The 114,586-nt window shown below is 39.4% G+C and overlaps 2 protein-coding genes across 6 annotated transcripts; one reads left to right on the top strand and one right to left on the bottom strand.

Moving 5' to 3' along the window:
- The first annotated feature begins 4,672 nt into the window (after positions 1 to 4,672).
- LOC109035824 (uncharacterized) lies at positions 4,673 to 90,673 on the top strand. 4 transcript variants are annotated; one of them, XM_019049613.2, is made up of 9 exons: positions 4,673 to 4,826; positions 71,244 to 71,550; positions 74,464 to 74,607; positions 79,031 to 79,236; positions 80,702 to 81,541; positions 82,323 to 82,551; positions 83,006 to 83,181; positions 83,773 to 83,995; positions 85,089 to 90,673. In XM_019049613.2, the coding sequence occupies exons 1-9, from the start codon at positions 4,770 to 4,772 to the stop codon at positions 85,526 to 85,528; spliced, it is 2,622 nt and encodes an 873-aa protein (XP_018905158.2). In that variant the 5' UTR covers positions 4,673 to 4,769; the 3' UTR covers positions 85,529 to 90,673. The 4 variants fall into 4 exon arrangements, with proteins under 4 accessions (XP_018905158.2, XP_018905157.2, XP_018905156.2 ...); XM_019049612.2 differs by lacking the exon at positions 4,673 to 4,826 and adding an exon at positions 9,876 to 10,675; XM_019049611.2 differs by lacking the exon at positions 4,673 to 4,826 and adding an exon at positions 28,459 to 29,264.
- A 469-nt stretch (positions 90,674 to 91,142) lies between these two features.
- Positions 91,143 to 112,793, bottom strand: mbt (serine/threonine-protein kinase PAK mbt). 2 transcript variants are annotated; one of them, XM_019049615.2, is made up of 12 exons: positions 112,602 to 112,774; positions 104,632 to 104,745; positions 102,958 to 103,183; positions 101,983 to 102,228; positions 100,403 to 100,561; positions 99,173 to 99,313; positions 98,438 to 98,572; positions 97,641 to 97,829; positions 96,624 to 96,884; positions 96,101 to 96,245; positions 94,776 to 94,891; positions 91,143 to 94,190 (listed from the first exon to the last, which is right to left on the bottom strand). In XM_019049615.2, the coding sequence occupies exons 3-12, from the start codon at positions 103,174 to 103,176 to the stop codon at positions 94,029 to 94,031; spliced, it is 1,773 nt and encodes a 590-aa protein (XP_018905160.2). In that variant the 5' UTR covers positions 103,177 to 103,183; positions 104,632 to 104,745; positions 112,602 to 112,774; the 3' UTR covers positions 91,143 to 94,028. The 2 variants fall into 2 exon arrangements, with proteins under 2 accessions (XP_018905160.2, XP_018905161.2); XM_019049616.2 differs by lacking the exons at positions 91,143 to 94,190; positions 94,776 to 94,891; positions 96,101 to 96,245; ... (6 more) ...; positions 102,958 to 103,183; positions 104,632 to 104,745 and adding an exon at positions 106,651 to 109,361 and having other exon boundaries at positions 112,602 to 112,793.
- Positions 112,794 to 114,586: the final 1,793 nt, after the last annotated feature.

Below are 114,586 nucleotides of genomic sequence, written 5' to 3'. Positions count from 1 at the left end.
TGAGAATGAGCGTCGCGCGATAAATATATTTTTTTTTCTTCAAGGGAATAGTGCTTGCTTTTGGTAAAGATATTGACAATAAATGTCGACTTCGGGAGGGAGGGACGGGGTTTCGAGGATAGTGTGAAATAAATTTCTAAGGGATAATAAACACAACCCTTTGTGACTTCCCTGGTAAAAATTGGCGATAAGGGCTGCGTTTCAAAATACCATAGGAATTCTTATAGCCGGCTAAAGAAGGCTACAACAAATCATATAGCTGGCTGTAGAATGCGGAGAAAATCATACGGCCGGGCTATACGAAGCGATAAAAAATTATGCAGCCGGGCTATAGTTCCTATAGCCGGGCTTTACATTTTATCGCCTGGCTGTTGCTTTTTCGCCATCGATTATAAAAGGCTATAAAAAATTGTACAGAAATTCGTGTGCTTTGGAAATCATTAAGTTTGATACGGAACCACCTTAATATTTACAAAACACACGTTATATTTTCCTTTAATACATATTTTTTTTCATCAATTAAAACGAGAATAATCCTTACAGGATGTGCAAACATTTCAAAATCATGAGTTGAATAACGCTGACTCCGCCAGATTAAATATTAGAGCCTAACACAAAGCGAAGCGGCGACGCACTGGCGCCTACAAACCTAACAGGGATACTTCACGCATTGCGCAACGCGTGAAGTATCCCTGTTAGGTTTGTAGGCGCCAATGCGCGTTTCGCGCTGGCTGCTCGCCTGCCACACCGCATTGTGCCACGGCGCTTGAAGCAACTATTTCACACCAGAGGTATTGCACAGTATCATACGAAACTGAAGGCGCTCTAATATATTAGGAATGGCAGGCATCCATCAAAAGTATGGAGCTTTCCTCACAAAATAAATCAAGATACTACGGCCCAAAAAGAGAGCAGTGGTCCAAAAACTCACTAAGTCCTAGCATCCGTGATTAGTGACGTTTAGCATACACTTTATCGCCTGGCTGTGAGTTGCTTAATCGCCATTGGCTATAAAAGGCTATAAGAAATTGTGTTGCCGGCTATATAGAAGCTATTGGAAATCTTACAGCCGGCCGTAGGTCTATGGTATTTTGGAACACAGATTCTACTGCCAATTTTTACCAGGGTTTGACTTCTGAAGTACCAGCACAGGTTCCCTGGATCAGTAGCACTTGCCTTTGGAACAGACCTAAGCACTGATGTCAGTACTGCCGGGCGCTGATCTGCTACTCAGTGTTAGGTACTGTTCAAAGGCAAGTGCTCTGATGTAAGTGGCACTGACCTCACAAGTGACTCAGACGTAAGCGGAGTGAAACTCCCAGAAATCCTTACAAGGCAAATTTCGTTAATTACCGATCTGCCAGGTACGTTAAGTCACTATTGAGATCAGGGAGGGCTGCTGAGAGTTTTCAATCCCAAGCAAAGTATCACAATCTTCAGGGGGACATCGCTCGTTCCCATGCGGTCTTCAATCAAGTCTAACTACGCCCGACGTAATTATAACTTCGGTGAAGTCTAGCGATTGAACACTAAGTCCACTACCTGCGGTGTACGGTTAGGGGACGTAAATTTTTACCATTCAGGGCCCCATTGGGGAAATTTTGCCAGCAAATGCTGATTTGTCTTGAATGTGAATCGATACCTTTTTTTTTTTAAAAAAAAAAAATTTTTTTTCTATTATTCTTTTTTAATCAATCAAACATGTAAATGAAGTTTGTAAGTTTAAGTTTCTTGCAAAAAAAAATGGATCGCACTAAATTCAAACTTAAGCTAATGATGCAAAAAAAATAATAACGTTGAAATTATCCAAAAATATAACATTAGCGATAAAAATATGAAGTAAAGGAGTAAAAACGTAAAAAGAATTGAAAATAAGTAGGAAATTTTAAAAAAAAATTGAGACTGAACATGTTAAAAACAGTTAAAATGAAAAAAATAAAACCAAATTTAAAACTATTTTTTTTATAAACAATATAATGCTTAAATAAATATATCTAAAGACATATTATCGCGGTGATAATTATTTTATCGATCTATTTTTGTTGTGTTTTAATTATTTAAGTGCCATCTAAACGAAGAGGGTAAAACAAAAATTATTCAAGAGTGTGGGCACTTAAAACTAGTTTCCTTCCCTCTTAGAAAATCCCACTTCTACAAAATATGCTCTCTGAAAGATTAAAGTTTGTGGTCCCCGTGTCCCGGAGGAAATATTCCCCACGATATGAAATTAGGGTGGGGGAAGGGGTGAGTCTCTCTACTTTGTGGGAGCTGCGGCGGTTCGATTAAGATTGATGTCAGAGACTTACCCTCTGAACCAAGTCCTGACCTCAGTCCGCTTAACTCAGAGACTTCTCAGCACTTCGGTAAGTCTTTCTCCCGACGTCAGAATACTCTTTCCTCAGTGATCGACATTCTTGGGTAAGTGCTTTAACACTTAGTCATAGAAAAAACTGGAAACCGACCTCAGAGCAAATTGCACTGACCTCAGTGGAAAAATTCCCTGGACTAACACTTGCCATTTTTACCAGGGTAGCATTAGATTGCAATTACTCATGTGATAAAATTATTGGTATTGTATCGAAGTGTTGTGTATGTTGTCTCCTGACTAATTGAGGGGGCTCCTCCAATTGAGATTTTGCAATAAAATTGGAATAAGTTCATTGGCGGATCCAGCAAATTGGCAACATCGCCTTTTCTCCATTTAAACCTACGGAGATGTATCGATTGTTGGAGGGGGCAGGTGCCCCGAATAATGCCGAGAATTCGATTATTTAGCATAGGTTCAAATGGAGGAAATCTGGTGTTGCCAAATTTCTGAATCCGCCTCTGAATAAGTTGCCATTGCACTTCCCAAGCAGCATTTTTCAACGGAAAAATCGTGATATAATGCAATTTTATCGGCAAAAAAATCGCTAGGATCATCTACATCTGGGCGATTATCTTCGACCTTACCGGGATAAAATCGCGATTTTATCGTCCGGCAATTAATCGCGATGAAATCTCGATTTTATCGACGAAAATTGATCGCAATTTTATCGAACCAAAAATTGCGATGTGTAGCGATTTAATTGCCATATATAGCAATTTTTAATGCAATAATATCTCAATATATTGCCATCAATATAATCGCGATAACCAACCGATAAAATCTCTATTTATCGCGATCACTGCTACTTGGGTTTAGGTCTAATCACTCTGTCCTGGTTCAAGGCTGTATCAAATTCAAACTCTCTGGGAAGAATTACCTAATCATAAAAAACGGTCCAGTTTTTTACTATATTCTCTGAAAGTTACAGTGACCCTTCTAAACCCACGTGCTTTACTTTAATTAAGAGGCCGGGAGAACGCAAGGCACACAACTGCATTTTTTTAAAAACCTTAGGTATTCATGATTTCAAATAAAAAGAGAATCTTTCAATTTAATCGGTGAAAAATCGACTCCTGAAGTCCAATTTTTAAGCGCGCTCGAACTTTCTTTTCACCGTGAAGCTCCTTTTAATTTCGAAACTTCGAACGCTTATTTCTCGAAATAGCAGAAACTGCACTTCTGCGCCTTGTCCCTCGGGCCCCTCAATTAAGAGTTTTTGGGACCAAGGTCCTTTTTCCCGCGTGGATGGTGCCCATCAGCATAGCGCAACGAAAACATTGAAATAAAATTGCAATTTGATTTTAATATATTTTTAATTTTTTCACCATTAAATTGCAATATTTTTACATAATAAATTATAGTAAATTATGTGTCGATTTTAAACAATTAACAAAATGAGCTCCATGTATCAGAAAGATAACTAGGCAACATGCGATGCAATGAGAAATTGCAACTTATTTCAATAAGTTTTAATGAATTAGGCCCCTTCAAATAGGAGCTAAGCAACACACACAACACTCAGTGGAATTGCAATATTTTCACTGTGTAATTGCTACTTATTGCAATCTGTGCCACTTGGGTGGCAGGGACGTGCCCAAGTAGCACAGTGCAACGAAAATATGGAAATTAAATTGCAATTTGATTTCAATACTATTGTAATTTTTTTTTACCATTAAATTGCAATATTTTCACACCATTTAGTCGATTTATGCCAATTTTAAACAACCAACAAAATGAGCTCCAAAGATAGGCAATATGCAATGCAATGAAAAATCGCAACTTATTTCAATTTTATTGTAATAAGTTTTAATGAATGGAGCCCCTTCAAATGTTGACCAAGCAACACTCAGTGGAATTGCAATATTTTCACCATGTAATTGCTACTTTTAGCATTCTGTTCTACTGAATTATAGAGGGTCGCGCCAGCTTAAAAATTTCGAAACAACGAGGGGAGAAAAATACATTGATTTTCTTCGAATTATCGAGAGACTTTCAAGGGAAACAGTACTTCCTTCGAATTAACGAGGTTTTCGAATTATCGAGGTTCGAATTATCGAGAGTCCACTGTACTTAGGTGGTGCTCGATTCAAAGCATCCGATAAAAATTGCGTGAGTAATTGGCTATCACCGGATCTCGGGCTCTACGCCCCCACAGCATGACGCGGGCGCGCGGGAAGAAGGGGCGAGATCCGCGAGGGCGGCGGATGACGTCACCCAGGTGCAAGGCGGCCGTTGTCTCATCGGCCACGCCACGCTCTCCGAAGGGATGACGGGAATGCTTCAGGGAGCGGGAGCACCGGGACCGGGATGTATCGATCAGCTGTGAGGCAGTGGAACGAAAAGGGACAGTGTTGTTGGCTCGCGCGTCCGGACTCCGGAGCAGGAGCCGGATTCCCCTGCCATGGGGCCGGTGACTAGCCGTCGCGAAACTCCCCCGCAGAACAGGATTTTTCAAATGGTAAGTCCACTCAAATTACGACCCTAAGTTTTCCTCCCAGCTCCCAAAATGCCTAGTTGTCCCCCACAGCATCCGACTGTCCTCCTCGCCCCCTATGACACACTCACAAATTGGCGCGATGGCGTTTTTTGACCGAGAAGTAACGCACGGGCGAAAATTACCCTTTTTCGCCTTCAATTAACGAGGTAGGCCATCTATCCTACGTGCTGCAATAGTTGTCCGTTCGAGCATCGTTCCTCCGCTTTCTTTAAATTTTGATTCGTGGTGAATCATGTCGAACCCTCACCTGAGGTTTTTCTTTTTATTTTTTTGTTCTTAATGTCGTTTTATTGTTGCTAAAGTGTCTATGATTTATCACAGACTAATTCATAAACACTAAGAATTAGTAATTTATCCCTCACAATATCAGACCGTGCTCTTTCCCCCTAAGAGACACGCTTACATTGGCGCGATGGCGTTTTTTGACTGAATATTTACACGACGAAGGCGCCACGAAGATCATCCTATTTCGCCTTCAATGTTCGAGGTAGGCCATACATCCTCCGTGCTGCAATAGTTGTCTACTTGAGCATCTTTGCTCTGAGTTCTTTAAATCTTGACTCGTGATAAATCATGTCCAACTCTAACCTGACATTTTTGCCATTGTTCTTCAAGTATCTGTGATTCTTAGTAGTCTAATTTACTATCGATGATCCCGCAAACACTGAGAATTTGTAGTTTGTCCCCCCTCAACACTCACACGTTCGCGCGATGACGTTTTCTGCCGTAAGTTTACACAAAGACACCACGAGGATATTTCGCCTTCAATTTTCGAGGTAGGCCAGCATACATTCTACGTGCCGTAATATATCCGTCTTATACCATCTATGCGAAATTTTTTGTCTCGCGTCGTCCACAAGTCTTAAATTCTGCCAAATCAAGTGGAGGTTTTAATGGCTCTTTTTGTCTACCTCAGTCTCAACGATTGATGATAAACTAATTTCGCAGCTAATCAATAAAAATGATAATGAAGATTCTTAAATTTTTATTTTCATTCCCCATCGACATCCGGCGAGGCTCCGGCCCCTTAGAATACACTCACCTCATAGCATGATGAAATTTTATGATTTGAAAATTTGGAGAGAGAGCACATAAAAGGGATGCGAAGGTTACGTTATTTTTTCCTCAAAAGGCCAGAAAATGTCGCGCTGCAATAATTATCCATTCACGGGTTTTATGCCCCGCGTCGCTCAACTCAGCGTGTCTCTTGCATAGTAAATCATGCTAAAATCTAACTTATTTGATCATTCGTTTCCCGTGCTCTTTTTATCGAGTGTATATAATGGAAAGTAAACAAATACCTAATATCAGAGCAAAAAATCCACTTTTCTCAGGAAAATCAGCCAGTGCTAGGGTTTCCCTGGGGCGCTTGCACGCCGAAAAAGTAATTGAGTCAACATATATTTCTTAAAGTTTTTATGTTTTTGTCCGTCGTGTGTTATGCGTAGTGGCGGAGCCAGGGAGAGAGCATGGTAGCATGGTCCCTCGGGTCAAAAAAAAGGCATAAGAAGGGGAAAAGGAGGAACTGGGAGGAATAGGGAGAGGGAAAAAAGTGCTCCTAAAAATTTACTGAAATATGGTGTCAAGACAGAACTTCAAAACTATTCAACCAAGTTTACTAAACCTGAAGTTTCTCAATACCGCAGAAATAAATAGGCCATATACCGGAATAGTATTTCTGTAAAAGAGATATTATTCGTCAATTTTCAACTTTCAAATAATGCATAAATTGTATTCTAAAACTGCTTAAAGTTCCATTTGGGAGGGGCTATTTTTTGCAAATTTTCCGGGGGAGACCTCCCAGACCCCCCACTTAACATCATCAAATGCCCCTCCTCCTCCAACTCTCTGGATCCGCCACTGTATGCGTCCGGTGCTTGGAATCCCTTAATTTCCCTAATTCCCTTAATTCCCTTAATTTCTATTAAATTTTGTTAATGTCTGCACAGCTCTGCTCATAAATGAGTGAAAATCGTAGCTTGCAATGAGTTTTATAAAGAAAATACATCCTAGAACTTGTTTACAAGTCGCCCAGCGCAGGAAAATATTATAATGTGTTGAAATGCAATTTTAAAAAATTTAAATTGCAATATTTTTCCCCATGAAATTGCTATATTTTTACATCATTTGATCAGTAAATGCCGAGTTTAAGCAATCAATTAAATGAGTTCCATGTGTTAGAAAGGTAGGTCATTTACCATTTTATTGCAATTAAAGTTCAATTAGAGGAGCCCCTTCAATCAGTGAATAAGCAACATACATAACACTTCGGCCCAACAGCCCACTTGGACGGTATAATTTTTTCCGCTCTGTAACGTTTCTCATTAATTTAATTTGAATACTGCAATTTATTTTAACAATATGTTTATTTCACTTCTTTTATCAATTTTATCGGTCATATTCATCAAGATGTTATGAAACCTTTTTCTTACCGATTTGTCCAAATTTTGATGCCTTTACTTTTCCACAGCAAGTAAACGTAAAAACATCAAAATTTGGACGAATCGGTAAGAAAAAGGTTTCATAACATCTTAAATGTGTTTATTTGTTCTATCGCACGTTTGAGGTTGGAACAAAATTGCTTATTTATGGCAATTTATGGCTGTCAGATCCATCCTTTCACGGCGAAAATTGTCCGTCCCAGTATTGCCACGCTATAAAGCTCACGATTTTTTTTGAGTGAGCCATCTGCCAAACTGCCACTGAAATTTTCAAGCGTGCCATAACGGACTGAAGAAGCACTTCATAGCTACTGTAGCCGCTTCCATCGGCAGCGCTATTTTCCCTGAAGATTTTCGGCCCCCAATCAAAAATGATCACAGCTCTCTCCAATGAGTGCGATTGTTGATGGGAAAATTCTACGGATAGGTACTAAACGCAGGAAAAGACCAAACTAGTGGCGCGAAAACTAGTGGCGCGTATATTTTTCTGCGTACAATGCGGGGAAAAATATGCCCAATATTTTAAATCGAACCGGTTCGCAGTTCGAAGTTTTTGGTCCTAAAAACCTAGTTTCGAGAATAAGCCGGTTAAATACTATTAGCAATGGCCAGAAGGCGGAACAGGGTTCAATGAAACCACCCGAAATTTTCTTTTTAGGAGACTAAAGATAATTTTCGGATCTGATTGCAAATCCGGCCCTGAGTGCTTTACGCTAACTCTGACCAGTTCGCCTTCAAAAATTTGACAGGCAATTTGAGCGTCTTTAGAGCAGTAATAGTTGCCTGCGCCAGTTTGAGCATGTTTATTCGACTCTGGCAGGACACAAGGGGCTCAGGGCCGGATTCACCTATTTGCCGCCCATGGGCTGCCTGTATTTTGCCGCCTCCTTCTCATTCGTTTTGAAACTCAATAAAAACCATCAAGTGAACATGCCAGCGGGAGAGGAGTGCATAAGATTTACTCGGGTTGAACACATTTTTTGGGGAAGCCCTATCAACACTACTAGCAAAAGTTCACGGAACTTTGCGCAAAAGTTAAGTTTCGTAAACCTATCTCTGTGTGGACAAAGCCTTCCATTCATAAGAAATGAACGAAAAAATTATGAAAGAACAAACATAATGTGGTTTAATGATTTTAACTTCCGCCGCCGCGCCGCGCAGACCACACCGTGTTTGGCGCAATGCATGAAGTATTCCGACAGTCTTGTAGGCGCCATGCGTTTCACGCCGACCGCTGCTGAACGCACTGTGTTGGACGCAATGCGTGAAGTATTCACGGAGTCTTGTAGGCGCCAATATGTGTTACATGCCGATCGCCGCGCCGAGGGCTTCTCCTTTTCATATCAAGTCCTCGTCATCATTTCTCTCTAAGTCGCGCCGTTCCAGGCCAAATTGCGTGTTTGGTTTCTCTCTTAACTCAACTAATTAAAGGTGCTGTCTCTTGTATCACTAAGAGACGACAAAATTAGAAATTACTATACTCTCAGGATTTTGTCGCCTTCTCTCGTTTGTAATTTTTTTTTCTAAATCCGATTTTGTTTTATACCTGCACTTAAAAAAATGTCAAATTTTTGCTGCCCCTTAGATTTGCCGCCATGGGCCGCGGCCCAAGTGGCCACCCCCTTAATCCGGCCCTGAAGAGGCTTGGAGGATAAGGCGCATGAGTGCAGTTTTTGCTGTTTCGAGAAATACGTGTTTGAAGTTTCGAAATTACACGGATCCTCATGACGGGGAAAAAAGTTCAACCCGAATTTTTGATGCTTAAGTATACATTCGAATTTGGGAGCGAATTTTTCACTGAAAAGCGTCAAGACTAGTAGTACTTGAAATAATTATTATCTCAATTTTTTTTCAAAAACTGCGCTTATGCGCCTTGCCCTCCAATTGCCCCTTACATGAGATAAATTTCATCAAAATGTTCCTGTACGCTCACTTGGATTAGCTCGCCTTCAAATATTTGACAGGCAATTTGAGCGTCATTGGAGCAGTTTTAGTTGCTTGTATCACTTCGACCCTGCTTTACCCTCCCCCGCCCCCCAGAACATTCCTAAATTCAATCTTTGGAAAACTGATCAACGTAACGTAAAAATTTCCCTTGTAAAAAATAACCTTCGTAAAATGTCCGCAATTTTTACGCGCTGCTTTTCGCGAAAATTTTAATGGACCCATGTTGCCACATTCACTTGGAATGTTAGAAAATATAATAAGAGCAAATATTTTGAAAAACTGCAGTGTTGAGATACGTGGACACCGAGCTAATAGCCTCTGATACGATGTTACCTACACAAACAACATAAAAAGAGCAAAAAATCTCATTCCAGGTAAGCTCTCCCGACACATAAAAAGAAATCGCGGGATCTTTTTTGAACGGTCATTTTCCCTTTTAAAATACGGTCACGCCGATGGATAAATCTTTCGATGTAAAAACCCAACAAGTTAATTTCCTAATGAGCCTTAAGCTCAATAATAATTCTTGTATTATAGAGCTCATTAGATACTTAACATGCTCGTTTCTACCATCGACCGATCCAGATAAAGTGCCGTGCCGTGCAGGGACCGCGACGAGCTGCTCGTATCCCGGTGTGGTGTGATGGTGTAGGCCGTGAAGGAATGGCCGCTGCATTTTCAGCTGTCTCTCACGATCGGTGTTCAGTCCTTTCGCAGTGTTTCTCTCAAGAGTATCCACGGTTCGTGGTCGGAAGTTGATCACGGGGTCTCCAAGATTAACGGAATCCTCATCGGCTGTGCGAAATAATTTTCCTTTACCATTATCGCCGTCTGAAAAATATTATCGGACTGTGTTATCTCGCACGATGATTTGTCCGATTTTACGCTCTCAGTTTTCCTCTCAAATCCCGTTTCAAGCTTTCCGGACTGTGCTCCTGTGTTAACGCCGCGATTTGCGAAGTCCTGATCCCTCGATCTGCAATTTTTTGTGGAGAAATCCGTCTTTTATAATCCCTCCGAATTTCTCAGTGTTTTTGTTTTGGTTTTTTGGCCTTCCGTGTTTGAGGTTATAATTGTGAATTTTCTAGTCCAGTTCCGATCCCTTATGGTGCATATCTTAGAAAATTTGTAATATCTCTTTCTTATGGCAGTTTATTACCTTGCGAAGGAATTCGTATAATCCTTTAAACCTACGACTTAGGTAAAGATGTTTTTTTTGTTCTTCGAGCCACTGTGAGAATAGTTATTGTTCACAACAACTGTAGGAATATTACTGAATGTCGTCCTTTGTTAGCTGACAAAAGGCCTTTTATCCCTTGAAACTCTGGTGTGACTGTTGGAAACCTAAGCCCCATAATGTCTAGAGCAAGCCTCAACAAGAATGTGGTCGCCAGACCCCCAAGGATCAGGAAAGTCAGTCGGGTAAGTTAGTGTTTGGCTTTGCGTAGCATGGAAACTTATTCAGGGATTTTATTTTAATTTCAACTGTACCTGTTGTTTTGCACATGGATCTCTAACAATTTTCCTGCCTGTTGAAAGATGCTAGTTTTAGAATAATTTCTTGTACGCAATTTACGAGTTAGTGACTAAGTGGGATTCGAAGAAACCCGCTCGTTATTTCGAACTCCGCGTTGGTCTGCATACTTACTTGCTTCTAAATAATTCAGAGAGTCTTCGTCAATGAGAATTTCCAGGGAAGGTATCTCAAGCAGTTCCTTACTGATAACCTTAGACTCTTTCTTGTTTAGTCGTTTAAGTAGAAGACTTCCTTGGAAGATTTCTTTGCTAAAATTTATTCTTCTTAATACTTGTCAATGACTTCAAGTAGTTAAGCCTACCACAAAAACCATTGCTCCAAGCATTTAATTTATATTCATATCTGCATTAATGAATCAAATCTTGAAAATATTTCATTTTCATTCATTTTTTGGTGAATATTTCTCTAGGGACCTTGTTGCAACTTATCAAGATTTGTAATCAAACTCCAACTATCCATTTGTGTTCAAAGGGAGGGAGGCTGAATAATACAGGATTTGAGAAGTTCAGATTTTGAATTGTCCTATGCCAACTCGCAATCTACTCAATGCAATTACGTTTCTAAAATAGATTCTCTAACTCACAATCAACTACACATAAAAAACAATATTTTTTCTCCTTTAATTGCAAGAGGCGTTCGTTTCACTTGTTACTTATTTCTTAAATCAATTTTCAAGTGAATATTCAATGTTGAAGGTGAAACCTCTCAAATTTCCAGTCGAAAATCCCTCGGAAATTAGTTGCTGCACCATTCAGTTTAACATATTTAGTTCATGTTTAGTAAAACTCTCAATTTTTTAATAAGTACTGCCAAGAAATTTGTTTCCCCTCTGATGGTTCATTCGCAAGCATTTTTTTCTTTGCTTTCCTCCGTGGAATATTCTGCGCAATTAATTCAAGATCATTGAAGGTTTTAAAGATGATAGTAGGTTGAGTGAAATCCTTAAACATTCATCTTTTATGCCAGGTAGTTTCATTCTGTGCAGAACATAGGTTAGTATGTACTTAACCAATTTAAGGGACGGGCATTTATATCAGTCAAGAATATCCTCTGGGCCCAAGGAAGGTACATAATCTGTAATCTTGCCTCCATAAATCTTGATTAGAAAGCTTACCAGTGTATGAAAACGTCAAGCAACTATGTTTTGTTCCTAGAAAAAAAGGGTTCAAAGTTCGAAGATAGAATAGCAGGACCTTTGAAATTCACATAAGTTTGGACTAGTACGTAGACTAGAAATTGCTTTCTAACATTTTGGGTCTTCCACTATTGAGTTATACTTGGAGATTAGCGGTACATACTTGAAATTATAATTCCCTCGATTAAACCAAAATTGTAACTTAGCGTGTTCATTCAAGGTACTTACCAAAGGACCCTTTGATTTTAATTCATTCATTAAGTACTTTAATTTTATGAATTTGACCAGGAGTCATTTCCAATCAAGTAAGAATGAAACTTGCATCTCAGAGCATATTTTGGGGGAGAAAATGATTCGTGTTGGGTCATAGGTAACTTTTTAATCAGCTCTCCCCCACCCCTAATCGAGGTATGTAGGTGTATTGTTGGTCCAAGCTCAGCCGATGGTAGTCCCCCCCTTCCTAACCATACGGCCCAATCCTTGGTGACCACTAAAAGTCCATAGAGAAGCGCTTGGTTAAAGAGAGAAAAAAAAATTGAGGATCATATTCGGAAACTCTGAACAGTTTCGGAACAAGGGGGCACATTTTCTGACAGGGTAGGTCATAAAAGAATGATATAAATCAACTCGGTTGAACAAATCTTTTAATTTATGTACCTGGGTATGACAAAAACTATAAAACACCAGATTTCTCAGCGAAGTTTTATCGCCATCCTTTCGCTCTCTCTCAGTGAAATATTTAGAGTAGGTAATGGTAATACATACGAATTCACACAGGATATTATTATATGTGACACCTGTGAATCACTATCACAAAAACTTACAAATTAATCAATTTCTTACCGTCGGAAGGGTTCTGGCAAGTTTTTACTCTGTCTCTCTGAAAAATCTGGAACATTTCAAACATAATCATGGAAAGAATCAATAAATCCGTTTGACTGTCTGTGCCTGGATTCATTTCTGACGTGACAGATTTTCCAAAAGATCATGTAAGTCTACCCGGTATATCCCAAGATTCAAATCAGTATTCTAGGGCCGTAAGGCCGTATTAAGGTACCCAATCATATTTTATTCGTATCGAGATATCAGGGGAAAATCGCGCGTCGGCCCCATTGGTTTCAATTTTTTTTTTTGAGCGTCGCACGAGGTGGTTTTAAAATTTCCAACCATTGATTTCAATGTAAATCGTAATTTTGGAAACTGCATATCTCTTAACCGATGTAAGATATGGCTACCAAGTTGTCCACGCACACGGAACCGTTAATAAAGATTTCGAAAATGCCCGTAACTCGAGTTTCCCAAAAATATGAGTTAGGTGCCTTTTGGCTCAGGCATACCAAGCAATATTAAAATGATCTACGTACTGTGGCAGAAATCGAAATTTTGGGAAATCAGAAAGCTTCAATAATGATTGAAAACTCTGTGCTCAGAAAGTTATGCAAAGCAAACTCGTTAGAATGGTTTTATTATTCCAAGCCCTAAATTTTTTCCCCTCCTTTTTTTCCTCTAAACAGTGCTCGGTACTTGATATACATATAATTGCTCACTTTTTTGCCGGCTTTTGACTTCGCGCCGCGTTATCGTCGTTATCATTTGTCTCAATTGAGCGTTGTTAATTTCCTACCGCAACAATAAACATTAGATAAAAATTCCAAAGGTCAGGTCCAGATAAATAATTCGTTCCCCCACTCGCTCCCTTACTCCCCGTGGATCGAGCGAGTTCGCCAAACCCTCGTCCTGCGCCTTGATACGCCAAATGGACTGCATTTTGCAATTTGGACCTATAAATTCTGGCTCATCTGAAAAAACACTTATGTGCATAGGGAAACTAATGGCATATACGTTGTTTTTAAACCGGGCCGGAATTTATAGGTCCAAATTGCAAAATGCAGCCCATTTGAAGCTATGGTAAAGAATCGATTATTAAGGTGTTCGCTGCGAACACCCTGTTTATCGATCATTTTCCATGGGTTTAAATGGCAGATCAATCGATTTATCGCAAAGTACGTCTCGTCACTGATTCCAACCTTAATATCGAAGCTTAACCGCATCGACGATTTTCCAGTGCTCCCATATTATTTTACCGAAGATTTCGGCGTTCTCGGAATTAATTCCGATTTCCAAAAAGTTCCGATAAAAAATTCAATTTTAAAGTTCGAGAGTTCCGGGAAACATTTACGAAGTACGCCCGGGTTTGGTTCCAAAGATCGTCAAATTTGATGAAAAAATCATAATCCAAAATATTTCGCGAAAATGTCTCTTCCAAGTTAAAGCTGCCGCGTTCAGGGTTGAAAAATTTCGGATTGGTGACTGACTAAATTTGAGAATGCGTGCCGCCGCTTACGGTGTTGCACGTTGTGGTTTTTTCTGAAAGAAAACCAACCGACGATTTTCCTTTAACATGTTTGTTTGATGAACTTCCTCCTCTTGTTGAAAAATATCCTCAAAAAAATGTAAGGACATTTTTAGGAAGGGGAACAGAAAGTTCTAAGCCGTTCGATTATTCAAATCAGTCTTCCCATTAAAACTTCTGGAAAACAGGGGTTGGGCTTTACTGCTGCTGATAAGTAGAAGGCAGACTTTTCCATAAGAATCAATGTAATATAGCTCCTCAGCCAACGCATTGTTTGTAAGGATATCTATATGGTTGTTACTGCTGAATTCAAGCCGTAGGAAAATCGTAGTGCTTTCATCTTCTGGAACTAGTGTCAAATTTCGGAACTTTCAACTGTTTTCCAAAACATCCCGGAACTTTCAGCTGTTTTTGAAATTTTCCAGGAATTTCGGGGTTTTTTGTCGGCTTGACCGAAAGCACTGCGAACTAGGTGACACAGAAAACCCCGAAACACGTCGAAACCAAACCGAATCGGATCGTAGTGGTTTGAAGTTTGCCGGCCAAAGAAGTTCTAATCGAGAAAACTTCTTAAAAATTCTATTCTCTCATGCATGTAACCGCACGCTCTCTTTTGACACAGAAATGGACTATTCCACGCTCGACTTCTTACTCTCCAAGACGCCAGAAATGGATCGCATTTAGCAAAAAGGAACCAGCGCGATTACAGTGTTTTCAAAATCGGGCAACTTCTTTTTGTTAAAAAAGTACCTAATATATGTACAGTATTAAAATACACACAATTATTTTCCTTTAAAATTGACAATTTTTTGGTTGGGAGTCAAAACGATTTGCTATTCTTAAGGTTGTTTGGATAGTTATGAAGACAGGGCCGGATTAAGGGGGTGGCCACATGGGCCGTGGCCCATGGCGGCAAATCTATAGGGGGCGGCAAATTTTGCAATTTTTTTAAATGTAGGTATAAAAACAATTCGGATTTAGAAAAAAAAAATGACAAACGAGAAAAGGCGACGAAATCTCTAATTTTCTGAGAGTATAGTAATTTCTACTTTTGTCGTCTTTCAGTGATACAAGAGCCAGCACCATTAATTAGTCGAGTTAAGAGAGAAACCAAACACGCAATCTGGCCTGGAAGACTTACCTAGAGAGAAATGATGACGAGGACTTGAAATGAAAAGGAGAAGCCCTCGGCGCGGCGATCGGCATGTAACACATATTAGCGCCTTCAAGACTGCACGAATACTTCACACATTGCATCAAGCACAGTGCGGTCATTGCAAACAGCATGAAACGGATAGCGCCTACAAGAATGCATGAATACCTCACGCATTGCGGCAAACACAACGCGACCAGCGTGAGACGCATAGCGCCTACAAGACTGCGTGAATACTTCACGCATTGCGTCAAACACAGTGCGGTCTGCGAGGCGCGGCGGCGGAAGTTAAAATCATTAATCCACATCTATGTTTGTTCTTTCATAATTTTTTCGTTCATTTCTTATGAATGGAAGGCCTTGGCCACATAGAGATAGGTTTACGAAACTTAACTTTCGCGCAAAGTTCCGTGAACTTTTGCTAGTAGTGTTGACAGGGCTTTCCCAAAAAATGTGTTCAACGCCAGTAAACGCATCTTATGCACCCCTCCCCCGTTAGCACGTTCATTTGATGGTTTTCATTGATATTTCAAAACGAATGAGAAGGGGGCGACCAAATACTGGCGGCCCATGGGCGGCAAGTAGGTAAATCCGGCCCTGTATGAAGAAGCGACATTTTTACAACACTGTAATCGCGCTGGTTCCTTTTTGCGTAATGCGATTCAAATGGTTTTCCATCGAAATACCAAAATCCGATTTTTCGCCCCAACTATCCGAATCGAAAATCTCCTCTCTGAAAGTTCTCCCTCCGTTGACTGGGGTACCCTTCCCTATGGATGATCACTTAAATTGATTTTTAGCGATTACTGTAGTGCTCTACATGAGTTTCGCGCGGTTTTACCGTCATCAAATTTTCTCAGTTGGCTGTGTCTCCTGCGTACAACAAACCCATCGCGAGGAACACGTGGACGCATTTGAACACGCTGCCGTGAATACCACGACGAGGTTACGTCTCTGGTTACACCGAAACCGCCGAGCATCGATTTATATCGAATGACGAAGCCACTTAATCAGTCTATTTCACGGTACCCGCACGAAATTCGGAGGTATCATCGTTCAGAGTCATTAGGGCTCGTTTCTATCATCCCTTATTTATAACGGGCCGCATGGCGTGGAGAACGATTCTGGCGGTCGGTGAATTCGCGAATTGGCGAAGTGCGTTCGAATCCGTCGCCATGGAAACCGCCCGCGCGAACATGCGCACTGCGCGGTGATGCTACTCGGCGGACAGCAATTCGGTGGTGGTGGTGTCCCCTGAGCAAGGGTGTAGGAAGACAACCTATAGAGCCCCTGCGAAATCAATGGTATGCAACCACCATTACATCGCCGGATGCGTGCTCCTTAAGTTGCGGGAGTCTATCGCTCAAGGAGCAGTCCGCAACACGTACACTGGAAAAAAAAAACACATTGGATCTAGAGTCTAGATTCTTGAAAACATTGACAAGAAAAAGGACTCTTGATTCAATATGATTTAAGCTTAAATCAAAAGGAAATCCGCTCAAATTAAGAGGCTTGGTTCTTGATAAGCTTAAATCTGATTGAATCAAGATTATTTTTTCTTGTCGATGTTTTTAAGAGTCTGGACTCTAGATCCAATGTGTTTTTTCCCCAGTGTATTACGTAATACTTCGGGGGAGGGATGGTGTCTCATTTTTCGTTACGTCGTATCATAGGGATGAGAGTTGTCGGTTGAGTTACGGAAAACATTTTTTTACGCTTCTCACGGAATTTTGGATAGAAATTGTAGGAATTTCAGTTATTTCTAACATTTTTTAGGAGCTGTGCATTGATGGCAGCATGATCCTATGGGAAACGAGAACTAAGCTAAACCTTTAAGCCAGGTTTCCGAAAATACTTAAAGCTGTTCAACCGCATCGGTGGCGAAAATATCATATCATGGACCTCTAATGCGGTGCATTTTTTGGTTTGAAAATTTTCACACGTTTTTCATTTTTTCATGAAGATACCGCTTAACCATTTGCGCACAATTTTAGAAAATATCGGCCAAATTCGAAGAAAACTAAAGATATGAGGGGCTTGGAGGACAAGGCGCACAAGTGCAGTTTTTGAAAAAATTTAGATATTAATGATTTTAAGAAAAATTAGTCTTAATGTACATTCTGTGGAAAATTCGCTCTCAAATTCCAATTTCTCAGCATCAAAAAGTCAGTTTGAACTTTTTCTCCACAATGAGGATACATGTAATCTCGAAATAGCAAAAACTGCACTTATGCGCCTTGTCCTCCAGGCCCCTCATATGCTGTGCAAAAACGATAACTCTGCCTTCTTTGGAGCGTGAAATGTGGCAGTAGAGTTTTAATTTCGCAAATAGTGTTACCTGATTTGGTAATTTCAACCTCACCATCGAATTGTTCTCAGTTTCTCTTAGTTTTACAGCCAATAAATGCGCGATAGGAGGAAAACTCAGCGTCTTGATGCAATTATTCGTGCTTAATGGATCCGCGTGTTGCATGAAAAAAATTGAAGGCGCTCTGGTTTTTCTTGCTTGCAGCGATATGCCCGCAATGCGCATGCCACGCAGCACGTTCTATTAATCGAATCAGTCTTGAATGCTGCAGATGTATACCCCTGTTTTTTCTCAGTATTCTTCATTTCCTTTCAAACTTGGAAACCTGACGTCAGGGGAGAGGTTCCAAGTGTGCCTGGAAAATGTAGGAAAGGGTTATAAAAAGCCGATAAAAGTATCTTACGATAATCATGGACGATCCCGGCCCCCTCGCTTTACCTGTAACATATTTTTTTGGAACTTCACGCCCACCATTTTGGAGGAATAAACTTTTCTAGCTAGGTGGCATCGGCCAAAGAAAACCTGGAAAAATCAAATAATTTTTGTAAAACTTGGAAAATCAGAAGAAAATGTCGTTTGGGGAGAAAAACGCACGAGCGCGACGCTTAAATTTCCATTTGCGGACCCAGCAAATTGGCAACTTTGTTTTTTCTCTATTTAAACCTATGGAAATGTATCGCTCCGGAGGGGCCAGGTGCTCCGTCAAGAATCGATTATTTAACATAGGTTCAAATGGAGAAAATCCGGTGTTGCCAAATCGCTGGATCCGCCTACACAAAATAGTCGCGGGATTAATATTTTTTCAAAGGTCTGGAGATTTTTGCAAAAATTGGGTATGGATTTCCTTTCGTAGAAAAATAACTTGAGGGAATTTTCATGTTCGAGTTCACTGGCCACCCCGTCCGGCCTGAGTAGAGGAGTCGAGTCGACTCTTTCCGTGCTACTCAGCAATGTTCCTTCCGACGAACTCGCGCGAAAGCAACTCAGTTAAACACGTCGAGCGTGTTTCGCGCCCGTTCCGAATCTTCTTCGTGTGCTAACACTCCCCTGCAAAAGGAAAACGCCGTATAAACCTTCGAACGTTGCAAAATTTCCTCCCTATTAAGCATTTATTTTCGGAGATAGATCTGTACTGCCGTGCTAAGGAAAAACGCCGTATGAACTTTTAGGCGTTGCCGAATTTCCTTCGATAAAACACGAATTTGCGAGAAAACTTATGATTATTTTCCTTCCAGTTTTTCAGATGATTTTGTTCGCAATTTCACTTAAAGTTCCTGAAAATTTCAAGGAAGAATATTCATTAATCTCCTTAAATTCAAAATTTTATCGGAGGAAATTCGACAACCCTCGAATGTTCATACGGCATTCTTCCTTAACTTGGCAGTATGTCCCATGAATAGAGCTACACGGAAAAAACAAGTTTAGGGCTAGGATCTACCCGGGTGGCTAAAATTGCTCTATCTTAAAACTATGAGGGCAGGCCAGGCCCGGGGCTGATATTTTCCTGTTTGTAATTGGGTTGGATTTTTGGCGACTTTGAGAGTAATTTTCTCAGCTAAAAAATCCAACGAAAAAATGCCAGTATTCTAATTTTTAATTATGCACTATCGAAAAAAAATGGAACAATAGTCCCATTAAGACTATAACATCAGAAGAAAATAATTGAAAATTATTCATAAGTCTCCTAGAAAATTATTGATTTTTGAAAGAAATTCGGCAACGTCACAAGGCTCATACGATGTTCTCTCTTAGCGCGTTTGTAATGCTGGTCCGACTTATTTCTCGACGGATTCCGAGCCAGCGTAAAAACTACGACTGAATCAGAATATATCCCAATGTTTAGTGTCAAAATAATTCGACAATTTTTAAGTATCGCATGGATGTCCATTTCGTTTCCGTAGGTATTGTAAGCTACGACATGAGATGAATCATTCCAATCTTGGAAGCCGGTTGATTTTTTCTCGAGAAACTTTCCATTTTCATAAGAGCTATATTAGTTCCACTTTCTTTGGAATTTCGTCGAATTTCTTCACTGGAAAAAAACACATTGGATCTGAGTCCAGACTCTTGAAAACATGGACAATAAAAAATACTCTTGATTCAATCAGATTTTTGCTTGGATCAAAAGGAAATCCGCTCAAATTAAGAGGCTTAGTTCTTGGTTTAAGCAAAAATCCGATCGAATCAAGAGTATTTTTTCTTGTCGATGTTTTTAAGAGTCTGGACTAGATCCAATGTGTTTTTTTTTCCAGTGTTGTTGGAAGGAGCGAGATATCTGCTTTTTGAGTTTCTCCAGAATGAATTGGTTCATCCAGCTGGAGACGTACCCAGAGTATGAACTGGACTACATTTTGCAATTCGGAACTATAAATTCTAGCCCGGTTTTAAAACAACGTATGCGCCATTAGTTTCCCCATGCACATAAGTGTTTTTCCAGAAGAGCCAGAATTTACAGTTCCAAATTGCAAAATGCAGTCCTACTGAACACGTAGAGACAAGTCGAGACCCTTCTTTAGTATCTCAGCAATGGAGCAAAAGCTTTTACTCACGGAACTCGAACATTTAACTATGCACCTTACCTCATTGTCGAGTGCTAAGCGACGTGCCAGGCAATTTATCTAGCAAACCCTTCGATGTTTAATAAATTTTTTTGCTAGTTTTATGGCTTATCTTTCGATATCGGGACCCACAGCCGACATTGATGCTTTGCATTGTCCGCAATGTCTACAGACATTATAACATTCCATGCTCTTAGCTGTCCAAATTTTCAGGGATCCAGCCCAAGGCAGGGGAATCTATTTCAGCAGATCTATTTGCCAGTGCCGTGAAAATGTGTTGCCTCTACCGGGATTCGAACCCGGAAAATATGGACCTGAGTCAGATACGTTGTGGTAAAATAGTTTGGGGCATTGTACCATCCGAAGTTCGCCGGCCAAGACTGAGGTAGTCCGCGCAGCCAACCAAAAGGTAGCTGGCAGTTCCTGCTTTATTGTCCGCAAGGCAATGTTAAATCCCCGAACGTAAAAGTTACCACTTGTTGCTAAGGAGTCAGTGGAGGATGTCGCTTTGTCCCTATGGACACTGCAAGATCTATTTCCAATTAGCTTAGCCGTCTTACACTGTATGGATTTGTTTGAAGGCCGAAAATAGCAGTCATTTAAATCAGATATACCTATTTTTAAGGAGTAGGATTAAATTAATTTATGCTTAGTACCTTGATTACTAACATAACTTAGCAGAACTTGTGAATTCAATTCGAAACCAATTTTTAGCGATTCATTCAATACTCCAAGCGTAGAATATTTTAGCGAAAATGTTTCCAACTAGTTCAGCAGCTGAACTGTCAAAAGTTGTCAGCAACTCTTCTCTTATCTTACATTATAATGTATTCCTAAAACATGAAGCATTCTTACTTACATGTGATCAGTTCAGCCGTGTCAAACAATTAGGACATTTTTTCCTTTTTGTCAGGGAAATGCCAAGGAATTATTTTTTCCGTCTGTCAGGGAATTTTACAATTTTCCTCGGTTTTTTGGCTGTTTTAGCCATGGAAACGTCAGGGAATTTTTTTTTGTAAATTGCTAGACCCCCTGAAATTGTGCATAGGTGTTTCAATTGCCTCGGGACCCTATCGAGCGAGAAAAGCGTTGATATTGATAATTTGACTAGCCCCTCGATACCGTTTTCCTGGAACTCGTAGAGGCGAGAAGCAGTGCAAGAATGGAAGTATGGAGAGTGGATACTGTATAATAAGAGCGGACAGAGTAACCAGCCGCGGCTTGGATGAGCTTGGGATGGCAACGGTAGTTTTGAAAAAGGTTCGCGCGCTACGATGGTAACTTTTCGTGAATACTGAACATATTTCCTTGGCAAATAGTCAAAGTTTTCACGTTTCCTAATAACAGCTCTCGAGCACTCCGGGGGTCGGGTCAGGTCGGGGCTGAGAGCTTTGGAACCGAATTATGAGCCAGCGCTGTCTCACTCAAAATTTGCACGATCAGGTCAGTCGGATCCGTTCGACCTCGCTCTTGCCAAATTCACCGAATTAATCAAGTTAAAATTCTGCAAAGTGAGAGACTTAATGGTGTTTTCTCCATTTATTCTGCTGAGGAAAGCACTGCTTGTCCTTTGGGAGCAGTATTACAAGTTCTTGAAAAAGTCGTGGAATTGTAAAATCCAAGAAAAATTGTCGTCTTATGCCTGGAAGCAGAATTGCACAAGTGAATGAAAAAATATAGAATATAGAATTTCCACAAAATATTTCATGAAATTTCATACGAGCTGTGAAAAATATACAAACTATGAAACCTACTTTCAAGAGCTTGATATGCAACACGCCCTACTAAACATCAAAAAGCGATAACCATAATTTTTTGCATTCAATTTTCAAAAGTATTTTTTCAAAATGTTTTATTGATTTCTGAAATTGCAAGAAATAGGTATCTCACGTGAGATTTCAAGATTTTACTCATCATGAAAAACAGCAACTCTAAATGAATAAACCAAAATATTTCTCGTTTCATCGAGCCGTCCCGGATTCTCAATTGATAGTTTAAAAAAAATATATAGTTTTCATTTCTCTCAAGTAGATTGCGTGTTTCTATAGTACATGCTTGTATTAGTTACAAAATATTTACCAGTATGACTTTCGGTTAAAATAACTTTAATTCCAGTTCCGGCCTTGTCCATATGTCATTCGATGAAAAAAAATTTAACATTCGTGTAAATAATTCCACATGTAGTGAATAAGCATCTAACTACATCTAACACAGATTTTTAGAAAGATATCTCCAGTGATTTTCTTGCACTTGTTCAATGACCTTTAGATCAGTGCTATATATCGATTGATTCGTCATTTAAACCTATGAAAAAGTATCGATAAGCAAGGTGTTCGCAGCGAACACCTTAATAATCGATTATTTACCACAGCTTCAAATGGGGAAATATCGATAGATCGCAAAGCACGCCACGCCACTGCTTTAGACCCGCCCAAAAATCAGTGAAAATCATTGATAATAACTGGACTGAATTTTGCAATTTGGACCTACAAATTCTGGCTCATCTGAAAAAACACCTATGTGCGCAGGGAAACTAATGGCTTATACGTTGTTTTAAAACTGGGCCGGAATTTATAGGTCCAAATTGCAAAATGAAGTCCAATTGGCGATCAAGTGGGAACGACGAGGGCATCAACCGAGGAAATAAGTAACGGGACTTATCAAGTTACATTATCTCTGGGCATTAATGATGTCATTTCCAGAAAAATCCAGACTTTTATTAAGATTTATTACCGAACACACCCAATGCTCGGCGTTATCACATGTTTTTTGTTTCCGAAAATTGCTGTCGTTCCGAGAGGGCATTGTATCGTCTCCTTGAGCTTCGCCATGACTACTGTTACGTGCATTCTATTATTATCTAGGTTCTAATAAGACACAGTAAAATCGATATCAACCCTTAATCATGTGCAAAACAATTTTAAATGTATGCACTGGAAGAAAAAACCACATTGGATCTAGAGTCCAGACTCTTAAAAACATCGAAAAGAAAAAGTGCTCATGATTCAATCAGAATCTAGCTTAAATCAAGAACCAAGCCTCTTAATTTAATCGGATTTCCTTTTCATTCAAGCAAAAATCCGATTGAATCGAGAGTATTTTTTCTTGTCAATGTTTTCAAGAGTCTGGACTCTAGATCCAATGTGGTTTTTTTTTCCAGTGTGCGCCAGCGGAAAAAGTGAAGACCTCTGAAATTGGTCGGTTTAACAACAAAATATGATCAGCCATTGAAATTCCGAGAGTGCAAGTAAGTTTTCTATCGGTATTTATAGACTTTTTTGGAGTCTCGGTGGTGAGCTTAGCTCAGTGGCGATTCTCTAAAGTTTGCAACGCTGTTTTTCTCAATTTACATGTTTGTTAAACAATCGATTCTTGGTGAGTCCAATCGCCTCACCTAAAATCGATATTTTTAATGAATATAAATAGAGAAAAAACAGTGTTGCCCAGGGCCGGATTAAAGGGGTGGCCACATGGGCCACCACCCATGGCGGCAAATTTTAGGGGCGGCAAAAATTTGCAATTTTTTTAAGTGTAGGTATAAAAAAAATCGGATTTAGACAAAGAAAAATTACAAACGAGAAAAGGCGACAAAATCTCTCATTTACTGAGAGTATAGTAATTTCTAATTTTGTCGTCTCTTAGTGATATACAAGAGACAGTACCTTCAATGAGTCGAGTTAAGTGAGAAACCAAACAGGCAATTTGGCCTGGACTTAGAGAGAAATGATAACGAGGACTTGAGATGAAAAGGAGAAGCTCTAAGCGCGGCGATCGGCATGTAACACATATTAGCGCCTACAAGACTGCACGAATACTTCTCGCATTGCATCAAACACAGAGCGGTCATTGCGGTCAGCGAGAAACGGATAACGCCTACAAGACTGCGTGAATACCTCACGCATTGCCCCAAACACAGTGCGTTCAGCAGCGGTCGGCGTGAAACGCATAGCGCCCACAAGATTGTCTGAATACTTCACGCTTTGCGCCAAACATGGAAGGTCTTGTCCACACAGAGATAGGTTTACGAAACTTAACTTTCGCGCAAAGTTCCGTGAACTTTTGCTAGTAGTGTTGACAGGGCTTTCCCAAAAAATGTGTTCAACACGAGTCAATGCGTCTTATGCACCCCTCCCCCGCTGGCACGTTCACTTGATGGTTTTTATCGAGTTTCAAAACGAATAAGAAGGGGGCGGCAAAATACAGGCGGCTATGGGCGGCAAGTAGGTGAATCCGGCCCTGGTGTTGCCAACTTACAAGAATCGCCACTGGCTTAGCCTCAATCAAAAAAGTTCTCCGGGAAAAGTAATAGAAATTTTTTTTGAACGACTCGCTGGCTCTCGAACCAAAGCTCAGTCAAAAGTTTGATCTAGCAAACTTTTGAACGATATATTTTTCAAACTTTTTTTTCCATTTTTCTGTACGACAACGCAGAGTGTCCTATACGTATACGTTTTAGGGAAAGAGTATTCTCACGGAAAAAAATAAATTACTGATCTAACAATTTTGTTGTTAAAAAAGAGTGACTGTAACGATTCAGTGTAGATTTTAAAGCAAAAAATGATACTTTAACCACCTCCGTGGTCAAATTAGCTTTCCACCATCGCAAACTGTACACTTGAAAAATTGCAGTCACTTCTTTTAACAATTGAATCGCTAAATCAGTATTTCATTTTTTTCTGTGCATGCAAATAATTTTGGGATCGAACGATTGTTTTTATATTTATTATTCGTTCATCATCAATCATGGGGAGTTAGGTAGGAAAACAAAATCATCAGAACTGTTAGGTTATAGTTAGACATAATTTACTTTGAGAGGAAATCCGCGTAAGACACAAGACACAAATACACAATAGACACCTGACACAAATACACAATAGACAATGACACAAATACACAATAGACAACTGTTCCTGCACGCGGATATTTCCTAGCCTACCTCTTGAATTGATAGCCTTTATACCCCCTTCGTGTTTATTGTGCTCAATCTTTTTCAGTCAGGAAACGTCACTGGTTTTGATAACTTCTGCAAAAAAAAGTACGGAGACTTGCTTTCGAAACTTTTTACATATTTCAAGGGAGGTGAACGTGGTCAAGTCAGGCCACATTAATTTCGTTCCGCCACTAATTTATCTTATTTTTCCTTTGTTTCAGGTGAGTAAATGGCTCAAGTATATCTTAAATGCCGCTACCGTCTCCAAATTATTGTGGAGAGGAGTTCCATAGTTAGCGCTCAGTCGTGTAAGTTGATTGTCACGAATTGCTCTCTTCGTTCAAGTTTTCCCTAATTACTCACGTAGGCATCCGTAGCCGAATGGAAAATTTTTGAAGTTTGAACAGTTCACTATCCTCTGAAAGACCAGCATCACAAGTCAAATGAAAAATTATATCAACAGTGTAACTCCCAAACCATGCACACTGGAAAAAAAGAAAAAAAAAAAAAAAAAAAAAAAACACACATTGGATCTAGAGTCTAGACTCTTAAAAACGTCGACAAGAAAAAATACTCTTGATTCAATCAGATTTAAGCGTAAATCAAGAACCAAGCCTCTTAATTTGAGCGGATTTCCTTTTGATTTAAGCTTAAATCTGATTGAATCAAGAGTCCTTTTTCTTGTCAATGTTTTCAAGAGTCTGGACTCCATATCTTTTTTTTTTTTTTTTTTTTTTTTTTTTTTTTTTTTCCAGTGCACATCTTGTTCGCGGTGTCTAAAAATCTTCGGCCCTATTTTATTTGTTTAAAAGGAAACACATCATCGTCATCCCTCAACGTTTTTTTCAGAATTTGCGCCGCGCCGAGGAGAAAAATCACGAACTTTTTCAGAATTGACGTTGAGAAGTTCCTCGTTTAAAAAATGAAGTATGACCGGAAGTCTGCAACGTCGCAAACTAAGATGCGTGGTTTGGGAGTTTCGCTTTGACATGCAGTGGCGTGGCGTGCTTTGCGACATATCGATCGATCTACTATTTAAACTTATGGAAAAGGATCGATCAGTAAGGTGTTCGCAACGAACACCTTAATGATCGATTCTTCACCGTGGCTTTAAATGGGAGAAATAACGATAATCGATCACTCACGCCTCGTCACTCATTTTTTAATAATTACATTCCGAAAGATTCATGCGCGAAGTATTCGCCCATTTTTCACGAAAATGTTTATTTTGTGTCCGATAAGTTAATCAATTGTTACGGTCGTTAATAAAATCACCCCTAAATGCTCATTCTATATTATAAACATATAAACAAATCTCTCGTGTCCGACAAGCGACTGGTTTAACTAGTCCGCAAATGACCGTTCTCATTCCAGTATCCATATTTTTACAATTAATCGATAAATAATCGTTCGATAATAATTCGTCGGTGTCTGCACGAAGGAACGTAACTCCATTCCAAGGTCGCCAAATTGACTCAAATAATCAATTCATTTACCAAAATGTACCTTTGCGATTTTTATTCAAAATTTTTGTGATTTTTGCTCGAGATCTGAAGAAAAATCGAAGAAATTTTCGTTGGGAATGCCCAAGATTCTCCTAGATAGTATGCAATTTGCAGGAGGAGTGTCGGCAACATTGAAATGCAGTTACGTTCTTTCGTGAGGGGAACGACGAATTTAATATTAATTGGGGACGTACCTTCCGTAGTCGGAGACTCGACCGTCGGAGTTCACTCTAAAGTTTTGCGTGCTTGGGCGAGATGAGAGAGTCGTCTCTTGGTCGACTTGGATTTCTGAGCATGTGCGTTACTCCTGCGTTCAAACGGCTTCGGATTCTGTTCTTTGGACCATCTTACTCTCCTTCCTCACCCCGTCCATCGAGCGTCTTAAAAGTGATTTTTATTAGAATAGAGAGGATTTTTCACCCGATAATCGATCGGGGTTCTTAACATTGGTCCCCAAGAGCCCAACGAAAAGCCTGAAATTGATGAACCAATTGGAGAGCGGCACAAAGACGGCAATACCCTGTCTAACCGGGCAGAATCCCGAGTTTTTTAAACGATTTGCAGGGTTGCCACAGTCAGGGAAAACCGGGAAACGTCAGGGAATTTTAAGAAGTCAGGGGAAACCGCGAAATGTCAGGGAAAATGACGAAAATGTTACTGAAAATTTGTTACATCACCTTCATTTGCTTTCTAGAACGGGTTTGAGGTTTCGGACAACAAATTCCTGAAAACTATTTTCAATTATGTCTTCTTAACCATCCGTCATCCGTCACATCTCCAATTGTCAGGGAATTCCACCAAAATGTGTCAGGGAAATGTCAAGGAATTTCATTTTCTAAATTCTGTGGCAACCCTCACTGGAAAAAAAAAACAGATTGGATCTAGAGTCCGGAATCTCAAAAACATCGACAAGAAAAAATACTCTTGATTCAATCGGAGTTTTAAATCAAGAACCAAGCCTCTTACTTCGAGCGGATTTCCTTTTGATATAAGCAAAAATCGGATTGAATCAAGAGTATTTTTTCTTGTCAATGTTTTTAAGAGTCTGGACTCTAGATCCAATGTGTTTTTTTTTTTTTTTTCCAGCGAACCCTGGATTTGGCGAGAAACTCGGCATCACGGTCTATACTCATCGTTCCCAATGAATCGAAACTTGAATGTCTTACTAAAGGCCTAGATACACACGGCGATTAATCGCCGCGACTGAAAGACGGAAGCCAATGGAGAGCCTTGATTTCGATATATCGACGTCAATGGATCGAAATCAAGGCTCTCCATTGGCTTCCGTCTCTCACTCGCGGCGATTAATCGCCGTGTGTATCTAGGCCTTAAGCGTGCGCAATCAGAGCGTCCCGGAGACGGTCAAAGTAGGGGGCGGGGGATGAGGGATGAAGCGAGCCCTTCGGCAGCGGCTCCGTCGCGCCTTTGGCACGTCGAGGACGGGCGGCAAAGGCCCCACCGGCCGATAACCCGCCGCCGCGGTGGGTCCTGGCGTAAGGTCACTCCTCGACCTTTGCGCGGCTCAGGAAAGCGGGTCCGCGAGCCCGCGGCGTCGTATTTTTAAACCGCGGCGCGTTTCGGCGTCGTCCAAAAATATCCCCGGGGACGCGGCGCGGGTGCGGGGGACGCGGCGCGGGTGCGGGGGACGCGGCGCGGGTGCGGGGGACGCGGCGGCCGCAGTTTGGAGGCTGTCGGGAGTTGGGGCGCCACGCCACTCGGCGACTCCGCAGCGCGTCTCTTCGCCGCTACTTTATCCCCCGCGCGGCCGCCCCTCGAGGCGGCGACTTTATCGATCATTCGCCCCGAGCTTTTTTCACCACTCCGATATCGGCGGCTTATCGGCAGCGCGGGCAGCGAAAAAAAGAGCCTTTCGCCGCGGCATGGAGCTCATGCCTCGAGTCCGGCCTTTTTTCGCGCGTCTCCAGTCCGTGCTCGTCTTTCGCGCGTCGCGGTGATCGCCATGGTGAATCGTGCGGAAGTTCCTTCGACAGATTGGACGTGTCTCTAGTGGGTTCCCGGTTCCCGATCGGACGTGTCTTAAGTGGGTTCCTGATTCCCGGTTCTCGATCAGACGTGTCTTTAGTGGGTTCCCGGTTCCCGAGCGGACGTGTCTTAAGTGGGTTCCTGATTCCCGGTTCTCGATCAGACGTGTCTTTAGTGGGTTCCCGGTTCCCGATCGGACGTGTCTTAAGTGGGTTCCTGATTCCCGGTTCTCGATCAGACGTGTCTTTAGTGGGTTCCTGGTTTCCGGTTCTCGAGCAGACGTGTCTTTAGTGAGTTCCCGGTTCCCGATCGGACGTGTCTCCAGTGAGCTCCCGGTTTCCGATCGGACGTGTCTCTAGTGGGTTCCCGGTTTCCGATCGGACGTGTCTCCAGTGGGTTCCTGGTTCCCGGTTCCCGATCGGACGTGTTTCTAGTGGGTTCCCGATCGGCAATATGGCCCAACACTACTGCAACTGCGCCCATAGATACCAGCCGGAGCTTCTGTACTGCAACCTCAATGTACCCTTCACCGTGTACACCTTAAGCCGGGTAAGGTAAGTTCCTTCGTGACTCTCGAATGAGGAGGGCTCCCAGAGCATGGTGAACCTGAAAAAAGCGGGAAAATATCCGGGAAAGTCAGGGAATTTGTCCGGAATTTGATGAAAAACCAAGAACTTCATCTTTTCCGCTCCGAAATCAACTTGCATTTCAACTTTGTCTGTCACTTTGCTTTCGAAAGGGTGGCAGGCGACTGAGATAACCCAGAAAAGTTAGGGAATGCAACTGGGAAGACAGCAGGGAATGCAACTGGGGAGGCAGCAGGGGATGCAAGAATTAGGAATGAGGAGGGGTCCGAAAGCAGTGTCCAGGACCTGAAAAAAACCAGGAAAATATCCGGGAAGTCAGGGAATTTGATGTTTAAACCAGGAATTTCCTCCTTTCCGTTCCAAGATCAACTCGTATTTAAACTTTCTGGTCTGTGTTGACTTTGCTTTTAACAGGCTGGCTAGTGACCTAGAAACCCGGGAAAGCCTGGAAAAGTCAAGAAATGTAACTCGACCGGGAAAAGTCGGGGAATTTCGTCAACGGTCAGGGGATTTTTTGCGGGGCCAGGCTCATTGTAAAAATCAGGTCCGCGATGGGCCGGCTGATCGCGTTGTTTTGCCAACGTTTTGACCACATCAATTGGACTGCATTTTGCAATTTGGAACTATAAATTTTAGCCCAGTTTAAAAACAACGTATGTGCCATTAGTTTCCCTATGCATATGAGTGTTTTTCCAGAATAGCCAGAATTTATAGTTCCAAATTGCAAAAGGCAGTCCAATTAAGTGCCCTTATGTTACCTTAAAAGAGTTAGGGAATTCCATTGGAAGACGCCAGGGAAAGATCAAATGAAATATTGTTAGCTACCTTGTTTCAAGAATCACACGAAAGTTGAACGAGTTGATTTTTGTCTCAAGTTTCGGGAAGGACTAGTGATTTTCTTCCAAAGAAATCGAGAGAAAAATCGGAAGAAATCCTAGGATTTCATGAGGAAATTTGTCCAAAGAAATCGGGAAACTATAAGAGAATCCAATCCAAGAAATCAAGAATTCTGAGCACTCACAATATGTCTAAGAAATATAGTGCTCTCTAGACTTGGTTTTCTGCGTCCTCTTGGCTCTACATTATTATCTGAGAGATGAAATCGTGAATGCACTTTCATTTCCTAGGGAAAATCTATTTTTTTTTAGGAAGGATAAGAGAAAATGAGAGGAGACCGGTAGGTACCGTGCGGGATTTGTCTCCGAAAATCAATGGAACTACCAGAGTGCCTATAAATACTTCCTCTATCCGCAAGGGGAGCGAGAAAATAAAAATGAGAGAACCCAAGAAGTCAGGATTAATACCGTGCTCTTGAGTAACTCTGTAAAACTCGCGGGACGTAAACTCCGAGCAAATCTCATGGCGTCAGTGTCTCTTCATACTTGAAAACTTGGTATTTAGTTTTCTTTGGAAATCTTAACTACTTCACTGCAAGGCCAGATTTTCAATATCTTAATTAGGAAGAGTGTGATCAGTCATCTTAACGAAATGAATCCTTTTTTAGCCATTTTTAAACTTATGGCGGCAAAAATAGGTATCAATCTCCTATGGTGTACTATGGTTGTAGTGCCGGTTTTATGATTAGAGGGTCCCTGCTTTTATCGGGTGACCTGAGTTCGGTGGTCTCCTATAATAATCGCTTGAGGCAGGGTGGGAAGGAGAGATTTGGGATTCAAATACAGGAATAGAGAAGGAGAGGTAGAATAATATATATATTAATCATTAGCAATAGAGAAGGAGAGGTAGAATAATATATATATTAATCATTAGCAATAGAGAAGGAGAGGTAGAATAATATATATATTAATCATTAGCAATAGAGAAGGAGAGGTAGAATAATATATATATTAATCATTAGCAATAGAGAAGGAGAGGTAGAATAATATATATATTAATCATTATAGCAATAGAGAAGGAGAGGTAGAATAATATATATATTAATCATTAGCAATAGAGAAGGAGAGGTAGAATAATACCTTTGAACTACTTGAAATAAGTTTAGAATAATAACAAATAAAAAACAAACGGCATCGTAACATCCATTTTGCTAGATTCAAAGTTTTAATGAGTTGACCGTCCTTTTGAGATACTGATTTGCCTCGACGACATCTATATCATCGTGCTAAGGAAGAACGCCGTATGAGCCAACGGGCATTGCTAAATGGACGTATTTCTATCAAACAGAACTGTGAGCAGGTGAGAAATATGGGGTGTGCTCTAGAAATCTGCATAAGAAACAATGTAAAAGAGGGCGTGGTTCCTTTTGAAGAACTGGAAAAGCGGGATATTACATTCTATCAAAGAGACCTATGTGCCGACTGAATGCGGGAGTCATGAGCCGCGGGCATGGCAAGAGAGCGTTGTGGACAGGGCTCATGAGTTAGAGCGCCCCGACGACGATCTCGGCCCTCGCGCCCCGGCTTCATCATTCCCGCTGACGCCACTGGCGCTTTATTATTCTCATTCACTCTTACGCAAAGAGAACTAACGAGCACACCCCATATATCTCACCTGCACATAGGTCTGTTTGGTAGAAATACGTCCAAATTGCCTTCCGTAATTCACGAATTCTAGGAAAAAGTTGTAAATATCTTCCCTCCAATTTTTCAGATATTTTTTTTCTCGCAATTTTACCCGAAGCTCATGAAAATTTCGGGGGAAAGTATAAGTAGCTTTCCTCCAAAATGAACATTTTATCGACGGGAATTTGGCAACTCTCGAATGCTCATACGGCGTTTTCCCTTAGCACGGTGCACTGGAAAAAAAAACCACATAGGATCTCGAGTCCAGACTCTTGAAAACATTGACAAGAAAATGGACTCTTGATTCAATCAGATTTAAGCTCAAATCAAAAGGGAATCCGCTCAAACTAAGAGGCTTGGTTCTTGATTTAAACTTAAATCTAATTGAATCAAGAGTCCTTTTTCTTGTCAATGTTTTCAAGAGTCTGGACTTTAGATCCAATGTGTTTTTTTTCTAGTGTATAGTATAGAATCTTATTCGAAGGTTGTCACCACACAACCTGTTGCATTCGGCAGCTCACGGGAGCGCTGAGCTGCGAAGTCCCCAACGGACTGTCACCGTCATCAGCGTGTCGACACTTGCCACTTGGGGTGAAGCCTGAAGCGCCCCACTGTAAAATCGAATGCCTCCCCCTCGCCTCGTAGGCTGAAGTGATTCTTGAAAGCTGTCTGTCGGTGGTATTCTTGGTAGTTGGATTAATTCAGCGCCCTACCTGTTGCCGTCGAGCGAATAGCATTATCTAATTCGGAACGATGCACGGTGGACCAATTCAGTAGGAGAGGTCGGACAAAATGTGTTTACTTTTAAAGCTTATGACTCTGTTTATACAAAATTTTAAGGTTTTAAAAGTGGTACAATTGGTTTTCTCGTACAATTTTCTTCTAAAAGTACCCCTAGAAATTTAAAATGTGCACACGGAGAAAAAAACCTCGTTCGTGGGACCCGAAGTTTAGGTCATATGGATCTCTGAAGTTTTCGGATTGAGCATCTGAACACTTCAGGTGTAGCTGTCGAGGTTCGGATCACACATCTGAAACTTCAGTTGTACTTCTGAAGTATTTCAGTTGTAAGAACCGAAGTTTTTCGGATGTAAGAACCGAAATTTTTCGGATGTAAGAACCGAAATTTTTCGGATGAGAAAACCGAAGTCCTTCAGATGTAAGAACTGAAGTCTCAGATCTGGATCCAAACTTCAGCAGCCGGACCTAAAGTGTTCAGATGCTCAATCCGAAAACTTCAGAGATCCATATTATCTAAACTTCGGGTCCCACGCACGAAGTTTTTTTCTCCGTGCATGACGAAATAAACATCAAAATTTTCAGTTGTAGTCCATTTCATGTCAACTCTCTAATTGACTCGATCCGTTGTGCGACGTTTAAGAGGGGAAGACCTAGACTCCCGTGCTAAGGAAAAACGCCGTATGAGCCTTTAGACGTTGCCAGATTTACTTAAGTAAAAACCGACTTTTTTTGAAACGTTGCGATTATATTTCTTCAAATTTTTCAGATAATTCTATTCGCAATTCGATCTAAAATATCTGAAGCTTTCAAGAAGAAATATGAATAACTATCCTCAAAAATACATGTTTTATCTGGAGAAATTTGGCAACTCTCGAATGTTCATACGGCGTTTTTGCCTAGCACGGCAGCAGAGTAGAGTTCCTGTAACATAGAGGGCTTGATTTTGATCAAAGTTGCGAAGTTTTATTTGACACTTCACTCATTCGCGCTCCAATACGTTCGCGAGTTTTCTTTTAAAACTTGTGAATTTTATTTGAGATATAACGAGATTGGCCCGAAATATTTTGTGCAAGCTTTGTTGGTGAATTAGAAAAAGTTGTTGGTTGAAACTTTTGCACGTTGCCGTGCAATTAAGCATTTTTTTACAACGTTGCAAAGTTTCATTTGACAATTAATCGTCTACTCAAATACGGTCTTACGAAATTGGGATGAATATTTTTCCCAGTGCCAAGTATCGTCCTCATATCCCTAGGACCAACTGAGAGAGGAAGAAGAAGTAAAAGTAAACTCTCCGATATTTTGTTGGTTACTCCATTGTTCGTGCTTGTTTAGTTAAAGTAATGTGTCAAATTGTCAGTCGTCTTGTTCAATTATTATTTTAATCCTGGTTAAATACTTGATTTTAACTAACTTACCTACCTATGCGAACTTGTCGCAGGACATTATATGAGCCCCGTCCCGTGGAGACGGTAACTGGGAAAAATCCCAGAAGTTTCATCCTTGCGATTCGAACTTGGGAAAAATCCCATGAGAACGTCCCGTGGAGACAAGACCTTGCTGGTGCAACTGCTCTTATAAACTGGTGCCAAAATCAGTCAGGAGTATAGTCGAGATTGTGATAATTTTTTTCCGTGAATTAATTGGGGTTCAAATGGAGGCAAGAACACACAAACGACGGGAACTCCCCCCTAAAAACACCCCCGCTACGTACGTTGGTTCCTTAAAAACTTTCTACACGATCGATAAGGGATGACAGCTTCGGGGGTGAAATCATGAGCGTATGATCAGGGTTGTATGCAGGGCGTGACTCAGGTCAAGGTTTACATACACGCGGAAGTGAAATAATAAAGATGGAATCGATGAAGGAAAAACACTTAATTCTTCTGAGCTTGAATGACAGGTTTACGCACCCGACGATGGCATTTCTTTCAGCTGATGATTTGAGTGCGCCGCTACTACAAATTGCGTGGTCGGTTGTTGAAAGAGCCTTCATTCAAAAGCAAAAGCCCACTCGGAGGATGAGAGGGATTTCAAAGAAATTCCGATGGTGAGGATATCCTTGGTCTTCAAGGTACCCCGCCCATTAAGGGAATATTTAAACGGATTCAACCAGAAAGAGCGTAATTGAATCAGTGAGTTCAAAAACACACCAACTCGGGTTTTTTTCGATTTTCACTTTTTTACGGTTTAGTTACACTTATGGATAGAAGCATCTGCACGCAAAAGGAAATTTCGAAATTGCAATCGGAAGTGCTCGAAACAGCGACGGGAAAAGGGAAGAATCGAAGTATTTCATTGGAAATACCAATTATTGGCCATTTCAAGGGAAACGGGTTACGGGTTTGCGGTTTTCTTTTTTCGGTTCAGTATACCTTGTGCCAACAAGTTATATACATATTCAAGCGTTATGCAGGTCGAAAAATATAAATTTTTCAGGGCAGACTATGAAAAATCAGAATCTGAAAGTCGGTGAGAACGAAAACACACCAACTCGGAAATTTTTAAACGCTTAATTCTCTGTCATCAAACATGGTGTATCGATTTCAACTTGGTGCTTTACAAAGTCTCTTAGTACTTTTATTTTGGCACCAAAAAGGTTTTTCTTAAGCTAACTTCTTCGCCCGCCGCGCAGTTTTAGGTGTTTCCTGAACATTTTTTTTTCCCGAGTTAGTGTGTTTTCGAACTCGATACTCGATACTCGAAACTCGAACTGATTCAATTCCAGTAGACGTTGCTTTCGTCGTCACGACAATCGAAGTTCGTTTGCAGCAAGGAGAATTTTCGAGTTGTTCCGTACAGAAATCCAGTGAGGAAAATATTCATCGAATCCTCTGTTGATCCAAAAGAAGATGCGATTCGCTCCTCCGCGGGCCTTTTCTCGTGGCGCCATCCCATGACGTAATAATATATCCATTATTACGTCACCGCTGTGTAAACAAACGACGAATCCCCACCCCTCCCCGCTCTTCTCTACACACTCCATTCCACACCACCCTCCGTCCACCCTTTCGTGGGGTGCCCAGTGGATTGTTCCAGAACGACGTCACGGATGCTTATCGATCCATTCTCATTAGGGAGATTGGGAGAGGTTGTGTTATCATTATTGTTATATGGATCCAATCTAATATAATGGACTTAAGTAGCAGTAAAAACCTCACTGCACAGTTGGTATTGAAAAAATGAGTACATTTACTGATAATGAGTCACTGTCACGGACGACGTGTAACAATTTTATCATCCCGCTTTTGGTATCAGCACTGTAAAATAACTGTTGCGAAATGTGGGCTGGCATTAAAACTGTGTCTCGTTAAAACCAATTCCATCCTCATCATCCTTGAAAAGTCAGGGAAACGCAAAGACTTTTTTGTCTAAGGAAGGAGCTCTTGCATGCGTCAGGGATTTGCGATATTCGTACTTTCTCTCGTGTGAAATTTCACGAAAAATACGATGGTGCCATTGGTTTTCGCTTGCGGTTTTTTGCGCGCATTGGCGGATCCAGTAATTTGGCAACTCCGGATTTCCTCCTTTTAAACTTGATTTAATGTGTCGATTCTTGGAGGGACCAGGTGCTCTGACAAGAATCGATTATTTAGCGTCGGTTTAAATGGAAGGAATCCGGTGTTGCCAAATTGCTGGATCCGCCCCTGTCTGCACTTAATCGAAATGAAATTTAGTAAAAATTTCATAAAGGTTTTCCCAAAAGTTTTCTTGTAAGAATACCAATCACGAGTGGTGAGGAACGTTGACATTGAATCATGCTCTATAGTTTGGGAAACGATGATTTATGGGTACTACGCAAAAATGTTAAAAATCTGCCTCGACTGAAAATAGCTGGACTTGACCCGACTCGAAAGTTCCGAGAACGCGAGCTAGAGAAAATATCGAGAATGGGTTCGTTTTCTTAACAGCGAAGCCATGGTGGCGATGCAATTCAGAGAGGCGAGAGAAAAGAAAACTTTGAAGATTTCTGCGTGGGCGAACCCGAGCGGTCCAAGCGGAAATTGAGCTACGTTTAGATCCGCGTCAATCCATCGCGGCCAGATGACGTAGAAAATCGAGTTTTTCCTTGCACTCGACCCTCGAGGTTGGCACCACTGAGTTTTTCAATTGAAAAAAATCGATATTTATCGAGTTAGACTGGCTAACCTAGAATCGATTATTTATTATATATTTAGATTAAGGAAAAACAGTGTTATCAACTACTGATATGCTACTGTTGTGTCATCAAAATCATTCTCCTATTGTATGTTCGGTTTTGCAACACGTAGTTCGCATCTTCATTTCAACTCTTCGGACTGTCCTCTAGCCGCTCTGTGAGCAGAAGCCATTTCGTTATTTTCGAAACGTTTGAAGTTTCATCATTTCGAATATTAGCTTCATTATTGATTTAAACAGGCGCAGTGTCTAGGGCCTGGAAAATCCGAGCATTATTAGCGTTCATCAGGGAATGAAAAGTATTCAGGAAATACAGGGAATTGGTCGGGGAATCGGTTTCGAAAACCGGGAATATCCTTCCTGGTCGCTGGTCGCTCTGAGACCTTTAGTTTATTCTGATGGTCCGGGTCACGAAAAAAAAGGAAGAAAAAAATCAACCAATAGATTTTCTACACTAAAAAATCTTATTTTTCTTTAGAGAATCTGGGAGAGAGCAAGAGAAAATCCGAGTCTTTTCATGAGATAAATGTTATCTCCGAACTTCAGAGAAATATGAGGGAGTGAGAAAATTTAAGAACTCCCAAATCAATGTTTAAATCGCTCCTATAAGTGTTCTGTAGCTATTATCAATCTCTCGACCCTAATTTTTTTCCTTTTATCTTAAAAACGTCATTCAGATCAAAATATACTAATTTATCAGTGTGTGGACACGTTACGATACAACACTCTCTTTCACACTATGGGCGTCAATTTGAATGTCAGTCTCGGATTTGTGAGATAACTATTCGAACACGACCGTCGTGGGGTTGCATATGCGTATTTTTGAAGGCCCTCTGTACTTACGTATCCAAAAATGAGTCCTACGAAGCGACATTTTGGTTTATACCTTACAATACAATAACCTTGGTTTATTTAAAATATGCCGAAGTTTTTAGTCGTAGAAATCGAACTTCGGGTCAGTTGACCGAAGTCCTCGGGGGGGGGGGGGGGGGGGGTTGTGCACAACCTATTCTCAGCATGGTTTACAAACAATTTTAATCACCTGAACTGGAGATCAGTCCCTAGGACTAAAAACTTAAGGTACCTGGACCAAGAAATTGAGTATTCCATTTCAACCGAAGTTTTTTTTCTTCGCGAATGAAGGTGAAAGGATTCATTAATCAGTTCACCTAGCCGAGAATTAAAGTCGAACGAAATGAAGTGTTAAGCAATACAGTTAAACTATCCGTTTTGAAATAATTTTGGTAACAGGCGTGCGCGAGAGTAAAAAAATCGAAGTGCACTCTGCATATCAATGGTATGGTTAGTGACGGTGAGTAAAGTAATGGAATGTTATGAAAGATTATTTACATACTTGTCTCGTGCCATGGAATCCGAGCTGTCAAATTACACGCAAATTCCTGAATTTTGGGTTAATTTTCCTGGAGGTAGAGGTAACAATTTCTCACGATCGGCCAACATAGCTCGTAAGCGACGTTGTCAAATTAAATAATCAGACAAGCAAGCTTTATGCGGTCTACGATTTACGATCTACCGTTTTCTGTCGCCGGCGGCGGCGGCTGGAGTATTTTAATAGCTTCACAAAAATGCACACACCTTCACGCACGAAATAAACATTATCGTTCATGCTAAAATAGTTTGATGAATTGCGTAACGCAAGCATTCGCACGTTTCCACTATTTTTAGCAAATCGATGGGTTAAGTCTAAAAATGCGTATCTTCACCGAAAAAAAGAGCATGGGGTTGTTGGATGACATAGACATTTCCAATTAATTGTGGTAGTTTCTTAATTAATTTGTGGTAGTACACCTAATACATTGGATTACTTACCCAAATGTTGCGGTACTACCCCAACTTAAACTGCGATACTACTACAATTTATTGGATTTGTCCATATTATCCAAGAAATTGGGATAGTACCACAATTTCAGGGGATAACCCCAGGTAACACTTTTTTTCCATGTCTGATTAGGACGTTGGTAATCTCCGATTTAGTTTCATTTTTCCAAGAGAAATTATCAAAATATCTCTCTGGAAAATTCTGTTGATTTTCTTCGTGCTTTTTAACATATTCACAGCCAATTCCAAGGAAATGTTTCGGTCAGTTCCTCTTCAAAAAAATCCAGAAATTCGATTTTAAAACATTGCAAGTAAATCATTTAATCGGTACCGTTGAATGTTGGAGTGGACAGGGCTGGATTTACCTGCTTGCCGCCCATGGGCCGCCTGTATTTTGCCGCCCCTTCTCATTCGTTTTGAAACATCAATAAAAACCATCAAGTGAACGTGCCGGAGGGGGAGGGGTGCATAAGACACGTTTACCTACTCGTGTTGAATACATTTTTTGCGAAACCCCTGTCAACACTACTAGCAAAATTTCACGGAATTTTGCGCGAAACTTAAGTTCCGTAAACCTATCTCTATGTGGACAAGGTCCTCCATTTATAAGAAATGAACCAAAAAATTATGAAAGAACAAACATAAATGTGGTTTAATCATTTTAACCTCCGCCGCTGCGTCGCGCTGATCGCACTGTGATTGGCGCAATGCGTGAAGTATTCTTGCAGTCTTGTAGGCGCTATACGTTTCCCGCCAACCGCTCCTAACCGCACTGTGTTTGGCGCAATGGGTGAAGTATTCATGCAGTCTTGCAGGCGCTTATATGTGGTACATGCCGATCGCCGCGCCGAGGGCTTGTCCTTTTCATCTCAAGTCCTCGTCATAATTCCTCTCTGCGTTGAGCTCCCGGCCAAATTGCGTGTTTAGTTCCTCTCTTCACTCTGCTAATTAAAGATGCTCTTTCTTGTATCACCGGAAAACGACAAAATTAGAAATATTATAATTACTATACTCTCAGGGAAGAGAGATTTTGTCCCCTTTTCTCATGGATAATTTTTTTTCTGAATCCGATTTTTTTATACCTACATTTAAAAAAATTGCAAAATTTGCCGCCATGGGCGGAGGACCATGTGGCCACCCTTTTAGTCCGGCCCTGGGAGTGGAGGTACACATTTTTCGACTATAGTCATATCGAAATGATACATCGATAATGGAACTGGAAAATCTTATAAACTTAAGGAAGAAAGGGTGAATTACCTAGTTTTCCAGAAATCAATTAATACAAAAAATTCCCAAAATTATAAAGTATTATTTAGTATCTCCTTTGTGCAACAGACTTATTGACTTTCGATGGCTAACGAGCTATATCCGTTAACGGACAATTTTGAAGAACGAAGAGAAAACTTGGCAATTTTCGTAATTATAAGGTTAGATTCGCATTTTTTTCATACATTAAAGCGTCATTAAAGGGCTCCCCTGCAGAATTGGAAAAAACTAAAATCATCAGCTTGAGTATTTCATACTGTAGAATGCGGCAAAGTTATCAACTCATTTTTGCCAAAATCTTCAGTTAGGCGGTATTGTTCTTTAGCCATCGCACTGCTTCCTCATTCTGCCTTGCCAAGGAAGAACGCCGTATGAGCCTTCAGACGTTCCCATATTTTCTTTAATTTTTCCAGACAATTTTGTTCGCAATTTTATCTAAAACGTCTGAAAATTGCAAAGAGCAAATGCATAATTTTCTTCAAAAATAAACGTTTTATCCGGGGCAATTTAGCAACTCTTGAATGTTCATACGGCGTTCTTCCTTAGCACGGAAGTATTGACTCCTTCTTGACGACGGAATCGATAACCGACGCTGAAGTAGTTGGGTGAGTCCGCAAAATTAGCTAGATTCACACATTAGTTTTTCTCATTGACGCTGCTTGCAAAGATGAACAAGCAGTAAGCTCCAACGCATTCGCGTCGGAAAGCGGCTCTGATAGTTGTTAAACGTTTACGGTTTCCTTGGTAACCTTTGTTTGCTATCAGCTGATATCGAGTAATATGCCTAGGAAGCTCCAACCACTGCATTCTTCCAAAAAACCGCGAAAACTTTAAAATTCAAAATTTCAAATTTCGAACGTAAAGTACATTTTTTCCATCACGAGATTAAAGCACAGACAAGTTTTGAATTATTGACTGTATCACCATGATTCCAAAAATACACTACACAACATAGCATTGGCTAACAATAAAACAATATGCAATAAAATAAAGTCATGACAAGGTACATAGTCGAAAATGGCGCCGATTCCCATCAACCAACGCGCGGTCTCTCCAATGTAACATGGTCCATTGATACTCCCCAGCTGGGACCGTCCGGAATAGCAGCTCTAGTGCAAGCACCAGAGCCGCTAACAAGCCCGCCCAAACCCACAGATAATCTGCCGTGAACGGCTCAAATTTGGCGAACTTCGCATTCGGTCAATTCCAGAAAGAAGGAGAAAAAAGAGAGCAAAAAACCCCGCGCAAATCGAGCGAAGATGAGGCGAACGACAGCATCTTTCAGACATGGGCCTTTTAGAGTCGACAGACACATTAAACATCACTTGGGCGCTAATTTATGAAGTCCATTGTGGCTTACTCCGAGGTCCGTAACCGGGAAAAACATTCCGTTGCGCGGACCGCGATTGAATTTGCATACTTTTGCCCGGATGAAACCACACGAGGATCGACGGTTTCTCAAATGGATTCAAATCTTGCGCCTTATTTCAGCCCACGAGAATATCCATCGCGTTAAAAGCTTGTTTATTTTTAAAGCAAGCCTCTGAGAGAAGTTGGTTTTGAAACCCGTAAATTCACACTCTTGTCAGCGTATCAGCTTGACTGAAGACAACAGAATCAGGTCGTTCCAATAGTCGATTTCTCATGGAGATATTCTTTCCTTGCCGAGACCACGTGAGTTATACTGTCGGGCCATGGAAAAACACTGTATGAGCATTAAAATGTCGCCAAATCTCCCTCAATGGAATATGGATTTTTACGAAAATCGAGTTTTCTTCTTTCAAATGCGCAATACCTATATTTTACCGTATCTAAAAACACGAAGGGGCATTATTCATAAATTTCCTTAAAAATCTGGAAGGCTCGGGGGGGGGGGGGGGGACAAAAAAATGGCCAGTGCTCTAACTTTGCCTCAGAACTTTAAAAGCCGTTTAGCCCAGACACCGGCCCAGAGGCCCAGACTTTTGGGTACTACCAACACTTTCTCATAAGTCACGGATGCTTTTTGTTTTGTCAGAAAGCATCCCCCAAACCCAAAAATCGCGAGTGATATGAATAAGGAGCGGAATCTATTCTATTTCCGGAGTGATTTACACCCTTACGGAGCAGAATCTGCTCTTGCTTGTACTTTTTTCTTGTCATGAGCTGTTATGGTGCTACTTTCGCTTCGAATTCATATCACTCGGGGGTTTTGGGCGCTTTATAACACCGAATCTCACTGCTTGATTTTTAACGCGACAGATGACACAGAGTTCGAAACTCACACGCGCCAAATGCGCCTAAAAAGTCGGTCATGGCGCCTAAAAAATGAAGGCTCTGCGCCAGCGTGGCTCCTAAAAATCGCCGCCCCCTTCCCCTAGAAATAAATCCTAATTTTTCTGTTCAGTGATTTTTCGACATTTCTCCCAAGTTACAGCTACTTGTTCTATAACTGCAACATCTTGCGTCTAACTTTTCACTAAATACGCCGTGATATTTAGGCAAAAAGTCAATTTGGCCCCTAAAAAATCTTCCATGGCTCCTATAAATCGAGCTTTACTGGAAAAAAAACACATTGGATCTAGAGTCCAGACTCTTGAAAACATTGACAAGAAAAAACACTCTTGATTCAATCAGATTTTTGCTTAAATCAAAAGGAAATCCGCTCAAATCAAGAGGCTTGGTTCTTGATCTAAGCAAAAATCCGATTGAATCAAGAGTACTTTTTCTTGTCGATGTTTTAAGATTCTGGACTCCAGATCCAATGTGTTTTTTTTCCAGTGTTGATGAGCCACATGGCTCCTGAAACTCAAAGATGAGTTTCGAACACTGGATGACAAGGCAGGGGACATTGTGTCGGCACTGCTTCGGCGCAGCGTTCTTAACGTCTAGGCAACAAATCCTGATTATTTGGCGCATGGCGCCCAGTGAAGTCAGAGCACTGAGTATATATGGTTCAATTTGCTCTTCTTTCGCCTCCTTTTAGCGCGTGTGCATATTTTCAGGGAACATATGGCCCGGCAGAAGGCCGACGTAACTCGACAGCGACTTACGCACCTGAATCTGAAATTATGCTCCATCGTTTACGGCGAAGGCGGTTAGCATTCGCATTTCTTGCGTGCTGTAGGAACACGCGTGTGCGCACTGTGTGCCGCGTGCCATTGAGCCCACAACTTGAATCATGAGTGCCAAGTGCGGAGCCGCCGCGTTTCTACATCGCCACCATAACTGGATTATCTAACCCCAACGGAGAGATGAAAAACACTGGGAAAAAAACATATTGGATCTAGAGTCCTGACTCTTGAAAACATTGACAAGAAAAAATACTCTTGATTCAATCGGATTTTTGCTTGAATCAAAACGAAATCCGCTCAAATTAAAAGGCTGGGTTCTTGATTTAAGCTAGATTTTGATTGAATCAAGAGATACTTTTTCTTGTCGATGTTTTTAAGAGTCTGGACTCTAGATCCAATGTGTTTTTTTTCCAGTGGAGCTCATGAATCATAATGCACTTAGTCACTTTTAGCGGAATATCATAAAATATCGGCCACGAAACCCTAGAAGTCAGTGACGTTTACTTTCGTGCTAAAGAAAAACGCCGTGAGAGCCGTCAGACGCTGCCATATTTCCTTCAATAAAAACCGACTTTATTGTGAAAATGGTGAGTGTTTTTCTTCAAAATTTTCAGACTATTTAATTCCCATTTTAATCTGAAAGATCTGAAAATTTCAAGGAAAGAGATACATGAATTCTTTCAAAAATTCAATACTTATCCGTGGAAACTTGACAGCTCTCGAATGTTCATATGGCGTTTTTCCGTAGCACGGAAGTGTAGTGCTTTGTGATAAATCGATTGATCTACCGTTAAAATCAATGGAAAAGGATCAACGATCAGGATGTGTGTGCTGTAGTTGCAAATGGGGAAAGATCGATAGCGGACGGTTCACGCTTTGCCTTTGCTGGAAATGTGACCGTTAAAGGGAAAAAGGTTCTTAAGAGTCTGCCAAAAATTTGACTTGAGTTATTGATACATCAAACATTTTGAGGCAAAACACGCCCAAAAATTTAAACCATTTTGAAGCCATGTCCAATGCTCAATCCTAAGGACCTGAAGGAGAGTTTTCCCAGTCAAAGGAAGGTTAACCCTAGGAAACATAGTTTTAATATAGCGATGAAGTTCGAAAATCAATTTTGAAATCCTATCTCTGCCTCTAGTTTCAGATCAGATAGTCTTATGAATTACACGTGGGTTTAATTTTGCAGGACGATGGAATGAAACAGAGTAGAAGTACTCACATTATAAGCATTTAATACAAGTGTTTTCTTATCATTATGTGCTTAATGACGGAGGCAACACTTTCATTCCGCAAATATGTCAAGACACTCCTACACGTGATAGATCTGAACGGGGGTCATGTTTCGTGACCCAGAAATCAGCCACCGATTTATCAAAGCGCAGTGTTGCTTCATGAAGTTTATTCGCAATGTTTCAGAGTCATTTTTGCACAAGATCAATTACTTATAATAGAGGCTTTGACCGATACTAAAAAAGAACAGGTTCTTCTAAATGAATCAGTGTGCCCAATCTATTATCGACGCAAGAATGGGAGGGGGCATTACGCACTATCTACGTAAGAAATTGTTTTGGGTTTCTGTAATTTTACACAAATTTGCAACAACAAAAAATGTAAGGTGCAAATTGCTCTCAACCATGCGGTTACGACCAAATTGTGGACATGCACCGAAAATTATGTGGGCTGAAAATTTTTCTAGCCGCACCCATACCATTACGACCATTCGATTTTCGCCTACATCCTTCTCGAATCGCGATTTCATAAGCTATGGTATCTACTTAACCTTTTTATGGAAAGAGTGTGTTAAAGTAATGTAACAAAATTTTAATGAGCGCGTTGTGTTTACTTTTGCGCGAAAAATCGCATTAACATTTCAATGAGCACGTTGTGTTGACTTTTTTGCAGAAACCCAAGGCGCTACACTGCCGTGTTAAGGAAGAACGCCGTATGAGCCTTCAGACGTTGCCAAATTTCTTACGATAAAAACCGAATTTCACTGCGAAAATTGAGAATATTTGTTCCAAAATTTTCAGACAACATTGTACGCAATTTAATCTAAAATATCTGAGAATTCTGAGGAAAAATATGCATAAATTTCGTCAAAAATACATGTTTTATCAAGGGAAATTTGACAACTCTCGAATGTTCATACGGCGTTCTTCCTTAGCGTGGCAGTGCAGTAAATCGCGGTAGCGTTAAACAATTCGCACCCTTGCCAACCGTGGATCACGAACCTCTGACATGACAGTGGCGATTCTCGCTCTGTCTGTTCCCTCCTGGCGTGAATGATCGAATTTCGATATTTACCCGGTTGAAGCTATGGTAAAGAATCGATTATTATAGTGTTCGTTACGAACACCCTGTGCATCGATCCCTTTCCTCAGGTTTAAATGGCAGATCAATCAATAAATCGCAAAGTTTTGTTCGATTTGTATCGATTGTTTTACATGCGGTTAAATGAGCTAGGGCCAGTGTTACCAACTTGGCGAAATTCCGTAACTATGGATGATGGAGAATCACGTCGAATCAGCAAGTTGGCGGCCGCAAAGGTCGAATCATCAAGTTGTTGGAATAGCAGGACAGTCGCAACTCGCAACTTCCATTCGCACAAGAGAAGGAGGTGAGCAGGGTCCGAGGGAGCAGCCAGGAGGGCATTCAGACTAGACGGAGGCATCAATGCACATCTGTTATCAATAGTCGCGCAACGTTACCGCTTTTAATTGCCGAGCCGCTCGCATATTTACAGCAAGCGTTGAATCTGAGTCAAGGCCCCCGTGCCAAGGATATAACGTCTAGTTCTCCATTTTTCAGTTCATTTACTTATTTGCGAATTGTCTGCAGGCTGAGGGGCCTTTGTCCACGAAGATTTAAACGCATGTAAAACAATCAATTGGACCGAGTTTAACAGAAAGGAACCAAGCCACATCAGCTATTGCCAAGTTTAACTGGGCAATTACATTTTTTACGAGAGAACGTTTGTTCGGATTTCTTTGAAAATTTTAAGGAATTTTCCTCGTACCATGGAGAATTTTCACTGAAATTTGCTCGAAAATCTGCACAACCGTTTTCATGTAGAAAATTAAATTGCCCAGTTAAACTTGGCAATAGCTGATGTGGCTTGGTTCCTTTCTGTTATACTCGGTCCAATTGATATCGCGGCAGGCTGCCTGCTGATAGGAATTTTAGATTGCCGTTTCTTAAAACTTCGGTTTTCCGAACTGCCGTTAAACAGCAAACCGCTGTAACCTAAGCTGGTGGTCTATGACACTTTGTATAAACGTCGTGACGCTTTATCACAACTGATCACCAGATCGTAGTGTCAGCAACAGTCTTATAGTAGGGTCCACGAAGGGTGATCAGTGATCCCTGAAAAATCGGACGAATAAACGCATGGACCATGTAAATAACAACGCTGCGAGTTCGAGCACGCACATTGACGAAACCGAGTATGGACCACCAGACAAGGTACGAATTTAAAGCGATCTGATACATGTTTCTTAACCAGAATTTCACGTAGAACACGATTCACACAACGAAATAATTACTGAAACCAATTCCTAACGAAGATATTAACGTTTTTATTTCACATTGGTTACGAGGAATTTGAACTGCCTGCTCAGGGCTCACAAGAAACTCAAAGCTCTACGTGAGGCAAATCGCGAACTACAACGGTTTCAGTAAGCTTCTCAATCGAGCAATGTTCATTTCCCACCATGTGTTGTTCAAACTATCAGCAATTTGCTATAGCTGAGCCAAAGCGTCAAGATTGAGGTTGCCAGATTTTTATATCGCAGAGACTGTCATAATGACGTTTAGCGCACGATGTGAATCACGTAGAGCATTGAGTTTTCATGAGCGGGTGGTTTGAATTCACGCATCAAGAATCATTAAATATCTTCGTAAGGAGTTAATTTCAGTAATTTTCGTTGTGTATATCGTGTTCTACGTGAAATTTTGGTTCGGAGACATGTATCAGAATGCTGAAATTCGTACCTTGTCCAGTGGTCCATTGTGAACGCGAATAGGTATTGCATGCGTTTTTTTTAACCAAACGACGTTAAAATATTAAAATTTTTCGATAGCCTCATTTCTTTTCTCAATTTTTTCAACGGCACTCTGGTAGATCAAGGCGTGGTGGGGGTTTCATGCTAATATCTCAGTCAACATAAGCAACGCATTCGATGATGTTGATAATAACGCCTTAATACAACCATTTGCACTCTATAGACGCACGTGTTGCATTTGAAAGAATCGAAGCCGCCCTGGCCACTCAAGCCCTTAAAGCAATGCACGTAGTATTGTGTACGCCGCGGTACAAATATGTACAAATATGTGACGGTCATCGTCACGTCTATTTATTTCGGTTTTTTAAAGATTTTTTTTTTTAAAGAATTAATGGAAGTATAGGCACTTTCAGTAGTTACGTAGGATGGATATCAATTTATAATCACTTAAACCTTAAAAAGAGGTTGCGTTCGTATTGCGTTCGATGCAATCGGCATTGTTGCGTATCAAATTCGTTTTGAACAAATGCGTAACATGTTTCATGTTTGCAACGAGATTAAATCGATACGTGTCGAATATTTTTACATCCGCTGTGACCCGTGACAAGCGTCTGCATGTGTTATTTTTCAATTCCGATGTAATTATTCACCCACGATGCAATCAAACTGTGTTTGATCTGTGTTTTTTATATTTGTTCATTTCGAAGATCTGAATAGGGGTCGTTCGGAGAAACGAAACCCCACCCTACATTCGAATTGAAACTTTCTTTGATCAGTAAGTCGGAAATATTCATCGAGGACACTTCAGAACTCCCCTTCTTTTTGTAAAATCAAACCACTGACATCCTGACACAAACTTCACAGAATGGTGCTCGTTAAACTCATAAAAATAAATCCTACTCTGAATTAACAAATTGGCGGCAAATAATTTTTTTCTGAAATAATGAGAGGGTGTCCGAAATGATTTTATTTAGCTCATAAAATAATGTGTTCCACACTTTTTTGTAACTGAGTGTCGACGTGGTTTTGTGCTCGGGAAAAACTCTCTAGAATGCATTGATATTTTATTCACGTGGGAGCACATCTACAACATGAACCGTGATTCCTTTCGACACGCATTATCGGTTGCCAACGGTAAAAATCTTATCTAGACGTTTCTCCTTAAATCTAGAATCAGGAGGGACTCTGATCCCTATTCACGCGATGTAGGTAAAGTGAATGCATTTATTTGCAAAGAGGTCAGTTGGGTCATTATCAGCTCATGACTCAGTGCTTTTCTCTGTTAAAAATTCATATAGATACAGAAATATTGCCTTTTTAAGCATTCAGACGTTGCCAAATTTCATTCGGTAAATCAAGGATTTCCGGGAAAACTTGTGAATATTTTTCAGAGAATTTTGCTCGTAATGTGATCTAAAGCGTTGAAATTTTCGAGGAGGAAAGTGTAAACTCTCTCTCAAATGTATATCTTTTATGCGGGAAAATTTGGTAACAATGGCCGTTTTTCCTCAACACGGCATGGCAGTACTGCTGACCTGCAGCGTGGTGTGAATTGCGATTTATCGATTGTTATTCTATTTAAACCTATGGTATAGAATCGATTACTGGGGTGTTCGCTGCGAACACCGTGTTTATCGATAATTTTCCATAGGTTTAAATGGCCGATCAATCGATATATCGCAACGCACGCCACGCCACTGCTGCAGACGCTGAGGTTTAGACAAACGTTATGTATCGATGTATTCTCATTGGTGGCATTGAAATAGGTTATGTAATCGATTATTATTGCGCGGGTCTAATGAAAAATCGCGGAGAATCCCTATGAAAACGTCACCACTGATTGTGTCTATTATTCGTTCAGCATTTTACCGCAGTTTTTTCCGTGATGCCCCGCGCGCACTCTGCCGTGCTAAGGAAAAACGCCGTATGAGCCTTCAGACGTTGCCGAATTTCCTTCGATAAAAACCAAAATTACTGGGAAATTCGTGAATATTTTTCCCCCCTCCTTTTAACGCTCGTAGGATAGGCCCCTGACCTGCAACAAGTAAATAAAAATTGCGTAACGCTTTCCTTGACCCACCGGCCACCCCCTTCTCCCTTAGAGCTTTTCGTAATCTATGAACCGCCCATAAAATGGGTGTGAATTTTGCCCAGATCATGATTTCAGGATAAATCGGATTTGATCGTAAAATCAGGATTTGAGACAAGTCGGCCGTCCGATCGGACTGTTCTCGCATACGCGTATGCAGAAATTTTAATTTTTCTCCGCAAAAAATCAAGATTTGATCAGGATTTGGAAACATTATGAAATAAGAATTTATCGGTCCAAAATCAAGATTTCATCAGGATTTTCCAAAATGAAGAAAAACTAGACACCCTGAATAATAAAATAGTAGACCAATATCTGATGCTCTTCGGTTTATAGGTACTAGTTAAATCTGTCCGTATGATGTTGAGCAGGCGAGATGGGACGGGGAGGGAAGGGTGGCGAACCGGTGGAAGCAGTAGGCCACGGTCAAATCCTGCAGCGATCATCCGTCACTCGTTCTAGCCGGATTTCGCTTGCCAAGTGCTGTTGAAAATCCCTACGGATTTCACTGCGATTAGGCAAGGTTGATGATTTCATTCGACACTTTTAACTTTTGCCTCGGTGCACTCTTGTATACAAAGTATCCGAGGCTTGTTACCCAAGGGCTAGTTCGTCCTCATCGCGGATGCAATATACGATTTTTGTCTCTTCACTACTACCTTCGTTGTTTTCCACGTGTATCTATGTGTATGAACGAAGAAGGAAACAAAGTAAACCGCTTACTTGTCCCAGCCCATGATCGGTACCCATTAAGTGGTCCCTGGCCCATGACCTTAGTAGAGAACGCAATGGTTGGTTTCTATCCAGGTTTCGCACAAAAACAGGAAGGCATCATTGGCTGATCCAGCAAATTGGCTACATTGTTTTCCTCCCTTTACACCTCTGGACATGTATCGATTCTTAGAGGGGTCAGGTGCTCCGGCAAGAATCGATTATTTAACGTAGGTTTAAATGGAGGGAATTCGGTGTTGAATTTCGGGGCCATTTTTATCCTCAAATGACTGGACTATACACGTTTTTGCACACTGGAAAAAAAACACATTGGATCTAGAGTCCAGACTCTTGAAAACATTGGCAAGAAAAAACACTCTCGATTCAATCAGATTTAAGCTTAAATCAAAAGGAAATCCGCTCAAATTAAGAGGCTTGGTTCTTGATTTAAGCTAGATTCTGATTGAATCAAGAGTATTTTTTCTTGTCGATGTTTTCAAGAGTCTGGACTCTAAATTGGACGTATTTCTACGAAACAGACCTATGTGGAGGTGAGAAATATGGGGTGTGCTCGTTAGCTCTCTTTGCGTGGCAAGTGAATGAGAATAATAAAGCGCCAGTGACGTCAGCGGCAACGAAGCCGCTCGCCTCCTCCGCCCTCGTCCGCCCGCCTCGGCATAAACTCATGAGCCTGTCCACAAGGCTCTCTTGCCATGCCCGCGGCTCACGAGTTCCGCATTCAGTTGGCACATAGGTCTCTTTGATAGAATGTAAAATCACGCTTTGCCAATTCTTCAAAAGGAATCACGTCCACTTTTACATTGCTTCTTATGCAGCTTCGACGAGCATACCCCATATTTCTCACCTCCACATAGGTCTGTTTGATAGAAATACGTCCAATTCAATGTGTTTTTTTTTTTTTTCAGTGAGTTTCACTGGAGACCTGATTCGCCGGTTCCTCCCTCGTGACTTGGTCATTGTCGACGAGCGGCGGACTGAACGACTGCATTTAGTCGGCGATCGGTTGCATCATTATCTTCTGATGCAAACATGCAATCTACGTCCGTCCCGTGTCCTTTGTCATCGTCGTCCATCGCTCCATTCATATTGTGCCCATACGCTCCCGTGCCCAGGAAAAACGCCGTATGCGCCTCCAGACATTGCCAAATTTCTTTGGACAAATCACGGATTGTCGGGAGAATCGGCTCACATTTTGGTACCGACTTTTCAGAGAATGGACCACTAGACAAGGTACGAATTTAAGCGATCTGATACATGTTTCTTAACCAGAATTTCACGTAGAAAACGATTCATACAACGAAAATTACTGAAACCAACTCCTAACGAAGATATTAACGTTTTTTTTCACATTGGTTACGAGGAATTTGAACTGCCCGCTCACAAGAAACTCAAAGCTCTACGTGAGTCAAATCGCCCACTACAACGGTTTCAGCTAGCTTCTCAATCGAGCAATGTTCATTTCCCACCATGTGTTGTTCAAACTATTAGCAATTTGCTATAGCTGAGCCAAAGCGTCAAGATTGAGGTTGCCAGATTTTTATATCGCAGAGACTGTCGTGATAACGTTTAGCGTGCGATGTGAATCACGTAGAGCATTGAGTTTTCATGAGCGGGTGGTTTGAGTTCACGCATCAAGAATCATTAAATATCTTTGTAAGGAGTTGATTTCGGTAATTTTCGTTGTGTGCGTCGTGTTTTACGTAAAATTTTAGTGAAGAAACATGTATCAGAATGCTGAAATTCGTACCTTATCTAGTGGTCCATTTTGCTCCAAAATGGATCTGGAGTGTCTGGAAATTTCAAGATCAAATATTCGTGACTTTCTTTACGAATGAATATTTTCAAGAGGAAATTGGCAACATTCAAATGTTCATACGGCGTTTTTCCTCAGCACTGGATTTTGCAACTGGGTGGCAGCACTGCAGCAATGAGAAATCATTGAATCCCATGCATCTGCCTCTCCGTATTTGAATTTAACCCCCCCTCCCCCCCCCCACCCCGGCCGTCGCGCGGCCGAACCAGAGAGGCAAAATTCCATGATATTTCGTGGGATTTTTGAAAACGTCTTCAATTAATTTAGACAATGTTGTTTAGAGAATGTTGCCGAATTTCCTCTCGGAAGATATTTATTTCTGAAGAAAATAATGAAAATTTTCCTTGAAATTTTCAGACTATCCAGATCAAATTACGAACGAAATTCTCTAAAAAAAAAATCGGAAGAAAAATCATCATAAATACTCCCAAAAATTCGTGATTTGTCAAAGGAAATTTGGCAGCATTCGAACGCTTATACGCCGTTTTTCCGTAGTACGGCAATCGCAGTATTAAAGAGTTAGTTCTCAGAATTTTCTCGACCGCACGAAGCAAGTACCTAACAAGGAAGGCCAGCTCTTCAAATATTTCCCACTTCTAAAAAATTATGTCGCCCGCAGAGAAAGAACAAACGGAAGACAGATCGATAGCCTGGAATTAAAAGTCCGACTGATTTATGATAGGGCATCTCGACTCGGAGCTTTGGATACCTCCGACCTCACCTCACGCGAATCTTAAAGTCTGATGAAATTATCAGCGATGAGACTGGAGAAAAGAAAGCTGAAAAATGTAAGCAACATGTTGAGCACTGAGCACGCGGGAAATCACACGCGCGGCGGCGCTGATAAGAATTACCGATACATCTTGGTCGCTTCGTCGAGAACTTATGCGCTCCCTATCATCATCTAATTTTTTTCCGAGGCATCGTGCGGTCATGATCAAGGTCTCATTATACTCAGCAGCGCGGTAATAGATTACGTACTAGTTGCACTGAATAGTAGTTGACAACAAAATGACTTCCCAAGCACAAGCACACAGGCGCAAGGACGCAAAAATGCCACCGCGTAAACTTAAGACGTCACTCTTGAAGAGGAACTCGTGATTAATCGTTGCAGTCGCCCACTCTGCGAATTCAATCGCGCCGTGAACATTATGAACGTACCCGCATGGCCGGAGATAATCGTTCGGGCTCATGAAAATCAGATTTCGCTTATGAACGTGACGCCTTGGAAAGGCCTTGCATGTACTTATGCAGGGTGTCTACTGTGCGGAAAAAGTATGAGTACATCGAAAAAGCACGGATTTCGGAAGGTCGGTTCGGATATTCCGTGGAGAGGTACGGAAATTCGAGCTTTTCGTGATGAACTTTGAAGAACAGGTCTGGGGATATGCAATTATTAACATAATCCATTGATCAAAGTCCCGGTTCGATCCTCGTGTTTTTCGGTTTATTTTTTCTTCGGGCGGGCAGCAATGCGTGAAGTATCCCTGTTAGGTTTGTAGGCGCCAATGCGCGTTTCGCGCTGGCTGCCCGCCTGCCGCGCCGCACTATGGTCCGAATAGCCGGTTTAAGCGGCATTAAATCAGATACGTATGTTTAAACCTCGCAACATGAGTTTTCAGGGGTTTTTAGGGTCGCTGAGTGCAAAAATGCTAATATTCTTCAGGAGAAAATCCATTTTTAACATTTTTATACTTTATATAACTGTGGTAATAATTTGTTCAGAAACCTTAAATTGAGGCAAGTAATTCAAGCTGCAGCGGTGGAGCAGTTGGCATCGCATCTCACTTATCTCCTTGATGTCCCGGGTTCGATTCTCGGTAGAATTTTTTTTTTTTTTTTATAAGTTTAAAAATTAATTTTACATTGGATGGACTATAAGAAGCTAAAAGTAGAGCCTCGTCAAACACTACTATCAAGGGAACTTGAAAAAAAACAGCTCAGGATAATACTTCTACGTTTCATGGCTCCAGAGGCCTACTTTCAAGTCCCACCGATCAGCCGTTTGAACTTGTTTTCGTTCTGCCAAGCGAAACTTAAGCTTAAATATATCCATTTTGATAGATTATTTGTTTGAAACATGGGTAAACGTAAAAAAAAAAACGTTTACGGGACCTCAAAGTGGCTTCCTAAGACAATTTCATTGCTCGGGAGCCTTACTTTCAAGTCCCACCGATCAACCGTTTAGACTTGTTTTCGTCTGCCAAGCTAAACTTATGCTAACATATATCTACACTGATAGATTATATGTTTGAAACACTTAAAACGTCAAAAAAAAAACTTTTACGGGGCCTCAAAGTAGCCTCCCGAGGCGATTCTTTGCTGTTCTTGAGCACAAAGTTTCAATTGGTCCCGATCAACCCCATCAACTCGTATTATTCTGCCTGGGCAGATTTAGGCTCTAATGCATTCGATTTGCTAGAATATGACAATGGAACATGATAAAAGTCATCGTCAATGGCATATGATAGCTAATTGTAGTAAGTGATAAGAAACGCGAAAACGTCATTTTTCATGAGAAATAACTTGAGGCTATGGTGGACTATGGTTCTGCCACTCAGACTAAAAGGTAGTATAGAGTCATGACAATAACTTCCGAGTAAAATTACGAGGTGCTCAGAGGTGCAAAAGATATTTTTTGGGTCCTACTTTTGCGATTTTATTGAAAAAAGTGACTATGTCTAAGGGTTAATCTAGAACATTAGATATGATGAAAAAGAACAGTTTCAGCATGAAACATCTTAAACTTATCTTGTATTTTGTGAATCAAGTGCCCAAACACTTTCAGGTACGGTGAAACGACGAAAACAAGCCCTTAAACACAGCACTGCCGCTCGGTAACTGGAATCGCACTCATAAAGTGCTCCGCGCGCCGCACTTCCCAGGCTTGTCACATCTTTATTAGTGCTTTAATCGAAGTGAAATTTTACAGGAGTCTTCTCTACAGTATGTACTATCGATCTACCTCTTAAAATCTAACTTTTTCCAAACTTCACTTTTTCGATTTATTGCCGCTTAAACCGGCTATTCGGACCATAGTGCGCCGCAGCGTGCCACGGCGCTTGAAGCAACTATTTCACACCAGAGGCTTAGGCTCTAATATTTAATCTCGTGGAGTCAGCGTTTTTCAACTCATGACTTTGAAATGTTTGCATACTCTGTATGAATTATTCTCATTTTAATTGATAAAAAAAAATAATGTGCGTTTTGTAAATATTAAAGTGATTCCGTACAAACTTCAGGATTTACAAAGCACACGAATTTCTACACAATTTCTTATAGCCTTTTATAGCCGATGGTGAAAAAGCAACAGCCAGGCGATAAAGTGTAAAGCCCGACGATAGGAACTATAGCCCGGCTGTATAATTTTTTATCGCTTCGTGTAGCCCGGCCGTATGATTTTTTCCACTTTCTACAGCCAACTATATGATTTTCAATCGCCTTCTTCAGTCGGCTATTAGAACTCCTATGGTACTTTGAAGCGCAGCTCCTATCGCCAATTTTTACCAGGGATGTACCTATTCCTCCAGACCATTTCATTTAGGCATTCGGCTATTCTAGTTGCCTTGATGGTCTGAATTCGCACCTCGGTCCCTAAATCCTTCACACTCGTTATTAAAGCGCCCAAGTACTTAAACTGCATTACTTGTTCAACTGCGGTACCGTCCACTACTATAAACATCGTATTGGATTTTTGCTGATGACTACGGAGTTTATGGCAAGCCTAGATTGTAGTTAGGTTCTTTCATGGGGGGAACTAGAGTACCTTTATAGACAGAGTATGGCCATTTCTGTTCCGGTTTTTCATTGGTCGCGTGAAAATAGGCTGACACGATGTTCTTACGGCCGTAAATAAACAAACACGATGGCTGTTATCAGCAAGCAAGTTTGAGGTTATGCACATTCTCCTATGATAAAGGTGAAAGGCGATTTAACAATGTTCTCGTGCGTTTTTCGTGTGTTATTCGTAGATATGCTAGTTTAAATTGTTACTGCTGTATAATTGAAATTTTTGGTCAAATTTAGATTCTTATCGATGTTACGGTGAGCCGCCATCTTGTTTGTTTATGTACGGCCGTAAGAGCATCATGAAGCCTAAAAACTCGTTGACCAATCAAAAAGCGGAACAGTTTTCCTGTAGTAAAAAGATACGAGTGTCCATACTCTGTCTATAAAGGTACTCTAAGGGGAACGACCAAAGACATAAAGACGGAGTGCTCGTATCTAAAAGCACGGGGAAAAAGTGAAGCATGGTTTGGCGCTGGGTGCTTGTGTGAGTGTGTAAATGAGCGCGGGAATCCATGGCGGCAAACGGAAATTTGATTTGAACTTGTCCTCTTGATTTGTCCACATTTCTTCTTCGAAACGTATTTTAAATGCCTAAAACGAATATATTAAGAAAGTTGGGACTGCGTCAGTGCGTCCTATTATAATACACCTACTTTTGCTCGGTAACAGGCAGTAATATCAGATAAAGTTAGTTTTTCTTCTGCTCATGGTGGTTCTGCCGGTTCAAACAGGCCGTTACAGTCGTAGATGACAGTTACTCCCAAATGAAATTAATCGGTCGACGACGGACCAAAACTAACCTAAATTTATACAAATATGAGTGTGTAAGTGAATTTGGGCGAAAATCAACCTAAAATACTTTGTTTCCGCACTTTTATTTAGTTCCCGCCCTACATTTGAATTTCAAACTTGTCCCGATTTCGCCGCCAATCCTACAGCCAATAGTAGAGGTGATTGAAAAGAAGCTCTAGAAGCTTCATTTTTTGCTTTTAGTGCTCCGTCTTTATGTCATTGGTGTGTAAGTGAATTTGGGCAAAAATCAACCTAAAATACTTTGTTTCCGCACTTTTATTTAGTTCCCGCCCTACATTTGAATTTCAAACTTGTCCCGATTTCGCCGCCAATCCTACAGCCAATAGTAGAGGTGATTGAAAAGAAGCTCTAGAAGCTTCATTTTTTGCTTTTAGTGCTCCGTCTTTATGTCTTTGGTGTGTAAGTGAATTTGGGCAAAAATCAACCTAAAATACTTTGTTTCCGCACTTTTATTTAGTTCCCGCCCTACATTTGAATTTCAAACTTATCCCGATTTCGCCGCCAATCCTACAGCCAATAGTAGAGGTGATTGAAAAGAAGCTCTAGAAGCTTCATTTTTTGCTTTTAGTGCTCCGTCTTTATGTCTTTGGTGTGTAAGTGAATTTGGGCAAAAATCAACCTAAAATACTTTGTTTCCGCACTTTTATTTAGTTCCCGCCCTACATTTGAATTTCAAACTTGTCCCGATTTCGCCGCCAATCCTACAGCCAATAGTAGAGGTGATTGAAAAGAAGCTTCATTTTTTGCTTTTAGCGCTCCGTCCTTATGTCTTTGGGAACGACGATGCTATTCATTCGAAGAGGAGACCGTTTCCCGATTTCCCTTGCGCGAAAAAGGACGGTCCACGTGCCGCGGACGGGCGACGCGATCGAGTCATGCCGCGAGGTGTCCGTCTCCGGCGCCGTAATTAGCGTCGGGCGGGCGTCGCGACGCGACGAGGCGCGAGCTGGGTACTTTCGTTTTGCACGCGTCCAAAGTGCGAGGAGTGATGTAACCGGGCCCGGGCGTGTTTCATTCGCTCAGCGCACGACGCGACGCCACGCCACGCTCGCCTCTCCAAAGTCAGGAGTGCTCAATCGCGATTGTTCTCCCTTTTTTTCGGTCCTTCCTTTATCGCCCCCCACCTCGGGCCCGTGGCGCTTCCACGCGGCTTTTTCGGGTTTCCACGCCGGCCCCGTCGAAGGCCCCGGCGCTAATGGAAAACGACGCAGCGACCTCCAAATGTTGCCCGATCGCTCATGATTTTTCTTCATCTTCCTCTCTAGAAAAGCTGCATGAAACAAAGCTGACACACACTGGAAAAAAAAAAAAAAACACATTGGATCTAGAGTCCAGACTCTCGAAAACATTGACAAGAAAAAGGACTCTCGATTCGATCAGATTTAAGCTTAAATCAAAAGGAAACCCGCTCAAATTAAGAGGCTTGGTTCTTGATTCAAGCTTAAATCTGACTGAATCAAGAGTATTTTTTCTTGTCGATGTTTTTAAGAGTCTGGACTCAAGATCCAATGTTTTTTTTTCCAGTGCAATGAGAAATTTCAACCTAAAAGTTTGGTTAATACGAAAAGGAAAACCCATGAGAACCCTGCCCTTCGGTTGACAATTTCAAGAAAAACTGCCAGCTAGTTTTCTTGAAGAAATTTTATAGAAAAAAAAAAGAAAAAAAACGAGCGGTGAATACCAACGTCACAATCAGCGGTCACCGCATTACAAACCTGTCAGAGAGATGATTGTTGAAATTGATGGAAAAAGCGGTAGACCAAGAAAACACAGGAAGTGTGGAGAGAGCTTATCGGTTGCAATGTGTAGTTCCTATATACAAAGGGAGAAAATTATGAGGTCTCTCGTAATTCAATCTCCAGGTGAGCTCCGTAAAGCATAGGGTTATACGGAGAGAAGGTCTCACGCGGAAATTGAGATACGCCCTTACGTCAGAAAAGCGACGATTTGTCGATAGGAACCATCCGCTTCCACCAATAGGATCCCTCCATACCCCTTTTGTCTTCTTTGTCTGTAGCTTTGTCTACCAATTCCATCAATCAGGCCGTAGGCATACTTTTATCGAAGATCTCACGAATTTTCTAGAAAATCCGTATTAATAGCGGAAATCCGGCAACATCTTAATGTTCTTACGACGTTTTTCCTGAGTACGGTCAGAGCTCTTCATTAACTGGAGGATGACAATGTAGCGTGGAGCGCGGAGCCAGACGCTCGTCGCGTCGTGGCGCTTGGCTGATAAGGACGGAGCTAGGCCCCGGAGGTGACGGGTGGAGGAGCCGTCACGATAAGCGGTTCCCGCTCCTCCCTCTATCTTCCAACGTGCGTTATCTTTGGCCGACTAGCCGAGTTCCTTTTAAATCCTTTATTATTTTTAATCAATTGTCTATTTTATCGGCTCCGCTTCCGCCCATTTTGCCTCTGCCTCTGTTGCCGTGCCACAGGAGACGCCACGCTCGTCGTTTCGAGTCGAGGAGCAAGCGTAACGCTCAGCGGGCTGATTATTTAAATTGATAGACAAAGCGTTCGACAAAGAAGACATTGGGAGTATGGGGCGATCCTATCGGTTGAAATGCGTAGTTCTTATAGACTAACTTCGAGTTGAGGTGCAAGCGTAACGTTCAGCGGGCTGATTATTTAAATCGATAGACAAAGCGTTCGACAAAGAAGACATTCGGACAGGATGTCTACAAGTCCGGAAAGTCCGGAAATAGTACTAATTTTTTAAGGGCGATCCGGAAGTACTGAAAAAGTGCGGAAATTCCGCCAGAAGGTCCGGACTTTTTTTTTAATGTTTTGTCATTTTTGTCGCAATTTCAAATTTTTGAAATTTGTCTAATTTCGTCAAATGGAGATACTGAAAAAGAACTTGAGAACGTACTGAAAAAGTACTGTAAAAGTACTTATTCTTGACCAATCCTATTGGTTTAAATGGGTAGTTCTTATAGACTAAGGGGGTAAATGATGAACCTTCGAAAGTTGCCGAATCTCCTCTCAGAAAAGAGTTATTTTTGAAGAGAGTTATGAATATTTTTTCTTGAAATTTTCAGGAACTTTAGGTGAAATTGCGAACAAAATTTCCTGATAAATTTGAAAAAAAAAACACCTTTAAAATGTTCCCGGTAAATTTGACTTTCATTGAAGGAAATATGGCAACATCTGAACTTCTGAAGGCTCATACGGCGTTTTTCCTTAGCACGGCAGAATTCACCCCTCGCGCCCTCACCACTGTAGAGTAACACCTAGGAACGAGGGGTCCATCACCAGAAGAGACAATACATCAGCCTCCGTCCAGTAATTACGGAAATTCACGATACGCGGCTGAAATGCCGCAATAGATCAGTCTCCCGGGGAAGGAGGGGTGGGGGTTAAAAAGGCGTAAGGGGCTAATTGATGCGTAAACCGAGGCTCTAATTAGCGGTTGACAGGCGCGCGAAGCGATCGAGCGATGTCGTCGAGCGATGTTGCCGCATCGTGCGCGGAAACGCGGACTGCTCCACCGTCCTCGGAAAAACACCGTATAGGCATTTGGACGTTGTCAAATATCACCCGATTAAATTATCTTTTCTGACGGAAGTTGCGGATATTTCTCAATGAAATTTCCAGATACTGTAGAACGAAAAGACGAATAATATTCTCCGAGATATTCGGCACAAAATATTATCAACTTCAGTTGAAAATGTGTATATTTTTTTTTATAGAATATTTGGCAACTCCCGGATGTTGATACGACGTTCTTCGTTAGCACAGCAGTGCTGCCGGGCTAAGAAAGAACGCCGTTTGAGCCTTCAGACGTTGCCAAATTTCCTTCGATGAAAACCGAATTTACCGCGAAAATTGAGAATATTTTTTTCCAACGTTTTCAGACAATATTGTACGCAATTTAATCTTAAATATCTGAGAATTCCGAGGAAAAGTATGCATACATTTTGTCAAAAATACATGTTTTATCAAGGGAAATTTGACAACTCTCGAATGTTCGTACGGCGTTCTTCCTTAGCACTGCAGAGTGCCCGTAGGTGTAGTGACGGTTTAAATCGCTTTTGACTACTGGCAACACTGTTTTGGGGACTTGGACCGTTGCGGTTCCAGCCTCCTCGTCTGAAATGACCGCCGCGCCCGCGGCTCGCGTGTTTTGCGATATATCGATTGATCTGCCATTTAAACCTATGGAGAAGGATCGATAGACAGGGTGTTTGCAAGGAACGCCTTAATAATCGATTCTTTACCGTGGCTTCAAATGGGAAAATATCGATCATTGGTCATTCACGCGCCGCCATCGACCCAACTTGTACCTCGTGGTTTGTGATTACACTGCAAAGTGGCAGAACCACAAACCTAGATCCGACCGTGGAAAACACGTGACAAGAGAGTAGGTGTCTGGCAAAATCAATGTTGTCGGCGGTCCAGGAAACTGAAAAATTCAATGAAAGTCAGGGAATTTCTGACACAGTCAGGGAAGACCGGGAAATGTCAGGGAATTTTAATAAGTCAGACAAAACCTGGAAGTGTCAGGGAAGATGACGAAAATGGCAGGGAAAATCTTAGGTCACTTTTATTTACTCTCTGGAATGGGTTCAACGTTTCGGACGATAAATGTTGCCCAAAAACTCTTTCTAATTATGTCTTTTTTACCATCTGGCATATCTTCAATTGTCAGGGAATTCCACGAAAATTTGTCAGGGTAAACAGGGAAATGTCAGGGAATTTCATTTTCCAGACTCGGTGGCAACCCTGTCACAAGTATGCGTAACATTTGAATCAGTGAGTTCGAAAACGCACCAACTCGGGGAAAAAAAAATTGTTCAGGAAACACCTAAAACTGCGCAGCGGGCGAAGAAGTTAGTTTAAGAAAAACCTTTTTGGTGCCAAAGGACAAGTACTTAGAGACTTCGTAAAGCACCAAGTTGAAATCGATACACCATATTTGACGAAAGAGAATTATTAAGCGTTTAAAAATTTCCGAGTTGGTGTGTTTGCGTTCTCACAGACTTTCAGATATTGATTTTTCATAGTGTGCCCTGAAAAAGTTATATTTTTCGACCTGGATAGCGCTTGAATATATATATAACTTGTTGGTATAAGGTATACTGAACCGAAAAAAGAAAACCGCAAAATCGGATGGTCACCCGTTTCCCTTGAAATGGCCAAAAATTGGTACTTCCAATGAAATACCTCGATTTTTCCCTTTTCCCGTCTCTGTTTCGAGCACTACCGCTTGCAATTTTGAAATTTCCTTTTGCAAGCAGATGCTTCTATCCATAAGTGTTACTAAACCGTAGAAAAGTGAAAATCGAAAAAACCCGTGTTGGTGTGTTTTCGAACTCACTGATTCATTTCTGATATGCGCAACTTCAAACGTAATTTCCTTTCAATCTTTTTCAAATCGGCTGTATCCCTTGTTCGCAAGAGGCCCATTCCGAATAAACCTCGCAACAGCACGCTAGTGTCACTTCTCACTCGAGTCACGGTAATTATTCTTTAAGTACGAATTTCGTGCTTCTCTTCGAAAACACTCAAAGCGTGAGTCAACAAAAAGCTCCATCCAGATAAATGACGACTCCCTCCCCTCTTCCTCGTATGTATATCTTCGCTCTGCGGTCCTCGAGTATACCCGAAAATTTTCGGTCACGAATGTAGTTGAGACATTTTTTTTGTGAGGGAATGACGCAGGTCATGATCGTAGGACCCTGAAAAACAGGAAATACTGGGACTCGCCAGGAAACGGAGGGAAATTTCGTCTCTCTGCTCTCAGAGATTATTTAGTTCATAAATTTGATGGTCCCCCCTGACTCAGCCCTGCGAAGCTTCCCGAAAGATGGGGGGAAAAATACTTTTGAGCTTGGGAGACGAGTCTACTTTTTTCCGAATAGGCAGAATGAATAAAAAGCAAGATCATTCCGAATTTTCAAAGGAGATTTCTTGCTCCCAAAAATCAGATATATATATCAGGGAAGCCTTTTACCAGGGAATTACCTTTGAGCTTGGGAGACGAGTCTACTTTTTTCCGGATAGGTAAAGGAAAAAGCAAGATCATTCCGAGTTTTCATAGGAGATTTTTTGTTCCCAAAAATCAGATATATATATCAGGGAAATTCAAGGTCGACGCCCTGTGAGATCCTTCAAAAGTCTTTTTGGAACTCTCTATCTATACTATAAGCTCCAAGACCTCCTAATTTTGCGAAACTGGTAACGCTTAGTTCCAGCGTTCTACCGGGCCGATTTTCATGATTTTTGCGGCTATCGACGGGCAATTGTCTCTAGATAAGCCAACTCTTTTCAGATTTTCAAAATATGGCCCAGGTTTTTTTATATTACGTGGTAAAGTTCCGAATTCTCCCATTTAAACAATGTAAATTTACACTTTTTGTCATAGTTCGTTTGAGCGTTCTACCGGCCCGATTTCCATGATTTTTGCGTAAATCAACAGGTAATAGGCCCTAGATGAGCCCGCTGTAATCAGATTTTGGAAAAAGGACCCAGGTTTTTTTAAAATCACGTTATAAAAGTGAGTGAGTTTACAGAATGCTCCGGTACTGCTACCGCTATGCGCGGGAGGATACGCAGTGGTCGAGGAGGTTGCGCAGTAGCTGTGTAGCCTGCGCATCAGCTCTACACTTATCTACACAAGATTCGCCCCCTAGGACGCATGTCGAGCGGTGGCCGAGTCGTCTAAGACGTCGAAGGCGTCCTCTTTAAAATCGGTGTGGGTTCCGATCCCCGACTCCTGATATTTTAATTATTACCTGACTATCATTGTTCATTGTTTTACTGCAATATTTCATCAAGCAGTCATTCCAAAATGCGTCCTTTTAATTTTAAAGTAATTTTAAGTAAAGTTTAAAATTAAAGTATACCTCATATCGTAATTTTTCATGGGAAAAATAAAACGAACACTGATAGAAGGGTAAAAATAGGGCCGCGAAGCGGCCCATTGATGGCGCGGAGCGCCTTCGGGGGGTTGGGCCGCGTAGCGGGCAGGGGGCGTAGCCCCCTAGTGTTTTAAATAAGAGGTGATTCTATATGTTCAGTGAATCACACGAGTCTCATAGATAAGGTGACTTATAAATTTTAAAAGAACTGCGCCGTTGTAATTTAACGCTTTAAATTTCTTATGAGCCCAAGGCGATGCCTCGCACGACACTTTAAAATTATTTTTCACGTAATATTGGGCCACAGTAGTTGTGGACAAACTGAAAAACATCCTCAAATAATTCTAAAGATAAAGACTATAGACAGCTCATATCTTTCTGACAGATGAGGGTTTGTCATGGACTCGAATCAACTTTGGACCTGCGGCGTTGGTATTTTCCACCTTCGAATCTGATATTTAATTTTCCTGATGAGAAATAACATCATATCAGGGCACATATTTTTATCAGCATGGAATTCAATAGTCTGTATGAACATAAAAGTTTTAAAAATTTAGTTAAAAATAATACGAGGACTCAAAGATTGATTTTGTTACTAAATGTAAAGTCGCAAGATTTCCAAACTCATTAATGTCTGTATACCTTAAGGTAAAGGAATCGATGAGTTTTAAAAACAGTCTTAATCCGTGAGTAAAATCAAATGTTGAAATAATGGACCACTAGACAAGGTACGAATTTCAGCATTCTGATACAGGTTTCTTAACCAAAATTTCACGTAGAACACGATGCGCACAACAAAAATTACCGAAATCAACTCCTTACGAAGATATTCAATAATTCTTGATGCGTGAATTCAAACCACCCGCTCATGAAAACTCAATGCTCTACGTGATTCACATCGCGCGCTAAACGTTTATCATGACAGTCTCTGCGATATAAAAATCTGGCAACCTCAATCTTGACGCTTTGGCTCAGCTATAGCAAATTGCTTCTAGTTTGAACAACACATGGTGGGAAATGAACATTGCTCGATTGAGAAGATAGCTGAAACCGTTGTAGTGCGCGATTTGAGTCACGTAGAGGTTTGAGTTTCTTGTCAGCGGGCAGTTCAAATTCCTCGTAACCAATGTGAAATAAAAACGTTAATATCTTCGTTAGGAGTTAGTTTCCGTCATTTTCGTTGCGCGAATCGTATTCTGCGTGAAATTTTCGTTGGGAAACATGTATCAGAATCCTTTAATTCGTACCTTGTCTAGTGGCCCATTGTGCCCCAGAAAATAAAATAAAGTCGATTTAAAGTTGTTTTTTGAACCAAACAATGTTAAAATATTATCATTTTTCGATGGGCCCATTTTTCGTTCAATTTTGTCAACGACTTTCGGGTAGAATAAGACGTGACGGGGCTTCTCAAGCTAAAATCTCAAAAGTCAACATAAACAACGCATTCGATGATGTTGATAATAACGCCTTACTTAATATACAACTGTTTGCACTCGATGGACGCGCGTGTTGCGTTTGAAAAAAAATGAAGGCGCTGTTGCCACTCTAACCCTGAAGCAATGCAGGCAATAGTGTGTGTGGCGTGCTGGTACGAATATGTAGCAAGATGAAATGCTCGGATTAGAATTGTTGGGAAAGGACAGGAAAGGATAGTTTTGCACGATTTTCATATATTCTGGTATTACACCTCTCCGGTATGGTATTACATCATTTGAATCGTGTCGTGTGAAAACCACTTCTGTCCATTTTTCCAGCTATCAGTTTTTTAAGTTTATAATACTTTTCAAGAGTTGATACATAAAAGTGGTGCAAAGACTCGTTTTGGGATTAAGATAACACTAAATCGAGTATTAACACCTTTTTTATGGTTGCATCTATCTCTCAAAAGTAATTATCAACCCCAAAAAACTCAAGACTGGAAAAATTGACATTAGAGATTTTCGCACGACTGAATGGGTCAGTTGCGCTGGGCACAGAATTGCGTTTTGATGCTTGATTTTTGTAGATCAGCTAAAAATATTCAGATCCGTCCAAACCGCAACTTTCTACGTTCAACATTAATCGAGATATCGCCCTTTGAAAAGTCGCGTTTTTGACGTCATCCATCGCGGTAGTGACACCCTTGATTTCTTCCATCTTGCTTTTATCCGCGTTTCACGTAGAGTAATCAGTGCTTATGTGTGTCTCCTTGACCGATAAAACCAAGGTGGAAGAAACCAAGGGTGTCACTACCGCGGTGGATGACGTCAAAAACCCGACTTTCAAAGGGCGATATCTCGGTTAATATTGAACGTAGAAAGTTCCGGTTCGGACAGATCTTAATATTTTTAGCTTATCTACTAGAATCAAGCATCAAAACACAATTCTGTGACCAGCGGAACTGACCCATTCAGTCGGTCAACAAATGCCGATTTTGAACGATGAACATGACAAGTTCCATTTGTTAGAAAAGGTAGACGATTTTCAATGCAAAAATGATGCGACCTATTATTTCAATTTTCTTGCAATAAATTTCAACAAAAGGACCCCCTTCAAACAGTGAGTAGACAACATGCACAACACTCCACTACAACAATGAATTGATCGCAACCTATGCTACTTGGGTGAGAGGTTAGTTTTGAATTTTGAATCAATTTTCAATAGACGTCGCACGCCCATCTTGAACAACTCGGGTGGAATCGTACGATAAGAGTCGGGAAAATGCTCTGACGAGCCGCGGCGGGGGCCGCACAGTGGATCAAGTCAATCAGAGTGGTCAGACATGAACTTTTTAACTAAAACTGCAAATTTTGATGTTTATTCCGTCGCATTTTAAACTCCTAGGGGTGTTTTTTGAAGAAAATTTTACGAAGAAATCAATGGAACCACTCTTAGAACCTCACACTGAAAAAAAAATCTCGGTGTATTTACTAAGAAAAGGGTAAAATTACCAAGAATTCAGGGTTCTATTTGATCCCAGTTTTTTCTTGGTAAAATCGCCATTTATGGAATTGGTAATTTTCCCGAGAAATCTCGGTAAAATTATTGACTTTCTCGGTAATTTTACTGGACCGCGGTAAAAACGCCAATATTTTTTATCGATTGTGGTAGAATTACCGAGATAAAATGGCAAAGTTACCGGGAATTGATTACCAATAAAAGTGGTATTCTTACCTGAAAAAAACAGTAAAAATACCGGCTTTAGGTAAGCTTACCAGTCTGTCTTGGTAAAGTTACCAATAATTCGTAAAAAAAGTGAGATGGTAAAGGTACCAACGGACCTTGGTAAAAACGCCGAGAATTTTTTTTCAGTTCATCTCTCCTATTATCTCGATACACTGTGCGCCGGAGCATACTGATTATTAGTGTCGGTCTAATTGGTCGGCTCATTCGGTCGTGCGGCTCCCAGGCGTCCGGACTAATTTGTTGTTTATTAATTCGCTCGTTGCCTCCAATTGAGCGGCCAACACTGCCCAGTCATAACTCCCATAATCGTAATTAACCTTAATTATCCAGCTGAGATATGGATATAGTCCCAGCATCGTCCCCAGTCCGGGCCGGGCCCGCACCGTCGAAAATCTAGGGGTCGCTAAACGCACGCTTCCTACCGTCGCCGTGAAAATGGGTTTTCAATTTCAGGCCGGAAGAGAAAACTGCGTCCGATTTAAACAGAGTACCTTTATAGACAGAGTATGGTCATTTGTATCTTTTTACTACAGGAAAACGGTGCCGCTTTCTGATTGGTCAACGAGTTTTTAGGCTTCATGATGCTTTTACGGCCGTAAGTAAACAAACAAGATGGCGACTCACCGTAACGTTGATAAGAAGCTAAAATTTGAAAAAAAATTTCAATTATACGGCAGTAACAATTTAAACTAGCATACCTACGAATAACACATGAAAAACACATGAAAACACGGTAAAATTGCCTTTCGCCTTTATCACAGGAGGATGTGAGATGTGCATAACCTCAAATTTGCTTGCTGATAGCAGCCATCTTGTTTGTTTATTTACGGCCGTAAGAACATCGTGACAGCCTATTTTCACGCGACCAATGAGAAACCGGCACAGAAATGGCCATATTCTGTCTATAAAGGTAGATTTAACAACCTCCAGCACAAATAAAAGTTCTTCTTCATTTTTTTTTTGGTAAGGGGGGGGGGGGGTGTCAATGTACCGTAATTGGTAGTCGCGGAAAAAGGGAGGCTTTGAAGGCAGGATTTTCTTAGTTGAATAGAAAAATTGCATTTTAAGGAGGTAGGGAAGGCCTTTGCTGGCCTATAGTAATTCAGTCAACTTTGATATCCCTTTTCGCAGGAATTTTGAGTATTTTTTCAAAAACTTTTTTGTGCTAGATTCCATAGGGTCTCTTGATCAAAGTGACTCGTGTTTTTTTCGAATTTTGCAAAAATTGAAAAGTATGTCTTTTTCCAGAAAATTGTAACTTTAAAAACCCATATAAATTTCGGAAAGCTTGTTTTGGAGGTGGACTCTCAGGATATCGTGGGATATCCCCTCCATCACGACCTCAACTTCGAGAGCTTTTCATGAATTTTAGCGTTTGTTCTAGAGAAAATCAATGGCACCATCGTATTTCTCGCGAAATTTTTCAACGGTATCAGCGCTTAAATCGCAAATTCCTAACTCATGCAAGAGCTCCATTTCGATACGCGGGCTTGAAGATTCCAGGAAATTTGACATCCCTGTCGGTTAGTTAGTATCGCTTCCCTCTGGGTAATAAAATCGGTGGGAGCCGGCGGGTTTACGTCGGCGTCGAAGCAGAAAGTTGTCACCTGAAAGTGGGACTGGTCGGAACCCAATTCACCACTAAACTGAATTCGCGGCATGCGACCATGGAGGCGAACGTTTCCTAACTGGCGGCCAAACTTCGCCGTCGGTTAAACGGCACTTGTTGTCCTCCCCAGTGGCGTGGCGTGAATTGCGATATATCGATTGTTCTGCCATTTGAACCTATGGTAAAGAATCGATTATTGAGGTGTTCGCTGCGAACACCCTGTTTATCGATCTTTTTCCATAGGTTTAAATGGCATAACAATCGATATATCGCAATTTACGGCACGCCACTGCACTTGTTGTCCTCCCGAGCATGAACACGAGGTTTCGGCTTGCATATTTATGCCCGAGCATTGTTCCGCCAACTATCCCAGCTGCAAACTGCATTCAACTTCTAGCTCCGCTCGCGCTAACGTGACCCGATGACGTAATATCAACGGATGAAACTCGATTTAATTTCGATTTTCACCGGAAGAGTGAACACATCGCGGAGGAAATGTTTTCATCCGAATGAAAAGAGCTTCCGTTGAATATTTAAAATATCTAGGATCTCTGCAGGAGTGCAGGGCCCTTGTAGGTCTGGAGAACAAGAAAGTCGGGAAATGTAGGGAAGGAAAATAAGGAAAATAGACAGGGAATGTATCCCCCAAAATTTTGAAAATGTTCAAATTATGAACTAAAAATTGAGGCGTTGGGTGCAGAAAGAGCATTTCTTGGTCGCGGTGTTTCGCCCAACGCCCAACCAAACTAGAGTTTTAGCGAATCGCAGTCGGCATCTGTAAAGATGGAGCTGCAAGAAAACTTTTTCTTCGTATTCTACCAAGTATAACATATTCAGGACACGGGATTGCCGGATTATAATGCAACTGTACGCTCTATATTGGCGCGAAAGTGATTTGAACTCGTTTGCAACGTGCAACTTATTCGTATCATTGACGCTCCCTTTTGTGCTCCGCGCTCGATCAGTTCGCCTTCAATGCTGTAAGTAGGCAATGTGAGCGGCTTTGGAGCTGTAATAGTTGTATGCAGCAGTTTGGCCGCTTTCATTCGTTTTTAGCATAGTTTTAGTGGAATACTGTCCAGGGTGACTACGAGTCCAGAATTTCCGGAAAGTCCGGAAATAGTACCGATTTTTTAAGTGGGGTCCGGAAGTACCGAAAAAGTGCGGAAATTCCGCAAAAGGTCCGGGACCTTTTTCATTTTTTGGTCAATTTTGTCTCAATTTGAGCGAGAAATTCCAAATTTTGAAATTTTTCAAATTTTTCAAATTTCATCCAATGGAGGCACTGAATAAGTACTGAATTTTTCTATTTTGGAGGTACTGAATTTTTTAGGAATGTACTGAAAAAGTACTGTAAAAGTACTGATTTTTAGCCCGCCTGTTTTAGTAGACACCCTGCTGTCGCTTCGCGTACTGTGTTTTGTACTCGTTCCAACCAATTCGCCTCAGATATTTTGATTAGGTCGCGTGCGTCACTTGAGAGCGAAATTTCTGCCACCGAATAGTGCAGTTTTTATTTCAATGTTTGCTTTGGCAATTGGAATTTTAAGCACTCCTTCGTGTTTATAAACATGCAAGTCGCGTGACTGCTCTAATCCATATTAATTCCTTTTTTGTTTAATTTTTACGGAACCATGAATTTAATCAGTGTTAATGCTTTTTAAGTACATGTATTTTCGTGGTATTTCATTGATTGGTCATTCCGTTCCGTTAGTATGTCGCTTTTTAGAAAAGCGACGGAAGTCAAAAAAGGAAGACAGTTTACCTCATTGTGAACATGTCGCGGACTTGACGCCATCGGAATATAACATTCATTTTCATAACATTTAATGTAAAAATCGCAACTGGTTGAACCTTGCCCTTATATTTTACCCCAGCAAGTACCGCAAGGTTACTCCACCCCATATTGCTCCACCGTCAATGACGAATTTGTAATATTTAAAATGCAAACGAATTTTTTCATAATGAAAGTTGTTGAATATTTTAAAACTACCAAGTTTCCGTTCGCTCATCTCACTGGTCGTTACTGGCGCACTCGTTTATTATAAAGTTGTGTGCTTTTTCTGGAGCTTTTATCTCGCACTTAGGGCGAAACAGTGATGCCTCTGAATGTGCCCGAAGACAAACCTCATTTTTCTCGAAAAAGTTGTGCGGTACGCCCAAATATTTCTGTTGACTCTGGAAATTTACGCCTCGTCGCCGTAACCCAGTGTGATCACAAATAGATTTCTATTTTTAATCAGTCGATTTCCTTCGAATAACGCACGCCGTGAAGTCTAATCTTTAGGGGTACTAAATATCAGGATCGTGGTAAAATGCTTCGGATTTAGAGAGGTTTGATGAGGAGCATAGACTTTATTCGTTCTCTCTTTTTTTTCATTTATTGACGAAACGCCCTTGAGTAATTTTCAGAGGCATTTAAACAGGTATTTCAAGTTGTCTTTTTTCTTTGGAACTCCATTTAATCTTTCATTTTTTGTATTCGGGTGTTTGCTTCGTATAATTATTCAAAATGTATTTCTTACTGCAAACTATAGTCTGATTGTAAGTTATATTCACAATTGGACTACATCAAGCAATAAGGAACTACACTTTTTGGTGCATCTATAAAAGACTGTTATTTTCTGAGGGAGCCCTGTGGTAACACTTCGAATGAGAAGGGCGCTAGGGGAGTCCGGGGGGGCTTCTCCAAGAATTTTTAAAATTTAAAAGCATCTAAGTACTATGCAGTTCCCTTTCCTCCTTCTTTCTTTCTCTCTTCCCTTTTTACTTCCTCCTCTTTTTCGGGCGAAGGGAGGGTGGCATACGTCCCTTACGCCCCCGTTTCTGAAATGAGCACCCCTGATTGCGTAAAGTAGTCAAATTCTTGTTTTTTCTCATATGTTTCTATTTTTTAGGGTGTCTAGCATCAGGATTTTCCGATTTTCCCGATTCTGGAATTGAGGTCAGTAAGGATTTGAGGAAAAATCGGTCATAAAATCGGGATTTGAGAAAAGTCGGCCGTCCGATCCAATTTTTTTTTTATCGAGCTATTTTTGTGAAGCTACATTCGCCTTGCGTGAAGGAAATGCGCTCCGCAAAAAATCAGGATTTGGAAAAATTATGAAATCAGGATTTAGGAGTCAGAAATCAGGTCAAATCAGGATTTCCCAAAATGTAACAAAACTAGACTCCCTGTTTTTGTTTCATCCGCATGATTTACCTATCCTCACTGGAAAAAAAGTAGCTTGGATCAAGCATGATGATTCTCGAATTTGCCGCCAAGAATTTCTTTTTGTCTTGCTTTAAGCTGACTTTTTCTTGATACAAGAAAAATGATGCTTGGGTTAAGCAAAAAGTAGCTTATATTGACCAGGAAAATTCTTGATTTAAGAAGAAATGCTTCTTGGCGGCAAATTTAAGATCCTTTTTTGTCAGTGCACCTTGTTCGTAGATGCGATTGGCTATTTTGACTGATGATTGAATTTGTTGTGTGGTTGCAGACGGAGAGCGAATGCTCAGAGCGGGGCGAGGAAGCGGCCCGGCTGACGGGGGGCGAGGGGGACGAGTGCAGCCCCTCGGCAGAGGAGGACAACATGTCCTACTGCGAGTACCACGACATCCCGCCACCCCCGGACGGAGGCTACGGCTGGGTCATCGTCTTCGCCTCCTTCCTCAGCAACATGATCGTCGACGGCATCGCCTACACCTTCGGCATCTTCCTCCAGGAGTTCGTCAAGCACTTCGGCGAGAGCCAGGGCAAGACCGCCTGGGTCGGCAGTCTCCTCTCAGGAATGTACCTCAGCGCCGGTAAGTCACCACCCCCACATATGTAGAGTACCTATATTGAGAGAGTATGGCCCAGAGACAAGAGACCCTCCAGTAGTATCTTGGCCATGGTGGAAGCTTTTACTTTCGGAACTTCAGCATTCTACCGTTGACTTACCTAGATGGTTGATGTTCAACAACGTGTTGGCAGTTTCGTTTTGCAAACAAGCCGAAAATGGCCGACGTTTGGGAAAGTTGTTTGGCTCATGACGTCATCCGAAGCTCATCATCGACCATGTAGGTAAGTCAACAGCCGAAACTAGGGTGATGACTGTTGCTCCCTAATAATTGTCCATAAGGAATTGTTGAAACCCCGAAAGTAAAAGCTTCCACCTGTCGCTAGGAGGCCAGTGGAGGGTCTCTTGTCTCTGGTATGGCCACTGGGCCCCATGGAGAGGCTTGGGACCCAAAAATGGCGGTGCTTTGTTTTGGTTTTTGTGGATGGGAGGGGGGTCATTGCCAACTTTTGACGGTTATCACCAACCGCACTTGCTGCCAACCTTACTACATCTAAGATAATTTTTCTCAAAAATTGCAAACGATTAGCCTTAAAAATATGTAAAGATGTCGCAATAGTGCATTTGAGTAAATTTCTCGTCACGATAAGCAAAGAAAACTACATTTTGAGTCATTTGGCATTAGATTAATTTATGGCGTCCGCCATTTTTGGGTCCTAAGGGCTCCATTCAGCCTAAGATGGCTGAGCCAATCAGGGGTGGTAACACCAGTGGCCATACTCTCTCAATATAGGTACTCTACACATATGGAAAGTGATATTTCAAAAGGCTCCAATAGATCTCACAAAATTTGAAATCTATTAATTTTAATAATTCATGGTGTCTAGAACTGCACTCGGAGAAAAAAACTTCGTGCGTGGGACCCGAAGTTTAGGTCATATGGATCTCTGAAGTTTTCGGATCGAGCACCCGAACACTTCAGGTCCAGCTGCTGAGGTTTGGATCACACATCTGAAACTTCAGTTCTTACGTCTGCTTACGTCTGCTCGGCAAGCTTCGTGACGTTGAGAAAAAAAAATCTTGAATACACCTGAATATTTTTTCACATCCTTGAATTGGGGGCTATCCGACATCTCCCAAATACACTTAAAAGCCCTTTAATCCTTTACTAAGTGTCCGCCGTAGGACATGAAATACTTAACTCTAAAGCTCCCCTGGTAAAAATTGGCAGTAGAATCTGTGTTCCAAAATACCATAGACCTACAGCCGGCTGTAAGATTTCCAATAGCTTCTATAGCCGGCTACACAATTACTTAGAGCCTTTTATAGCCGATGGCGATCAAGCAACAGCCAGGCGATAAAGTGTATGCTAAACGTTACTAATTACGGATTCTAGGACCTAGTGAGTTTTTGGACTACTGCTCTCTTTTTGGGCCGTAGTATCTTGATTTATTTTGCGAGGAAAGCTCCGTACTTTTGAAGGATGCCTGCCATTCCTAATATATTAGAGCGCCTTCAGTTTCGTATGATACTGTGCAATACCTCTGGTGTGAAATAGTTGCTTCAAGCGCCGTGGCACGCTGCGGCGCGGCAGGCGGGCAGCTAGCGCTTTGGCGCCTACAAACCTAACAGGGATACTTCACGCGTTGCGCAATGCGTGAAGTATCCCTGTTAGGTTTGTAGGCGCCAGTGCGTCGCCGCTCCGCTTTGTGTCAGGCTCTAATATTTAATCTGGCGGAGTCAGCTTTATTCAACTCATGATTTTGAAATGTTTGCACATCCTGTATGGATTGTTCTCATTTTAATTGATGAAAAAAAATATGTATTGAAGGAAAATATAATGTGTGTTTTGTAAATATTAAGGTGGTTCCGTATCAAACTTAATGATTTCCAAAGCACACGAATTTTACACAATTTCTTATAGCCTATTATAATCGATGGCGAAAAGCAAGCGGCGATAAAGTGTAAAGCCCGGCGATAGGAACTATAACCCGGCTGCATGATTTTTTATCGCTTCGTATAGCCCGGCCGTATGATTTTCTACGCATTCTACAGCCAGCTATATGATTTTCTGTAGCCTTCTTTAGCCGGCTATAAGAATTCCTATGGTATTTTGAAACGCAGCTCTTATTGCCAATTTCTACCAGGGTCGTATTTTTCGACCTCCTCCTCTCCTTCGTCGTAACCCTCTTGTGACGCTTACTGTACCGAAGCAATAGGAGAAGTCGGGACAAAATCTGGAAACTTTGAAAGCTTATATTTTCGGAAGTATGAAACAAAAAAGTTTAAGAGAGGTTCCATTCACGGAGAAAAAATCCTCGTGCGTGGGACCCGAAGTTTAGGTCATATGGATCTCTGAAGTTTTCAGATTGAACATCTGAACACTTAAGGTCTAGCTGTCAAGGTTCGGATCACACGTCTGAAACTTCAGTTCTTACATCTGAAGTACTTCGGTTTTCACATCCGAAAACTTCGGGTCTCACATCTGAAGTACTTCAGATGTAAGAACTGAAGTACTGCAGATGTAAGAACTAAAGTTTCAGATGTCTAACCTGAACTTCGGCAGCTAGACCTTAAGTGTTCAGATGCTCAAACTGAAAACTTCAGAGATCCATATGACCTAAACTTCGGGTCCCACGCATGAAGTTTTTTTCTCCGTGTTGGTTTTCTCGTGAAATTTTCTTTCAGAGACACCCTTTGAAACTGAATTTGTGACAAAATAGACATACAAATTTAAAATTTTAGCCAAAAATTTCATATCCGACCTGTTCAGTTAGTTCGTTCCACTGCGGGTCCCTATCTTTCAACACGTAAAACCGAAGTGCGGAACGCTCTCCTCTACCGCACGTAGGGAAGAATTGACGACGATAGAAGTTTGTTTTTCAGATTGTTGGAGTCATCCACGAGAAAATATTGTAAATGTAATTTTTGATTTCAGGTCCGGTGGTAAGTGCCCTGACCAACAAATTCGGTTGCCGAAAGGTGTGCATCACAGGAAGTATCGTCAGTTGCCTCGCTTTCGTTCTCAGTATCTTCTCGGCTAACGTCAATCAGCTCATGCTCTCCTACGGGGTTCTCGGAGGTAAGATATATATTTTTATCAAGATATTAAGATGAAGGAAGGGCACCAGCGGGCCGATTATTGCAATGGACCACTAGACAAGGGACGAATTCAAGCAATCTGATACAAGTTTCTCAACCAAAATTTTACGTAGAACACGATTTGCACAACGAAAATTACTGAAACCAACTCCTCATGAAGATATTTACGTTTTTATTTCACATTGGTTACGAGGAATTTGAACTGCCCGCTCACAAGAAACTCAAAGCTCTACGTGAGTCAAATCGCCCACTACAACGGCCTCAGCAATCTTCTCAATCGAGCGATGTTCATTTCCCACCATGTGTTGTTCAAACTATAAGCAATTTGCTATAGCTGAGCCAAAGCGTCAAGATTGAGGTTGCCAGACTTTTATATCGCAGAGACTGTCATGATAATTTTTAGCGCACGATGTGAATCACGCAGAGCGTTGAGTTTTAATGAGCGGGTGGTTTGAATTCACGCATCAGGAATCATTAAATATCTTTGTAAGGACTTGATTTCGGTAATTTTTGTTGTGCGCATCGCGTTTTACGTAAAATTATAGATAAGAAACATGTATCAGAATGCTGAAATTCGTACCTTGACTAGTGGTCCATTAATAGACAAAGCGTTGTACAAAGAAAGATAAAAGGGATATGGAGGGATCCTATCGGTGGAAGCGGGTGGTTGCAATGGACTGAAGAAGTAGGTAACAGATTAAACTAACGGCAACCCACGAGAGACCCTATAGTTAGTCCATCATTTACTCCCTTAGTCTATAGGCACCATCCATTTCAACCAATAGGATCGCTCCAAACTCCCCATGTCTTCTTTGTCTATCAGTTTCAATTATCAGCCCGCAGAGAAGGAGAAAACATTGCTAGGATTGGCCACTTAACCATGAACGAATTTTAACTTTCGAGTACATTCTTCTAGGGGTAAATGACGCGTAGAACACGATGCGCACATTAAAAACGCGGAAATATTTCACGAATTTGTATTTCCTGAAATTTTGCCACCCTGGGCGCAGACGATGGAGCAGAGACCCTGAAGCATCGTCAGGTAATTTAATCCGTGACTAGACTAATTGCCGTTATCTAGGTGCTCGAGAATGACAAGTCCAAGACGAAAGCTCCGGAATTTATAGACAGGAGTCTAGAGAGATAATAAAGATAGCGTCGAGAGGGCGGCCCTCCGTAACGTCGCGCCGCCGTTTTATGGAAAAACGCCTTATGAATATCCCAACGTTGTCGAATCTCTCCCGTTTAAATACCAATTATTATAAACTCTTGCGATTTTCTCCTAGTTTTTCAAGAGAATGCTCCTTTTGATCTGGCTAGGATTCATACCACCGTCACGTATTACAGAAGGGGAGAAGTCGATGGATACTCTATAGGGAATAAAAGGTAGCGATAAATATTTAAAAACAAGTTGACAAAACTTGTGAATTTTAAAAAGACAATTTCTTGTTTTTAAAGAAACCGTTGAATTAACCTTTTGTGGGTGTTTTTCTGATTGAAATTTACGACGGATAAAATTTAGGTAAAAAAATAGTTAAACGAATTCCTTTGACACACAGTTTTTACTGCGTAACTTTGATACATTTTTTCACTCAAATTTTGCTGGACCTAAACATAGGAAAAAAGAACGTGTCAAACTCTTTTAATTTCGACAGTTTTTGGAAAGTTCAACTCATGTTCTTTTTATTCTCCTTTCCCTTTCTTCATCTCTCTTTCTTCCCCAAGCAAACTGAATTTGCATTATTTCTGCGTAGATCATTAGGGTGTCTATCAGTCCGGAAATACGATAGCACTGATTATTTAAAGGCGGTCCGGAAGTACCGAAAAAATGCGGAAATTCCGCAAGAAAGTCCGGAATTTTTTTCCTTTTTTGGACATTTTTGTCGCAATTTAAGCCAGAAATTTAAATTTTTGAAATTGTTCGAATTCCGTCAAATGGAGGTACCTACTGGCGAAGTCCTGAATTTCTCCGTTGGAGGAGGTACTAAATCTCTTGGGAATGCACTGAAAAATTACTGTAAAAGTACTTATTTTTGACCAGCCTGTTTAAGTAGACACACTGGAAAAAAACACATTGGATCGAGAGTCCAGACTCTTGAAAACACTGACAAGAAAAAATACTCTTGATTCAATCGGATTTTTGCTTGAATCAAAACGAAATCCGCTTAAATTAAGAGGCTTGGTTCTTGATTTAAGCTAGATTCTGATTGAATTAAGAGTACTTTTTCTTGTCGATGTTTTCAAGAGTCTGGACTCTAGATCCAATGTGTTTTTTTTTCCAGTGCACCCTGATTGAGTACGTTTCACGCAAGTTGCTGAAATTTCATGCGACTTTACACCTCCGCGAAGAATCGGCTGAGCAAATGAGCAATAGGGTTATGCTAATGGCGGGTGAGGGAGTAGTGCAAGCGTCACGCACTCGAGGCTCGTCCCGCCCTTGCCTTGGATGGCTCTCCAGTCCTAACCCGATAAGACTGTTTGCCCGCACTCGAAATTAATTGCACTTTCTTCCACTGTCATAAATTCATTCTTTCCTCCTCGTTTCATTCACCAGAGTGGAGATCTGGATAGGCCACTATGTTGCTCGTTAACTATGTAACCCGTCATTGATGATCTTGGAGTACCCACCCGCCACTCGACACACGAGCGGCTTTTAATCCCTTTTCCCGGGTTTTTTCTCCAACCTCCTCCTCTCCCCCCACCCTCTCCCCTGTGCGTAACCGCCTGTTCACCGCCTCAGCGACTAATTTCCGCAGCGGAAATCCAGGATTCCGTGAAAGGTCTAAGAAATTATATGAGAATTGCGCGACTAAAAACCTTACTCTGGAAAAAAAAACATATTGGATCTAGAGTCCAGACTCTTGAAAACATTGACAAGAAAAAATACTCTTGATTCAATCGGATTTTTGCCTAAATCGAGAACCAAGCCTCTTATTTTGAGCGGATTTCCTTTTGATTTAAGAGTGTTTTTTCTTGTCGATGTTTTTAAGAGTCTGGACTCTAGATCCAATGTGTTTTTTTTTCCAGTGTAACATCTGCTACAAGAATGCGCGAATTCAAAAGGAAGTTTTAAGGTAGAAGTTTGGCAAAACAGGAAACAGTTGGAAAATAAACGCATTTTTATGTTAACGCTAGTTTAGGTTAGTTTGTTGACAAGTCATCGATATCTCACCCTCTGATGAAGTGAAAATATTGAACAAAGCTCGTAGATATAAAGAATTTTCCTAACTTTTCTCGGAAAAAAGATTTCATCGGGAGAAACGAGGCAACGTTGGAATGCTCATACGGCGTCGAAATACAGCAGAGGCCTTTTAAGCTCTATTATTCGATGCCGTGATTATTTTAACCCGAGTCCGAATAATCGCGCCAAACATAGTGTGACCGGCGTTGAACGTATAGTAGCGCTTGCAAGACTTTAGGAATACTTCACGCATCGCGCCAAACAGTGCGATCGGCGCGTCGAGCATATTAGCGCCTACAAGACTGCATGAATACTTCTCGCATTGCACCAATCGCAATGCAGTCGGTCAGTTGGCGTGAAACGTATATTAGCGCCTACAGGACTGTAGGAATGCTGTAGGACTGCGTGTCATAATTTTTGAGTTTCTGCTCCGGTTTTTACCATAATTGAAAGGGAAATATGTATCCTCATTGTAACTATTCAGAAACTCAGATGATATTTTATATTTTGGGTTACATTAAATCTACATAAATCTACATCAAATTCTATTCAATTTTTCAAAGAAATTTTTAGGAAGGGCTTTCCCCCTTCCTAAAAATTTCCCCCTTTGGGGGGGGGGGGGGGCGGCGTAGCACCAACTCAGAGCACTTTTGGAAAAAAGTATGAAGAAGAATTCAGTCTCACCGGGACCGAGTTTATCAGTAAGGAACCAACCTACATTTTCGAAAAAATTAAATTAAGAATCTTTTCGAGTTCTACCAACCGCATAGTTTCTCCTGCCAAAAACTGAAAGTCGAAGAACAGAAATTAGTTCGCGAAAAGAGGTGTCAAAGTTTATTTTCTACATTGAGCCTTATGGAATAAAACCTCAAACCTCTTTTTCTCAGTTTCAACTTGATGCGGGTCGGTTCCTTTCCGATGCACTCGGTCCATTCCGCCCCAGAACAAGCCTCTTTCTACAGACAGAGGCGGATCTAGCAATTTGGCAACACCGCATTTCCTCCCGTTAAACCCATGCTAAATAATCGAATCTTGCTGGAGCACCTGGCCCCTCCGAGAATCGATACATTTCCATAGGTTTAAATGAAGGAAATCCGGTGTTGCCAAATTGCCGGATCCGTCAATGTCTACAGACTGACTGCTTGGCCGCTTACTTTAAAAAATCAATCAACATGTGTCCTGATAATATTTTCACTAACTTAGATGCATGACCTTGTTACAGGTATCGGTTTCGGGTTGATATACCTGCCTGCAGTCGTGTGCGTGGGCTACTACTTCGAAACGAAGCGATCTCTGGCCACGGGGATCGCGGTGTGCGGCTCGGGGGTGGGCACTTTCGCTTTCGCCCCCTTCGCCGCGTTCCTCATAGAACAGTACGGTTGGAAGGGCGCCAACTTGATATTAGCCGGCCTCATCCTCAATTGTGCTGTAAGTTGTGGAATGGACTTATTCCTACCGATACCCTCACTTCTATCTACCCCTTCTTCACTGTGTCACTTCACCAGTGTCCTTTTTTTTCTTTCTTTCTTTCTTTCTTTTTTTTTTTTTTTTTGGGTCACAAGAAGCATTTGAGGCCTTATCTGTAACAATAGCGGATGTAAGAAATTATCTTTTCGAAACATGCTTAAAAAACTGTTTCGGTCACACAAAAATTTAATATGTTTGCCTCTGGCGTAATGTACAAATCTCGAAGATCACATCGCAAGTATTTTCTCGATGCCGAAACAGTTTTTTAAGCCGGTTTCAAAAAGATAATTTTTCACATCCGCCATTATTACATATAAGTCCTCATTTATTAAATATTTACAAATTTGAAGCTAGAGTTGGCAGGCTCTAGCCCAAGGCCTAAATTGTTACATACTAAGTAAATGGAATAAGAAAAATACAACACGAAAGAAAGAACAATGATATTAAGAACATGATTTAAAGTTAATCAGAATATGAATATCCTTATCATCTCTTTTGCAACGCCCCACAGTGGGCCGAGTCAATATGAGAGGTCGCACGAAATTTGGAAACATTATAAGCTTAGCCCCGTTTATACAAAATGTTTAGGTTCAAAAACTGGTTTCATTGGTTTTTTCGTAAAATTTCCCTCTGAAAGCACCCTTTGAAATTTACAATGTGACGGAACAAACATCAAAATTTTCAGTTTTAGTCCAAAAGTTCGTGTCCGACCTCTCTAATTGACTTGACCCACTGTGTTCCCCCCCCCCTCCCCTTGGATATCTGGAACAATGTGATTTCATTCTACATTTATGAAAAGGAAGGAAAGCACTTCCCCTCCCTCCTGTATTTTTAAGGTGACCTACTTTTGGGGCGATTTGGGTCAGTTATATCAAGTTTAAGTTGCTTTGATAATTTTTGCTATCCTTACAAATAAAAAATACTGAAGTAACTCAACATTCAAACCTGATAAAGAAAACTTAAACCTCAAAACTATCAAGTTTGGTCAATTTTTTTAAGTTTGCTTCTCCCCCCCCTCCCTCAACAAATTTTGCCACCGTTAAAGGCTGAGATGACGTTTTTATTTTTATTTAGTTAAAAGTTCATTTTATTTTTTTATTCTGAGATTTCTTGTCACTTTCAACATGAAATTGTACTAAAAGCATCATGTACATCATATCATCGTCGTCAATTAGAATCTGGAAATTTTCAACTTACTGCTTTAAACCAATAAAGATTTTCACTATCACACTGTCTTGATGGGCAGGCTTATCTTTTCTCTATACTTTTTTGATTTAGGGAGTGTTTTTCCTAGAACATTCCTTCGGTTTTAATGTATTATTCATTCAGAGCATCTTTTTGTAGCCCTCATAGCAAATGTTAGGTAGAAAAACTTTTGTTTGTTATCATTCCTATGATGTTCAGAAATCAAGAATTTTTGTTGCAGGTTTTCGGTGCATTAATGAGGCCTCTAGAATATCCGAAAGGTTCAGGAACCAAGCCATTATTACAGAGAATGGCTGATGAGCGACGTTTCCAGATGGAACGAGGTTCAATAGGTGGCTCCTATTTCATAGTCCAACTTCCAGATGGAAGCATGGAAAAGCGTCTTAAGATGCCAATTAACGTTGACCCCGGAGTTCATTCCAGCTTTAATTTGGACCAGTTAGTCGCTGGGTCTCCAATAACTCCAGTTCCTACAATGCCAGTTCTGCCTACCATTTCAGAAGTCAAAGCACCAGAACAAAGTGGCTCAAGTAACAATTCAAGCAGTGGCAGTGCCAACGAATTAAAACTAGATTTAAAAAAATCCGCAAGTACAAAAAAGATCGAAGGAGTTGAAGAGGAAGAGGAAAAACAGGGAGAAAAACAAAATAACATAGATAATAAAGATAGCAAAGAAAGCAAAGATGCCAAATCTAGTAAAGAAAATGTGAAAGTCAAAAGCAATGAGAATGTAAACGAGAAGATAGAATTGAACGAAAGAACTCAAAATGGCACTGAGCCTACTAATAAAGGACTAATGCCCAGGAATGCCTCACAACCCTCATTCACTTCGCATGCTCAAGGTCTTCCTAAAAATGGCTCGGTCCCATTTTTCGACCGAATCCGTAAAACAAGCGCTGGTGACAGATATCGTCCTCCAGTAGCTGCCATGAAAGTACCGCGTCCCAATGTTAGCTCAAATACTGACATGAGAAAATCATTGCACCTTCGTCTTTCCGCTTCGTCCAATCTAGGAGGAAGTAAAAATAACAACTGTGATGAAATGTGGTCAAAAACAGACGTGAGTATCTTAAACTACTAACTGATTTAATTTTGGATTTTCAGCTCAAAGTCAATTCCACCCTCACCACAGTTACATGTCAAGCACCTAATTCAAGACGAGAAAACAAACAAAATTAAAAAAACTAAAAATGTGGCTTGAGAACTGTAAGTAACAGGATGATAAAATAGTTCTGGGTCCACACTATTCTACTATCCAAGCACTTAAAAGAACAGATATTATCAGGATGGACTAGAAAAATTACCTTTAATTTTCTCGCAGTATCTTCATCAATGATTTTCCTTGTTTGGATCATAATAAGCTCATCCTATCGAATGCTCCATCAGCCATAAATTTTATGTTAAAAAAAAGTAATATCTGGAGGATGCATGGTTTCTCAAAGCAAGAAACCAACTGAACCATTGACTGAAGCTCTAAAGCAAAGGTGGTTGACTTTTCAAAGTTAATGAAAGTCACTGAAGTCAGATTTTAAGTTTTTTCATCTGCTTTTTGATCTGTATTGTCAGTTTCTTGAGTGTATTGCATCTGTAGAATTTTTTTACAATTCCCTGAAAATGTCGATTTGACCATACCCAGGTATACAGAATTCAGTACGACTCAACCCTTCCGCAAATTTTTCCGAAATTTTTCCGAACAGATAAATACATGTCTTCCAAAGTAAAATAAACAAAACTCGCCATTTTTTAATGTTAGATTCTGACTTTAGAAACTCATCTTGTTATTACTAATTGTGTAATGTGAACTTTAATTTCTAAATGTAAAGTCTGATTTATAATTGCAGATTGATAGTGAGAGTGTATGTTTTGCTGTATCGAAGCAAAGTCTTCACGCACGTAAAGAGATGGTGAGACCATTATCTCGCAAAGATATTTTCTATTCTGGTAGTGTGATCAATTTACCAGAGTATCAAACGCAGAAATCACTGACAAGTTATCGACAGAGTGTTGTCTCGCTGCCCAGATATGGCACCCAAAGAGCCATGGATGGTGGAGACGTTGAAAAAGGACCTCGTAAGTATTCCTCACAATGCCAGCACCTCTTTCCCTCCAATACTATTAACAGCAAGGAGGCAAAGAATCACAATCAGCGTTTATAAGAGACTTTAATTGTTTGCTTTCATGACTTTTTTAGTAGAAGTTGTGAAGGAAGTCTATATGCGTGAAAAAAATAGCATTGATATCCAACGCCAGGTATAAGATACAAAGCTCCATAAACTTCCTAACAACCCAAGTGTTTACAATTAACATTGGCTCAATTGCAAAAGATAAATTGGTGTATTCGTTCATTTAAGAGTGGCATCAAGGCAGTTAAAGGAAATTGAATGATGTCTGTTTTCAGTGAAACTTTTGTCTCTTAAGTATAATTTTTAATGATCCAGAAGTCAGTGTGGTAAATACTCATCAATTTTCCACTTCAAGTATCCATCAAAATTACTTAATGCAATTATTTTGTTTATTTTTCTAGCGGATCTATGTCCCTGCTTCGCATTGCCTGATTCGTTCAAATCAGTATTGTCTTCTATGCTGGATTTGTCTCTTATTAAAGATCCTGTTTTTATGTTCATCGGATTAAGCAACGTTTTTGGAATGGCCGGACTGTATGTGCCGTTTGTGTACCTAGTTGATGCTGCTAAACAGCAGGTTTGTTCATCTACCTTATTTTTTCATACTTTTTTAACAACTATTCTTGCAAAGTATCAAACACAGCATGCTTAATCTTGGAAGGCAATTGTTTCTCTTGGGTATAGCTGCCTCCAGTATGCACTAAGTTATATGCTCATTTTATTCTGAGGCAGGTGCTGGCTTTTTCCTTTCAAACATTGAACGTGAAACTTAGCGACACTTAAAGCTAGAATGGGCACTTGGCGCTGATTTTTCGAAAATCTCAGATGAAAACTTGACCTTGGGTGGCAATTTCCATCTAGAATATATTGCAAAGCGCTGATTTAAAGAGGAAGGGGAGGTGGTCAGACTAAGCGTCACATGATATTTTTAGAGAGTTGTGGACCTCTGTCACGGGTGTGTTAAAAGGGAAAGTGAAAAAAATCCAATTCTCAATGTTACTTATTTTATGAATAACTCAAAAAACTGTTTTGAAGTTAGGACTGTCCCAAGAAGAAATTGAAAGTCTTTTCTGCCTCATAAAATTGAGGTTTGGTTTTATTGATTAGAATCTTTGCTTTCTGCACTTTCACTTTATTACTCACAATTATTCGCTTATCTTTTTTTCAGGGAATAGAAGATAGCAAAGCCTCGTTTTTGATCTCCATCATCGGAATTATCAACACAGTCGGTCGAGTTGGTTGCGGATTCATTGCTGATTTTCCCTGGGTGGATTCTTTGTTGTTGAATAATATATGTTTAATAATATGCACTCTCTCCGTTGCCGCTGTTCCTATTTGTTCAACTTACGTGCATTACATCATAATGTGTGTGTTCTTTGGATTGGCAGTCTGTAAGTATTTTTTCATTTTTAAATTTTTGAGATTAGTCCTTATCCCTGACAGGTTCAGTTCCAGATTTCTTACTCTGCATTTCTACAAACATAGCTTTCAAAAAGACTAAATTTTAATACAACTTTTCTGATTAGGAAATAAATTTTACTTCGAGAAGATACACATCATCTCAGATGTATAATTACCAAGGCGAGCGGCTTGATGGTTTTCTCCAAACAAAATATGAAGCAGGATTATTATAATAATTTTGAGGAGAAAAATATTTTAATGCACACTGGCATATTTTAGATGAAAAAAATCATAGTGTTTTGGTCACTTCGGCAAAGAAAATCTTGGTGTTGTTAAGGAATTTTTCTTCAAAAAGTATACAGATATCCTGTTGCAATGTACAATTTTCATCAGGTAAAGTTATTACCCCTCATTCCCTCTTAATTTTTCCACCATATATTTCAGATAAAGCAGAGTAAAAGATAAAAGTGAAGGAAGAGGATGTTTGGAACCTTTCTCAATGAGAAGAGAAAAATTAATATGCAGCAGGCTTCTCTAATTCACACTTGCTACTTTCTTTAATGGCATCATCCTGCATACTATTCATATTTGAATAGATTTTTTTGCATATAGGTGCCAAATCCTTATAGTCTTTATAGAGTGACCGGTCATGTTAATCTGCATGGACTACTTAGATAATGTCCCTGAAATTTTTACACTAATATTTTAATTATTTGCATATGCCTCCAGTTATATGGCATGACATTCCAACAATTATACGTAATTTTTCCTCCTTTTTTTGTTTTTGTTTTCGTTTTCTATAATTTCCACACATTTTACATGTGGCACATATTGTATGCATCAGATGATCAAGGTTGCACTATAATAAATTTGAGAAGTCATGAAAGGAAAAATCCCTATTACTTTTCGGAAATTCGCTCAGCCATCCATTCTTTCAAAAATGAAAGTTTTCTCAAATATTTTAATACGCTGCAATGAGCTTATGTCCTCATAGGAAAAATTGAAATATTTTAACTAAAGAACCACCCTTTGTTGTGGGTTGTTATTGATGCCTCTTTTGACTTAGTTTTTTTCTTGTTTCAGCTGGCTATATTTCCTTGACTTCCATAATTTTGGTTGATTTACTTGGGCTGGATAGATTAACAAACGCATTTGGATTGTTAATTCTTTTCCGTGGTGCTGCAGCCATCGTAGGATCTCCCTTAGCCGGAGCAGTGTTAGATGCAACTCATTCGTATGATTTACCCTTCTACATGGCGGCTCTTTTCTTCTTGATTTCGGCAATGTTCAGTTTTCTCGCTCCTGCCATGAAGAGGTGTGTGACAGTGGAAGAGCCAGCTCCAATCGGGGATGCCCTAACACCCATAGATGAAGATGAGGAGGAAGAAGAAGATGATGATGAAGATCAGGATGATGAACCGCCAACAATGGGTGTTATTCCTGAAATAGTCGAAACTAAACCGTCCCCTGTCAACCCACCGGAGCGCAAGTCTCCTCTCCATGAAATCGAGTCATGTCTTTGAATGTGTGTTTAATCGTACGTCCGTTGCGCTCCTCATGCTCGACCAAGTGACTTTTGTTAGTTTTCCTTTGTTCTCATAACTGTCCTATTGCCGGGATTAGACTTGGTTTTGCTGTTCTTACCAAAAATAGAGTGTATTGAAATTTCCTATAAATAGTTCATTGTACATACATTGCTGCCAACCTTAATTTTGATTCAGCAAAATAACCTATGTCTTATTTTGCGTCATTAAGTTGTAAGTGTTGTTTTTAATATTGTCTCATCATCAATTTGCAACAAATTCTTTATTGTAAATATTTTTCATGTTTCAATTTATTTAAAACATCAAGGTAAACATTTTTTTTAAATCTCTTCTAAACCATCGAAAGTCGTCCAATGTTTCCTTTCTATATTAATAAGTGGTACATCATGAATAGATGAAGCATTCCAATTACAGATTTTCTTTCGAAAATTGGTATGGAACTATGTTTCGGGGGGTTTTGGTAGTTCAGGAGTTTTTAAGAGGCCTTTCTTCCCAAATGTTGGGGTATGTCCAAAATTTCAAGGATTTCCCTGATCTAAGACAGAGGAGCATGTGGATGAGGTAGGATCTTGGTGTAAGAATACTAGTACCAGAAATAATAAAATACCAGATAAAGTACATTCTTTTATCCCAACTTTTGTTAGCTTGATGTTTTGTGATATTTACATATTAATAAGCTGCGATGCATAAGCCTATTTTAATCGAAACTATCTACTTCCATTTTACATTTCCTAATAACTACGGTTATTGTCAAGAATTCATTTGCAGTGGGACAGGTATTATCTGTTTTCACTCAGTGCTTGTTCCAATCAAGCTGCATCTTTTGGTATTATTTTAGGTTTTTTAGGAACAGCCTTTTACTTCTTTCTTGAGTTGTTCTGCTTTAAGCTTAACATAAATGCTGTGGATAAAAAGGAAGAACTGGTTTGTCGTTGCTTTATGACGAAAGTTGAACAAATGTCACCTCTTTGTAAATATTTTTTATTATATACAATTTTGTTTTTAGGGAAATTGTGACATATTTTATATTTTTTTAATGACTTAAATTTTTACATTGTCAGAGGAAAATAGATCCGATCCTTTTTTATGCAATATTTTTTGCTCCCCTTTTTGTTCTTCATTTTTTTGTTTATTATTTATCCATTTATTTCAGTTCAATTTTTTCAATTTTTTTCCCAGAAATGAGATTCATTTGTTTTGTAATAATGTATAATCTTAAAGAATTAATTCAATGCTCGTGTAAAGGTAACTGTCATTTGAGTTCTCATTTATACGTAAATAATCATTATGAACATTAATTCGCTCCCTTTGAAAGTACAACTAGACAAATCGTAAGTGATGGATTTCAAAGCAATTAATTTTAAATAGCATGATGCCATAATTGTAACCATGTGTATAGTCATTACCAGACCTCTTCTCCGCTTTTTTTAAGGAGAGAAAAAAATGCTTACTTCAAGCTTGAAATGAAATCTTTAGATGAACCAGTTATATTATTCTCTTCCTTTATTGACAAGAAGCTCCCACTCAAATCCTTCAAAGATCTTCAAATTCTTGTGCATATACCTACCTTGTTGTCCAAGTCATTTCACCTTCCTCGTGAGTTTTCTGGATGATTCTGAGTTGGTGATCTAATTTACTTATACGTCATTATTTGACGACAGTTCAAAGTTCCTTCTTAATCACCGTGCTCAGAATTGGAAGCATTTCTCTCTTTCTTTCTTCATTTTTTACCACTTCAACATTAAGGCCTAAGGTCAATGCAGTCAATGTTTTGCTCAGATTTATTAATGGCAATTCACTGTTTTTGGCACTCTCCGACGAATTGAATTTGGTTGATTTGTTCTCAAACATGGACACAATGCACCTTGAAGGTGTTCTTTTTTTTGTCTCTTTTTTTGTAGAAATTTCAAAGCTTGCGTCTATTTTTGTTACCAAGAATCAATCTGAAGAATACTTTTTTCTCAAAGAACTTAATTTTACCAATCTTATTCATATAGTTTCCTGAGCATTGTTAGGATTGTTAAACGTTTAATTTGTATTTGTAAACTAAATCATAGATTTTACTTTGTAAATATTCTAGCAAAAATTATTGTAAAACTTGACTGAGAGTATTTTTGTGGATCTCCGATGACATCTGAATTTTCTTTGTTTATTACTATTCATTTCCTCCTTGAGTCCATCAAAAATTTGCAAAATTTCTATCATCACGCTATTTCAACACGCATATGACAGTCATGCTATGAAAGAAAATATTTCATTCAAAAAGAGAGGCATCACCAGATAGTGAGCGATCTGTGGGAAGATAGGTTACATTAAAAGGAGAATAAAAAAATATCTCGTTTGTTTTAAGAAAATCCATTTTAAATATATCAATAGTGTGCCACACGAAAAATAGTTTTCAGATTTTCCCCCAGATTTCCCTTTTTTTCATTGTATCAAGCATTGAAAACGTATAATATCATCGGAAGGAAACTTAGCTTTTTGAACACTTTTTTTTCTTTTATTTCTTTTCCACTCTCTTTCACTTTCCTGAGTACATTTCCCGGTTTTTCGTGAGGAAATTCAATTGGAAGTCATTCAGTTTAAATTTGTCTCAAAATCATTGTCGTGGTGCAAATTTCATTGAATTAGAACCAAACAAATAACATGCTCTGATTTGTTACTTAAGCGGCTGAAGTACTCAGTATTTAAAAGTTTCTAGTTTTAAGGTTATGTACTTTGATTGATTCTGCATGGTGCCTTTAGAAGAATAATTCTCAGATGAAGTCTCTCTCTTTGAAAGTATGCACATTTTTTGGTTAAATCCAGACAATTTCTGAAGTTTGATTTAATTAAAAAATTTGAAGTACAAGTCGGTGGTGAAACTGCAAAAACCTGTATCTTGGTTTACAGGGTAGCAAACGCTCTGTCATGATTTATTTTTTGAATGGGAAAATATGCACCATCATTTCGTTAAATCTTACGTGATTTTTCTTCTCTGTGCGACAAATATACCCCGAAAATTTCAAGCCATAGTATTTGTTCGTTTCCCTCTAATGAAATGAAAAATGAAAGGTGAGATTTTGAAACCTTACAAACCATTTATGCGTTTTTGCAGTTTCTCTATGAAGTATGAATGTCGTACAGCCGTGGTCCTCTCTCCTTGATAACTGCACGAAAATCCAGCATTTGCCGATTTTCAGTTTTTTTGTTGGAATTTTAAGGTTTTGTCAGAAACTGTTGTTGCAGTAGTAATACATGAAAAGCAAAACTTGTCAACCATCAGCTTCATACCCTCAGTTTGCAGCAATCCTTAAAAAAAGATGAGACCATAATCTAATCGAACCGATAAATTTGTCACCCTCTACATTTCTAGAGAGAGCATTTTCACAGATTGGCAGGTATAAATTACTGAGTTTATTGACAGTCAAGTAGACCTCTCAGTAATTTTGTAATATCTGCCATTTTATTTCATTGATGAAGAACTTCTTAAGACGTTCATTCTGTCTGTATTATTCCGTGTGCTTTTGCATTATGTACTATAATTTTTCATTAAAGTGTTTCTGGTACGTTTATTTTACAGTTAGTAAGTCCAAGACTTGGTCTACAGCTCAAAATCAGTTCATCAGTTGTAAGCCTGTTATACAGCATTAACATTTTTACTTTTCCTCCAAATTAACAACCTTCGAATTGATGAAAAATTTTATAAGATGCAAGTCTAAGTTACCTAATTTGCTCTTCAACCATGCAATGCATTTTAGACGCATGCTCTGTCCATTGAGATTAGTCAAATTATTGATAAATATTGTTTATAGGCTGTAATTTACTCTTAGTTTTCAAATTTTTGTCCGTGCTTGTCAATTCTTTATGGTTCATCATTTTTTGGCTTGCCGTAACATAAGAAATTACAGGTTGAAAAAATAACGCCCAGTATGGCTGTAATGCTGGAAACTATGGAAGGTAATGGAGTAATGGAGTTCCTTTCTATCATTCTTATCTGAAGTTAAGGATTAAAGTACGGCAGTTTTGATGTTGAGAGCTCAGCAGGTCTAGAGGAACAGAGAGAGGCAAGGTTATCCATTATCACCTATTATGGTTTTCATAGTATCTCAGTAAAATAGCCTAGCTGTGCGTCGTTCATTACTCATGGTTCAATAACAAGTCTTACCTAATGTGCATTTTCCATGTGTTCACTAGCGCTAAAACGTTTCATAATTATCGGATTTTTAGTGACCCCTGTCAACTGGTTCCTCAAACACTTGTTTAACATCTGCATATTATATCTGACACCCAAAATAAAACAAATTAAGCTACCTACAAACAGAAAGAATGTTGTCAACATTTTTAGCATGATGAAAAAAAAGTTGTCCGGGATTGAGCTCTCAAAGAAGTACGCAATTATTATTTTATGTGCATCTTCTAATTACAGGCTAGTTTGTTTTTAAGTTAATATTGTGTACCTGAATGAATTGGTTGGGCTTCTAAAATTAGTGCAAGATTTTACGTTTTACATGCTCTGGTCATTTGGAATCCCCCAATTCTTTAGATCTTATCAACTACCCTGAACTTTAGAGTGTGCAATTTTTTGCAGTGAAGAATTCTCATTATAGCTGAATTGTAACCGTTAAGTACATTGATGTCAAGTCATACCCATATTGCTGTATGTATAGTAAAGCACTTCATGAGGTTTTTATTTGTCAATTGACTGCCTTCCACAATGGGATTTTGAAAAGATAAAATAAAGTGGAAGGCCTTTCAATAGACTCGGTGTAAGTTTGGCAGCAATTTTCTCTTAATATCCGCATGACTTTGCATCATTAATATCCCAAACAATATATTTGAAATTGCAACTTGTCCTAATGACAGTGCTAAGTATCATCTATTTTTCCTTTCGGTATTCAAACCATTTCCGATGTATGATCTATGTTTGGCTGAACAGGTAAGCTTGAACCTCTGAGTGGCACATTTGCAAAATCAAATGTGAAAAGTTAAAAGTGAGGAAATTATAAGTGACGTCCAGATTCATTCGTGCTTGTGATTGACACAACCTACTATTGGTTTTATTTTTGTTTCAAAATTCATTACGACTTGAATCACTCTCCTTGTAAAATGCTTGTAAATAAATCAAATTTTATTTTAATATTACATTATGCCTCTTCACTTTGAATCTTCTTGAACTAAAGAACCTATCTTTCTCTCCAATCTGACAAGTCATTTAAAAACTTGGGACGAGAATCTTCAATTTTTTATGAAAAAATAGGGTATTCGCATTCTAGATATCGTGGGAGTAGGTTGACGACATATATTTGTGGTAATAAAACAGGACATTTTAAATGTAGAGCTGGGGGTCCGGAGCCAGCCCCAAATCAGGCTTCCAGGGTAGAGCTAGCTTTGGTCCAGAGCTAAAATTAGGCTCCAATATCGGAGCTAGCTCTGGACCAGGCTCCAGATCGGAGCTAGCTCTGGACCGGGCTCCAGATTGCAGCTGGCTCCGGTCTGGAGCTTCGAATCGGGCTCCTAGGTCGGAGCAAGCTCCGGTCTGGAGCTTTGAATTCATACATTTTTTTTCCTAGCAGTATTGAACAAAATGAGGGAGACAAAACTAAAACCACAATTACAAAACTCTTGAAGAAAAAATTTATTGAAGATGCTGAATTTGGGGCTATTAAAATTTTCGTTTAAGATGCAAATGCATTTCATGCATTTTACAGGTCTGAATATGGTAATTTTTCAAATGAATTAACTGACTGATTTTATGTAACTCATGGAAAATACAAAATCAATACTGAATAAATGCAGATAATACTGATACAATACATCTTGGAGGGAAGTTGATCTTAATTTCTACTATTTCGAAAATTTTACCTTACAAAAATAAGTTCAGAATTCAGCTGCAATATTTGGAAAATTGAAAAAAAAAGAACTAAAAGTTCTAGAAAACAAATGACTAAAACTAGGTGGTCAATTTCCGGGCAACAAGTTTGTGAATATGAATTAATGCAACTTTAAGACTCATTCAAAACTCTATAAGAATATAACAAGGCAATTACATTAATAAAGAATGATACATTAATGTTTACGCTAAACAAAATTAACATTAGCACATTGACTGCCATTGGCCTGCATACCTTGTTAAGCAGCCGACCACTAATACATCTACAAACTAACTTAAATATTTTTGGGCGAAATTACACACCATAAAACTGCAAGAAAAGAGCCCAATAAAGGCACTGATATTTTGAGTCTCAGTCTCATTTGGGAGACATCAGCAGCGCAACTGGATGGCTTTTGCCAAAACTGTATGCCACACTGCCGATCTTCTGCATTTTTTGCGAAAATGTTTTCCATATCTAATGGCAGCAATGTGTAAAAATTAAAGTTAGTCAATGTATGCAATATAATTGTTGATTAATTGACAGTCAAACTGCAGAAACACGTGCCTCAATTTGCAATATTGCAGAATGCATGTCATATACCTTGAACATTTTCGTGACACTAAGTTTTCTCTGTTTGAAGAATATTCTGTGAAATTCTCAAGCCATGATATTGGTTTGTACTCTTAAAAGAAAAAAATAAAGAAAAAAATAAAGTAGAGATTTAGATTTTCCTTGCAAACTAGAAATGCGTTTTTGCAGTTTTACCATCTTAATGTTACTTGAAGACACACGGTAAACAGAGCTTAGGGATGGAGATTAAATTGGAGATAGTATAAACTTTCACAGTGAATTAAAAATTAAACTTGATCAGGTATCACAGTGAGCATGGGTCCGATTCATTAAAATAAAACCAGTTCCATTATAATGTGAAGAGTGTCAGTGGGGGAACTGGGAAAGAAAGAGCGATCTGATAAACTGAACCAGTGAGGTGAAACAACAAAATGCAAAAGTTAGTGAGATACCCACCCATGAAAAGTCGCGATCATGACGGAGATCCGAAAGAATAAAATTAAAATGATTTTAATTTGTTTCAAGAAATTGTAGTAATATTGCAAGAGGATTATTCTTCCCCAAAAACTGCAAATTCAATTGGTAAAAAACAATGCAAACAAAATTTGTACATCATCAAGTTAACAGCTTGATTAATGTCTTGATAAATTGATTGGAATTATTTCTGAGCTCCTGCATAAAGAGTTATAATAGCGATAATTTTTGTTAAAACCATCTCCAATAAACGTCAGGTGATAATGTAAATTAATACATTTTCTAGATTCAAAAAGGGGAGGATGATCTCTTTTCGACACTTCGAAAAAAAAAATTTAGGGCTGTATCCATAGCTGTTCTGGGGGCAGTTTCTTTCCTTTGGAAAACCTACATCACATAGTAATAAAGGGAGATTAAAGGAGACCTTCAAGGTAGAATTAAAAAAGGAAAAATTTAAAGATATTGAGATAGGAATTAACAGAAAAGTTTAATAAATAAGAGCCTTGGAGGGGATTGGAATTACTTTGCCACAATGGATAATAAAATATTCAAAGGATACGATTCTATGACAGAGTAATTTTAATCACAATGTGCACCGAAGCTGCCCCTTTAAGAAGAAGATATTTTTCAGAAACAACTCGAATACAGCCCTGAACAAGCACTTAGCACACTTACATAAGTAGCGATACTTACAATGAAAGAGTATGACAAGAATTAAGGAAGAGTTTAAGGAGTAAAAAACAGTATTACAATGATTACAAAGTTTTAAAAGTTAGAAGCTCTGCGTTGCGTTCCTGTCTTTGAATTGATAATAAAATAAAGTTTGCATCGATAAAGGAGAAATTTGATCTGGCAATAGCCTTCGAATGATAAAAATTCAGAATGATTCCTTTACAAAAAAAAAAAAAACAATTATTTGTTCTACCTTTGTATGTACAAGTATGTACAATATTGGAATGACAACTGTTACTATTCACATAAAAGATAACTTAAAATACTGATCACTTCATGATAATTGTCCTTCGCATTTACGTAAGCTCACAAAAATCCGAACTCGGTGTAAAAATGATAAAATTACAAATATTATAAAATGGAAAAAAATCCATCAAAAAATTGCTTTGCGTTTGGTGGTCAAAAGACCATCACTATGAGTACTGATTTGTTTCACAAATCATAGTGAGCTTGAAGGCCACAGATGTGCACAACAGTTACTGATGTGACAAGAAAATTCGTTCACCAAGAGGAGGCAGAATGATATCTCGGGATAAAAATATGAAAAAGATGATTATGATATGAGTAAGCATAGTAAAATTTGAGGTTTAGCTTACAGTAATAACCTCATTTGAAGTCTTGGATGTATGACAATATTTACAAGTTAAAACCCTGATCATGTCTTAGAAGATGAAGGCCACAAAGAAACAAGTGAAAAGCATTAACAATTCCAAACCTATTAATAAGTCAACAACGTAAAAGGAGATATCAATAAATAATACTGAGTGATGCTGGAGCAATGTCTATTGTCCAGAGTTAAAAAGAAAATAAAAATTAGAAGGAAGTATTCTGTAAATCGTTTCATTTCATCAACAGTTGCTATGTCTTGAACCTCTCATGAGAGGTACCAGAAGCGCAGGAGGGCCAGCTTGACGCAGGAATGGATGTTGTAGAAGTTCAGCAGCTGTGGCTCGTTGTGCAGGATCTCTCACAAGAAGTCTTTCCAGGAAGCCTTGAAGTCTTGGGGAGACCTGAAATCATAAAATAATATTCAGTTTGAATGCCACTTCAATACCATTGAAAGCGGATTTTTCGGTAAAAAACCCCGCACAGACCTTATGGGAAATGGCTCTCTCTAGAATCTGTTGAAACTTGGATATGTTGCTCAGCTAGTCATTTTGATCAAAAGTTCTTATGGGCCGAAAGAGATCCCAGGAGCGGTTTTCGAGATATTCGCTGTTTTGTGTGCGTAAATTGAGGTTTCGCTGGCCGGACCATTGTGCGGCGCCTCTTGAGCCCTTCCCTTCCAGTCCACTTCTGCTGCTCTCCGCTTCCCCGCCACCCATACTCGAGGCTCAGACTCCAACGCTCACGGTGATAAGACCACCCGGTTCGGCGGCGATAAGCAAAGCCTCATAGTCTCTAGTTATTACTAAAAAAATTTCATAACACTTGACAACAAAATATGCCAGAAAAACTAATAATGGAGAGACAAGTATTACTGCTAAGATCCATAATCATGACTTACTTGCATTCTCATATATTAAATGTACACAAATTATAAAATGAAAAAAAAAAAAGAGCTATGTATGAGAGCAGAATAGTCCAAAACTTACCTTATGAGTATTCTTCAGTTTTGGAGGTGGCATATCACGAATCCTTCTCATCGCTTGAAGTGGGGGTTCATTGAAAAATGGTGGCTCACCATCAACCATTTCAATCACCATTATACCTAAGAGTATACGAAAAAAATTAATGAGGGAGAATAATTTGGAAAATGAATCTGAATCGCTCAAATGAATTTGAGCGGAGACTTCTTTTTGAATTGTTCACAGCTCAGTTGACTATGCCTAATACTCAAAATGACTAAAATGTGTACAGCTTTACTGGAAGGAAAAGGAGATCTTCTACCATGACCCCAGATTGTATCGCAAAATTTTCTTTCTTTTCTTTCTGATTTTCAATGTTTTTCCGTGACCCTTAGATTTTTGGTTTCCCAGGTTTTCCCTGACCTTCCTTTCCTAATTAAGGAAAAAACGGAAAAATAAACAAAGCTTGACGCAAAGTGCATGTATGGATCAATTGGGCCTCAAATTTTCAAGGGAAATATATAGCGCTGCAAGACCACATGTGCAAGTACTGTGACGTTATGCAAAAAATCACAATCTTGCACAGTAGTTTGCGATTCTCCTAGTTATATATTTTCTCTTTCTAACTAATTTCATAATCCTAACTTTGCTAGTTTCTCCGGTCACTAGGCACCCTAAAATCCATACTTTGTTGTGCTTATGAGGCCTACACTGGCAAACTGACATCAACTAACAGTAACCTGGTGTTGGTAAATTGACAACTAGTAGACAGCAAAACATTTTTCTGATCCCACTTTTAGAGTTCTTCCAGTTGTTGACCGAAGTTTGCCCTTCACAAAGCAATTTTTTCTGATTTAACAGGAACAAATAATTAGAAACTTGAAGTGTAAAAGGGAAAAAGACTCCCATCTTTGGAATGATGAGATTTAGTATTGTTGATATCTTTGGAAGGAACTCTCTCGAGCAAGGCTGAGACTATAATATCTTTTCTCAGCTTTCTCATGAGAGTTGCACTATCCTTTGTTTTTCTGATTGGTTTGTCATTCAACTTTTGCCTTTGACTTCAAAGAAGAGGTTAACCTGAGAAGAGGAAACCTGCTCACCTGCATTTTATTCTCCTACTATAGGACTTTGAAAGGAAGACAGACATTTCATGAACCAAAAAATAAAATACTTGGGGGTCGGTCAGATTTCACTCAGTGTGGGGCAAAATTTAGAAAAGTTTGAAAGAGTGAATTAAGAGGTCTTGAACTGAATTCAACTCTCTGAGAACATATAAAAATTCAATTGCACAAAATTAGAGCCCTCCACAGTTTTAATTTACTTGTTTTGTGAGAGATAAATTTCATTACCCAGTGACCAAATGTCGACTTCTGGACCATATGGAAGTCTGGATATTACTTCTGGTGACATCCAGTAAGGAGTTCCAACCAATGACTTTCTTTTGGGTAATTCTTGTGAAACTTGAGCACAAAAACCGAAGTCTGATAATTTTACCTGAAATGAGAAAGCATCTCTTGAGTTAATCACATTCTTTCTCAGAACATATTTATTATTTTTATTGTTAAGGCAGAAGTTATAGAAACTGTACTCTGGTTGAGGTGAAAAACATGTGTATATAGGAGAAACACATTTTCTTGTTTTTTTTATGGGTATCGCACTAGGTGGTTTTAAAATTTCCAAGGAAACATGGAAATCGTACATTTTTCATAAATTTGAAGTAGAAACTATAATTTGAGGACATTTTTGAAGAAAAAGGGTTTTGAAAATGGGAAGGGCATTTTTTCTATTTTAGTATGTATTCAATGTAAAAAAAGTGATTAAAATTTGACTTATGGTTCGAAAGGGAAGGAGGAGAGAAAAATGCCAACTTACTCGACCATCAGCTGCTAACAATATTGAGTCACTTTTGATATCTCGATGAATGACTCCTTGGGAATGAAGGTAAGCCAGAGCTTTGAGACACTGTTTGCAAACAGTGGCAATTTGTTCCTCATCCATACGCGCATACGTGACGATGTCTGTTAGAGCGCCGCCTTCCAGGAATTCCATTACGACCCAAAGAACGTCGCCGACTAGGAAACTGTCATACATCTCAACAATATTTGGATGATGATAATCCCTCATAATGACGACCTAAAAAAACAGAAAACCCTCAGATTTTAATTTTACAGCTCAAATGAAAACTTACATTCATCCTGAAAGCGGAGTCACTGGCAGAGGGTGAGAGTGGATTTTAAGCATGAAACGAGAACTTTTTTGGGGTATTTTATTTATGTTTGCATTTCATTGCATAGAGACGTTGTTTTGAATTCTGATTTTTTTCACTTGTTTTGGGCCTTTTTTTAAAATATAAGTTATACATACATTTTAAGTGAGGAATTCCACAGAAGGTCACTTAATTTGTAACTTTTCAGGGGTTTTTTTTTTTAAATTCAATGACAGTTAAGTCAATTTCTGCAGTATCACAAAACACGTTGACTGCGATGTCAGTAAATATGACTGGGTGTGAAAGCTTCTGTTAATATAGCCAGTCACCGTTGCGAACCCGTCAATTCGAACTGTTCCCCTGATGCTGCTATTCTTTTATACGAATTTTTTCTACTTACTTCCTTTTTAATTTTTTTATTACTCTTTCATTTCTACGAAGACCCTTGTTGTTGCATCATAGGAAGCGAGCACAAAATACAGGTGGCAGTCAACGTTTTAAAGGAACAAAAATACTTTCTTTCAACTGGACAAAGTTTTTTGAAAATTGTTGGGAATTAAAAGCAACCATTGCCTTTTTGTTTTAAAACACTCCTGCACGGACTCTTGTAAGCTACTACTGGGTGCATCTAAGCATTGTTGATTAATCTGCATTATTCACAGATAGAAATGGAAATATCTCACCTCATTAAACAACAATTCACGTCTTTGTTGTTTTTTCAGATCCATTTTCTTTATGGCAACTTTACGACCCGTAGATCTTTCTGTGGCAATGCAAACAGTTCCAGTAGAGCCTTCACCAATCCTCATGAACTGCTCGAAATTCTCACGAGGGTCTCCTGGACTTACTACCATCTGAAGTGCAGCACGATACTGGAAAAAATTATCAAACACTTAAGAACATAAGTACGTTGAAATTGAATAGGTGTTATGATTTACACATAATAAGAGTGTTAAACATGCTAATATTCTTTGATAATAGTCACATTTTTCATCTGTTTTTCCTAGTCAAAAATCTGGGTGTTGTTTATATATGAGGTTTATTTTTCGTGGTTTTTTAAGAACGGCCAAAAATCATGGTGTGATGTGTGTACAAGTTTTCTTCATCCAAGTATATGCGGTGGTGTTGCGATTTTTATAGCTGCTAGTTGAAGTGACATGAGCCTCGAGCAAAAGAAAACGGTTGCTGAATCTCATTTATTTTCGCAACAGGTTAAATAACCAATCTTACCTTCTTAGACAGAGATATAAATAGGAGAATTCTCAGTATTAAGGTCTCGTTATTCATTGACCGTCAGTGAAGAATCGAATTGTTGATGGTTTATAGAAAGGTTAGTATGGAGGTACGAATTTTGAAGAGAGCTGCTGCGATACTTCTTTGTATTACTACACTAATTTGCGAAACATTTATAAACCTTGATCCTGTAATAAAGTTTCCATCAAAACAGCTGCACGGCAAAATTTTTGCAAATAAAACAAACCTGCTCATGGGTAATGGTGATGCGCTGGGGATCATGGTGGGATTTCCCGGCTGAGTTTGGCTGCGTTCCTCCATTGGTAATTGCTTGTTTGTTCATATTTTGGTCAGCAACTTTGTTTGCATCCATATTACCTAACTAAAATGAGCAAAAAGTCACACATATTAGAATATGGAACAGATAAGGAAATCGATTACTGACAGGAATTAGTGACATAACCAGAAATTTTTTGAGGGGAGGAAAAGGCCATAAAAAATTATTAAAAAATGGATAAATACTTAGATAATTTAGGTACAGAATGCAATTGGTGGCATACTGAAAATGATACTTGTGAATTCAGGGGCTCAACAGTGTTAATTAATTTAATTGCAATACAGGTCTATTCCATTGGCAATAATGAGTTCTGTAGCAGAAAAACAACCGAATTTTTTGGATTGGCTAAACTAGAATTATGATCCCATAAATTGGCAGCTGTCTACTTTCGATTGTTCTCCCAATTCAACCTTTTTATATACCTACGCACAGCAACAGCGTCGTCCATATAGTGCATCAGTTCTTCTAACTATTCTTATGTTGTATTATTTTGTGTGTGGGTGTGTTTAGTGTCTTTCATGGCACAAGGAGAGTGCATACTCAAAAAATACCATGGCAGCAAACATGTCAAAGGAGCAGTGCAGTATAGAATAACGATAATTCTACTCTTATTATAATTCTTTTTTAATTGAGCGGAGAACTTACTTTGTTGATATTTGTTGTGAGAGCAGTATTTGGAGCGTGAGGGGCATGTGGAGGTGTGACCTGTTGCGAGTGAGGAGGACGATAACCGCCAACGACATACCCAGCAGGAGGATCAATAATACCCGTTCCAGCATTTCCAGCCTGAAAATTTAGATAGATATATAGATTATCTATTCCTCAAAAGTACATGGGTACAAACATGAAAATGGAGACTCAAAGTTAATACAAATCACCTGTCGTGGCATCAAAGCAACAAAAATACTGGGGAAATTGATCAAGATTACAAATTAGAGATTGGAAAAGAAGTTGGAGACAAAATTTTGTACCAAGTCAGAAACATTAATAGGGAAAAAAGACATAACATAAGTTACGCCTGAAAAACCTTGGTATGTGTAGAAAATTTGATAAGAATGATGAAAATTTAAAACCTGTATTTTGAGAAGAAACGAGGAAATGCCGAATCTCTGACTTGGCTCAAATTTAGTGAAGTCCGTTTGATGCATACAATAATAATAGGGATGGTGATTTGAAATTAATTGTTGGAGGACATTGGTTTCCTTATACAAATTGGAGAAATGGCATCAACTTACAATTAGAATAAGAATTGATGTTTCAAACCCTTAAACGATTTTCGTCGAATATTGAATGCATACACGGCAATAATGCAGTAGATTTTTCATTTTTTGAGTCTCAATTTTTGAAGAAATTGATTCTAGAGAAAAATGATTATTTGGCACCTGTCATTGAGTTGTATTAAGTTTACAGAAAAATCAAATCACTAAAATACATTTTTTCTGAAAAATGACTATCCTTCAAAAATCAAAATTTCAAATTTATTTCTAAAACACACAGACTAATGAGGAGGAAACCATTTATAAAATAAGTTGAATTCTATGCTAAAATGCTGTAATATCAAATTTGATTCTTCATTAAAATTAATTAACATACGTTTTCCCCGGCTGCTGACATGTTTCGGGTTTCACCCATCCTCAGAGCTACAATACAATTAGCGAAACTTACTTCATGATTATAAAAGCACAAATAAACGTGAAACATTTTCATCAATTTGTAGGTAAACTATTTGCTTTCCTCTGTAGTAAAAGCATTCGTTTTACTGCGATTTTCAAACACTTGCGCTAGGAGTGGCGATTTTGGAATTGTATCACTTTCCTGAGGAAGAGACACTGGCACAGGTTTGTTTGAACTGAATCATAGCATTTGAATTAATACCTGAGAATTCCCATTTGGAATGTAGTGACCAGGATGATATGGAGGAGGTCCCCTGTATTCATTTATATCAGGCGTGTTGCCGGGTGGGTGCTGAGGTGATCTCCTTACTGTGTCGGTATGATTCTGCCCCATCCATTCGGGATTGTGAGGTGGCTTCCCCTATGAACAAATTTTATTTTATTACAGGAATTAACAAGCATGCCCATACAAAAGTGTACGAATTTATACTGGAATCAGCCTGACTGCGTTTCACGTTACCTAATTTTCTTTCATGTTTATTTTTTTCCAGAGATCTGAAGGACTTGAGGCCTTTAAACTTTCGGTGAGTTTACCCTAAATTAACCCTTTCCGGTCCAATGTCTGATATATTCGCCGTGAAAAATAACGCGTTTAGGTCCGATGTCAGATAAAGTCGCCCAAAAGTTTGAACTTCTGCGCAGGCCCGCCCGAAGTCCGGTATTTTCGACTGCTTCAGCAAGTGGCGGCCTCTGGTGGACCCTTTGGAAACCACTGTCTATGTTGACAACATCGCTGCTACCTTAACCTCGCCACGGCGGCCGTGGAAAACTACCGCGGACCGGAAAGGGTAAAGAAGAATATACTCACAAAATTTGTAGTTTCAGTGTTACTTAGTGTTCTGCTTAAAAAATAAAATGTCAGAGAAAGTTAGATAGTGTCTGACGTAGTTCGGCTGATTAGTATTAAACTGGTTCAAATATGGATGGCTAACGAACAATACCGCCTATCTACGAACTAACGATTTTGCAGAACAAAGGGAAAAACTTTGCCGATTTTGTAATTTTAGGGTTAGATTTGCTTTTATTCATACATTAAAGCGTCATGAAAGCGCTCTCCAACAGAATTGGAAGAAAACTAAAACCATCAGCTTGCATATTTTAAACTGTAGAATGCAGCAGTCGCTATCTCTTTTTTGCCAAAATTGTCAGTTAAGCGGTATTATTGTTAGCTCTTGATATATAATTGTCTAAGAGACCTTAAAACACAGAGAATTTTTTAGGAGAGCTATGTTTGTCAGGTTAGGTTAAAAAATAGGAATTTCGTTTTTTGTTGGAAAATATTTGCAAGTAGCCCAAACAAGAAGTTGCACAGAGTTCCATATTCTTTCACAAGTGATAGAGGGCATAAAGGAAGGCCCTTTGGCGGTAGTGTAAAATTCGTATTATAAAAATAAAATCGCAGATAATCATATGAACGGAGGAAAAGACTTAGTCTTTAATGAAGCTTATGCTTAGAAAAGCCTCCTTAGTTGAATTAGAAAATTCAACTAACTTTATTTTCTGCAACATCAAATTTGATTGCATTAAAGTGACCTCCCACACAAGGTAATTTCATAGAATGCCATTAGTAAGCATTCACAAAGCAACGTCATTGTGCAGTCATTCTTCGTTTGATAAAGGCAAGGTTCATTTTATCCAAACTCAGCACAGGTGCTGATGTCGTAGCGAATTTATTCACAGATGAAGTCCAATATTATCTACCAGCAGAAAGTTGCATTTGGGTAAAAAAATGGTTGCTGTTTTCAAACAAGGAATCAAAGACATAATATGGTATGAACATACGTATTGATGTTGATCTCTCCGCTGATTGGGAGCTGGGTACTGAGGTAAATGGTGTTGTGGAGGCATGACAAGCACCTCTCCTTCTGGTAATGAAGGTGGAACATTGGTAGGGTGTATTCGTCGCAATCTTGGTGGACTAGATGACCTCAATGAGTTAGATCTTGCTACATGTGATGTTTTTGGAAGGCCGCCAGTTGTTGTTTCGATTACATCTCTGAATTTTAGATTTTCGCCTCGTACAATTGTCTGGAAAAATCACCACACATGAATGATCAAAGAAAAAAAAGGAGTTGGTTCATTAGATAAGCTGTTAGGCACAAAAACAAAGAAAAGCAAAGCCATTTTGAAAGAACCATTGGCAAATTTTTTTATCAATAATAGGATTATATACTGTAATTACAGAGATCTTCAGTATTTTTGTTGGGGATATACCTCTAGACAAAGTTAAAATTTCATAATTAAAATAAATAAATAAAAAAAAAAAAAAAAAAAAAAAAAAAGAATAACGAAATTTGGGCATTCTCCAATTTTTAAAGATCTTTGATTTTATGATTAAGAATAAATCTAGTCTTCGGCCATCTTCTGTCTAGTCCTCAAGAAGTTTTGAGTGTGACAGCCCGTGAGCAATCAGGGATTTCCGTTAGAATTTGTTAGGCCAATTACAGCACAGCAGGATACTGATAGCACGGACTCCTGGAGGACTTGCTAGTTTCACAATCTACAATCTAGGAGCTTCAGAAAACAGGAGGGAACTTTGTCGCTGAACCAACTAAAGTATCTGGAATCATGCAGGTTGGTGCGATCGTTCACTTATATTCAGAGTTAGACTCCGTCCACCATCAGAGCAACAAAACACTGTCCAACAAGGACTAAATAAAAGACAACTCTTGCATGACACTTTTTTGAATTAGGTATTTTCCTCATGTCAGAAATATTCCAAATAGGAAGTTATGAAAGGTATGAACATACACTCACTTTTAGGTCGAGAATTTCAGTTGGAGTAATTTCTGAAGGATCAACAAGAGGCAAAGGTCGATTTGTACTTTTCAGGATCTGATTATTTCCGACTATGCTTGCCCATTGTAATGGTAGTCCTACATACTTGCCCTCGTTCTTATCAAAACCAGTGTGGACTCGGTGCTCAAAATTGGTTGGTGGAGAAATTTGAGGTTTCTTCTTCTTTCTTGAAAACATTCCACACCTAAGAAAGATGCATAAAACGAAATAAGTATATTGCAAAATAGAGACATTGTAGGTGTCTAAAATTTGATGAATTTCGAGTTTAAGGGGAAACTACAGAGTAAATTGAACACGAGGATACTCTTGGTTCTAATCTGCTAAAATACGTGTGTTTAAATGGGAAATGCCGCCAGATGACGTCACTAGGTGGTGCATTTTCACACTTTTAAATCTACTTTTATATTACTTCCCATAGCAGAGAAAAATTATAAAAAACTGCTGTGAAATCAGCTTTTTCAGTACTTTCAGATGAAGCAATAAAAAATTTGCATGATTTCTCCATTCTTTAGAGAGCTGACGATTTTCTGGGAAATGGATTTTTTGATATATTTTTCCGTTTTGGTCAGAATTATAAAACAGCAGAATGACTCGACGTCCTTGATTAGGAATGGTCAGTTAGACTTGGGTATTTTTACAGACTATATAAAAGAGTAATTCAAGAAAATTTTATGAGAAACCACCAGACTTCATTCATTCAAAATTCTTTGATGTTCATCTTTGTTTCCATAATTTATTTAAGTCTTTTTGTATTTCCTTTTGTGACTTTCTTTTGATTATTGGCAGGGAGGGGAATATTTACTATGTGAGGACATTTTAGGGGGAGGACTTATGAGCCTTCATTGTGTCAAAATTAAAGCTGTAAAGAAATGCCCCCCCCCCCCTACTAAAAAAAAATTTTTTCCTTTTGATTGATAGAAGTAAAAATAAGTATAGCACTTCAAACGACACCTGAGTATCGTTTTCCACCTGACTTGATCCATAAACTTTCCCAAAATGTTAAAAAATAATTTATGTTCTTGAAATTTGCCGAAGAAAGTATTTTGGCAAAAAGGTTACTTTACAGAAAAACTTTGTTGTTGGACCCAAAGAACCAACTCCTGAAATGGTTTTGATTGGTTCTAAATAACTCCTGGCTTACGAAAAAAACAGAGTGGCATCTTATTTACCAAAGAGAATTATTAAACGAAAAGAGAAAGGTAGATGGACAGATATATAAACTCTGATCACTGAAAACAAGGAGTGTGATGAGAGAACAATAGAGAGAGAAAAGACAAGGAAGAAGTGACGAGTATCCTGTGCACAGGTGTGTCTGCTGCAAAGTTATTCTCTTTCTCAGGAATGACCAAGTGTTAAGCTGCTCAAAATTCATGCCATCTTCAGCCTACAATTCCATGTTTTGAATACTAAAATCCTTCTTCCTTCGTTTCTTATTTTTTTTCTCTGATGACCATATTTTACTTCACTTTAATCTTACCCTATGAGATACAAACATTAATTACTGAGAAGTTCAAGAAATATCTACAGTCAATGCATTAAAAAAAAAAAAAAAACATGATAAAATGTCAAAAATGAAGATGGGGAAAACGAACTAAAATTAAATAATGAATGACATCTGGAAAGAAAACTTACCGGAACTATTTCTTAACTTGAGGAGATTAAAGAGAACTCAGCACATCAAGCAAATAGGTGAATAGCTAACCCCACAGGAACAAGTGATAGAAGCGATCCTGGACAATGCTCATACTGGAAAAAAATAAAAACGTATAAGATTAAAAATAGGGAAAAGATAGCAAGGACAAAATGGAGAGACTTCTTGCAGAAATCTTAGAGTAACTGTTCAGTGTTTACATGTTTGGGTCTTGGTCTAAGGAAAGATGAAAAGAAAATTAAGTTGTTAACAAGAGTTTCCAATTTTGATAAGACATAAACTCTCGGGATATTGACTAGTCTTTGCTGAGCACCTTTAACGAGATGTTTGGAAACGGCAGAGCGTTTGGAGAATTTTCCTCTCACATTTCATTGGACCAAGTATTTAATTAAAGTATATTTTACTCACTTTTCCAGAGAAATCTTTTGGAACGATTGTTATGGGCTGCTACCAACTCTCAGAACGAGTATTCAAAATCAGTGCTTTTAGTGGGAAAACATGAAATTTGAGTTTTTAGATGGCCAAATGAAATTGCAGCAATCCAGTTTCTAGCTTCCTGGCAATTACAGACTTCAATCACCTTTTTTATCTCCAGGATCTACTGAATGCAAGAATATCTGCACTATTGCCCCAACACAGGATGCCCCAATGCAATCAAAATATTTTGATGGTACGTACCTGAGAAAGTGACCTACCATGTTTGCACTTTCAGGAAAAATTATGAGCTATGACACATGCTACTTTTAGTTCTGACTCAGTCAGCTCATCAAATTGTCAAAAAATGCAATAATTTGAGTCTCTTTTTGGGGAATATTTGCACAAGAAAAGGAATGTTTGAGGTAAAATCAATGTTTCAAGAGATCAAAGTTTCCCAGATAAAAATAAGAATGGTGAAAAGATTCTGCGAATAAGTTAGATAAAAAATCATGGTCTAAAAGTCATGAAATGGCAGTGGCATGACACAAAACATAATATTGTGTTAATGCACACTATTCTGTGCGAATATTTTTTTTTTTTTTTTGGGGGGGGGGGGGGGCCTCCTAAAGATAGTCCTTGAAAATTTAGAATAAGAATGATACTTTCATGAATAAATAAATTGAAGGGGGAAATCGTGAAATATTTCGATCAAGATAGTTGTCCTAAATTTATTATTTTTTTTCACTTGGCACCAGAGAAATTATTGCTTTCGAACAGAAATTTCGATGATAGCATTAACTATTACACCTTGACTTTCGGAAAACGCAAAAAAAGTCGTTAGAGTGTAAGAGTTAGGAAACCCTTTCTGTTCTTTTTAAAGTAAACTTTGAGTGAACTTTACATTAAAAAAAGCTGTGAGAATAAAATTGGCATAAAAAAATCTGTCCAGTCCTAAAAATTATTCATACTGACGCTAAAACCAAATTAACTGTAAAATATACAAAATAAAAACACAATTTTACATGCAATTTTTTTTATAGAATTTACTGAAAGAAAGCGATAGAAAAAACTTGTGAAAGTTAAAAGTGGCACTTTCACGTAAAAAAGAACAAAAAGGGTTCCTATCCTAACTAAGATTTTAACATAGGTTTATTAACTTTTTGAACAGCCATGCTGCTACAAAGACGATCTCACATCTGTTGGGAAATTAGGATGTAAGCAGTACAGTACATGCAGGCAACTTTGATTGATTATTGATCTAATGCCATACATATCTTGTTCCAATTCCTGATGAGATGAATTTGTTTTCAACAGTTCTTTCAGCCTAGTTTTGAAGCCTTTCAGACTAGTTAATAACGGTTGTGTAAACTTTAGAATTCGGATTTGGACAGGCTAGGGGAGGAGACAGCACGATAGAGCGTCAAGTTGAAATTGCAGTTATTTGAGGTGGAAGACAGAAAATCAATTTTAGAATGCTTCTTGCCCTCTTTCACACAGTCAATGTTGCTATGGAATAAATTAATGGTTTAAATACCTAATTTTTATCCATTTATGATTTAAATAAAATAATTATCGAGCTCATATTCCGATTTGGAATGCGTTTATTAGGTACATTTTTTACAGGACTAAGTTGTGATTTCACTGAACAGACTACATAGTAAAACTCTTGAAAATAATCCCATAAAAATTAGGCTAAAAACTAATGACGAAGTAACTCGAATACATTCATTGTCATGAACAGGTTTAAAAGCAGCCAAGGGATGTGGTTGGCACTTCTACTGAGATTTTCAACTTGAATGAAGTACCAACAATGGAAAAATCGCGGAAACAACTTCTTGTTGCACTGTCAATGAGGTCAAAGAGGCACTTATTAGTAACAAAATAATTGTATTTTGATTATAACACTCTCCCTCAATTCTCTTGTTCTCCCTGGCTGCACATTAGTAAAAGATTTCTTCAGACATTAAGTAAGACACATAAATACATAGCTATAAAACCTGTGAACCGTGCCACAAACATGGAATATAACAACAAAATTCAAGTACGGCTCTCTAAGGAACATTACGATAAAGACATAACTGCAACTGGTGGAAATTATTAATTTTATATACAGGAGAAAACTTTGGATATACATGGAAAATTGAAAACAGTATATACAAAAGTGGAATGATTCTCTTCTCAAACCTCATTTGTTTTCTTAAATTAATTTTCAGCCTTTCTGGGAAATATCCGAAAGAGAGATATGGAATTGAGGGGCTTGGAGGGCAAGGCACTTAAGTACACTTCTTACTACATTAAGAAATAAATGTTTAAAGTTTAAAAATTACGTAAAGCCTTATGCGGAGAGAAAGTTCAATTTCACTTTTTGATGCTTACAAATTGGATTTTGGTGGTGAATTTTTCACAGATCATGAATTAAGACTAGTTTTGGTTGAAATCAGTAATATCTCTTTTTTTTTTCTTCCAAAACTGCACTTATCATACTTGTCTTTCAAGCCCCTCAATTATAACAACCAAATGTTGAAGTTTAGGTTTAATATACTGACTAGAGGGTGAAAATAATAAATTAAGTAGGCAAGCTGAGCTAATACCTAAAAAGGATTAAAGAGTGATAAAACGGATTGAGTTGCACACACAATGTATCGGGTATTTTCTGGACAAAAATAAGAAGAAATGGTCACTAACACAAAATTGTAAGTGCCTTAAAATGGTTTTTTGAAAGTTGAAAAATAAGTGCTGAAAAATTCATTTTGCTTTTCATTAAGGGAGGATCGGAGAGAGCTCTTCAAAAATGGAGCATAATCTAAAAGCAGGTCTTTGTTTCCTTGAATTGAGGGTAACACGTTCTTTGCATGGGTCAGAAAATCTGAGTTAAATGAGAGAGAATCCTGGATTTTAGCAGCCCCAAACTGACGATAACCTTTCAGAGGCTTTTTGTTGGCACACATGAGTCCTCGGACTGCAATGGACAAAGCTAAATTTTGATTAGTTAGTCTGTTATCAGCATACGAATTCCAAAGCATGTCTGATATGGTCAAATCTTCAGCCGCTTTACTAACATCTGATATGGAGGAAAATGTACTAAGGTAATTATGGTGCAAAAATTTAAGGTCAGAGCGATTATTTTCATAAAAGCTAACTAAATGGTCGGGATTATGAGTAAATTTTTGTATATTGTAGCCGTATGGTGATAGAACTGTTTCACATTTGGGATAAAGAACTCTCCCGGTTGTTTGAAATAACTCTATCCTACCATCACTGGATTCTGTTGGCTCGGATTCTGTTTTCCGGAACGTAAATTTAGGTCTAGACTGTTTCACTGAAAATGTGTAAAAAGCCTGAAGAATACAATTGCGGAGATCCATTCCACTTGAGACATAAATTTCTTTCAAAGAATCATCTGGAGGTGCAGATATTTTATTAGCTTTTAAAATCTTAAGTAAAATTTGTTTAACCGTCCTAAAGCATACAGCACTAAAAGTGATCTGAGAAATATTGAGATTGCGAAGAATCTCAGGTGGGAAAAGTTTGAATGCCTTCTTCCCATCACAGATAAAAATGACTGGTGACAAAATTTTTGAGTAATAGTCCATTAAGAGTTCATGAAACACATGTGGAGTATTCACAAAAACATTTGGAAAATCTTTAACTATGATAAGTCTTGCATTCGATTGACTGCTCAGCACATTCCCATAGCGACTTCCTCTTGTCAAAAAATCAGCGAATACTTTCGTCTGGTTTTCAACTTGCTCTTCATTGTCCATCCACCGGACTTTGTCAATTGGCGTAATCCATTCTATGATTTTAAACCCTAAATGTTTTGCAAGAGTATGAATAGTGGATGTTTTACCACAGCCAGAAGGGCCAGTGACCAATAAATACTTCAAATTTGACCGGCCAGTCTTTACTTCTGTTAACCAGTTTTCCAGTTCTCCAACTTTGCTTTTTGTGGGTGCCAGGTCGGTAATTCCAGTTGGTTTAGCTGTGTCGAGCCAAGTGCACATATTGGATGAAGATGAAGCAGCAGGACGTGGAATTTGGCTGGTGTCTTTAGTTTCTTCAGGGCGCGATTTTTTCTTTGGCGGAGCGCTATCTATCATTGCATCATCAAAAGAGGGTTTGACCCAATTGGACTTTTTGATTTTTCCGCTGGCCATTTCAGGAGGGAAAACGAAGAATTAACTTCCTAGCAGGAGGAATTTATGTAAGGTTCAAAATGAGTAGACCTAAGAGACGATTCACTTTTAAACAAGAAAAGCTCTATCTTCTCAGCTTCATGGCATTATTTACAGTCCTGGAAAAAAATAATACAAACTTCTGTATGATTCAAAAACCTTGTAATGAAATACAATGTTAGTGTCATGAAAAAAATTAATTTACAAGACTTATGCACACTGTAATTCAATTAAATCCAGGTATTAAAATTAGCAAACTGTTTACACAGAGAGGGGAATTGATTGTGGATGCACCAAAAAACATTGATGAAGTTTAATAATTAATAAAATATGTATCTTAATTCCAACATTTTTCCTTAAGAGGAAAAAAAAAGAACTAGATAAAATATTGCCTTAAAATTGTCTGTGCATATACTTGAAATGATTCAGGAAAGTTCGCAGACAATTTTTAAAAAAAACTCTGTAGTTTTTCATGGCGGTGTCTAAGGATCGAAGAAATTTTCGACTTAGGTGGAATTTCATCTTAACCATACTTTGAATTATTTTTAGCCAGATTTCACTGTGCATATCAAACGGTGATGTAACATTTACAAATGACAGAAGTAAAGGTTGCAGAATCAATTCAGAACATCAAGCAACTTACAATGTATAGAAAAGTCTGAAACAGTCTAACTTCTAGAATGAACTGACTTGCAAGAAAAAATAGTTTATGATCACACAGGAGATGCTAAATAAATATGCTCTGAACCAGAACTGTAAATAATTTGCCATAATTAGGTCTTGAACTTAAAATTAACTAGAGAAAATGAATTTCTCCTGTTCCAAGCTGTTCCTTGATTTCACTGCGGGGAAGCCAAATAGATCAGTAAACACTAAACCTCTGTTAAAACTTACAAGAGTGCTAATGCTATTGCTACTGTTTCTCCACAAGCAAAGAAGCAATAATAATCAGAAGGATACAGATGAATCAGAAGTAGCATGAAGGTCAATCAAAGAATACTGAGAGTCCCATTATTATACATTAAGCATTATCATTGAGAGAATAGTTAGTTATAGTAGTATATGGATGATATGTTATCTAAAAATTGGACTAGCTAAAAAATAATTTATCAGCTGTTGATATCTTGTGCCAATAGCCTGCCTCCGAGTAAGTGCTATCCCTTTTGTGATCACCATTATTCTCTTTTCTGAGAGAATTGAGTAGTTCTGTCTTCAATGTTGACTAGGTGCAGATATCTGATTATGCCACCACTTTGGAAACGACATCATTGCTTAATAAGTAAGAATGGAACTTAAACTAAATTTCAGCACGTCACACTAAAAGGAGTCGGATTCTGAAATTCAATCTCACTGTTGGAAAACTATACAATGCTTATTCCAACCCACTGGGACATCATTAGGTGAAATAAAATTAAATAAATAATCTTAGGAGTTAAAACGATAATAGGTAAACTTCAAAAGTATACTTTTGAAATTTTGGTACAATATTTTTGTATTCAGATGTCACGAGAAATATACATAACTCAATCCTGATGTCTCAAAAGTTTCGGCTCACCTTTTCTTTTTGAGAGAATAATGTTGATCATGACTCCTATGAGAAGGCTTAAGGAAATGGGCGGAAAACGTAGGTAGAGTCTCCAATACAACAGAGATAAGCTTTTACAAGTGTAGAGTAAGGTAGAGGTGTCGTCAGCTAAGTTGACGGTTGTTTACTTTCAGTTTGCAAGTGTCAACGACGAATTTGGGCCTCTGAACAAAGCGGCGTTCGCTACTATCCACATTGAAAACATCAGTCTCATGACCGTATCGTAAAAAAACTACTTATCAGTTATGATTTGTGACTTTTTTGTGGTTGTGATTTCTGTGTGGCTAAAAATTAAAGTGTTACAAGGCTTGAAAGTGTTAAAAAACTTATCTAAGCTTGTGTTCTTGCTTCTGAGAGAGCCAGATGTTTTCATGTGGATAGTAGTGACGCGAATACGCCTGCAAACCGAAAGTAAACAACCGTCAACTTGGCTGACGACACCTCTACATAAATTTTGATATTATTCTCCTCAAATCCTTTCTTCCCCATTTTAACAAACGATTGAAGATTAAACTAACAAGGGGAACTTACGGACCTGCTGCCTCCGATTGGGCTGAATTTGTTTTTTACAGACTCTAGGGACCAATTCTAGAAGTCAGTTTGAGCCGTTTTCCCTAATGCACAACAGGAAGGGCGTAAAAAATTCCCAAAAGCGTGCGGCGAGTGGCAACACTGAAGCAGCCTCTTGTGCCGCTTTATACCGGTCGCTACCCTATTGGTGTCCAGAGCCCTACTACACAGGACCTGACTCCATGACCATGCGGTCCCGGGATCGATCCCCGAGGGGGCACTATACATTTTATTTTCAGCATGATCACGTAATCATTAAATTGTTAATTCTACACTTTCTTTTTATATTCTGCGTGATCACATAATCATTTTATTTTTGATCCTGCACTTTTAAAGCAAAAAAAGTCCGTAAAGTCTGTAAAAAAAATTCAGCCTAATCTGAATCGGAGGCGGCATGTCCGTTAGTTCCCCTTGTAAGGTTATGAGAGTATTCGGTGGCCAAACAATTACTGCCTGACAAGAACAAATGAAACCTTCACTCCAGTAGTTCATGACTTTGGCAAAAGTATTGAAATTGGGAGGAGAAAATCAGACCTGTGCAAAGGGGGCATGTGAACTCCTATTGTACAGATCATAAGAGATTCTGTTAAGATCCGCTTGGAACCTGGCTTGAATGCTTAAATAACCTTGGATGCGTTAAATTCGGTTCAACTGGGAGCACAATAAAGTTTCAGACACTAAAATTGAAACAATAAAGTTAAGTAATCAATTTCGGTACCAAGGAAGGGTGTGCTGGGGTACCTATATCAAATATAAAGGAAGATGTTCGCTAATACCATCTGCTGCGCTCACATAATATAAATGGGCATAATTTAGTCTCGGGGGAAAAAGGGTGCAAGAATATGTGTTTGGCATAAGACTGGGTGCAAAATCGCATTCGAGGAAAAATAAATTTTAATGAGAATCCCAAAAAAGTTTGACTGAAGGGATTTTTGTTTACCGTAAAAGCTAACCTAGTTTGGTTGACTACCTGATCTCAACGCGCTTCAAATAAAAGCCAGGGAATGCTGTGCTTCAACCAAATAGTGAGATACGTTATGAATGAATGAAGGAGAAACCCTAAAAGGGCAAATGCTTTAATAGTAGGGCAAATTAGATTATTAAAGGCTGAAAATACACTGCGGCGCCTACCTGTCACGGCCAAAGTATCAAAACCAGAGAACGGCGTAAGTAAGTCGTTAGATTTAATGGTTTTATAGCTCACCTTCGTCATTTTCGAGTTGATATACTGAAGCACCGTTGATATAAGGCTCAGTGTATGAATTTGGAACTCTGAAATCTACTTAAAAACTTAAATAAAACGAAAAACACACACAAATATTCGCGATAAATAAAACGGCCAAGTCTGAAATATAACAATAAAAATTTCTGCATTCTGCTGCCACCTAGCGGTGAAATTTCAATCACAATGGAATTCGGTCAGAAACTTTGTTGCCAAATCTAGTGACCTGCGTGATGGAATTCAACTTCGTTGAGAGTTCTTGTCACGTAACGAATGACCGGGCCTGAAACATTATGAGTAGAAAAATAATGGAAACAGGAGCGTAAATGGATACTCCTGTCATTTGGCAAGCTCAGAAACAGAGAAGAAGAGGTATAAAAGATAAAACACCCAAATGTATTATGTCAATATGGCAACATTGGTAGTCATTAGCGGCAATGTTTATCATTTCAGTTAGAAGATTGCTTGGCAACCTAGCTTTCACAGTTGCGACAGCATGCCGATATTTGAGAAGGAGGGGGGGGGGGGGTGATGACATGATAATTTAAATTAAAAGGCGCGATTTCAGGAAATTACCCGTCAAGAGTAGGGCGGGGGGGGAGGGGTTGGATGGTTGAGAGTTGCTAGTACCTAACGCGAAAATCACTCATTGACTACTAATTAATTGCGTTTAAATGGTATGAGCCGACAAGGGAGGCCTGCGCACCCCCCCCCCCCCCCCCACAGGAAGAATTTTCCTCAACTGTTTGCAAACACTGAGACAAACATTTTTCACCAAACTAGGAATTTATATCTTGGAGCTCCATGACTAATATTTCCTTCAATTTTTGAGATTCGATGGGCGCACTTGCGCCAAAATTTCCATACTTCCTTCCTCCATGCATTTGCAAAAAGTTGGAGAAAATTTTCTTCCGGATTATATAGAGTCCCTTTTCACAGATATGGTCGCAAATAGTGATTTGATAGGAATATAATGCAATATAATTACAAATCGATAGCGTAAGTCCACAGTCACATATCTCGTTTGCGGTGTCAGAAAATCTCCGTCTCTGTGTTATTTTTTAAAAGGAGAACGAATTGACATCATTCCTTGAAGTTTTTGCAGAATTTTCTCAGCACAGAGAAGAAAAATCACGGCAGTTTTAAAGAATTGCCGTCGAGTAGTTTTCCGTTTGAAAAATAAAGTGTGACGGGAAGTCTGCTGCAACATCGCAAACTGAGTTCTGTGATTGTCGACTTACACCATCAAAATATACTTAGAGCTGTAATGGCTTGTGGCATATTTTTTAAAAAAATGGGTCACTGCTAGGGTTCAAGCAAAATTGAGGATCACTTTAGTATACTACTGTGGAAGAAGCAAGCAGTGAATTGGACGAGTGAGGAAAGCTATAGGTACAGTAGTAATGCCACACAATCAAGGTGGGGCAGTAAACACAGATTTGTTTGAATTTTGCTATTTCTCTACAAATTTGATCACTGTAGCATTTCCTTTGTTAATATCAGTTATTGAATGAGCATGAATTTATAAAAAATATCTCTCTTCGTTTTTTAAAATGGACCACTAGATGAGGAGCGCATTTAAGTGTAGTACTTAATCTTGTCAAAATTTCGTGTGGACCATCTGTTCAAAAAAATTATTGTATGTAACTTGGAACCAGAACATTGACACTTTCTGGTGCATAAATTCCAACTTCCCACTCATACAAAAAGCATTAGGTAATTGAGCAAAATCTCAAACTAACTGTTACCTATTGCAACAGCCTTTGTGGAATGGCAAAACAGAAAACCATCTCAGCCTAGCTGTTGCAAGTTGTTTAGACTCTGATCAAAACAGGGTAGAGCAGCCGCTGTAGTGCTTGATTTGATTCAGGCAGATTCCTTCTGGTTCTCCTTGTTAGCAGGAAATTCCATTTTTTTTTGTAAACCATGCTATATAATAACTTTAACATCTTGCTTAGGAGTTCATT

Source organism: Bemisia tabaci, chromosome 7 (assembly GCF_918797505.1).
Source record: "Bemisia tabaci chromosome 7, PGI_BMITA_v3".
In the NCBI taxonomy this organism is placed as follows: Eukaryota; Metazoa; Arthropoda; class Insecta; order Hemiptera; family Aleyrodidae; genus Bemisia; species Bemisia tabaci.
This window is presented reverse-complemented; position numbering and strand designations above follow the sequence as displayed.

Excerpts from the sequence above, each read along its gene's own strand:
- LOC109035824 (XM_019049611.2), top strand. The coding sequence starts at position 29,169 with ATGGCCCAACACTACTGCAACTGCGCCCATAGATACCAGCCGGAGCTT. Across the intron at positions 81,542-82,322 it reads AAATGTGGTCAAAAACAGAC|ATTGATAGTGAGAGTGTATG; the intron begins GTGAGTATCTTA and ends TTATAATTGCAG. Across the intron at positions 83,996-85,088 it reads GTTCTTTGGATTGGCAGTCT|CTGGCTATATTTCCTTGACT; the intron begins GTAAGTATTTTT and ends TTCTTGTTTCAG.
- mbt (XM_019049615.2), bottom strand. The coding sequence starts at position 103,176 with ATGTTTTCAAGAAAGAAGAAGAAACCTCAAATTTCTCCACCAACCAAT. Across the intron at positions 102,229-102,957 it reads CTGAAATTCTCGACCTAAAA|ACAATTGTACGAGGCGAAAA; the intron begins GTGAGTGTATGT and ends TGATTTTTCCAG. Across the intron at positions 96,885-97,640 it reads GTGAATTGTTGTTTAATGAG|GTCGTCATTATGAGGGATTA; the intron begins GTGAGATATTTC and ends CTGTTTTTTTAG.